The following is a 144,179-nucleotide window of genomic DNA, read 5'->3' as shown; positions in this document are numbered from 1 at the left end:
CAGGGCAAAGGAACAGCTTTTGATTTGAGACTCACAGAGAGAAAATTATATTTTATTAAGTTAGTGAAAACGCTGACTGCAGAGAAATTTTAAATAATTTATTTTTAAAAAATGAAAGTACTCATGTTCTAATATGAGAGAAACGCTAAAGCTTTGCTGTTTATATAAGGGAGCAGAGGTGAAAATCGGTAAACTCGTGAACTGCTAACAGTCTGCCTTTCTTCTATGATTTGTCCTGGAATCGCATCCTCAAAACACATACACCACACATTTTTAACTACTGAAGCCATATTATTGCGGAAAAATATAAGGTGGACTGGAAGAGCCCACGGTGCCGGCAGAGAGGCTGTGGATTTGATATTTACTCCCTACAGCATATGCCGTCGTGAGATCCTCTGCGCATGGACAGAGGGTCTGGAGCAAGAAGATGTCCCTACCCAGAGCAATAGGCTTGGGAAAACAATACTGCTCTACTTTTACCTGCTCCTCGTGAAGAAATGACGGTTTTGAAGGAAAGGGAGCATGCACCATTGCTTACTATTGCCTGTCCCACGGAGCCAGCGGCGGACCTTGCCAAAGGTCCAACGGGAACCAGCTACGGATCCCAGCTTCTTCCCTTACATCATCCTGGGTCCCTAAAATCACAGGCAGCAGTGCTGCCTTGCAAGAGACAGGGGCCAAGGAAACAACTTGGAGCTGTTACTATGCTGGCCATCGAGTGCTCCAGCTCCTTCCCGATCTACAGGTCAAGTTCTGGCCATACATCTGCCCCTAAGGATTCTCCTGAGGTATAGGCAGAGAAAGCAGCTCACCTAGGCTTATTAGGGTAGCATGCAAAGAATACTCTTCATTTCCAAAACTATTGAGATTTATAAGAGCCTGGTCCATTTACAAGTGGGAGGTGACAGCAACAGAGCAAGAGGTGCAAACCTCAAAAGAAAAAGGTAAAGAGGAGTTGTTAGGCAGTTACTGAAAGGTGTAGTGAGATACAGAAAAATAAACCATTTCTCTGTTGATGTGGGGTTTTGCCATTGAATCTACATGAGATCCAAAGGCAAGCATAAAGAGGTCCTTCAGAGGATCATTGCCCTTGTTGCCAGCACAACAGCTAATTTCACAAAACTCGAGGTGAGTCCACCATTGAGCATGCGGAAACCACTGGGGCTATTAGTGCTGGTTGTTTCGGGTTTTGTTTTTAAAATGAAAAGTTTTCCTTTATAACAAGATGACCCCCTCTGCATATGGCCCCACTGTGAAAGTCTGATATAAAAAAATTAAACAAGGTACTACTGGACTCCCAATGGGGTGATGGATAGCATATCCTTGGGCTTGCAGAAAAGTTTGACTACAGACCAGTACCAAATGTCTGATTTTCTCAGAGTCCACCAGACATTGCTTTTTATGAACACTCTATGTAAAAATGTAGTAACAGGGATGTGGTCGTGCATAGCCTTATAAACAGCAATAGTCTGTCTACCTCAGTTGGGGGGACCATGGACTTATACCAAAGCTGCTAGTATCTGAGACAGATTCTCATAAGATATATGTCCAATATCTCTTTCATGAGAACTCAGCTTCCTTTCTGCATGTGTAACTTCTCTGGCTTCACTTTCCTCCTTTCCCAGCTCCCTCATCTGCTGTAGGCTGTAGCAGTATCAGAGAAGTCACAGGAGGCTTTTGAAACCCACAAGAGTGTTTTTAAATGCATTGGGCTGGTGGAGGTGGGAGACTCGATCATGACACAGGTAATAACATGCAGACAGCTCCTGAAGAATAGCATTCCCGGAGGCCTGATAGCCTGCAGCCCCTCCACAGAAGCAGCACAAGGCACTGGATGGGGAACACTGTCTTAGGATCTATCTGCAATATAGAGCACTCAACAGTGAGCCAGACCCAGGCTGTCAGAGCCTGGCTTGGAACATCTGCCAAAAAAGACAGTGAGCCATGCTGTTCTCCTAGATCAGCCTACAAATCGGGAAAAAAAAAAAAAAAGATTTGATCTGAGGGTTGTCTGCTCAGACAGGCAAGCAATTGGCCTGGAGAGAACAACACCGGGCAACCATTCGCAGTGTGCTGGGAACAAGAAAGAACAAATTTTCCAAATCCTTTTCAAAAGGAGGTAGACCTGGCGTCTGCTTTTCACTCTTACTTTAGCAGTATCTGCATCACTCAGTCTTCTACCCCAGCACGGGACCTTGGAGGTGGTTCAGAGCATGTCTGCGAACACTTTTTCCAGCACCCATCTGTGCGGAACTAGCCTCCTCTGAATTGTTTTTGACGTGCATTCGGATCAAGCCAATCGGTCTCTGGTCTAGGAGTGAGTCAGCTCCACTGTTTTGTTCCTTTGAGGTGTACTGCTGTTCAGCTCAGGGACGAGGGGGATGCCTGCAGACACCGCACCTAAGATGAAATAAGCAGCCTCTGAGCAAACCCACAGAACTTATTAGGACCCATCCACACAAGGATGGGTATAGATCCAGCTAGAACCTATGTCCTTATAAATAAAAGCGATGGGGGAAAAAAATTTGATTTTTGCAGTGTGTGTGTCTAGGATAAAGTCAGAGCTCTCCCATAGCAACGTTATGGAATTTCATATCATGGTAAGTTATATGCAGGATCTGTGCATGCCAAAATTAGAATATGCACATATAAGGTTCTGAATTCAGCTTACCTCGGGCAGAAGGGACTGCGTTTCACAGTGGAGCTCAGGGAGTGTTGTGTTTATCACCTGCAATGCACAACTCAAAATTGTGATAAATAAATGACAGGTGAAGAGCCAAAATAAAAAGTGTTTTTCCCAACGAAGATGTATCATGTCCTTTTCCTGTACCTATATATTGCCTGCTCTACAAACAACTCAGAGTCTTGATTATATCTACTCAGATCATTTCCTTTCTTGCAGCAAAGACACTTGTTCAGAGAGGCACATCACTCCTCATCTTCCTTTTGACTTGTCTCAAAGGAGTTTTCTGCTAATGTTGTAATACTTTCGGGCCCGTCCAACAGCAAAGCAGACAGATGGTGTAAGTGGGATTCTTGCTCAACAACCCCTGTCTAGAACATAATACTCAGCTACCTGCTAAGTGACTTCCTACTAGTTAACGTGAAGAACTGTCCCTGTTCTGAAATCCACTCAGGCGAAGGTATAAAACAACCTGCAAACGAGCTGCTCCGGGTGGAAAAACCAAAGCGAAAAGACCTTGGAGTGAAGATGTGAGCCATTTCGTCTGTATCCTGCTAGCCTCTGACATCACTTAACTGATGAGGAATCCTTTTTCAGTACATTTGATCAATGTTAAGGGGGAGAACTAAAGGTTTCGGGATGCAAATACAGGAGATTTTCATAATAAAAGCATATTTATTACCTTCCATTCTTGTCTCGGATTCCTAGAGCAGATGCAGAATATTGTTGATTCATACTACCCGCTTAAGCAATAACAACTGAGTCACAGGGCATTTCCTAGGGATTAATGAGTAGCTGGGAGAGTTGATGGCCCAAAGCAAACTGGAGGGCCATTAACCCCAGCCAGCCATTAATTCCCTGGGAATGCCCTATGCCTCAACTGTTACTTGCCGCTATGACCTCCATCCCCTTCTTTATATTGTTATACAGAGGAAAAAAAAGATCTCGAGCAGCGGTGATGCTAGATGCTGCTCCTGCCAGAGGCAGATATTTCTCAGCCCGGGGAATTCGTGGCCAGGCCAGGAGATACTAGCGGCACATTGTGCTCAGTTGTGTTCGTGTGCTGCAGCTGCCAATCAAGAAATATTTCTCTAGATCTTTGCTGAAAAAGTCCATGTCTGTTCAAAATGCGCAGATAGCAATGAAGTAAATTCTTCTGTTTTGAAAGATAAGCTTATGAGCCACAACAAATGCAACGGTCAGTGCTCTAAGAGCTGGGAAGGACCACAGAACCCACCACATCAAAGTGCAACGACAAGCTTTACAGAAGAGTGTCCTTAGAATTCTTGTTTCTCCTTTTTGGAGGTGCTGTGTATGTGTCCCATGTTTGGAGTCTCAGAAAAAGCAAAGAGATGGGGACATCCTCCCCCTCCAAAGCCAAATGCAGCAGCAGTGGCAGCAGCAGAGATGCCTAGCGTCTTCCCTGCTGCACGATACAGAATACCTGCCACGCTAGGTAATGCTAGTTGGAAGACAACTGCTCCTATAAGGCATGTAATGCTATGGACCACATGGTAACCTGCTGCACGTAGTGTTCCTTCAGAGCAGAGCAGTTTCTGCCCTCCCCTTTAAGCCCCATCCTCCTCCTGGGACACCACTCTGGAACAGCAAAATCCTTAGGTTGAAAAATCTCTCGGAGCAGCTGTGGCTGGTTCCTTTCCCCTGTAAATGCTGGAGCTCAAAATACCCTCCTCCATCTGGAGAATGAGGTTTCCAGGTCATTTTAATGCAGTTTGCTGTTTTTGACAGCACAAACTTTGTGCCAATTCACAACCTGCGTAACTTGAATTAAATTAGCGGGGCTATGCAGAACACAAGCCACTGCCTTTGGAAAAGGTGGAACCCTCCCTGGTAGTTGACATAGTGGACAAAAAACCCAGTCACTTAAAAACTTTTACGGGGTTTGCGTGGCAAGGTTTTGGTGGAGGGGGGGTACAGGGTTGGCTGCTGTGAGAAGCTGCTAGAAGCTTCTCCGGTGTCTGACAGAGCCCATGCCAGCCGGCTCCAAGACGGACCTGCCACTGGCCAAGGCCAAGCCCATCAGTGATGGTGGTAGCACCTCTGGGAGCACGTATTTAAGAAGGGGGGGAAAACTGCACAACAAACTGCAGCCAAAAAGAGGAGTGAGAATATGTAAGAGAAACAGCTCTGCAGACCCCCAGGTCGGTGAAGAAGGAGGGGGAGGAGATGCTCCAGATGCCAGAGCAGAGATTCCCCTGCAGCCCGTGATGAAGACCCCGGTGAGGCAGGCTGTCCCCCTGCAGCCCAGGGAGGTCCACGGTGGAGCAGATCTCCACCTGCAGCCCGGGGAGGACCCCACGCTGGAGCAGGGGGACGCCTGAAGGAGGTTGGGACCCCGTGGGAAGCCCGCGCTGGAGCAGGCTGCTGGCAGGACCTGTGACCCCACGGGGGACCCACGCTGGAGCGGTCTGTGCCTGAAGGACCGCAGCCCGTGGAAGGGACCCACGCTGGAGCAGTTCATGAAGAACCGCAGCCTGTGGGAAGGACCCACTTTGGAGAAGTTAATGGAGGACTGTCTCCCATGGGAGGGACCCCACGGTGGAGCAGGGGAAGAGCGTGATGAGTCCTGCCCCTGAGGAGGAAGGAGCGGCAGAGACAACATGATAAACTGACCGTAACCCCCATTCCCTGCCCCACCGCAAAACTAAACAACATTACATTAAATAAGCACTTTAAAAAATAAACATTTAAATGAAATATGAAATTAAAACAATTCAAATCAAGGTCTAAAGTGATATAATTTATTAAAATAACATTCAGCAACATACTGTTACTGCTGAAGTTCTAGTCAGGTGAACTAGGCAGGTTCCCTGGGACAAGCATTTGCTGAAGTAAAAAACCAGATTTGGAAGCAGCAGCCTCTTTGCACATACAGAATATTTAATCACTGCATTGTATTCAGTTAGTTCTATTCAACAAGTTCATTTCAAGTTGAGAAACCACAGAGAAGTTAAAAAAAAAGGGGGGAGGACTTGTTTTTGCTTCTCCAATATATGAATAAAGATGGGTACAATGAGTTCTGCAATTTCTTGGCTATGATTTACTTCAGTGACTGATAACTTAATTATTAATAGTAACAAACCAGTTAGTTACTTTTAAACTTAGAAAGGCATGTCTGGTTTTTTTTGGTTTGGTTTTTTTTTTTTTTTTTCCTTATGAGATATCACTTGAGGTAGTTTATTTAAGTAACAAAGAGAATATTAGGCTATTTGGGGAAATTCTGACTGAATACTAGTTTTCATTCAAACATAGATTCATAAAACCAAGAAAAAAACCCTGGAAATAAATGAACTATCCTTCATTTTCCAATTAAAAATATGACAAAATTAAGAATCTGATAAAATGATTCTTAATTTATCACCGTAATAAAGGTGCATAGATAAATACTTTCAGTTAACAAGAAGAAAGACCTCACTGAGTACTATCTCTTGTTATAAATCAAGGTGTTCTAATGGTTACCAATCCATGAAAGCTAACTTTTCTTAAAAAAAATAACTAGCATAACTTACAACTGCAGGAAGAGATAAAATCTGTTATTTAAACCAAGATTTCCTGCTTGCTGATTTAAATCTTGATTTAAATCAGTTCACTGTGGGTGTTGGAGTTGGCTTACAGCCTTCAAATAATTGTAGGGAAGAAAGGAAACTCTGCTGAGACACATGCTATAAATGTAATATTTGCTGGTATCTGAGACTGCAGTGACGTCTTTACATTCAGAACCTCTGGGTTATCGGCATTAGAAGACTGGGTAAAGTCTCTGAATTGCACTAAAATAAGTGACTGAGGCTAAGGAAAGCCATAGTAATCGGTACTTGACTATTTTAACGTTGACCTAAAATAGTGTGTGTAGCTTTTGAACACTGTTTAACAATCAATCTGTTGGCCAGTTACCTTCCAAATTCATCTTTCAGTATAGGACAGATCCTGTGATCCCAAAGTTTCACGGGCAGCAGATAAAACATCCAAATGATGGGACCAGCCCACATTAGAATTGCAGCAGGACGTCAGGAAAAGAGGAGAAGCAGAACCATAGACCATAAAAGAAAAGTATGGCTACAGGCACAGACAGCTAGAGAGACCTGCAAAATGACAGTTCATAAAGCATATATAAAAAGACTGAAAACTGGCACTCATAAAGTAAGGTGTTTTAATCTGTGCCTTCCCATTTTCTTCAATTCCTGGTGAACTGACTCCAAAGAACAGTATTTTCTTCTCTCTTGGCTATGTCAGCAGTCTCCAAATCCACACAGACAGCAACATGCCTACAGCTGGTGTATATGCTCAGAAATAGTTTCTCAGTTTATCCAGTTGCTTGAGTGCTTAGCCTGAATGCTTTGGATGGTTGGTGCTACATCCTACATCTGTATTTGTCTGTTTTTTAAAAGCATCGTGTCTTACTGTGGTTCCCAAACAAATCTTCATCAGTGGTCTAAAAAAGCCAAATGCTGGCTTTTCTATCCAGTACAGGCACTTTCAAATCCAATTCAAGAATGGCTGGTATCCATTCAACTTAAGCCAGCAATCTCTTAGATTAAAAAATTTATTACTATGAATTGTTTTAAAAACAATTTAAGGGTTCATCTGCACTTACTTTCAAGTGGTGTAAGACCAGCTGTGATTTACCAGTTGCATGGGTTTAAAAGGGATACAACATCAGTACTACCTAGTGTAGTGCTTAATCTCAGTCTTGTGATGTGCCACTGCACAATGCTTCCCCTCGCTTCTCAGTTTCCCCCAGTGAATGTAAGAGACCTGCAAAGCAATACATTCTCCTTACTGGAGGTACGGTTGCGTTGGTATCCAGGTGCGGTTTGTTCTGGTAGAGATCTGCCCTTGGGGACAAGGAACAACTATGCCACTTATTACTTACATATAACTACATCTACAATGGTGTTTTTTACAACACTGGTGGAAAGTCACCCTCACGACTGATGTAGTTACTTGTGTGCGACTTTTCAGCTCTGATAAGGGCAAAGAATGACCACATCCAGTCAAATACTAATTTAAACTAAAAAGTTAAATGAGTAATTTTGGGGGAAGGGGAGAGAAAGATTTGGGCACCTTTGAGCAAAGTATTTTCAGTGAAGAAACCCTTTCTTCCTCCGATAGTCTCCTGATGACTTATGAAAAAAACCTAGTTGTGTATGATGTCTGAAGTGCAGTTGCTGAGCAGAGCAGCCAGTAAAAGCTAGGGAATATGGTATCGGCCAGAGAGCACTCTGTCTCACAAAACTGAATGTGCTTTTCTCAAAATTAGATGGCAATCTGACTGTGGCTAGACCGAATGCCGGGTATATAGTAACATTCATATTACTCCATTCACCATGGAAGGAGAGATAAACTCTTTCAGCCTTGCCTTTACATTGAAGCCTTGACAACTGTGGTACAGAAGTGATAGCTTTTTTTTGTGTAAAGAACTGGAATAATTGTTGATACACAGCTTAATCAAGAAAAGAGCAATATTTCTTTTTAAAAATTCTGCACTGCTTGCAGACATTTTATCAGTCCCACAAAGCCATTCTCTGATGCAACTAAATATCCGTTTTACAAATGGGCATGCTGTGATACAGGAATAGACTCAGTCACACAGTCACTGGTGATAGATGACCTATAAACCACTTCAGTTTTGACACACAGGTATTATTATAACCATTAGACAAGGCTACCGTATTAGGAATGCAGAGGTACATTCGCAAAGGGTTTTGAAAATACAGCACTCACTTGACATCACAGCTGAAGTCAACGGGATTTCTTTAAGGTCAATAAGCCCCAGAGCATCTCCCAGGCTGCAGCCCATATTCATTGCTCCAGAGCTCCCCAGAAAGGCAGATGGACTGGACATGAGAAACGGATCTTCTCGCTTTTCAGGTTTGCAGGAGGACTCAGTGGAATGGCCAAACACGTTGCTATTTGATGGGATCCATTTGGCTGGAAAAGACTTCCTTTTCCCAAAGGCTTCTCTTTATAGCAATCTGCCTTGGCTGTGAAGGTCTGGAGGAGGTTCCCTATGGACCTTATCTATGCTGCTTCTTGACCGCTGCACAGTGAAGTAGGCTCTCCAAGCCTTAGAGAAACATGCTGGGCAACAGTCCTTTCCAGACACTCAGAGCCCAGGTGACAGTGCTAGCCCTCTGGGCCAGCTCTATAGCTTATTCATTATTAAATTTCAATCCTTCATCACTTGTGATAAAATAGAAGCCAGAGGGTGGATGCACAGAGAGCATTTTTGAGAGCCCTATTTGTGTCATACTTTACTCTGTGGTGGCTTAAATATAGACCAGAATGAATGTTTAAATCACAGCACAAAATTCTTTGGCCTCGGGGTAAGAAAAGCATTTTAAACATTGCTGGCCTCAAGGTACAAAACCAAATATTTGCTAAATTTCCAGCCTTCAAAGAGCTGGCTTTTCTAAGGCAATTCCTTATTGCTGCTTCTCTGGGAGGTTTTTCCCTTTTCCCACCCTTCAGGAGGAACATAGGCAAGGACTAGGAACACAGCCTCTGTCTCCAGTTCCCTCTGCTCCTGTGGGATGATCACCTCGGCTCCACAGGTGTCAGCCAACACGGAGAAGCAAAAGGAAAGCGAGATGAGAGAAACACCATCCTCTGCAGACGGTTTAGAGATGGCTTGCATTGTTGTCATGCACTTAGTTCACCTCAAGGAAACACTGACCTCATCACATCTTCCGCAGGATCAGGAAGCTTGCTGGTACCATACGTACGCTTTTCTGTGCCTGGCACAGCACACCCTCTTACTTGGTGAGAGGGAATGTGTCTTGCAAGGTGTCAAGAATGTAAAAATGTGATTAAACAAAGACCACCACCACCACCACCTCTCTTAGCTCCTAGGTCCAGGCAAGACACAGGATGTGATTAGGCGTAACAGAAGTTGTCATTTATTTGGTTTTTGTCACCTTTTAGAACTTACTCTAGCCTTTGTTCAAGTTCAGGTAAACCTTCCTCCAGCCCCCTACATAGTGTCCAAACAACCTGCTGGGAACTTACACTGCTGGTGCAGTGTCAGGTCTTATTCTTGGCACCTGGGCATGGTTTTAGGCATAAGCTTAGCAGCAGACTGCCCATTAACTCACCATTCTACCCAGCTCCCTCATGGCTAGCAGCAAAGTCAGGGAGAAAGGAAACCCTTGCCGTAGTTTGATGACCATTTCTTTCAGCCTCGGTGCCAACGCAGACAGCCCCCGTACCTTGCTGCTTGCTGCTACTCCTTGACTGTGCTAAAACAGCTGCTCATGGGGCCGTGCTATGAACCAGACTGAAGGACTGGTATGAGTTAAAAATAACCAATGCAACATTAAAAAGGTAATTTTTAAACCTAGAATGGTTCTGACCCAGCCAGGCCACCACACATCAAACTGTTACAGGTTGGCCAAGCTACACCTTCCACGCTGGAAAATGAGATGGGACGTTGGTTTTGCATCGCATCAGGGGCCGCAGCACTGCAGGGAGGCACAGACTGTCCTGCCAAGAGCCAAGCAGTTAACAGAACTTGAGCGTCTTTATACCTGAACTACTGTTTCCCATGGGGTGCCACGGTTTGCCAGACAGACCGAGATTAATGTCACAGAGCACTAAGAGCCAACAAGTCCTCTTCCTTCACCAACTGCAAACCAAGCGTTTCAGACCAGGAATATCAGAACTTTTTGAGAGGACTTTTTGAAATTAAGCGCTTCAAACTGAAATATTTTAGGACATTCCACCCCACTGAGAAATTAATTTCAGTTCAGTTTTCATCCTGAGTCCAAATGAAAACAGATTTTAAACGTCTGAATAAAACTGAGCAAAAATTCTTATTTTCAGTGAAGTAAGGATTGCATTCAATACCAACTATAAGTGACAACAGGGACAAGTAGGGTTAGCAGAAAAAGGATGAAAATCCAAGGATCATCTTTACACAAATCTTCTGTAACTGCAATAAAATAACATAGCAAAATATAATACATTTAACAATTGTTATACAATATTATACATCATCATACCATATGGTCATACAATACTGCCATACAATGCACAAGTAACAATTTAAAATTTGCACATATGCATATAAAATATTCACAACTTGCTCCTCTGGCACTTCAGTATAATTCTAGTATTATTTTCACATAAACACTCAAAAGTAGCTTTAGGGGAAGACTCCAGAATACGAGAAATGTTGAAGCAATAACTTCATTTCAAGAAAAGTGCTTGTAAAGGGATTGGTTCTGTCAGTGGAAGGTAAAAAAGGATTTTGTTAATTTTATCTTTTTAAAATGCTTTTTAAACAGACAAGTAGATTAGAATTTTATGGCTAGTGATGGAAAGCCTCAAATATTTTATAACAAAACAGAAATATCTCCACCAAAAGAAAGACTTTTTTCTTTCTGTAACATATCTTGTCATTGTCTTGATCAATCAAAGATCTACTACTCACAGATATAAATGCTTTGCATTGGAAGTATTATTGCTGTACAAGGATTTCTAATAATAAACCCATATGACTATACAGACACAGTTACTATGCCACAAACATATACTGAACAGTCAACAAGGTATTGGGGAAAAGCTAGGAAAAAAGAAGTTACAGCATATGAGAAGAAGTTGAGAAGTATTTCTGGATGAATTATGGATTTACAGAAAATAGGGCTGAGGAAAAGACCACAAGAGATCTATACTTGGATGCAAAATTACAAACACTTCTGACATGTTTGTTTATTCTCTCTTTAAGACCTACCTCCCTAATTAATCTACTGTAATGCTTGCTACTCTGACCTCTTACCATGAGGCTGGGAGGAAGTCTCTGCTGCTAAAATTTAAACCCCTTACATCCTGCCCACCCCAGCCCAGACCTGGTGAACAAACCATTTCTTTTTCTCTTCACAACAGACTTTTCCACAGGATTCAGGGAGCGATTTAAAGCTAAAAAGAAGGAAGTTATCATGGAGAGAAAAAAGGTTAAATGGAAGAGAGCTTTGGGGACAGAATAGCTGAATGTTATTTATCCAAAATAAACAAACTGACCTTAGAGAAAAAGCACTGTGAGTTACTGAAGGAATGAGTGGGGGAAATAGCGAAGAATCAGCAAGAAATAAGATCCAAGATTTCATGAAACAACTTAAAAATGGATTATGTGAAGGCAGGTGAAGCACGTACTTCCTGAGCAAGAACAGAGACACAATGGCATGCTGAAGCCTTTGCTGGAAGTGAGCTGTCCTTTTTAACATTAACGATTTTTTTCTCTCTTTGGTGTGCCTGGAATAAAAAGTCCTCAGATACACGCACAGTATCTACTTCCCCCATTGTGCTCAGATGCAAAGGGAGAGTAAACATTAACCAAACTCGATGCAAATGAGAGGCAAACATTTACCTTAAAAAACCTCTGTCTGCAGGCCTGGGTTTGGAAATCTCTGCACTAACTAGGTCTGTGGGAATGACTCAGTTTTATGGTAACTACTCAGCAACGTTCACTGGACTTCTTACCTAAAACACACGTGCCCAGAAAAGTGATTTTTAATCCAAAAACCTGCTTTAGCAGAGTGTGCAATAGGTAGGACTGCAATAAACTAAGTTAATGGTACACAGTCCCAGTGATAAATACTGGCATATGAAGAAGACACCACACATCTTATCTCTCAAGCTCTCTGAATTATGGATTTCTTTGTGCCATGCAGGGAACTCCTGGAAACCAGTCCTTGCATGGGGAGGACAATGTGAGAAGCCCACATGGCACAGCTTTTTCACTCCGCGTCTTTTGCACTGGGAGGATAATCCTTGCGAACTCTGAAGCTCAGAACCTATAATCAATGGCTGGCCACTGCTATGGCCACCTTTTTGTCATCTGCTCTGGGAAAACAGTGGTTCCTGCAGCACAGCTCCAGTGGTGCCCAAGTTCACCTACATACAGGACCGTGGAGTCAAATGTAGAGACCAAACCCTGTCCACAGCTCGGGATCGATATTTTGAGTTGTCCGTTCTTCTCTTCACAGCAGTGTTTAAGTCTCACAGAAGCTACATAAACTGAACTTGAGGAAACTACACCTCCACATTTGCCTGGATTTCCTCCTCTCTTCCTCCCTGTGGGTGTCACAAAAGGCTTAAAATAGCTTGTGACTTGCAGTACTTTTCCTGTACTATCTTTTGCAGATATTTGGAAAGGGTAGAGGGAGGTAGGTTAAGATCTGAGGTAGTGTTTATAAGCCTAGGGAAATCATTATAACGGTGCTAACCTAGCTCAGGACCAGCTGTCTCTTGGACCCAGACGACACAGTTTTAATTCCGCAGCGTCTCCTGATTTTGCTGTTTCAGAAATGCGCACCATGTTAAGAAATTAGGAAGCTGTGTCTCCTTTTGTCTCAAGGGATTTGGCTTTGTTCACCATTCTGGCAGTCCTCTGTGTCCTTTGAAGAAAAAAACCTTCTCGAACTTGCCACTATTTTTAGTGTGTGTTTCTGAAGGAAGAACTCCGTCTACATCGAACAGGTCCCTGAACATGATCTCCAGTGCAGACACATAGTGACATATGAATATGAATGTAATGCTCTGAATGCTGTGCCTCTGCTTCATAGGCCAATTCTGCCAATCTACCACGGTTTGTGATTCATGAAAGTAGACCTTGTTCTTGGACACAGAACTTTAATTCTCCTCTTTCCTGCGTCAACCCACTGAAAAACTAATTCTTAAGGAACATAATATTGCCCGTTCGCTGATGTAAAAGGCTTCTGGTACAAAAAAAGCAGCTTTTCCTCTACTGCCCTGCAGTGGGAAGCAGACTGTGCACAGCAAGGTGATATATTATTAGAACCAGCAACATCCATGAAATTCCTTCATGAGATTGAAAGAAATTCTGTTTCGTTTGTAACTGTGTTTGCTATTTTTGTTAAACTGCCCCCTCTCAGGTCCTATCCCAAGAAGAAATCCTGTCAAGAAGGATTATTTTTGGCCAATTCTCCTTCAAAGAGTCACAATCAATAACGTCTCTTATAGAAGGCAACCTTCGGGAACACAGTAAAGGATGTTAATGGTAGTTCCTATGGACATCTCACTTTCTCTAAAGGCAACAAATGAAATATTAAAAACTAAGTAGCATTTAAACGAGTCACTCACCATGAAGTCTGTCTCAAAGCACACAGACTAATCAAAACCAGAGCAACACAAGGGACCCTGTCTTTATAAAAATAATCTTTTCTCCTATATCATCAATTTCATAAAAGGCCTTCAAAATCCACAAGAGTAAAACTGTTTCTCACTTAGAGAGAAAAAAAAAAGTGTGTGAGCGTGTCAGGCTTTTTAAAGGAAGTAATGTAGCAAATTGCAGCCTTGTGTAATTCCATTTAAGTAAGCTGAGTTAAATACATATGGCCTACAAGGTTGTGGGGTGGGAATTTGGTAGGCTTTAGAAATTCAGAAACATTATAATCTCCTTACTATCACCTGTAAGTGGGATATCGCTCCATATTTTTTCAGCACTAAGTGGCTTATCAATACAGACTCTCAAAGAAGAGCTTCAGATTTTGTTACATACCCTGAAAACCTTCACTTTGAAACAATGCACGCTGTTCATCAGTCAGCACCGTAACTATATATACAAATATATATATATATGTTTTTGTTGAGAAAGCATAAACTGAAACAACCCATAATACCTTTCCTGCCAATATCTGCCTATAAAATTATTATGAACCTTGTGCAAATTTGGGTAGGTCTGTCAGGTATTAGAAGTAATAGTTGGGGTTGCTTGTTTCTGCAGCTGTAAGCAGTTACAGAAGGAGGTGCTGACGATACTGGTTCTCAATAGTTAGGCCATACGTGAGACGTGCTGTAGCAAACTGCCTTTTGCTCTTCTCGTTCCCTTCTCAACCCAGAGAGAAAATACCGAGCTTCACTGAATCAGGAGCAGGACTGCCTCTTCGTTGCAGGAATGAAGGCAAGATCTTTCCTGTTACAGTTGGTGCAGCATTGGCAGCCGCACAATGAAAATCAACCAGAGCCAAATCTTGTCTCTCACTAGACAGTGAGGTACCACAGATCCTCCTCTCTTTTACCTCAAAGAGATGGTAATGACTTTTCCTTCTCCCTGTTCCCCTTTGCTCCTGGCTGCCCTGCATGGGTTTCTCTGCATACGACCTCTGTGTTGCCCACGCTGTGTTGAGCTCACTAAAACTGCAGGCAGAAGAGCAAAGAACTACCCCAACAAGCAAAAGGGATAGCAGCCTCCAGTGAGAGTCCCTCCTGTGCAGCACATCAAGTGCTGGAAAGCCAGTGTTGCGCTGCGTTTGTCAGCCAGAACAGACTTTAAATACTCCAGACAGCTTAACTGAAACTACAGCTAGCTACAATTTCACTATAATGAGTGTTATATGTGTGTGTGTGTGTATATATATATATATATATTTTCTGCAGTCCCGTAGTTGTGAAAATCGTTCCTATGCAACTGCGCTCTGGCATCTCCGTTTAGCTTTTAATTGTGCTTCTAGCCTTTTCATTGCGAGGACAACCTAAAACCTATGAACTGAATGCAAACTGAGACAGCATCACTGCAGGAAACCATCAGTCTGCATGGCCTGACCTGTCCCGCTGCCCTCCCTGGGGACTGTAGGACTGTAGCCGTCGGTGGACCGCACATCTGAGTCTGCACAGGGTCCCTTTCAAGAGGCAGCAAAGATATACCGAGCGAGTCCAGAGCCCATGCAGCGCGCACCTTTTCCCAGTTTGGCACAGAGCTCTCCACCCTGCCGGAGCTCACTGCTGGGAGGTGCTGGGGCTCTCCCTTTCCCTGGCCTGCCAGGTCCTTCCCACAGCTCCATCTCTTATTTGCAGGCACTAACAGCTTTGCAGCCATGTGCACCGCAAGGCTGTGCCGCTTCGAGCGAGATTGCTGGAGTCCACTTTGCCACAAAGATCAAGAGCAGCCAAAAGCACGGGATGGCAAACTTTCTTGCCTTGAGGTTAGTGCAGCACGTGGAGAGCGGGGGAGATGATTTCCTAAAGATGACTGTGAGCTTCTGACTTTCCCAGCCTATGTGAGGAACATATGGAGAACACTGATGAGCCCAAATCTGAAAGTCAGGGAGATGCATTGCTGAGAACAGGTACACATTCTCCCTTTTCAAGGCATGGGGCTCTTCAGATGGGCGCAGAGAATGAGTCCTCATCCTCTCTAATGTTCCTGAAGGAGGGAAAGGGAAGCTTCCCCCCACTCCAGCAAACAAATTAATTTACTGGACTCCTATGTCACCTGTTGGAATTAGGAAAGAATTATTTACCTAGGACACTTGACTGCAGAACTTAAGCCTAAGCGTGAAAATGTCATGTTAATATTCAAAGCAAAACTAACCAGCAGCACATTCTTTGACATCGGCTCCTCACTGACGAACCATGGATCAAGAATTATTCATGCGAATCCTTCCGTTGGGACACTTTCAATAGCAACATTCTGTATTTGACTATTTGACTTGAATGGAAGCAGACCTCATCCTTTCCATCCAACTAATTAAACAGGCCAAGAATTTATCAATCATATCAGGAGCCTGGGCACAAGGTTGGGTTTTAAAAAATTATTTTAAATAAACTCATCACTAGTAAGGACGTGGAAAAAAAATGTTCTATTATCACAAACATCAGAACATCTGAAGGAAATACAAAATAAACATACAGCAAATTTCTAGTATAGCTTTCCAGGTCCAGTTTGAATGAAGCTGGAGACGATACCAGATGGCCTGTTCTCCCCAGGGATTTGTATATGTAATCAAATGGTAAAGAAAGCAAGCAATCTGACTGTATATTCTTTGTTGATACTAGACAAACTGATCAATCATGGTGAAAACTCATTCATAATCAGACATTTGGGTTTGTGTCAAGTCACAGCATGCTGCAGAGATGTGCATGGCTCTTAAAGCATGTGTTGACCTTACTGCATACCTAACATTATGCACATTCTTAACTTCAAGTGTGGGAATAATTCCTTTAATATGAAATATTTCTGTGCGTATTTGCAGGACTCAATCCTAACTCTGAGCTGGTCTTCACAAAGATATTCAGAAAAATTAATCCAAATTAACTAAAGGCTTAATTTAAAGCAGATTAGTTAAAGTGCATTTAACCCTGTAAAGACTTTTCAAAATTAAAGTAGTCTTAATTCAGCTTTGTATAAAGCTTAATCCATTTTCAATTTATACTTTAAGTGAATTTGGACTAATTAAGTTGAATGTCCTATGTAAATGAGCCTGAGGCCCTAATTCAGAACTGTATCCAAGCACAGGTATAAAACTATCGCTATTCAGAAAAGCATATCCTTGAAATCAGCTGTTTTCGGTAAGATGCATACAGGTACTTAAATGTTTTCCCAAATCACAGTCTTAACTATTTTATATTCTTAAACCATTTGAGAATTATAGTCTGATGGTAAGGAAAAATCATAGCCCAAAGGGCTGAAAGGCAGATAAATACATTTCATTTACTGTCCTCCAGATGAAACCAGTTTCTCTCGTGTGTGTACAAGAAATATTCAACCATTGTTTTCTGTAGGAAATCTCTGATTGACACAGAATTAAAAACTGGTTCTTCAGGCTGGAATTATTTTTTCCTTAGAAGGGGAAAAGAAGATTAACCCTTCATTCTCTGGGAAGACTTCTTAATAGGGTATTGTTTTCTCAACCCAAACTGGTAAAGCACCCTATCCATTCCCAGTGGAAAAGATGAATTTCAGCAATTGTATTTATCTAGGATTTTACATCTCAGATTTTACAACTTGTCTTTCAAAGCTCCCTTCCATGGAAGTGTACTCAAAGTGTTTGAATCTAGATTATTTTCTTGCTGGATATGCAGCAAGAAACTGAGAAAAAAACAAGTTTTACAACAAGGTCTGAATAAGTACCCTACTTCATATGTAAGTTTAAATATTCAATGTTAGTTACATATGTGCTTAACTACTTCACTGAAGAGAGATAAAACTGTACAATAGTATTATCACTAACAATGTAGCATCCACGTTGTATTAAGTGGCAAGTTGTCTGCTGGCTACTTAAAGTGAACTAAGAAAAAACCACTACCTCCAGAATAAAATTTGCCAACTAAATTAGGCATGGAGCCAGAAAGGCTATTTCCAGAGTCATGGAGCCTAGGCAGACATCCCACGTCTGCTTATTCAGAGTGGGTTGGAGAAGTCAGCTCACACATGATATAGCTCAGCTCCTGATCCATCCAACTTATTGTCCAAATACAAATTCCTTCAGCTCCCCTGGTACTTGAATAGCCATATTCACACAGTGCAACAGAGCATAGGACAGCAATCTCCAAGATGCTAAAGACCTGAGATGTTATGATGTATATATGATGTGCTGTATCCTAACACAGAGAACCAGTACAGTTGTATTTTCACGGCCCTGAGCCCAGGCAAATACTCTTCACCTCTCAGCAAGACAGTACAGATTCTGGACACAAGCTGGCACAGATACAGCTAACTCATGCATCTTCACCTGGTCTTTCTGTACTAGAATAGGTATGGGTGGAAGTAGATGGAGTATGTCTGCGCTATCACGTACCCACCGTCCAGCCAATGCAATGATGCAGTTATGAGTGATGCCCACCTGATGGCCACAACAAAACTGAGATTTGACAGCTCTGTACGTCAAATTCACCAAGCGTCTGTATTTTGGCTAGTCTTCCCCAAAGAGAAGAGTCCAAAGAGACGACTTCTTCATTTTTTTCTAACTCATGCAGTGAGAGAGAAAATTTTATCCCGTGTAGGTTCTTCAAACATGCTTATCACTATGTTGTCAGCTGAGCGGTGGCCAGAAAGAGGAAGAAGAGGTATTGCAAAGAGATCCGAGGACAATTACTACCATCCTGCTCAGTGACTACCTAATTGCTGCTGCCAGAAGCAGCAACTTGTTTGGCTCTCCTTTCTTTTACTGCCTTTCCTTACATTATTTTTCGACTGTCTGGCGAAGTTACTACTACCACCTTTTTTTATTAATTAAAACAGTGAAGAGAAAAGATACTGACAAGAATATAGGCATGGCTGCTTTCAATACGGCTTTGCTGAATGGCTGGGTTGTGAACATGGCAGTCAGTAGCATAATGTGGAGGGGGCAGGCACTGCTTGTACATGGGGCTTCTTTTTAATTTCACTATCATCATTTCCAGAATTTCCATGGCTCACTTTTAGTTGAAGAGATGTTTCTGCCACACTGAGCTGAAAGAGCTTTTTAGCCACCATCACATGCCAGCCATTCTCTCCTCGTGTTCTGTAGCTGTTTCACATCAAGCACCCAGTGGTCTCTGCACTTGCTGCTATCTCCTCTTGAACCAAAAGCTTTTACTGTTCTTCAGTTTGCAGATGTGGTCCAGACGAGGACCAGTGCCCATCTGAGCTGTGTACAGTAAAATAATCACTCCAGACACAGAAAAGCAACATCCCCCATGCACACATTAAGCTGGCAGCATTTAACTGGCACCTAGATAATAAGGACATCTACTTGACTGCAAAACGTGGTCAGGACTCACAGCCATGAAATGGACTTGATAGCCTTTAAATTCTGTTTTACTGTGCTGGCTTACAGAGATGGCTTGAAGCCGATGTGGCAGCTCATTAACACTCAGTTAACACATCTCTATATAGCACAGCATTGACTTTTACATTTTCTTATTTTCAGGGGAGCAATGCATGTGGAATTAAAGGGAGGGGTAATAGCTTAAGACACACAAAATATTATGAACAAATCAGTTTTTAAAACACTGAAATAAAAAAGCTACAATGTACTGAAAGTACCATTTGTGAATATAGAGTCCAGGAGAAACATCACTTTTACCTTGCCAAGTTTCCAATGCACATGATTTCTGAGAGTCCCAGCTTCAGGTACCAGAGACAGACATCTACAGAGGAGCAGTTCATTATCTGAGGAAGCATGCATCTGAATCAGCTTCTGTTTTCAACCTTATAGCAGCATCTGTTTTATTTAAAAAACCCGTAACTCACTTTTAACTTAGGCTGCAAAACCAGGGAGAGTGCAACTCAGTTTCTTTGATGCTGTTGCCTTCAGCTCTGAAAGCCAGAATGATCTCTTCTTGCAAATAAAGCAGTAAAAGAGGAAGTGAAAATGTCAAGACTGCTTTTGATTGCCAGAAAACTGACTGTTTCCCATAATAAAAGAGAGTAATCCCCATGTGAAATGGGGATCTTGTCTACTAGTTGTCTCAGACCTCAGACAGCACAGTGAGAGCGTGCAAGAGATTAATAGGCAGATTATCTTCCAGCCCTCCCCACTGCAACATCTGTCTGTGTTAACGAGCGGCCTTGCACAGAATGTGCTGAAATCCCACTTAGGTTGCTCTCCATCAGCATGAATCACAGCCTAGCAGCCACCAGAGTCTAACAAAGGATCGGCAAGCAACAACCTGCAAAGGGACCACCGCTAGCCAAGGAGGAAAAGGGCATGCTGAAGGTGGCCAGTAGATATACTGACAGCCTACACAGCCCCCCAGGGAAAGCCCCCTCTCCCTGCCTCAATGACTTTTATCAGACAACCTCTCCCGGAGGGCTCAGCAGGAACAAAAGCTGCTTCTCTCTGCGCAGGACTTTGGCAGGCAGCATTTCCACTCTTCCCCCCGCCCCAGGCTGAGCCTGCCAGGAGAGAAGAGAACTTTTCTGACAGGAGGAGGTACCCCTCACGCTCCCCACCACCTGCAGGAGGTCCCGAGTCTTTTAAAGGTCCCTTCCTTGCTGGTCCAGTCACTCTGTGGTCACCAGGGGCCTGATGTGCTGCATCACCCGATGCCCTGCAGAGCTACTAAACTAGTTTTAAGAGAGCTAGCGTGGTAGCAGGGGCAGTATGGCTGCATTGCTGCAAAGCTCCACCTGCCCCAATTAGCCCCACTGGAAACCACTTTGGGTGTCCCCGTGTGGCCTTGCGTTGTGCCAAGTAAACAAATACATACGGCACATTTGCAAAGACGGCCTTGACAACCACGCCAGGAACGTTCGTGCACAGATTGGGTCATTAAGCAGATTTCAGCTGGATGGCCGTGCACGAAGCCTGGCGTTTTGCACGTGGAAGATGGCAGGCGACAACCGAAGAAGCAGGTCCTGGCCTCTGACGGGGGCTCATCTCACAAGGAAGGAGCAGTCCTACCTGTGGAAGCTAAAAGGCACTGAGCTTTCTTTTGGAAATGTGATTGCCAATGGAGATGGAAAGCAGTAGAAGAAGTAGCGAGAGATTCTATATTTAGACAGAAATCTCTTTTTGGCTACAATGCCCAAGTGGAGTGCCTCCATGTAATGCAATGAATTCCTCTTTGGTGAGGGGGCAGATGGGACAACCCTGGTGCAACCTAGGGTTTTGCTCGTATTTGCAAACGAAGCAACTATAGTGTAAAGAGGACCTTTAATGACCTCTGATCTTCTCTTTTCCTTTCTCCCCAGATAGCCCTAAAAACATTCAGCTGCAGTCATCTTTCTAGTTGATCAGTCAACGCCGGCTCTCCTGAACATTTTCTTCCCAGGTATTTGATTCATCGTAGTATAATCTTTTTTTTTTTTTTTTTTCCCCAGAACTACCACTAATTCAGTGGGGTATATTCCATCCCTGAAAAGCAGTACAATCCTTCATATTTTTAATCAGTAAATATTAAATGACACCTTATTTTCAAGTATTGCATCACTGATACGTTCAAACACTGATTTCAAGTATTGATCCTGATGGAAGTTAAAAATTTGACATCTCCATATTCTACGTTCTCCCCTAATTCTCACCTACCTTATCTTCTGGACATCGGAGGTCCAGAGTTTCCAGCAGGAATAAAAATCATTTTACTTCCCCCAACCATAGAAAAAGCAAAGTAATTTCACAGAACATTTTACATGAAAAATTCAGCTTTGCATCTCCTTTCACACTCCAGAACACCCCAGATCAGAAATACATAACATTTAGGGGCTCATAAGTTGGCCAAATTGACTCTTCATTACAGCAAAATAGAAAGTGCACCTTGCCACAGGAAGGATCTCCCCCATTTAATACTGTGTCTCTGCTATGGATGCATGGATGCACTGAATTTCTTACATAAACTGAACTTAAGCTGTTTGACATGGAAAAAGCAAAGTTTTATAGCCAGTGTAATTTTGAAAAATGGCTAAATTATCTTATATGAAACCTCATCATCCCTGTCTCCCTCCCACAAAAAATTATAATCAACTTAGGATACGTAGAATGGAAATTTGCAACCCCAATAGTTAAAAGTTTGGTAAAAGCTCTGAAAAAGAGTTACAGTGGGAAGTGTCAGGTGAACTTAAGTGAAAGAGTTACTACCTGCTTCACCTGTAATGTCTTCACTATTGGGGCCTTGGATATTATGGTGATAGCTGCCACTAAAACACCTGAGACTAATATCCCTACATTAATCTCTTTTAGTGATATTGGAAAAATGCCTGTAAGCTAGTAAGTACTCAGCACATGGGAAGATCAGATTTGATATAAATGAACTATTTTTTTCTGGGGCTTTGGCACTTAGCTACATACATAAGAAGCAGAAAATAGGACAAAACCAGCAAGTAATATGAAAGCATGTGATAGTGGTTTATTGAAAGACTTACAGCTGAAGAATATGAATGCCCCCTTTTTGTCTCTATATGTGATGTACCAGCCCCTCTCCCACAGCTCTTTGAAGGCAGAGAATCCAGAAGTAACAGCTGAATTCTCAAATCAAAAAGCCAATGAGCTGGAATATTCCCCTCGAAAGAGATGACGGTGGCTTTATTGAAATGACTCTCCAAGAAGTGTCTGGCTCCCAGAGCGTGGTGGGGGAGCCAGCCATCTCTTGGAACAGATTTGGCATAAATGAGGAATAATCCAAGGCAGTGTCCATGCCAGGCCTCTTGCCATCGGCCGACAGCGCCGCTGGGATGTTTAGTCTCAGGACCCCTGACTTCGGGAGCACAGGCTTCCCCTCAGCCAGCAGCTTCAGTCGATCTCGTTCAGAATAAGGAATCAACAGTAGCACAACCAGGATTTTCAAGCAGGTACTTGGTGGGGCATAATGAAAGGGAACCTGAGCCTCAGGGAAGAGACTACAGGGCAGCATTGCCAACTACTGCTGCTAGAAACAAAGCTCTTGCGATAGCATCTCCTCTGCCGGGAATGAGCGTGAATACCAGCCAAGCTTACATTCCAATAGACTGCAGGGGTATTTGAGCAAAAAAGCCATCACGTACCCTGAATGGAAGATCATCTTGCTCTTGCTGGTCTGCCTGATGTAGGTGAGCTGCTGTATTTACAGGTGCCTTGGTTTACAGAAAAATGAAATAACTACAAGTAACTGCAAAAGCACCACTGCATTTACCCAGTATAAATAAACTTGTAACAAACACATCTTGCACACAAACTGTTGGGGTTCTTTATCATGCAGTACTGTGGCTCAAGACCTTACAGAAGAAAAGAAAACAGAGCACTTAAAGAACCGTATGTTTGTTTCACAATACAGTATATATAACACCAACTTTGCATCCAAATTTAGCAATAAGTCTTTATTGCCTTCCATCGTGCAAATTGCCAAGTTGCACATCAACAATTGCTTTAGTTTCAGAGAAGGTTGCACATAAGAGGTGGAATTATTTGCAAATTAAGATGAAGTGTTGATGATCGTGTTCTCACCTTACGATAAAAGGGTATTTCACTGAGCTTCAGGATGCAGAGTAACAGCATGGTCCCTCCTGTGATCTCGCTCAGGGAAAGGTCAGCTAGCTAGAGAAATTATATTTACTTTTGGAGCATTCAGCTACATAAGCTACCAGCTGGGAAAAAAGTGTTGAGTGACTCAGAGGGAGATGCTTCTACACCCCCAACATGAATTGAAGTTATGAAGGGTTAACAATGAGAAATGGTGGAAGATGGTTCAATCAACTGATCTGTACCCACTGTTCCAAAAAGAAAGCCCAAATGTTCCCAAAGTAGGGAGGATTCTCCAAAGCATTTAAAGTCATTCTCTATTTCACAGATGAAAAGGTGCATACACATCCATGTTACCATGGAGAAAACTACATCTTTGCTCTCCCCTACTTGCGGATTTCAGGCTTTGAACTTTAGATTAATACAGGTCATTTTTTACCTTCACCTACCCTTCACCACAACACAGATGGTCCTGAAACTGAAAAGTAAAACCATTTACTAATGGACCCATAGGGTTAGATTCAAACCCCAAACATTACACTAAAACTCTCAGACCTTTGGCATATTTAAACCTAGCACTGCATTTGGTATGGTAACTATATTTCTAATGCATTAGATCAAATTCTGAAGCCTGACCACTTGGGCCAGATTCCGATACCTTTCACAATGAGTAGTATTTTTTCCGTTGAAGAGCCCCAAACTAATAGAATTTGTACAAAGAGACATAGGAATGTGACACTTTCTAGCACTCAAAATCTGGATTCAAATTCATATTTTATGGGTTGGGTCTAGCCCACAATCCAACTCATTTGGCAACACTTTTTCTTCTAATTGAGATATATAGTTCAGCACGAATGAAATACTTCCACAGTTAAAGAAGACACTAAAAAGCCTTTTTCCAACAGTTAATTGAAATTAATTTTAAAGTAGTAAAAGTCTGATTATAGAATGATGTCATTTGCATGGACTAACTTCATTCTAACATTAGGCTAAGTCAAAGGAACAAAGCTAATGAAGGTGAGAAGAGTAGCAGTGTTTTTAGCTGAAATTAATACTTTCAGCACTGTATGTTAAAACAGGTAATAATCTCCTAATCTTTACTTTGATATGTGCTTTATTTCCATATACACATTAGTGGCAGGACATCAATTAATTAGTAAAATGAAAAGAGAGATCTCTAAGGTAATATTAATATTTAAAAATTCAAACACCATTGTTCCTTATGCTGTTCTCTTTAATCTTAAGTTTTGCTCCTGGAAACTGAACCTAACTTCTCCAATGCATATATTGCTCAGGGGTCCCTGATGCTAATCTGGCTGCTGTTCTGTATGGGTTTAAAAAAAGTGAGAACACTTCAAGTGTAAAAGCAGTACAGAAAAGAGAGTATGCAAAAATGGTACTTTCTCATTCCTCATGCACCAAAGCAGCAGGGCAAGGCAGCTTCATGGCTGAAATGCACACTGTGATTCCCCAGCTGCTCCCAAGGGACCTCCTGGAGAGCACCACAAATCCATCCCTGCCCCATCGCCCACGGAAGCCAGGGCTCACGCAGGGCTCGGGGATGGAGGTGAGCTTCCATATCTCTCCTCCACACGTAGTCAAGGCATTGCCAGGGTGCTCATTCAGAGCCAGAATACAGGACTCACCCTTGGATCCCATGGTTTAGATGTGGCCTGCACCTATCCACTTTATAGACAAAAGCAGCTGCTCACCACCACAACCCCAACCCACTTGAGAAACCTCTGATCTGAGAAAATGAGCTAACTTCTATCCCGAGTCCTGCTTTATCAATAACATTTTCTGTTAATAACACTGGAGCAGAAAAGATCTCATGGGTCATTGAATTTGAGGTCCTTTATCATAGAAACTACATCAGAAAATCTCTTCCATAAAATTACCAATCATAGTCTAATAATAAGCTAAATTGTTTGCCACCACCACCACTCTTCCTGGACACTTTTCCAGAACCTCACTGTGTGGATGACTGGGGACCTACTTCTATTTTCTAGCTTTAATTTATATACCGCTGGGGATTTTTACTACGAGCAATGATAAGCAAGCCAAAAAGAGCTTAGTTTAATTCTCCAAACCAGCATAAGCAAAGAAGGAAAGTCATTAGGAGAAGGTACCTCTTGGGAAGTAAGCAAGTTAGAATTCGAAGGTATAAGAGAAAATAAGCATCCGCTGTTCTCATATTCGCCACTGACAGGTCTTAATTGAATTTTCTGGACCTACATAAACTTTTATCTGGTTTGGTTTTACTACCAGGAATGTGGTCCTATTATTTAGAACTGGAGGAAGTTGTACCTCCAACCCTCCTCCCAGCACCTAGCCAAGAACATGCACTTCAGATTTATGGACACCAAAGAACTGAATTATGTTTATGAGGACCATTACAGAAACTTTTAGATATAATCCAGCCTAGAAAATGTTCTGATTTAAAATGTTTATTATTTATTTACAATAGAAAGGGGCACATGCTTTCACAGATGAAAACTGCCATTTTCTAGCCAATTCTGGTTGCAAACAGGAAAGGATGTAAAATCTTGATTTGAAGTTTAATTTCTGAGTTTACAAGTGACTCAGCCTGTGTTCTCACACCAGTCCCTTAACCTCTTTCTGTCTCCATTTCCTCATCTTTAAAATATGGGTAATAATACTTCTGTATCCCTTGAGTGTTTCTTAAGCTTAATTAATTCAATGCTTTACAAAGTGCTTTCTGATCCAGAGATGGGAGTGCTCCACATATCCAAAGTATTCTATTTTAGACCATTTGTAAATAAATAAAACTGTACTTTCTAGATCTTATTTTTAATACAGAATAGCAATGACCTGGCCTCAAGTGATCTTCTCTCATGGAAAAGGCATTGGAAGCCAGGTCTGCAGCCAGCGTTTTCTCCCAGGTCAGTAGTCCTCCCTTGCCTGGGGAATGTGGGAATGTGGCTGCAGGCCAGGCCTTTTGTGCACAGAGGGAGGGAATTGGAGCACCAGGCCTCTGGCCAGCACTTGCCAACCAAAGCTGCACTTTTCTCATAGAAAGCTAGTGGGAAAATGCATGTGCACGCCAATGGGTCTTGCTCAACTGAGAGCTCTGCAGCTGTCCTGCTAGGAAACGAACGTGACACAAGGGCAGCAAATTGTACAAGAGTTTAGGGGCCCCTTGTACCTTGAAGGAAGGGGAAGCAGAGGTCAAAAACTCTGGCCAGTCTTGTACTTCATTAGGACTACAGCTCCGCAAATCAGATTGCTTAAGGTAGAACACAATTTTTAGAGCTGACGCTCCGCTGCAAGGCCGAAGACGGGAAACCGAAGACGGGACCAAAGTTTTTCAACTAGGGTTAAAGTGTTTGTATGTATTCAGCTCCAAATGCGTGTGGAGTAGGGAAGGAACAAGAATTATTGTCCTATTACTTCTTAGTCAGGAAGGGCCCATTACTCTCTAAACTGAAAGTAACCAGGGCAACTATGATGCTTTTCCTGCAATACATCTGTTGAAGTTGGTTTTGCTCCTACACATTATGGTGAAAATTAATCAGAAGGCGGCTTCTGGCTAGCTGTGATGTTTCTTTAAAATGAAAGAATGGTTTGTCATGGAAAAAGTGTGGTCAAGCACTTAAGCAGCAAGCTCAGATTCAGGAAGACCAGGGTCCATTCCTTATCCTACAAGAAGCATGAGAGCGGTACTTGTATTTTCTGCAGAACTCCTCGTTGGGAATGCAAAGTGCCTTACGCTATTTTAAGTCACTGTATCTCTGTGTCTCAGTTCCCCATGTGTAAAATGGGAGACAATAGCAAAGAAGTCTCACAGGGACTGAGAGATGCTCAGATGCTAAAGAAAGAGAGGCCATATGTGTTCCTAAAATAAGTAACAGCATGGATAAGGCTATTTTGGGACAATAGAGCTGTGCTAGCTTTGCATGCAACTGCCTCCACCACAGCAGAAATGAAATCTATAGGAGTTTAAAAAAAATATGTATACACATATACACACTTCTGTATGTTACGTTTCTAAGGTAAACGATTTGGGGTTTTAGACTGCTCAGGTGATAGCATGCAGAAATTCTGGCAGCTACTGAACTCCACTTTTAAGTGGCATAGATATAATGCTGTAAGCTAGTGTAAGGTAGCTCAAGAGTTATGGCATCACCAGTCAGTAGTTTTAAGAGTGATGTCCAGGGAAGGGGATGGTTTGGTGACTGCCTGGGGTGCCTGCTGTACCCTGGCTGCCCACACAGGCAGGGACAGTGAGGTGAACACCAGTGCCATGTGCAGGACCAGAGTGATGCGGTGAAGAAGCAGCGATGGTGGTCATGCTGCCTCATTTCAGTAAGTTCCTGGCTGAGGCTTTCAATATCGTACTTAATCACCTGATCTGCCTAGTGGTGGCTTATGACCTCCTGCAGGTCTAACTTTTTATACCTATCTCTGAATGACAAAAGATAAAAGCTTTGAAATATACAGCTATAAAATAAAGAGCATGTGGGGCACATATATAGCTTATGGCTGTTTGCCATAACTAAGGTCTGCACAACCTTGCTTTTCCTTGTCAGGTACAGCCATGCCCCAGACTGTGCCATAATCCAAGTAGCAGGGAGAAAAGAGGCCACCAGACAGGATCACATGAACTTGTAAACAGATTTTCAGCAACTGGAGATGCGAGCAGGTCACAAGGATGGCTGTCCTGGCACCCAGGTACCTCATCACCCAGGTATTTATTTAGATATAGACCTAGCAATTTGGCTTGTGTTCAACATAAAGATTCAAGTCTGATTTGATCAAATATCGCAGAGTTTCACCTTATAAACTGGTCTTTTATATATGTGTATTAACACATATACCCATATAATACATTTCTCATTGTTGTTTAAATTAGAATGTCACAGTGATATTCAGTGCCTTTTAAATCCATGAACAGATGCAAAAACTAGAGGATTGTGAAAAATTAATGTTGAAAATTAGCCATGTTTCCCCAAATCTCAAAAATACTCACACTTGTGTTAAACTGCTTTACATATTCTAATTTATTTGCTCTTATTTATGGGTAGTTCCCAGGTTTCTTTGCCAGCAAATAAAGTCTGTAGGCATGTGTACATGCAAGATAAATTATTAGACCAAATTGCTACAATCATCATAATTTTCAGTCAGGGTTCAGCTCCGAAAGGTGCTGAGCACGATAGCCAAATGCACTTGAAGTCAAGAGAATGAATGTGCTCACAGAGATCAGCGTAACATACATTAAAGATAGAGATAATTGGAACGCCTTGCTATATTGGGCATAATTATAAGGTTTTGGTAGGAGAAGGGGCTGCAGGGATGACCTGTGTAGGAGGAGACAAGCGGTTGCCCTGTGCTGGTCACAGCTGTTTCCAGCTGGTTCTGCAACGGACAACACTGACCCACTTGTGCCCAAGACTGAACCAGTGAGAGGAGCATATGGTACCTCTGCAAAAACATATTTAAGAAAGGCGGTAACCACTAAACAAGAAGAGATGCCAGAGAAGGAGGGATGCCACAGCAGGCATAGAACAAGGAGATGTTTCCAAGCAGGGGCAAGAGAGACACCAGAGCAGGGGAGATGCTGGAGAAAAAGGAGGGAGAAGATGAGCCTGATCCAGGGCAAAACAGGGGCAGAGCAAGAGGAGAGGCTCGAGCAGGGGTGAGGATTCTCCAGAGCAGGCACACCTCTGAGGGGACCGTGGCCCGTGGGGGAACCTCATCACAGCATTTGAGTAAGACACAAGGAGCAGTGGAAAGAAACACCACACACTGACCACCTTCTCCTGTGATGCCCATTGTCTCATCAAAGGGATGAAGCACGACCTGCAGGGAGGGGACTGGGGATGGGGAAGGGGAGGAGAGGCTTTGCAGAGGGAAATGGTGTTTTTCCTAAGTGTTTGTCTTCTTTATTTCTCAATACTGGAATCAGGAATTAAAAGTTTACATTAATTGCAATAAACTAAATTCTGTGAAACTCCCCAGCTCAAGACTGCTTTTTTGTCTTGCGCCAGTCAGATAACAAAAGAATCAACTGAAACCTTTATTCCAAATCTGAAATAACTACCTACAGTTTAGCAAAAATGAGAACCTTTCCCCTTTGCTCTCTTTCTTCGTGTTTTCACCATACTTACCCCAGATCCAAACAGGCCCGCATTTTATGAATTGGACAATGCCCAATAACTATGGGAATTAAAAGATAATAATGTGCTAAAACACTGACTGCCAGAGCTAGACAGACACAAGGGACAAGAAGAAATGTTTTTTCCTGACTATCCAGCTGCTTTGAATTCAGCTGAAACACAGTCTCTCTCTGAGAAACTAAGCGAAAACGGCTCGCACTGTGCAAAGCTGACCCGCCTGCTCACTCGGGAGGGACTCGGCCAACCCAGGACACGGAAGAAGTGACATGAGCTTTCTGAGGAGGGGGCCAGATTGCTCCCCATGCCAAGATATGTTGAGCCCAGGAGAAGAGATGGGATGCTAGGGAGCCCGAACTGATTCTCGGACGATGCTGGCCCTCACCCAGGTTCTCTCATCACGGGGTGCTTGAACTTGCGAGAACTGGACAGAGTCCCTGCAGGGCTGGAGCCAGATAAGCGCCAAGGGAGTGGAGTTTCTCCCCCTTTCTAGCTTCATTTCCCTTGGCATGTTGAGAATTCCCCACTGCCAGACTGACCAGCCCAAAAGCGATGAGGAGTTTGAGAATGAGCCCTGATTGTTGTTTAGCACTCACAACAGCTAGATAGACCTTACAGTTTCCCACTTTTTCCATCCTAAATGCAAGAGTACTGAAAATGCTAAAGTTAAGGTCAACTCATATTTTAACCACAGGCCCTGCAGTTCTTCCCCACATACCCCATTTCTACCAAACAGATTCAAATGTAAGCATTTTGTGGACAGAAGCTGGAAAGGGCCAGGAATTTTAAGAAAGCTCCTACGGATGACTTATGGGCAAACCATTGCTAATTCACAAAGGGTGTCCAATTTTTAAGTATGATTGCCTTTTCAGTCACTCCACACAGCTCCAGATAGAACAAGGGCTGGGATTAGCACTTCAGGGGATGTATAATCAATAATCAGCAAGACTGAGGTATGCAGACACTATTTATCTCAATGAAACTCTTTTTACATTATGATGACCTGAATTTAATTACATCAGCTTCATCCATCAGCTGACATACAGTCTCTCCAGTTAGACTGTCTCTCAGAGCATTGAACTTGCAGCATAACCAAGAAGACATCAACCCTTAAATCATCTTCTCTAAATCATGGAAGCACACAAGTTCTTTTAGGTAAAGAAATTTTTTTTTTTCTTTAGCAGGGCCTCTTTGTTAGGCATGTTCAGTCTAGTATACCCATGTCCCGTAAAACTTTACTGGCTTATTTGTTTTGTGTAAAGTAGCACAACACAGCTGCTCTTTATGGACTGAAACTTTTACCTGGCACTGAAACGATCCTTGGCTTCATTTTATAAAGCTGTGGAAAACCTCAACCTGTGATTATTTTGTTAGCTTTAAAAAATGACTTTTGTTTTCACATGCCTTTAGTACTCTCTAATTGTGCTAGGGAGTTAGCTGCATAATTTCCCTGTGTTGATTTGGAAACTATTCTTTCTGCCATAAGATCCACGTGTGTGTTTGTAGCATGGAAAGTTCCAGTTTGTGATTCAAAAGCTGCCATTCAATTAGGTATGGACATTTCAACTTCAGTCTGGCAAAAACACTACAGTGATTTCCCAACATCACAGATGCTTTATCTGCACACAAACCCTCCAGATGCTCATGCTGTCACATACGTACCGTTGAAGGCTGTCCAACAATGCTCCAAGATCCTAAAAGCATTTACAAAACCAAGCTCAACTGCACTCACCAACAGAGAAATCACACTGAAATATGATGGGAGTGAGGACATTGCAATGAAAGCAATGACCACAATGGGCAGGCACCAGCAGGAGCTGAGCACCTCTGGACAATTAGCTCAGGGTGGAAAGGGACCTCCAAAAGTCCCAGTTGTTTTGCTCTTCATTTTGACAACCAGTCCATCATTTGTTTTTAAAGACAGGCAAGAACAAGTTCAAAGTATTTAGGGCCTGACTCAAAGCCCCCCTGTAATCAGAAAGAAAATGCCATTGCTGTAGGGGTTGGTGGTGTAGGTCTGTGACGTGTCTTTGAGAAAACATCAATTAAAGGATTATAAAACACAAGAAATTGCCAAATTTCATGTGGAAAACTGTTTTCTAAAGCTTTATTTTTCATATTAGTTTTAATTTTTCTTGTAGCTCTTTCTATTTGGTTGAAAGTTTGCTGCTTGTATCCATGACCTAGACGTTACAGAATGGAGCATCATTACACTCAGCTGCAAGGAACATTCATCACAGACAAGCCCCCAGCCTTGCCCAAATCCAACTCTATGTTTCTCAGGCTCCTCAGAGAAAGACCACAGCCTCACCATCATAAGTAAAGAGGAAAAAAGTGCTTGCCATCATGATGACAGTTCAGAGCAAGATATAAGGAAGAAAAAAATAATTGTTGCCTGAATCCATCCACAGGGAACAGGCAGTTTCTGCTGGGGCTTCTCTGCAAGGGAAGTCACCACCACCACGGGGATTTCCCCTGCAGCAAGAGAAATAACCCCCAAAGTCTCCCCCTTGAGAATGCACTTCTGTTAAAGTCATTCCCCAGCAGAGGAATGGAGCAGCCCGTTGCCCCACTCAATACCAGCTAGAGGGAGAAGAATTTTCACTCATTATTTTCTAAGGTCTGTTTCTGTCAGGGGAAAGGGCTCTGGAGCATTCTCCAGGCCATCAGTAAAGGAGGGTGGGGTTTGCTCTGAACAGCAAGTGATGAGCAATCAAAATCAGTCAAATCGCATAAGAGCAGTGTTTGGAGGAGTTTGGGGAATTATGAGGGGTTTGTCTCAAAATTCCTTTCAATGCAATGTGTTGAAAGACAAATAATATCTGATGGAAACACCAGTTCAGCAAAACATTAAGCGGGTACTTAATGTAAAGTTAAATAAAAAATAAAAATTAACTGAAGGCAAGTATAATCCACAAACTTCCCATGAGTCTTTTGAGCTACTTCTTTACGTGGATTTATTGCTTACTTGACCCAAGAAACCACCATACCCAATCTATTCCCATTTTTCTCTTCTAAGAATCTAGGCCAAAAATCCTTTTTTTTTTTCCTTCCCCAGAAAATTACATTAGTAAAAAAAAGAAATATTCCCCACCCTCCTACTTATGGAGATGATGTTGTGGGTTATACCACGGACTTCAACAGATGCTCATAATTACACAAGTGTTTTCTTGAATCAGAGTTTGGAAGAGAAAATGGTACAAAGTTTGTACCATTCTACAGCAGTAGAACGGTAATTACAACCTACTGAAGGCACTGGCACTACCATGGTTGAATTTGGTGGGGCATGCCTGCATGTCAAGGGTTTGTTTTAAAAGCACAAGATTACATAATGTCAAAAGGACGGAATTAGTATACTTAGAGACATTCTCATCTCAGAACACTATGCACAGGTTCTGCAGTAATGAGTTTGATAAAATCTCTCAGGTTCATCTGTGCCATCCTGTACACTTTAGAAGTACAGGGAAAAATATCTTCCAAAGCAAGAGTAATAAATTTTGGATCTGAAAAATTTTTAGCTCCCAGGACAGTAGTAGCTAGGCATGCAGATAAGAAGTAGAACTGAGAAGCATGTTAATCTGACCAACTTCATGTTAGCCCAAGGGTGGAAAACCTTTTCCTTGTTGATGGTCAAAGAGACCTATCTAGCCCCATTACCACCCACCTTATCTAAAAATGAAAAGAATCCCATAACATGAAATTAAGTCACAGGTCATGGCCAGCCAACAACCAGTATTTCCCCTCCTTGCCCTAGAAGAAGCTTTGTGGAGCATGAACCTTATCTTGTCTGTAACTGTAAAGCCTAATGCACATATATATCACACTGTAAAAACTGCAATTTCCATAGCAGAACACTATAGGTTCTGAAATGGCCCACACTTTTATAAGTACTGTTCTGTTCATAGCCTTGTTTATGGAATGTAATGTGTAAGGACTTTCTGCAGACTTAGAAAAAAAATGAAAAAGCATGACTATAAGATTTAATTACCATACAGATTTCAGAATGAGGCAAGAATTTTTCCAGTCTTCCTGATGTAATTCCTTTATTTGCCTGATTTCCAAAATAAGAAAAATAATGCTCACTCTTCCTTTCTACTTCACTAGGCTGCTATGAAGACCATATATACAGTACACTGAATATGCAAAATAGTATTTAACTGTGATATTTGATCTTGCATTCAGTAATCAGAAAAACATGTTCCTTTAAATTCCATCTAGTTTTACTGGAAAATTATTTGCTTCAGAAAATTTGTTTCTGGCACTTTCAAAAACTGTATTGTGTGATAACTTTGTTTTATTCTCATCATTTATTGGCTTGTTAAGCCATTTCATTTAGTGTTAATGATGCAAACCATCTTGTTTAATGCTTTGATGCTGCCCCACATATTATTGCTTTGGTCTGCAGAATAGGGCACTTTTAATACCTCTCTTTTAAAAAAATATTATCATTATTTAATTTTTATTACATAAGTTTTACAAAAATGCCATCTCAGAACAAGTAATTTATAGATTAACTAATACCACAACAGCTTTTAAAAATCACCACAGTGTTCCAGAGCATTGGCCTAAGACATCATAGCAAGAATTTTATGAGCTCTTGTGTTTGGGACAAGTACTGTGATTTATCCACACTACAATGTCCCTTTTTAACAACCAAATGCAGTACAGTGCAACACAGTGTCACTGCAGCATCACTACGCTGGAATGCCATGTTTATTGACACAAGAGTGTTCTATGCAGTTTTCCGATGAAAGAGACAGCATAGCTTTGGGGGCAACCTTTACTTGAACAATGTTCCTTGTTCAATGTCAAGAGAAAGCAACTTTTTTGATTCTTGAGAGACTATTCACAGACCAGAGCAAGCTGAGCTGCTTCAGGGATATACTGCAAAGCTCTTTTATGATTACCACCAACCTGCTGCTGGGGCATCAGCAGGACTACACTGAGATCTCAGCAACAGAATCGCCAGAGAATACAGCCCTCTATTTGTTACTAGAGGTAAGACCAAGCCCTTGCAATCTTATATGGGAGAAGGTTGAAAATCCAGAATTCTTGCATGGTGACATAAAAACATAGCAGAGGTATTTTGCTTTATGTACTCAGGCTGCAGTCCCCCAGCCACCCTTCACACCACCACCACTACCTATAGGTTAACTTCAACTAGAAATTTCTTGTTACTTGAGTAGTTCTTCAACTTCAGCAGGTAATTATAAAACTTCTTTGGCACCAAAGTTGCTGTGATGTGCTTCAGACCTGTTGTTCTGACCTCACTTATTCCTTTCAGGCAGGTGTCTATGGCATCATAGACTCAGCCCTGGCTTAACATCGCTGCTGACATTTCTACCCTGTTCCTAATAGAGGTAGCAGTTCTTTGGGCTTCATTTATGTTTTGAATGGTTTATAAGGAGGTAAATATTTTTAATGTGCTCCAAGAACAGACAGTATAGGGATTCAAGAAAAAAAAAGACAATGAATTCTGCAAATGTAGAACAGATTCTCTGTTACATGATTAGTATATGTAAAAACAGTATACAGTGCCTGTGTAGCAGGGTCCCCTAAAAAGTAACTTTCTATCAGCAAGGTACTTGTTTTTATAGGTCTTAACGTGTTATTTTTTTTAGAAATAAAATAAGCAAAATTTAATCAGGGGAGTCAGTCTAAAGCATCTTTTACCCACCCCCAAAGCAGGTTGTATTTTTTTTGGTGTTTCTTTGTTTGTTTGTTTTAAATCCCTTTCCCCACTATTCCAGGTTACAACTTTTTCTTTTCTATTCCAATAGTTCCAGTAACCAAATTGTTTACTTCAAGGATCTATTTCTTCCTGCATGATTCTCAGCTTCTGTTGTGCCATTATATGAAAGACATTTTTGTTTGACATTTCATAGAGGCTTAGGAGTAATACACTTCATGCATCACCTTTGTATTTCATTTCAAGCCACTGAAAGGTAAACTTCATTCAACCCCGTTGAGGTTATCTTATCCCAAGTCCACACTGGCTAGGTGAGCTCTTTCACACAACCGCTCAGGCAAAGCCCTGCATTTTCCACTCCTAAGGCCACTTCCCCACCCACAGCTCGGAGCCCTTTTGACCAGTTTCTCTCTTTCACTTTATGAACAGATTTTTTTTTTTTTTTTTTTTTTAAACACAGGGGACCCCCACAATGGTTATTTTAAATCTGATAGCACCTCTCCAATAACCCAATGACAGACAGAAAAGCATGAGGTGGAAATCAGCTGAACAAGTCTATCATCAGTTTGGGAGACCACCAGGGAAAGTACCCAAAGCAAGCACCAAAACTTACTTACAGAAATTGTTAAATGAGAAGATACTGCAAGCTTGAAAAGCCTTTCTGTAACTTGCAGTTGAAATGCTGAAACCTTCTTTACCCTCCCAAAGGTGTATGTAGCTACACTGTGGTTTCACATCCCATGAGGTAAAATGCAGTGAGAAAAGGTCATTTTCTTATATGGTATCTTACCAAACCCATTTTCATTATCTCCCTTAAGTTCACTGTTTGGCCTTACAGATGTTAAATATTATACTGCCATCCCTTCAGCTCTCAAGCATGCCATCTCCTCCCACAACAAGTATCAGTAACAAATGAGACCCACGACGCAGTGCAACTGTGTGTGAGTAGAACTGGCCTGATTTTCCCAAACATTAAGTCACTACTAAAGAAAGTGTGATTAACAGGAGAATGGTCAGCATGTTTGTATTTAGGTATCTCATTTGGAAGCCTGATTTGAAGAGCACAGAAAAGAAAAAGTCTGTCTTAAAGCCATGGGTACATAGTCACTTAATTCAGGTATGAACTTGTGCTGGGGCTAAGACAGTCCCACTTCCAGCCAGTGGCCCCTGCCTCACTACTTGCAGCAATATTGACGTTTGTACAGTCACACCATGACCTAGCTCACAGAGCTGATCTCACTGAGGAGTGACCCACCCCAGAGGACAAAAAGCTCACTCGACTTGAGCTTTAGCACAAGGGAGACAGCACAAACAAGGGGAGGGAACTGGAAATTTTTCTGGCAATGGCAGTGACTGGATTAAAATGACTGTTTAATCATGGCCCCCGACCTTAGACATAAGGCCAAGAGGTGCAAAGCAGCCTGCGCTAATCAAATGCTATCAGGGCACCAAAACAGGGAGGACCCCACTTCCCCTGCTCTCATCCATGCACTCCTACCTCTTCCCTTGCCCTAGCTTTCATACTCATCTTGCCTCTCAGCAAGTCAGTTCAGCTTCCTGGAGTTTAAGAAACACAGCTCCATGAAAGAGCTGGGTCAGAATAACCACACAGTAAACTGAGAGGAGACCCACAGCCAACACGATACAGAATGGGGGATAACCAAACTTGGGGGGAGAATAGATCCAACATCATCCCTTTCAAACGCAAGAAACTATAAGCTTAGCTCAGCAATCTTCACACTAATGGTTGCAATGATTACCTTCAAAATATAGAACATACCTAAAGCACCTGGACTCTTCAACAGGAGCTTCTGTTGAGGATGGAGATAACATAAAAGCTTAATGACAACAAATTATATTTTAAGTCTTAATTACTCCATTGTTAACCATTTTAGTAGAAATAGCAAGCTAAGTTGTTTATCTGCTGGCAGTGACTTCTCCTCTGGGTGAACTTCAATTAAATCTCTTCAAACATAGGGGGAAAAATGTCAAATTTAACTCACTCTCTCTCACCACATCCTAAATCTTCTCAAACTGGAAGAAAAGGTGCATTTCCAGAAAGGCTGAGTAGTCACAACAGGATATTAGGTTTGTGGGGCTGCAAAACACAAGAGATCAGAGCAGAGAGGCCTCGTTAACCAAAAGTATAAAAGGCCACGTTTTCCCTTCTCAGTTGGAGAACTGGTAAAGGCAGATTCCAGAAGCCAACTCTTAAACCTGCTAGCTATGGGCAAATCGTAAATTAGCTTTACCTTTCACCAAAATGGAGCCAAAGCATCCTGCCCTGCTATCACAGCTGTGTATGAGTACGCACGCAGGTAGTTACTGCTGAGTGGCTGACCTGCTGGAGAGTCACTCCCCAACTTACTGTGTGACAAGTGGCTGACATGCCTACATCTACAAGCTCAGGTTGGGTTTTCATGTTAATATTAGCCAGTTGTGCCAGAGAAGTGATAATGCTCTTGGTACCTGGTGTATATTCTGCATTTAGGATAGGATGGAGAAAAGCCATTTCACAGTACCTAAACCAGTCACCCAGCACCCCAGTGTCTCCTCCCTAGCTGGTCAGCCTCTAGGGTTTCTTGGAAATTGAGGGAAACTGTAGAAAGAAAACCGAATATTAAAATTGCAGAGGTAGGAGACTGAGTAGAGAAAGAACTGGAGTAGGGCAGAGTCTTTTGGGGAAAGGAGGATTAGCAGTGTTTCCTGATTGCATATGACCAAGGCCGTTCTCCTGCTTTATGGCTTTTCCTCTCCAGAGCTCAGAGCCACGACTGAAAGGATGTAGTAAGGATTTAAGGCCTTTCTAGAAGGCACTCAGAAACTCTAAGAATGGCTCTATGTCAAATAAAAAAAACACAGTATAACTTATTGTTTTAGCTTTTGGATGACTAAGGTACCAGCTTCGGTCTTTAACAAGAATTAGGAACAGAGATGCTTTAAGTGTTGTCAGCTAAAATGTGCTAAGCTCCCCATGGTGCAGCTTATGAGATTTTGCAGATTGTCTGCAAAATTTAGCCAGGCACTACTGAAGACAAGTTCCTCCTAATAAGATAGTAAATTGTTGTGAATGACCTTCTTACCTCTTATGAAACCACGTAAGCTGAAACAAGAATAACTTAAATTCTCCACTGATCTGGAAGGAAACAGTGAATGCTGATTTCACCCCAGTTCCCACCAAATGTTCGTGTTTCCTTGCTCTGACTCAGTTTCTGTCATCCACTTCAGTGATGCTCTTAGCCACTGTTTACTAGAAGGGCTGGGTAGTGGGACAGAACAGGAACCTATGGAGGGGACACCAAACGAAGTAATCCCGAGAGGCTGCCTTTCATTTAACTTTCGGTTTGAGCATCAGAAAGTACAAACCTACAAACCCAGCGAGGCTGCAGCCGTATTTTCGACCACCAGATGGTGCCAAACGTGCCCACGACCTAGAGATGCTCATTCAAAATGCCTCCCACTGGCCGCTGGCAAATCTTTGCATGAAGTCCTTACTACTAAAATTATTAAGAAACGTGGAATGAAAGTATAATGAACAAATCGACTACAATTCATATGCATCACACACACACACACATCGTAATTCCTCTCTGCAATTTCAGTAAAAGACTGGGTTTCTTTCTCCCAGGCTTCCTGCCTCGTTAGTGCTACAACCTCAACATAGAGGACCTGTGTACTTTTCATTATATCAAATATCCTTAAAACCATACTCTACCCCTACCTTCAATGCCATTAAAATAGCACATTAAAAATATGTTTTGATTAAGCTAGCTTAATTAAAAGATAGTGATTAATGTGACTTTGAAACCACTGAAATTAAGTGGATTACAGATGACCATCTTCCTCAGTCAGAACTGTTACATCAAAATTATATTCTTATCGGACTGCAATGCTGTGTACAGGAACAAAGTGTTTGTAAAATAAGTTCTTGAAAGTCAGCTATGATCACTGAAGGCAGAGAGATCTCTCAGGGGTTGAGAGGGCACCATAGCCTGAAGTGCAGGCAAGAGAGGCAAGGTCCTTGTCCTTCCATTGGTCTGCTGTAGGAGCTCAGGCAATACTTCATCAATACTCTCTTCCAGCCATTACCGCTACTCAGACTGCAAACTCTGCACGATGGGGACTGCCTTCAACAAAACATGTGCATCGTGGCACTCTTACCTCCAGTGAACCCATAGGTGCTGTCAGAGTCATAAACAAGGCCATGGAGAAAACTGTTAGAAAATGTCAAGAGTCTATAGGAGCTGGATCACAAGATCACAATTTGACATTATGATATTTGTACTGATACACAAAAAAGATGTACAGTTCTCTTTATATGATATGCATATAGAACCTAGCAAAAAAAACCCCAAACCTAAATGGGCTTCTCATGCATGTTTGGAGGCTTTAACTGTAGCTCAGTCCCACAGTTGAGAAAGCTAGCTATCCTCTTTAAGACCACAAAGTAAGCTATTGAGCGACAGAAGTAAAAGAGAAAGGCATTTTTCCTTCCTTTCACAAAGAAGTTCAGAAGACATCTCCACCTTTTAGAGAGGGCAACACTTACATTTTGCTTATGATTTGAGTCTTCATGAAATCAGCTCTGACGCAGCCCAAGATTTAGCTCAGTAACAACATGGGGGTTTTTTTGTTTATTTTTAATTGTTTTCAGGGGTTTTTTTGAGCCCTTTAGAAATTGAGCTGCCTTTGATGTATTTAGCCTTGGTGTCCACATTTGCAGGAACAACAACTGTTTCTGCTTACATAGATGGAGTCTGCAAATGAGGACAGGAGAGCTGAGACCACAAAGCAATTCAGCGGCAAGAACTAACAACTTTTCATGTGAGACTTGTCTGTCATCTGCAACCAGTTTAAATCACCAAGCCAGTTTCAATCATCTCGTCTCTCACCTCCCAGTCTTGCAGTAGCCCCAGCCCCAAAACTAACTGCCCAACCGACAGTCTTTCAAACTTGTCCCATTCCCCCACCACACCAGGACAGGGGGTCTCCAACTAACTGTGCTGTGTTAAGCACATGTTCCATTAGCATGTCAAGGTCAGAAAGCATCACAGAAAACAGTGTTTTATCTTCTCAATTTTATTGTAAGAGCTTACACTTAGCTTCTGCACATAAATTTTCTGTGAGGCTATAAAGCCTCATACCAAAGGGGTATTGCTCACTCTATGTGCTTCTGGACCTGGTAACTCCAAACTCTACCTGGCACTGGGAATTCATTCTTTCCTGTAGGATATGACTGGCCTGGTGTTTGCAGCAGCTAGGCAAATATTCTCCAGTTGAAGCACCATTTTGGAAATAAGGGTTGAGACAATTAATTCTGCTAGCAACTAGGCTAGATTTAGTAGTGATACAATGAAACCAAACGATAACACAGTAGTCCAGTACAGATAAATGGCTGCCTCTTTGACTTAGCATCTTCCTCATATTCCCTCTTCTACAATCATTTCGTCCACAACGCTGTTAGTACAGACAGGGCTCTAGGCAAAGGCAACATCCAAACACCACATGAGCAATTCCTGCCGAAGACATTTTTGCACAGCACACTACTAAAAGAGCCGGTGAATACTGGTATTTTGCCTACAGCTGGCACTTTGATTTTGTGACTGCTACTAGCAGTATATGGCATTATAAAAATTATTTCTGACCTAATGTGCATGTTGTCTCATTTTTTTACTTGCCCTGAGCAGAAGCTCAGAATGAAATCAGTTTAATAGAATAATTTTACTGTGTGTAGATTTTGTCACAAGTATTGCTTACAGGATTACAAAACTCACTGTCTTCAAAGCACAGCTGGGATCTAAATTAAGCCTAGAGAAAATAGCTAGAACTCTGCCAGCCTGTAAAGTGATGGTATTATTCCCTTATACTGGGCTTCATTGACATACAGATATACCCAGTAGGCACTGAAAACCCGTGTACAGTTAGTGAGACTTGACTATTTCATAATAAAATTTATTGCTTCTATTTATTATTTTCCCAAAGAAGAAACCAAGACAAGAACAGGAAAACACAAGATAGAAGAGAGAATTCTTCGCAAACCATGTTTCTATTGTGATTTCAAGATGAAAAACAATTCAAGCAGCAGAGAAGGAATATAAGAATATCCAAATACAGAACTCCAATTTCTCTTCTATTTCTAGAATTGTAGTATTGCCAGCACTAAGAGTTCAGAAAAAAGGGGAATGTGAACCCTAAAGTCTCAAAAATACAATTCCTTCTACAAGTATGAAAAAATAAGATGACACTCTCTGTTTGTAGCACGACTTCCAGAGTGAACACTTTATGGAAAACAGTGTCAAGATAATCATAACAAAATTTGAAATGATTGCTAACATGCATAGATATGAAACACAGAGAGAGTAACAGATGTAAGAGAAACATCTTCTTTAAAACAGCCTTATTGACCCTGCCCCCTTCTTTTACCCATCATATTTGTAAGAAATCCTTGATTTAGATGAAGGGAGAAGCTTCTTCCCTCACATGTTCCTTTCCCTGTTCTGCACTTTCTGCTACGCTCCCATCTAAAACACCATCCCACCCACCTAATGCCCTCTAGTAGTTTCACTAACTTACTGCTTTGAGACACCCTTCTTGCCTTATTTCTACGCACATTTTGGGTGTAGACCCAATCTGAAGTGGGGGAGGGTAAGGGGGACGATGCAGCTCTACAGCTGCTACTGTGACAAGGCAACGCAGTGGATACCTATATTTGATGTCGCATGATCACTTACTTCAGACTACAAGCATCTTGGTGCAGGAACCGTATTTTCCCAGATAGTGTCATTTCACAAAGTTTTACCTAAAACATACACAGTAAATAGCACACTGCACTTGCAAAGTCTAGCGCCCAAGAGCCAGTATATGCCAAAAATAAGGTAAGCCACATAGCCTTAATCCAGAACCCATGGGCATACGCGTTGTGGTATCATTGTCAGCCTACAAGATAGGATACGATTTTTTTAATATCGTCCTGCCTTGCTCAGTGCACAACAGGCTGGGCTCATTGAAAAAGCAATCATTCAATGCCTTTGTTGCTCAGTGATCCAGGCCTTGTCTCCTGTATGATCTTCTAATCCTGTTCTGAAGGCAGAAAAGCCTATAAGGAAACAACTATTTTGATCATATATTGCTACAGTATCCAGGTAATCTCACAACCATTTGTTTGCATTTATTTTAAAAAATCTATTAGGCGGTGCTAGTTTTGAGATGCACAGTACAGAGTAAAGAATAAGTGCGTATTAATCTGAAGCGCTCGTAACTTGCCTGGGTGACGAATTTGAGACTACTCTACACATTTGGCATAGTTTTCATATTCAAGGTATAGTTTCCACCTGACAACAGTGGGAGCAGTAGCTCCATTTATGCAAATCGTCTCACAGACAAGGAATAGACTATTATTGTCACCTGTGAAAAGCTGGGTTTAGGTGATTTGCTCATCACCACAGACTATCATGTCACAGATGCAGGGATATAACTTTACTCTCTTAAATACTATTCAACCATTGTACACACACACATTCATTTTACTACCTGCCATTCCCCAACTCATTCACTGATTCTCCTAGACACAGCCCCTTTTTTGGTACGGAAACATTGCTCAGGCAGATTTTCGAAGTATTTCTATAGTTGGCTGGAATTTCTAAATACATAGCAGAATAGCTCTAGTCAGACAGCTGTAGGGCTAGTAACCTCTGGCACTTTAAGCACATAAACACAGTCCTACCATGTGGATGTGACCCAGTTGCTGTGTTCCAGCAAAGCAGACAAAATACTCTCGAGCACTGCTGGATTTCCTGTGAATTTACACACATTGCTTCCTGAAGAATCCTGGACAGAAATGACAGTCTTACTTGTAAGATGTTCTCCCCAATGAAATGGAGGTCTTAACCTCCTATACTACATGACAATTCACCTTGAAAGCCCAGTTTTCTCTGCCTCAACTTGGAGAGAGTCTCATCAAGACCCCTGAGCCTAACAGCATACAAGACCCCAAGAAATACTCGCAACTTCATTGGTCATGACATATTACAGGAATACTACACATAGACTGAACAGCATGCATGCAGCTGCTTGTTTCTATTGCAAGCAAGAACAGCTGAAGCGAGATGAGCACAGCTGGAGCAATGAGTGTGTATATTACTGTAACTGTTCTCAACAACAAACCTTCAGGGAAATGGGCAGGGATTTTCCAAAACACTTCATCTTGGCCCCTCTCCTTCACTAGCTTAATAAACCCTCACCACCTTAATGAACCCAGTCAAGACCTTGAAGGCAGCTTCCTCCATAAATACCCAAACCACAAACTACATGGAGGTGCCCAACTCACCAACTCAGCTGCTTTGCTTGCCTTTCAGGGGTGAAGTGCTGAAGCAGGTGACAGGCATAAATGCACAAACTTAAAATTTTTTAAAAAAATCATTATTTCAAACCCCATTGAAGAGAGAACCGAAAAAGAAAACCAACAACAGCCACCCTTCCCCCCTGAAACAAGTCCCCTCACTAGAGGGAGCAGGCCCCCCTTAACATGGATGCTTGTCCTCCCCTCTGCGCCTCCTCAGGTACACCAGGTGCACTACCAGAGGGGCGCAGGGGGAGAATTGGGACACCCAGAACTGTCACTGCCGCATCCGCCCAGGCCCAGGCCCAGGCCCGGGCCTACCCTCACGGCCTAGGCCTCGCAGCCAGAGAACCCCGCGCTACACAGGTGCGAAGAAGATGGAGCAGGCGCCCTTGCTCTCTGACTGGTGCACTTAACTGTCAATCAGAGCTCCTTCCCTCCCCCCGCGCCGAGGCTGCCCGATCTAACCGCACCCGCGTCAAACGCCATCGCGGTCCCACTGGTGAGCGGTGGGAGGGGCAAGGCCCCGATCCCTAGCACTCCGATTGGTCGAACCAGCCGTCAACTCACTCCGACGTGGCTCCGCCTCCTCACCGCTCCCCTCTGAATTTACGGTGCGGAGAGGAAAATGGCGCAGAGATCTCTCACGATCTCATTGGCCAAGTGGAAACGCCACTCAAATTAAAGACTCCGCCCCCCCAGCGGGCCAGCGTCTCAGCTGACCGGTCAGCCCCGTGACAGGGCGGGGGTGGGCTTCACTGGCGACTGGTCAGTTCCGTCAGTCACTCCTGCGGAGTCTCGCCCAGCCGCCCCGAATCTCACCTGCCGATTGGCTGCGGCGGTTGTCCGTCAGCGCTCCCTAGTGGGCGGGGCGCTCGGGGCTCTCTGTCCGACGGTGCGGCCCGGCGTCTTCCCAGCGGCGTCTGGCAGCGGGGCGGCCGGCACCGCGGCGGACATGGGGCGGCGCGGCGGGGCTCCCTGGGCCCTGGAGCTGGCGGTGCTGGTGACATCGGCTTGTCTCGCCGGTGAGCGAGCGGGGTCGAGCCGGCGTTGGGGAGGGGGGGGGAGGGAGAGAGGAGCGCTGGCCTGGCCAGCTTGGGCGGGGAGGGCTGCGTCGCCGCTGCGGAGGGACGTTGCGGGGGAAGGGGAGGCCGCTCGCCTCAGCGACCCCGGCCGCGGCGGTGGGAGAGGGGCGCGCGAGCGACTGGGGGGGCGGGGGGAGAGGAGGGAGGAGCGCGAGCCTTGCGGGGCGGGAGGGGGGGGGGTGACGCGCGCGGCCCTGGTGGGCGCGCTGTGGCGCCTGGGGCACCCTCGGAGGGCGAGCCCCGGCCCGCCGCAGGTAGTCCCGGGGCTTCTCCCGCCCCTCTGCGGGCCCACCAGCTTCAGGAGCGAGAGGTGGGAGCGGAGGGCTGCCCCCCCCCCGCCCCGACCCCCTCACGGCCGTTCCTCTGGAGACGGTGCTGGGAGACTGCCCTCTCCCTTCCCAGCACCGGGCTCTGTGGAGCCTTTCGGGGCTTCGTTGCCTCGTACGAAATTCTCGTGTTTTGCCGAGCTGCTTTTGTGATCGCTGTGAGTCAGGCTTGTGATCCGCGCTTCAGGCTTCCAGGCCCCATAAATACTTTTTTGCTCATTGTACCTTCGTTCTTCAGTCCAGGCTCCCAAAGGCTTTTGAGGGCCGAAGTTCTACTGAGGTATAACTTCGGTAAGGTAGAAGTTGGATTAAGTTTTCCGTAGGTGGGTGATAACAGTATGCAGGATTAATTGCATCTCAGAACTTATTCTCTAGATTTGCACTGCGCATGTGGCCTAGTGTGGTCAAGCAGTTACAGGGGTGTTGTGGTCAAGCAATTATAGTGTGTCTGAGGAAAACGCTTGTGTTCCCAAGTTCAAATTCAGTCCTAATCATTGAGATCTTGAACAAGTCTAGCAAGGGAAATTTCCTTGAAAAGGATAGTGCCCTAATTTTATCCACCTAAGCAATCTTGTCCTAAGTAAGCCAACTTGTCCTAAATAACATGTGTGACTGTCTTACAGCCTTGTGGAGAGCAACATGTGAAATCCTACAGACCGAGCAAGACTATTGGTAGCAATTTTGTAAATTCCTTCTTAAACAAATTGGTCTGGAAACATTGTCCTTCAAAATGCGGGTTGATACGCCATTAAAAGTGATAGCAGGCCATCCAATGAACACATGTCAATTTAAAACAAAAAACGCTTGAATCTGCTCCATATACCTCTGTTGGTTTGGCCTGTGTCCTTCCTTTTGCCACCCTTCCCGAACCTGCATCACAGTACTTTGTTCCTTTAGTATGTTTATCGTAACACAGCTCAGATTTACTGTCAACATTTGTATGCACGATCATGACCCAGGCTTTAAAACAGCATCTTCAAGGTCACATTGGTTAAATTAATGTTAAGGAAGATTATAACTGCACAACACATCAGTTTACTATTGCATTATTTTTGTAAATACCCTTTAGATTTGCAGATGCCCTGGAAAACTCTTGTATGTAGCTGCTTGGGTTGGTAGCTAATTTTCAGTGATCATATGAGTAAATACTAGTATTTTCTTTAGACTGTTATCTTATTCATGTAATTTTGAAGTATGCAGTCAGACTGATTGTATAACTAGAACTTCAGCTTAGATGGCCTGCAGATATTTATTGCTCTCTTACTTGATTTTCTCAAGTCTTGTGTCACATTAGTTTTCTGTTAGAAACCTACACAGATTGCTCATTGGGGGGATACACCTGAAATTTTGCTTTGTGCATGTTATTGCTTATATACACCAAATAAGTTTTAAAATTTATTTAGATAAATGTTTGTGTACGCAGCATTGCAGTTATGCTTAAGTGACTTTAAAATAGGAAGCTAGGTTGAAATAAGCCTCTCTGTTATTTCTATGGAGTCCTTTCTGACTTTATTACACGGTAAATTACTGTCATCGTAATACAGATTAGAAACGTGCTTTTAGTCAACTTTGCTGTTTGAGGTAATGGCGAAGAGAGTGAAGGGGGATCCCAAATAAGTGAAAACCCAACATGAGAAGTACTGCAGACTGTGGCTTCACACAGTCAGCTTAGGTCCAGTACCGCATCCAAGGAAGAAAAACGTCTCACAACGTCATGTGGTTGGGAAGGCAGAGCAGAGACACCGGAGCTGTTCTGCAGAAGCCAGGTTGTTCCTGGCAGTGCTCTGTTTAAGCCAGCACTGACAAACTGCTGATCCTCCTGGGTCTGGGTTCAAGTGGCTCAGGCTGTTGTCTGCATGAAAAGAGGTGTTATGCCAAGCAGTCCTGGAAGCAAACAGAGCCGTGTTGGTGCAGAGCTGCTTGTGGGCTAACAGGATTTTGGAGTCTGCTTGTTTCTACTGAGAGTTAGCTTTACCATATCTGAACTGTAACGCTGCTCACAACCTGCTAATGAGTACACAGAAGTGTACTGTGCTGTGGCTCAAATAATTGTCCTGCTTTCATTAATGTGGATTTGTCTGTCCTTAGTTATTGCTATATAGAAACCTTACTTTGTATTCCAGAGCATTAAAACGATCAGTTCTCATCACTTGTGTTACATAAACTGATAGGCGTGAGAGGGAAGAAGGAGGAATGAAAGCTCTAATATGTTATTTTTCTCTGTTATGTAAGGGAAAGATTGCAAGACATCTGACAGCTTTTTCTGTTTGTTTTTTTAGGTGTATGCGGTGATGAATTTAGTGTCTTACGATCACCTCAGTCAGTTGTTTTTCGAGATGGAAGTTGGCCCATTCCTGGCGAGCGGATCCCAGATGTAGCTGCATTATCCATGGGCTTTTCTGTTGAAGATGTATGTTTCAGGTCTTGATTTTGAAATGCCTCTAAAACTACAGACCTGCTCACTTAACATGCAAATCTTCCTGTCATGTGCTGGAATATATAAAATATCATCCTGTTTGTCTTGAGGAATGCATGACTTGTCAGAGTGTGGTTTCTAAGCATAGACCTGTATCAGTCATATGAGCAGCAAAAGGCTGTGCGAGCTGGCTAATTTGAATCATCATCTATAGAAGGAAGCAAGCCTGCAGTGCTGTTCTTCAGTTCCTCTGAGACCCAACTACATGCTGTATCCCCCCCATCCATGGTCATGTACTGAGGATCTGTGGAAACCACTGTCATGTCTAGTCTATGAGCTATCTGTAGGGCTCTGCTCTTTGGTACTCTGAAGATTGTGAGAAATGCCTTGACTAGGCAGGCATTTTGTCGGGTCAGCAAGCTTGTCTGCTTAGCATAGTTAATAAGAACAAGTAGATAGGATACATAGGAAGTAATCCAAAGACTTGAAAACCTAATATGTGGTAGTGTTTCCCCAAATTAGGTTTTTGAATATAGCTTTAGTGGTGTTTTAAAGTGGGGCACATGAGTAGGAGCCCTTGGACTGATTCCATCTTGCCTACTGAATTTTTTGCTGGGCTTCAGCAGGGATGAATGGCTGTTGAAGCAGTATGTGAAAGCGTAATAGCCAGGCGTCTCTAGTAGTGTCTGTGTGCGGCCAGATTATCACAGCTTTTAGCTTTCAGTTTCTTACAATGCTGGTGAGGAAGGCTGGTTCCCATTTCTTCCATACTGAGGTCTGGCAAGAGGTCTGGTAAGTTTGGTTTGAATGCAGGTCTGTTTAGCCTGTGTTTTGGAATTTGTCTGAAAATATCTTGCTGTCAATTAGTTATGCTTTTTTGTCATTGAACTAGTAACAAACTCTTATGAGTAGTATTCCTAAGAAGTATATTTTGATTATTTTATCAAGAAAAAAAAAGATACATCACATGGTATTGTGTGCATTGCATGTGAAGGCACCCAGCAAAACAGTGGGGTTTGGCCCATTTTGACTTTTCGTATACTGGTCATCTGGCTGTATGACGTGGTTGTCATGGAAAAAAAGTGTTTCAGTGCTCACTCTTTGCCTTTGCCACTGCTTGGAATTCATTTGCTGTGGTGGGTCTGTAGCACCCTTTAGAAATAGTTCTCTATTAGTATTATTTCAAATCCTAGAAGCAGGCAGGGAAGGAAGTGTTTAAATTACTCTATTCAGTTAAACCCTGAAACTGAAAGTTTGACCAGCATTGTCACTAAGGCAGAGATCATCGTGTAGGCAGCTTCGAACCCTGGTATGGAGAATACTGCAGGGCCCAAACACTCATTTTGCAGTTTACATCAAGGCTGTAGTCTAGGAACATAAACTGACAGTGCAGTAGGTGCACTGTAGGGAATTTAGAATTCTTATGCATTACTACATTGGGGATTCTCAAAAACATTCCTCCCCTGTTAAGGCAAGATAAAACTGAACCCCTTTCTTGTCCCTGATGATGCTTTAAAAGGTTTTACTTCTGTTTCTTTGAGGCGATACAGATCATAATGTCAATGACATTTAATTCTAAAATCCAAATAAATTAGTTGGTTTCATAAAACTTAAACAAGCAGTTTTGTCTTTTACACAAATGGAGAAAACTGTTTGAATTCATTCCAAATAGACGAATTTGTATTTTGTGCCTGAATAAACTGGCCAGGTAGCCTTCACTGTGCTCTTACCGATACATAACTGTAGTAAGCTACTAAGGAATCTTTTTATGTTTCTGTGCAAATTTTCAAGTTTAGATTAGTATTAGTTGGTATGATTGACACCCACTTCCCTTTTTTCCCCCTGTTTCTTTCTGATACTGAAAATATCAAGATGCTAGTGTTTTAATGTGCCTAAACCTGTTTCTGTGGTGTTTTGCAAAAGGGTTTGTTTTTGTGGGCTTTTTTTGGTTGTTTTTTTTTTTTTTTTTAAATTTTATTTTGGTTTTTTTGTTTGTTTGTTTTAAATTCAGCCTTCACTTGTTAAATACAGACTACGATATTTCTAATTTAATTATGGGAAGTAACTCTTGATATATCCAATATGTATAATGGTTTCTCAGTATAGACTTTGCTATGAAGTTACTGGCAGCTTTTAAACTAACAGTTTCTTCATGGTTAACTTGGACAGCATTATTCAAGATGAAAACATTCTAGTGTTAACTTACTTCCCCATGAAATTTCCAATAGGCTGTCCTGGACAGAGACATTTAACAAGTTATTTTGCTGTAGCGGTTGGGGAAGTCTCCTCTCTTTCTCCTTGTGAAATACAAGGTTTTTTACTGTTTTGTAATAGGACCTTTCCTGGCCTGGGCTTGCAGTGGGTGATCTGTTTCACAGACCACGAGCTACTGTGCTGGTAACAGTGAAAGGAGTAGACAAGCTGACACTGCCTGTGAAAAGGATTTCTTACCCTATTGAGAATGTGAGTATCCACGTTTGGAACTGTCACACGATTTCTGTGACTCTTGTGATCTAATGAGAAGTACATGACTGTCTATTGTAGTCCTTTATGTTGACTTATTTCTTACTTCACTTGTAGTTCACATACCCCCCTAGAATGGTGGATCAGACTGCATAGATAAATAATCCACTCAGACTCCTGTACCTTTAGGTAAGGTACAGAGGTAAGAGGCCTTTAAGATTACCCAGGGCCTCCTGTGTTGAGTTCAGTAACTTGTTTGCCCAAAGTGTTCTCCTTGAAAGGCATTGAGTTTTAATATGTTTGTACCAAGAGGCAGAGAATCTTCTGCTTCCCATGTTAACATATTGATTCATAGTCAGAATCATTAACTTTTACTTTTTTTGCTTCAGCTGAGTGTGCGTGATAGCATTTTATATGATGTTGATTCTTTGATGTACTATATGGCCCTCTAAGCAGTCTTGGGAGTTTTCCTCAAGTACTTGACTGTGAAGTACAGCACTTTGAGACAATAATTTGATTATACTGTATCAAAAAAAAACAACAAACAACATTACATTTACCTGTCACTGTCTGTCTTCGCTGAGACTCTTCTCTCACACTTGTCACAGCATCATAGAATGATTTAGGTTGAAAGGGACCTCTTGAAATCATCTAGTTCAACCCCCTGATCAAGCAGGGTCAGCTAGAGCAGGTTGTCCAGAACTGTGTCCAGTCGCGTTTTGAGTATCTCCACAGATGGGAGACTCCACAATCTGTTTGAGCAGCGTGTGCCAGTATCTGACCACCCTTACAGTAAAAGCCTGTTTTCTGGTATTCAGATAGAATTTCTTGTTTTTAAATTTATGCCCATTGCCTCTTCTCCTGTCATATGATTTTGTCCACACATATCTTAACAGGAACACAGTAACTTACACAATATTGGTAGCTGTACAGTGTCTACTCATTGCTCATTTATAATACATTGTCTGCTTTAATCCATTTTGCTGCAGTATTGGACCAGTTCTTCATGTTGAGCTGTTGCTGTTCAGGTTATTTCTAGTTAGTTAATTCTGCTTCTGCCTCTCTTGGAAGACATTGTTTTGCACCAGTTTACCATGCATTTTGTCTCTGTGTGACTGCTGTGCTCCTATTAAGAATTATTATTTATCATTTTATTATTTCAGTCAAACTGTGGCATCATCAGTGACAATGTTGAATAGTGTTTTGTTTAATATTGACACTCTATTGCACACCCCAAGATGACGTGATAATTTCCATAGGAAATTACTTTTGCAGCTATCAGGCAGTCTTTTAGTCTATTTTAGATATTAGCGTTTAATTGGAATGTTATGTGGCTTTATATTGAACTCAGGTCAAATTCAGCTTAACACAGATCTGCTTTCACATCAGCTTTCAAGCACAACTCGCTAGGTCAGGCACAGTTACATGTTGGCAATTGCTGAAATGGTATCTGGACCAAAACTGATTTAGGATTGTCTGCAACTGACCATGTAGGCATTGCTAATTTGCGGAAACCTTAAATATACTTGAAGTCTTCAGTCGTATTTGCACTTGTAACTTTGATAAAGTTCTGATGTGTACATAATACATATTTTCTTTATTTCCCATTAATAGGAATTAATATTCCTAAGTTTTAATTGTTTCAGTTAACTGCTGCCATGTCTTCAGATGAGCTGCCCCAAATGTATGCTGGCAAAGTACAGGTTCTCTGATATTCAAAAGTAGTTTCAAATGATCATCACTGAATCCATGTTCAGGACCGCTGGGTACAAATTATCCTAGTTTATAGACTTACTAAAATTTATTAGAAAAAAATATTATTATGCTCTTTAACTAGTGAATGGAAATGAGCCATTCTACTTCTGTTTAGATGAAACCCAGAAGTAAGTGTTTAAAAAAACTAACAGTTTTATTATCTTGCCAGTAATGGCACTATACTGTGCTAGGCTTTCTTTTATTCTTAGCAATTTTTTATATGGCTCCTTTCTTTAGTGTTTTAGCAGTTGGTCTTTCTGATGGTATATTTTCATTCATCAGTTTTCTGTGGTTCATAACTTTGCATTTGGACTAAGATTGGTTTTCCCTTTTGTATTGCTTCTGTATTTGTTGGTCTTGCTTTACTGATAAACAAGGCTATACTCTTAGGTTAAGTAAGCCTCTTAATTACACAGTCATGGCCCCTTGGTGTTCTTAAAAATGTATTGTGTCTGCCATATATACAAATAAATTGTCTGTTCATAGATACACAGTTGATGTTTTGTTTTGCACATTGGCTCCTATTGTTATTATCACTTTCAAAATATACTCTTTGCTCAGAAAGGAGTTGTCCTATTCTTGCAGACTTCTGTAGTTAAGCAAGTTATCTCCTCTTACATCGTTGGGCCCCATTTTACCCAAAAAACTAACTAGACTTTGTCTTCCAGGCTGTTCCTTTCAGTCTTGACAGTGTTGCAAACGCTATTCATACTTTGTTCTCTGAGGAAACTCCTGTGGTCTTGCAGCTGGCCCCCAGCGAGGAAGTGAGTATTGCTTCACTTCTGATTCCAGATGTTGTAAGTAGTAAACCTCTTTCCACTTGTGTGGCTGGAGCAAACCCAATTGATTATATGAAATATTTTGCATTGGAGAGAGATTGCAAGTATGACTGATTATTAATGTGTGACTGGAAAAACGAACCTCTGTTGTTATTAAACAATGTTTATTCCTGCAGAGAGTGTACATGGTGGGCAAGGCAAACTCCGTATTTGAAGATCTTTCCGTCACGCTACGCCAACTGCGAAACCGCTTATTCCAGGACAACTCTATTCTCAGCTCCCTTCCTCTCAACTCCCTCAGCAGAAACAATGAGGTAAAAAACTTTAATCAGTGGGAACTTTTGTGATTTTTTTTCTAGAATTCTTAGTTAGCTTGTGCTTTTCCTTTTTTCTTTCTTCTTTTTTTTTCCCCCCTTGCTTTGCCTAAGAGAGCCCACTCTAATTTTTTCTAACTGAATTTTAAGAATTAAGTTTTTTTGTAAGTAACTTTATTGAAAGAGTAATTTCCTGCTAGCATGTTATGATGCTGTAACAGACATAACCTGTTATAAAATACTGAGACTTGCAACAAAATGAGACTTCCCTAACTTTGGTTTCATCAAAGGAAATACCTGTCTCTTTCTTTCTGCCTCTTCCTCCAGGTTGACTTGCTTTTTCTGTCAGAACTACAAGTCCTACATGATATTGCAAGCCTGGTAAGGTTTTTTTGAAACACTTTCCCCATCTTATGTCACAAACTTCAGACATCTCATTTAAAGGTAGAGAAGCTGTAGCCGGGATACTTGGCAGTCAGTGATAGATATTCAAGTGTGTCATCAGTTGGTTGCATCAGTTTAAATAGTGCATTCTCAGGTTATTTGTATCAGGCCTGTCACTGGCAGAAGAAAATGAGAACCTTAATCATCTGTAGTTTCTTTTGTATTGTGTTTGGTGAGAACGGGGAATTCTGAGCTGCTATCTCTCCATACCCAAAGACACAGGAAGTACTCAATGAAGAATTTGCCAGGGCTTTCCTTGTTTCCTTACTTGAGAAGTATAATGGTACTTAAGAACATGTTCTTTGCCCTGTCCACCATTTTACTTCAAAATATCACTGTAACATTTTAACTGAAAAGACTGGAGTGACTTTTGTAGTGTGAATAGTGATGGTGATAGAAATGTTTCAGTGGAAGGGTGAGTTTTTAATTCTTAATGATCTCTTTACTAAGAAGCTACTGTGTTGTTGCTGTGATTTAGGGTTTGTTTTGGGTTGTGGTGTTTCGTTTCGTTTTTTTTTTTGTTGGGTTTTTTTTTGTCCTTTACGCTGCAGCCCTCAGCTACTTAAAGTAAAAGATACAGTCATGAAAAGCTTGGAAATTCACATTAGGTGAAGGGCTGGTGGAGGGAAATGGGGCTCTTGAGAAGAGGAGGTAGAACAACTTGGTTTTGTCTTGCAGACTAGAAATGCTGTAGTTAAAGTAGATGGGAAGATAGGAACAGATTAAATTCCTTGCTTTCAGAGACTGTTCTCTTATGCAGGCAAATGTCAGTACTGCAGCTTCACACCTGCAGAAGTGCAAGGATATTGTTACTCTCCTTTGAGATAATTTGGATTATGTTGGTTGGATTTTATGACAATGGGATGATACTCCTTAAGTAAACTACTTCTGTACATGAGCAACCTACTTAGTTTTGTAATGGCCAGCTTCAGCAGAGGGAATAGTAGTATCCAAGTATTGTAGTTTATGGTTTGGTTTTTTTTTCTCCAAGCTTTATTTTTATGGTAGTCATGGAACAAGGATTCTGATGTGAATAAGTATAATGTTTCTTTACTTTAGTAGAGTTCTATACTATTTGTAAATAACCTCATGTTAGGATTAGATGCTACATGATGATCATCTGTTTTCTTCTGTAGCGTAAGGAAAGAAACAATTGTGGACATCTTCTAGTTAAGCTGGCAAGAAATTCCACTTCCTAGTCGATATGGAATATGACTGTGGAAAGTGTAGCTGGATTAGTCCCAGCAAACTGATTTGTGAAATGTGTTTTTAAAGTAACCTGTGTGTGAATTAATTTCTTTCTGCCCTCAATGGTGTGCCAAAGCTGTCTCGACACAAGCACTTAGCCAAAGATCACTCTCCAGACCTGTATTCTCTGGAACTGGCTGGTTTGGAAGAGGTTGGAAAACGATACGGGGAAGACTCACAGCAGTTCAAGGATGCTTCTCAAATTCTTGTAGACTCTTTGCAAAAGGTATACTTTCTACCTAATGAACAAAAACCACAGGAATACTAAGGAAATAATTTTTTCTATTAACTGCAAGGGAGTTAGTTTATTGACTATCTGCTGCTTTGAATTGTCACTTCATTAGTGATGGCTTGCCTGATGCTTGTTTTTGTTGTTTCTTTCTTAAAATGCAGTTGTTCAGTTGTAAAATCGAATGTTACAATTTGTCACTCTGGAAAGTGTTGACATGATTCTACAATGTGTGAGATATTTTGCGTGAAGTAGTAGGAATATATTGAAGCCATGTATCAACATGACTCGATATGTTTGTTTTTCTGAAATAAATATCTTGCATTTAAAGACACCAGTATGTCTCACAAAAACTGGCTCTCAGAAATGTGGAAATATCTTTATCCCATGGTACAGTGGTCAGTTTCCCCTTGCCCACAAAACTGTTTTTCCAAGCCTCTAAAATAACTGCTGTTCATCTGTCAATGTGCTCAAGAAAGTAATTCTTTAGCAGGTCTTATGTAATCATTCGATAAAATCTTTATTAAGACCATTCACTTTTGAGAGTTTCAAAAGCATGATGGAAGAGTGTAAAAGCGTTAATTTCCCAGTGGAAGGTTGAGAACCTAAATATTTTGTTGAAACTGACAGACATACAATTGGGAAACTATATGGCGGTGGGCCTTTTTGTAAAAGGGATGAAAGAACGAGTTTCAGCCCAGAAAGCAGTCATAAGCTGCAGTCTGCTGAACAGTGCTTGAGGGGTTTTAAAGAGATGTTGTAAACCAGGTGAAAGTTGGCACTTTCTTAGTGAAATTCTAAAATAGTTTAAATTTTTACAACTTTCCATAATTATTCCTGAAGGTGACATCTTATGGTTTAGTACAACTTGCTAACAAAACTCTGCTTAATTCCTGGCTACAGTGTAGGTTTTAAATTAAATCACTTCTGTTTTTCCAGTTTGCAGATGAGATGTTTAATCTGTATAGCGGGAATGCAGTAGTAGAAGTGGTAGCTGTAAAGACATTTAATTCTCCCCTCACGAGGAAGACTCGCTCCATTCTCCAGTCTACACAGGTAGTAGATGCACATTTTTCTGTATCTCATTTATTAAAAGTGATCCAAACTGCATTACTTCTTCACTTGAGCGTAACATTTTTAAGGACTAGAATACTGACTATGTTTTAGACATGGGTGTGAAGAGGTCGGCTTACCTGTCTTGATCTTCACTTAATGATACAGTAATTTAGGTTGAAGAGGGCCTCTGGGGGTCATCTAGTCCAATGTACTGCTCAAAGCAGGATTAGTTTAGTAGTTAGATCAGGCTGCTTAGGTTCTTTTCCATACAAGTTCTTTAGAAGTCCATGGCTTGAAGTCTCACAGCCTGTTCCAAAGTCTTAACCACTTTCACTATGAAAACTTTTTACCATATGTCTTGTTAGAATTTGCATTTCTGCCATTTTCTCCCCAGTACAGTAGTGCATGGGAGTCCTGCCTCCCGGGTGGGGAAAAAATTGTTTTCCTTGACTTGCTGCCTACAGTCCAGATGCAGCCCAGGATGCAGTTGCCCTGCATCATTGCAGGGGCACACTGCTGACTCCTGTTCAGCGTGTCCACCAGGACCTCCAGGTCCCTCTGCAGAGCTGCTGCCCAGCCGGTCAGTCCACAGCCTGTGCTGTCACATGGGGTTATTCTGTCCCAGGTGCAAGGCTTTGATTTTCATAAGGTTCCTGTCAGCCCATTCCTTTGGATTCTGTGAATGTCAGTCACATAATCTCTTTTGCATTTTGTGCACTAGCATCAGAATTGTCTAGACAAAAATGCATCTCAGCTATTCAGATTGCTCAGGTTTTCGATGTAGTCAGAATGTGTTTTGTATGCAAGCTAACTTTAAAGTAATACGCATTTTCTTTATTACAGAGCGAAACAGAAAATCCATATAACCTTGCCTATCCATATAACTACAACTACTCTGTAATCTTCAACATTATTCTGTGGATGATGATAGGTCTTGCTTTAGCTGTGATAGTTATCTCCTACAACCTCTGGAACATGGATCCTGGTTATGACAGCATTATTTATAGGATGACGAATCAGAAGATAAGAATGGATTAAACCGCACTGTATTTCAGCGCAAGGAAATGATGAAGAGTAAGGTCTCCTTTAAACTGTGTGGAAAACAAATATTCTGCCATGGTTAAATGTGGAATTTTTTAAAAGGTGTATTTATTTCTAAGTTGTGGTTGGTTTTTTTCCTCCCCTCTCAAGCCTATTTTAAATGTTAGTAGTAGCACCAGAAGGGAATTAGAAATTGAAATCTGCTTGTTTAAAAAAAAACCCAAACAAAAAAAACCAAAACCAAAACAATCCCCAAAGTAAATGTTATCAAAGTAACATCATTCCATTTTTTTATCATGTAACATGAGTTTTTGAAATGCCCTATACTGCCTGTGACTATGTGCAAAACAGATAAATTGAAATTATGATAGCAACATGTTGTTTGAAACTTTTACACTGGAAGATTAGAAATTATAGCTAAATTGTTGTGTTGTATATTATGAACCAGTTGTAAATGTTTGATGTAAATATTTATAATGGCTATATGTAACTTCAGAGAGGATAGTAATTATTCTTTAGTAAAATACTAAATATAGAAATATTTCTACAAGACTGTGATTCTAGTGGCACAAATTGCATTTTGTTCTCATGTTGATGGCTCAGATGTGAGCTGTAGACAGAAGGATCTTTTACCTAGAACTTTACTGATTTGGAGGTAAATAACACTAGTGTGGCTGGTCTATACAGTGGAGAGTCTGTAAATACTGAAGTAGCACCAGTCTGATCATGGTCTAAAGTCACATACAGTTGAAAGTTCCTAGTATGATGCTTCATACTCCTTCCATTTGTGTTGATGTTATTATAAAAACCTAATTCACTTCTTTTTGATGATAAGAGTGGACCAACACTTGATTTAAGTATACCTGGATTACAGTCCTGCTTCAACGATTCAATAAAACAAAGAACAGTGGTTCTTGAATGGATTTATTCTTTGTGGCTTCGTAGGTGTGGCTACTTCTATTTAATATTAGCTCAGCTGAACAGAGTGGGTGGTGGCAGTCTTTTATATGTGACAGTGGGCCTAAGTCTGTAACAGTTTAGTTTTAACCGTCTTTTGAAAGCAGATGGTGGAAGATCACCTTGTATGGATTGATTTTCCTAAACCAAATAGCGAGCCTTTTTAAAACAAGTGGTTAATCTCTGGCTTGAATCTTTTTTAGAACTACCTACTTTTTAGAAACTCATTTGCTCTTGTGGTAAAAGGAATTCTTCCAGACTACAGCAATATGAATGAAAACTACTTTTTTCATCTCGTCGTCCTCTAATGTGCTTAACTTTCCCTACTGTTAGGAGATATTTTTTCCACTTGCGGAAAAGATCTGCTCATTGAATTAATTTGTCTTGTTTACTGCAAATGTCAGGTTTGGAGGGGTTGAAGTTGTTCGTGACTTGGAGATCCCGGACATTGCTTCGTGTTGAATTGAGTAACATGCTGCAGCTTTGCCTAAGTCCAGAAAATCCAGTTTAGTATATGTTACAGTCATTTAAAATTACTTTTAATGGCACTTAATCTGGGTGATTAAGAAGAATAGATAGAAAGGGAGAGTTGCACTGCCAGTTTCTCTGACAAGAATATGTAGTCTAATTATTGAACATTCTGTAACACACTTGCAGTGTTTTGATGAGAATCAAATCCATCTGATGAAGCTGTACAACTTTATTATGCAAACAATTAAAATACAGCTGTAGTATCGTGTTTGATAGGCATGAACCCTAATGTTGTAAGTAAACTATTACGTGATAGTCTATATGTTTTAAATTTCTTTGACTGTTTTGCGATCACTTTATATGGAAGGCAGTACACCAGAACTTCAGCAGGAAGCATGATCTACGGTAAGAAAGGGGGTAGTACATTAATAGTAGAATCTTTACAACTAAACTACACCTTAGAAAAATTATGTACGTGGCAGGAAGAAGAATGACCACTGTCAGGTTACTGTCAGATTGCAGGGACCAGTTTGCAGTGAAAGGTTAACAAACACAAAGGTAAGGCAAAGGTAAATGCTCTGGGAATATTTAGAAGTTTACATTGTTTTCAGCTGTCTTGGACATAAAGCAGTTGAAATAGAGTAAGCCACTTTATGGGATTCTGCTTGTCCTAAACAATACTAAGAGGTTTAAAATGTTAAAATACTCCTTAAAAAAACAATGCTGCAATAGGTTCCCTGATATTTCAAATCACTCTCTGAAATTTCTGATTACCAATTTACAGTTGTTAAGTCTTTTTATATTAATTTCCTTATTTCTTAAGGAGATGCTTAAGCTCCATTTATGAGACTTGTTGCATGAATTTTCTGGTTAATTGCAACATCTTTGCTACAACATACAGTGATCACGAAGTGTGCTAAGGTGTCTTTATGTACTATTAGAAATGAGGAGCTCAGCTCTGCCACAAGAGTAAAGCTGCCATAATTAATTTAAAGTAAATGGGAAGCATTAATGTGACAGATTTTTTTCTGAACAACCTCTCGGAGAGGTTCTGTCATATGGAAGAACAATATATCTGGGCTAAAAATATACTACACTGTGATTCTAATAGGCCAAGCACTGTAGTAATAGAAAGTTTGAGAGGGGTCACCTGTTTTTATCAGCAATAGGTAACTCAAGTTGCAGCTTTGTAGAGAGTGTTTCAGTAAGGCCTTTTAAGGAGGGAAAAAAAAAGGATAAAACATGTTGCACATCTACTGTCTAGTACTAGGACTCCCAATGCTTTTGCAAGATTAGGTTGTGTGGGCTGTGGGTTCTTCATTTTGAACCAAGTGAAAATTAGTCATGCTGTAGACTTTTCGGTGAGGATTTACTTCAGTTTGAGCTTCTTACTGGTCTGCATTGAATTAGCACATTCCTAGTTTACTTAATTCAGAGGTTTAATCAGATTAGTAGTCTACTTCAGATACTGCTGCAGAGTTTCACAGGAGCTAGTTTTTTAAAGTGACTGTATAATTAATTGTAAGTCTTTAATGTCTGCATGCCAAGTATACCTAGGTAGCTATATTATAATCAGTCTGAAGTTGGCAGTATGGAGTTTGTTTAAATGCAGGATCTGCCATTGAGCTGGACATCTTGTCAGCTCTGTTCCAGCTGCTTGCTGCTACTGTAGGCTCTAATTTTACTTTTTAAAGCTAGTCTTAGACTACTTTGAAGGGCACATTTGAGTTCCCACTCCTTGTGTTAGTACCATGTTTGTTCATTCTCATGGCTGCAGCCCCTCAGCTGGTACTGAAGGTGCTTTTGAGTACTCTAATGTGCGCTATTTCTTAAATACCATTTGCTTTGTGCAGCCCAAGCTACTTTTTGAACCACTCTAAAGCCACTGTGCCTTAGTTTGAGCTAGGTAAGCAAGACACATTATATTGTACAGTAGTACTGGACCTTAACTGCTAATCATACAGGCAATTACAGTGCTCATCTCTGAGCCAGGAATAGCCTTTTCGTACTTGGAATTCAGTTAATTAGAATGAAAGTGCTGTCAACACCATGAGACCTGCTATTGATCATTCTCTTTAAATTTAATCATCCCAAGAACATAAATTTTGAAAGGATTTATGTGATATGGCAGAAATTGTAGGTTTTGTGTACAGTGCTGCCAAGCAAGCAGTGAAACTGTCACACGAAGCTCTGTGAAGGAAGGCAACGGTGAGAGCAGAAGCCCAGTTTTGTTTTCCAAAGGGAAGTTACCACTCTTCTTTTGAGGCGCTCCTGCGAGGCCAAGGGAGGGAGAGGGATGTGTAAGGAAAATGTCGCCTGTATTGGCATCCTGTCTGCTCAAAGGGAGAAGGGCAGGAGAATCATTATGCAATGTTCTGCAGCAAGCAACTTTCAGCCAGGCTGGGAAAGGCTTGATATAGTGCTGTCTGTAGGATTTAGGATGTAACTGCTGCAGGGACTGGTGATCTGTTCACCAAAGAGTTTTTTCCTGGGGAGCTTGGCCTCTGGCAAAAAGGCTGAGATGTATTTGCTTGGGTCTGCTTCAGACCGTAGTCATATATTGTCCAGTATTTGGATTGGGGAGTACCTAGGGTCTGGGTAGCTGTTCTCATGAAGTGCTGACATTTCTGAAAAAGGAGAGAATTCTGAGTCAGAATTGAAGCCTGAGCATTGCTTTTGATATTTAGACTGAAAAGAGAAAATAAGCCATAAATAAAGGGTTCTTTTAAGAGTCAGTGTGCTGCTTTTTTCTAGATAATCCCCCAAAGCTTAAACTTGGCAGAAGAGAGGTATAATCTAGGCTTTGCGTATGCCTCAACTTTCCAGAATTCTCTGTGGCAGGCATAGCAACTTTCAAAGTTCTTCCAGCCAGTGCTCTGCTGTTGCAACACACAGGCAAGGGAAGCCTAAAGCAGATCTGAAATGTGTAAATGTTATGTTCAAGTCTTAAACAAAACAAACCAAAACCCAACCCTACACCCCCCACCCCCCACCCCCCCAAAAAAAGGGGGGGGGCAAAAAAGGAAGTGGAAATGAAGAAACCACATTGAAATGCAAATGTTGAGCAATGTTGCAAGTGATTGCTGGGATATATAGGTCAGCCTTAATGGAGGCGACAAGGACACTGCCAGAGTCTAGCACAAGGAGATAAGCATCTGTCTCAAAACAAAAAAACCCACAACGACATTTTGAGTCCTCTACTGACACAATTTTTTGGCTACGGTGAAATGGGTGCTTTGAGATAAAATTCACAAATGTTCTCTAGAACGAATTAAACTTTGTGTTCAAGTAAGGGTCGGGGACTGTCCTGCACTTTTTATTTTCTCTTCTGCAGGCCCTGAACCAGATTCTTAAGATTCATCTTGTAGAGCGGGGAGAGGAGATCCACACAAGTATTGCAGGACAGAAAAGGAGGCAGATCAAGGAAGACAGAAGTGGAACTATAGGATTTCAAATCCAGCAGAGCAAAAGAAACTGGAATAAATGGGGAACCCAGAAGTTTATTTCCTGTCCTGTTCTGCCACTAATGCAAGGTGTTGCTGTGGAGGAACTACAATACTAAACTGTAAAGGGCTTCTACATCTCACAGTGTGAAGGATGGAAGAGAAATGAGTGAAAGCTAGCCAGTGTACACAGAACCCATATCCCTGCAGGAGCAGGGCTGGTGTGTGGTGTGTCACTGGATCAGAAAGCAGAGACTCCAACAAATCCCTTTGTGCAGAGCTAGCACAGATGCTGGCACCGCTGCTGCCAAACCCTCTCCAGGCACTGCTTGCAACCGCAGACCACAGCAGGTCTCTGAACTAGGACCACTCCTGGGCAAGTCTTTGGTCTTGCTGTAAGTGACTGCAATCTCCTGGTCCAGTGACAAATTTGGGTCCCTCAGCTTTTGGGGTTTTTTTTGGGGGGAAACATCTCCTGTAGTTGGTGCACTAGGAGGTATTACACCACTTCCCATACTTCTGAGACACGTGTCCTGCCACAACGCAACTGCTGTGAAATCACTGTACTGTTCTTTCTACTCAGACTTGTGCAACATGTGTCCTGCCTGACCAATGATGAGGTACAGGGTACAGAAAGCCCAGGTGACCACATTCCTCTCAAATAAACAGAGCAGAAACTGACAGATGGCATGAAGCCAGGCATCCGAAGAGCCTGCTCCAGTGCACCCTCCTACCTGAACTGCTGGAAAATCAACTGCTACAGATGGATGGTGCCTGTCTATGACAGGCAGGAGACAGGTCTGCTGAAAGGCTATCGAAAAACCAGGAATGGGTAGGCGGTGCTCTGAAACTGTAAAGATTCTGATAGATGTCTGTAACAAAACTATCAGGAATTCTTTTCTAGACTAGGTCAAAAAGGCATGCTAAAATGCATCTGTATCCAGGAGTGTTTGAGGACAGCTTTTAGAATACAAAGCCTATCCTTAAATAGGAACTTACCTTGCTAGTGCACTTCCAGATTTTAAAGAGATTCTTCTATTGCTGAAGAACAGCTTCCCAATAAAGGACTCTGGTTATCAAATTTAGTAATGCCATCGATGTCACCCAACATCACCAAAAATACATAGCTAAGTTCTTGGCATGAATACACATCATAAAATATGTAGAATGCTTCATAAAGGAAACAAAATTCATGGTTGCACCAAATGTTTTTATGAAGGCAGTCAAATTCCACTTTAATTATGCTCCAGCGCGTGAAGTCATGATGATGACAAATTTACATGCCCTTAATCTAGTGAGCATATGCTTTTCATTAGGCAACAGGGATAGAAGCAGTATGGCTAGGATAAATTCATGGTAATTTAGCTGGTTGGTAGCTTATAGCCCAAACTGTAAGGTCACTGACTTGAAAGACTTCGGTGCTGCCTACCTACTTACCTTCTTAACCCCCTTATTTTAAGTACTTCCTTAAAATGCCATGGCCAAAGTATCCAAGGAATTAATAAAAAAAAGTCTGCTGCGATGCCCTTGTAATCAATTACAGCATTTGGAACACAGCAGAGCTAAACGGGAGCTCTGACTACATCCTACAGTAGGTCATCAATCAAAATCTTGACTAATGTACAGCATCAGCTTGGAAAGAAAAAAACCTTTAAGCGATCAGATGACTCTCAACTCCTATTTCTGTCACTGTTAGTCTCTGTTGCAGAAAAAAAAAAAAGAGGAAAAAGTACATAAAAACAGCTGTACCAATTATTTTCAATTGACCTATCTCAAATGTTTCATCTAGTTGACAGAGGCAAGAGGAGGCAGCAAGACTCCACTGCCCACGCTCCCCATAGCTGAGCTGCCACCACAGCTGCTGGAGCACCTCTAACTGGGGCAGCCAACCCTGAGAAAGTCATCAGATTTGCAAACAAATGAGTCTAACCTAAGCCATGTTGGTAAATGTGCAGCTCTGCCCTCTGGAAATCTTCAGGGAGGTGTGCCCTAGGTGATTATGTACATCCTTGGGAGCAGAGAGGCTGTAGTTCATGGCTGAATGTGGTCTTATTTCCAAGGGAAGCCTGGTGGCACCCAAATGGTCAGAGTAGCTCTGGGTAACCTCAGAGGAAAACGCGCTAGGAAAAGGAAGTGCAATCAACTGTCAGTCATGCAGAGAAGCGGATGGGGTGAGGCGGTGTAACTGGAAAAAGCAAAAACTAAGATAAGCACTCTACGTACGAATTGGTCTTGATCTCTTCTGTGCACATGCACACACAGACTTATATTGGTTTTTGCAAATGAGATGTTGGAAAAAGAGGTTTCCTCCCCTATTAAAAACATTACTTTTATTAAAAAGTGGAAATATTTTTACATTCTTTCTATATTTTAAAGGAGATTTTTTTAAAAAGTATGCTCAAGATTTTGTAAAAATGAGGCTTTATAAACTCAGAAGTCTAATAGGAATACATCCACCTAAAAAGATGTCCAGTAAAAACCTCTTCAGGAAGAATGTGCCCATACCCCTAACATCCCAAAGGTGATGCTGACTACCAAAAGCTGGTTTTGATGTGCATTACTTTTGGAGAAAAACAAAATAAGTGTACCAAAAATAAGCACAAGCGAATCAGGAAAATAAGAGTGCTGGGGCACAAACAGTACAGTCAAAGCATAATGGCCTCAGTGTCAGCCCACAGCACAGTAGTCACTTTAATTTTGCCTTTGTCCCCTAACTACTGCTTTTTATCCGAGGGAGTGGAAGAGTCGGTACCAAAGGGAATACAGAGGGAGTCACAGGAGCCAGGCACAAAACTGAAAGAAATGTTCTATATCTCCTGCAGGCAGCCGCTGATGCTGCGGGGCACATGCCAAGCCTGTGGTTGCCAGCTCCCTCCGTCCTCTTTCCTGACTTTTAGGGAGCCCAGGGACACAAACTGCAGGGCACAGGCAGCCCCCAGCCCGCTGCCACCTTCTCATGCTTCCCTACTGCTCTGCTGAGGAGCAACTTGTCCAAATGGCAGCAGAAAGCCTGAAATTTTAGCAAGTCGTTTCAGGGCAGCTCTCCCTCGAAGTCTGTCTTCCCTGCTGTCTCGGGGCAGAGCCGGAGCCTCCTGTGTGCTCCTAGTGAGGAGCCAGCTGCCGGACAAACCCTTCCATCCCAGGATCCTTGCTTGGGAAAGCAGCCTCTGCCATGGCGCAATCGAAGTCGTGATCATCGTCATGAGACCGGCTTCCTTGTCTTGAAAGGACAGTCTAGATTTAAACATCACACCCAACTATTCTGCATTTTAGTTCCTCCTCTGCTCCCTTTTCAGTTTTTTTCTTTATCTTTTTTTCACTTTTTTTTCTGTTATCCCAGAGGTTCCGAGGAGTTCATCCACACAGGAATCACCTTTATTTCTTCTTTCCGCCCTGTGTTTGGCCACTCTCACGCCACAGACCTGATTCATAACAAATTCCACAGCTGCTGAAATATTCAGATTGTTGGCATTGGTAAAACAAGTCCCGGTTGCTATCATTTCCAGCACTGAGTCATTGGTTACTGCAGCCTAAATTAACTATTTGGCAGAGAGGAAAAAAAAAAAAGTAAAAAGCTTAAGTCTTTAAATCCTATCACCTGCCAAATTCCTTTTTGAATTTCCCTGTAACGTGGAACATAACCTTAGCTAGGAAATAAATACATTTACATTCTTACCTTAATTTTTTTCCTCCTCAAGCTCTTCATCTCCAGTCTCTGTTAAAATTTGGGTTTGGTTATGTTTTTATTTTTCAAACCATTGTAGCATCTCTACTCCTGTCCTTCAAAAGGTTCTTTATAATCTGCATCTCTTGCAAGCGTTGGAGTAGCACAAATAGACAAAAATATTCTGATTGAATGAAGTATTACCACATAAAGTGCCTCATTTTCCTGATACCTGATGTCTGATGTGAAACTGTGTTGTCTAGCCAGAAATAAACATTTCTGAACTTGGACTCCCCCATGAACTGCAGAAAACATCAGTCCTTAAAATTACTTTAAAAGCATAAGCTACGAATCAGAGTCAGGATCTAGAAAAGGCCAAGATACTGGAAACCTGAACCAAACAGGTTACGGCGATGGTGGGTTGTTTAACACCAGCCGGTGCTAAAAACCGCTCAGGCTGTGTGACCTGTCAGCTTCTGGGAGTTTTCCATCCGAAGAGCCGGCATTTTACCACATGCTGTTGTGAAAGCCGAGGCTCGGTAAGACGCAGGACGTAACGTGAGAGATCCAGTTGTTTCTCAGCCCGTCGAAGTCAGACCAACAGCACGACTACGCCGCTTTCCGCAGCACTGATCACTCATCGTCCCGCTTTGCAATTTATGTCCGTGATGGAACGTACCGTTGTGCGTGGAGCCACCCAACCAGACCAGGAGGGCAATCTCCGCTGCCCTTGCCCCGTTTTCAGCTGTGTTCCCCAATACCTGCCCCAGGATGGCCGGAGCAAGAGAAGGAGAGAATAGTTTCCCGAGATATTGCAAAGTTTTCTTTCATGCTATGGTGCTGAAAATCGGTTTGCAGCGTTATAATCAAGTTGTCCTTGAAAGCAGCGAGGCTGCCAGGGAGAGCAGCTCTGAGGAACGCCTGCTCGGCCCTGGCAAACCTGCTGTTGAGAAACTCCCACTACCCGGGCGATTCCTGGGAGCAGCGATAAGCTTACGCAACGCATACTTGCTGGGGGGTCAGCGCTTGACCACATCTCCGTGCTCCATCAGCGTTCGAACAGAGACAAAAAAATTTCTGCCATGTCCGACACTGAAACACCAGAAGGAAATGTTTCATGGAAAATAACTAAGTTTCCCTGTCATAAAAAATTTCAAATTTATGAAGATAATCTGAAATTTCATTGTGAAATCTGAAATTTCATTGTGAAATGAAACAAAGGTTCTCAGATTAAAGTCTATGAAATGCCAGATTTTGGCAACAGAGCACTGATGGTCAGGACAGGGAGGGATGGAGGCAGGGAACCATGCACAGGGTAGGCACTCTTCCTCAAAGTGGGCAATGAGAACAGAAGCGGGAAACCCCTCCAGTACAAAAATCTTGGGTTTGAAATGCTGAAAATATTCCATCTGAAGGGATACTTCTGTGTCCTTACCGAGTATACAGCAGAACCAGATAGCAAGTAGCTGCGAAACATTAAGTAGTTAAAGGGAAAAATATTTATTTTCCTTTTCTTAAGGATCCAGGTATGGCCCAAGTAACCACGAGGTTAAAAGTACCCATATAGTTTGAAAACCTACTAAAAATTTTAGGAAAAATACATGGAAACAGAGAAAGCTAGGCTGGATGGAGGATGTTTTTCCCCAGAAAAATCAACACTTCATTTAAAAGAACATTTCCACTGTCGTTATAAGATTGCCGTTTAAAACAACAACAAGAAGCAAAAAGCCAACAAAAAAATACCCCACTTGCTAAAGGTAAAATTAGATTTGTTCTATCAAATCATCTGTGACAATAGAAGAGTGGAGGAGGAGGAAATGTCACATTTGCTAAAAGCTTTATTTTAACTCCTGATCTATGGAGGAAAAGAACCAAGAGCTGTGCAGGGAGGAGGGCTGGAGGAAGCTGTTAGCCAGACAATAGCAGAGACTGTTAAAAACAGAGTCTTATTTAGAGCAGGAAAACGGGGTTCGGATAGCACAGGTTTTGTAAGCGCATACCCAAAATTAAAGGTCAGAAATTACCAACGTGGGCAGCAGTTCACAAGTGAACCCCGGCTATTATTTGCTTTTTGTTCCTAAGGCTCCCACGTCAGCTTCTGCCCAAAGACTTCAAAGTGCAAGAACAAAATAGAGGCGTTATGGGGAAAAGAAATAATGACCCAATTTCTCTGTGCAAAACATTATCAGAACAGTCAAACAGAGCCAAATTTGGGACAAGGCTGCAAGGTCCAGCAGGTGGGTTCACCTAAAGTAAAAATAGAGAGAGAGTGTGTGTGTGTGTGTGTATGCGTATGGTAAGCATCCTCCCACTGGAAACTGAAGGGTTAAACAAATCTTTTCAACCTAGGTTCAGAGTCGCATTTTTATTTATAAAAAAAGAAAAAAAAAGAAAAAAAGAGAAAGAAGTCTTTCCCACAGTTACAGTGCTTATGGAGTTCAAAACAGGCTCTGTGCCGTTCTGGGAAAGGTCTCCTTCGGTGCGCTCCGGCAGGTGCAGGCTCCTCAGGACACCTCTCGCTCAAGAGGACAATGTGAATTAATTCTCTGATGTGAATTAATTCTCCGGGGCTGGGCTGTTCCTGCACAGTTTGCATGATCTTCAGTTCATCAGCTTTAACCTGCACTCTGCCAATCCCTGAACCGGGCTAATCCTGCGCGTTTTAGCATGCGGGGCACCCCGGCAAAGATTTGGGATGGGATGGAGGGGGTTACTTTTCCTTCTTTCTTTCTTTAAATGCCTGTGCAACTCAAACGGGGAGGAAAATTTGGAAAATCAAAGAGAATCAGAGTAAGATATCGATGTCTTCCCTTGAAAACTAAGGTATGAAAAGCACTGAAGTAAAACAATGATGCGGGCTGGTCAGCCTCACTTTCTGTTCGTTGCTGTTGATTAGCAGAATGTTGCTATATTCAGATTTGCAAAAACACAATGATGTTCCCATTGAAAAAAACAACCAAACAACAAAATCCAACCCAAAACTCAGTATCCCCATCTCAGCTATCTCCACTGGAATTAGAATTTGTATAAAAGATTAATCTTGTAATAATTCTATTTTAAACTTTTAAAATGTTTAAAACTTTAAATGTCTTAAAATTTCCTTGTAGTGTTAAAACAAAGTATGTAGACATAAATAGGCTTTCAAATAATTACATTTGCTCCAAAACCCAATAATGACAGGTTGACTTTATTATTTTTTTTAAACCATTTGCTTGTGTAAGCTTTGCTAACTTAAGTCCTCCAGAGCCATAGCGTGATGCATGTAAAATCTTGCCTATAGAACAAAAAACTCCAAGAAACTGTGGGATGGGAAAAAAAAGCAGAGAAAAATGAATTCCTTTTAAAATTCCTCTTTTGGAATTTATTTTGGTTAGTTTGGTTAACTGAGGAGCCCTGCCGCTGGCAGAGGCAGGTAAGAAATGTCTGAGGGTGCTGCATAACTGCACCGAGGAGTGAAGAGAGCAGCTCGCAAATGCCAACGACGGAGGCAAAGTCAAATGTGCGAGGTGTTCTCTGCAAAATTGCCAAGCTGGACTAGAACAAGAGAGTTGTGAGAAGATGGAGAACGTTCCTTTTGGAGGGACTCCAAGCTTGTCACGTGGCAACCTAAAAATCTGCCTTTGCTCGTTCAGGCCTTCATCAGCAAATATTTTGTTTAAGGTCAGACAAGGAATCCTACAGAGCTAACTGCCTGCTGCTTTCCTAAAACTAACGTCTCTAAAATGATAAGCTGAGTTCAATGGGGAGAGTTGAATTACCCTCTCAGACAGCCTCTCCTGCTCTTCTAGATCTCTTGGCGTCTTTCCTTTATTAATTCCTACTCTCTTTCCTTTACTTGCATGGAGATCAAGCACCCTCCCACCTCTTCTTCCAATCCACCTCACGGATCTGCCTCCTCTTGTGCATGGACAACCCAACCTGATGACCGAAGCTGTCCGAGGCACGAAGAGCCAAACAGAACGGGCAACGTCAGCGCAAGAGAGATGTTCCTGCTCCCTCCCAGTTGCAGGGAGGGTGTCCCAGCACCTGGGCTGGGAGAGCGGCCATGGGGAAGGAGGGAAGCAGCCAGCGACAGTCCCCGTGCCCAGCCCACGGTGGGTCCTCCGTGAGATGCTGAGCACCTCCGGGCCAGTCTGTGCTGCATTCCTCCCTCCGGCTCCCTCCACTCCTCCCTAACGTTAGGACAGGTCTTTGAAAGGGAGCTGTAGCTGGGTGGATGTTGTTGTTGTTGTTGTTCCTGCAGGAGAACGAAGCAAGATGCTTCTAAAATCATGGTTTAACAGCTGCTGCCTGACTGTGGTCCTAACTCTGCCCAAAGGGACTGGAGCAGAGAAACAAGATGGAAAAAGGGCAGTTTTTTCCTTGGACGCTTAAAAATATCACCTCATGCTCACAGCTTTCTGTGGCTGACATAATCTCTGCAGTGCACCACAAAGCTCAGAGCAGTGAGGATCTCCAAGAGCCTCACTCTCAGGGGATACTGAGAGGACTTGTGAGTTTAGGCAAAAGCACGTAACTTTAAGATAGAGCCTGCCAAGTTTATAAACAGCATTTTACAGCGCGTTTGTCTGCAATGGCTCTGGGTTTGGAGACAGAGGAGGCCACTGCCAGCCCTATATTTCTCATGAAACGCAAAGCAGAACCCCTTGGTTTACCTTTTTTTACAGCTGTACGAGCAGTCAGACCTCTGGCACCTTCCGCAACACGCACAGTGAACCTCGGGTCTCCCCCCCAAATGCCTTCAGCCAGGAGGAAGAAGAAACTCGCATTTCTGCAGAACCCATCAGTTCATTGAGGTCTCCGATCCCCCAAGGAGAAGGTGAAGAGAAGCAGCGGTGCCACTGCAGGGCCACTCAACCGCTCTGCGCCCAGCACTGGTAAAGCTGCCCACAAATACCCTGCACAATGCAGGGCTGTACGTATTATGAAAGAAAAGAGGACTCTTTGGAAATATTCTGGTCGGGATAACCTCTGTGACTTTTTGCTGATGTCTGTCTCTGAGGCAGTTGTAGAAGTCAAAAAAGATGTGCCAAAACTGGTCCAAAAACTTTCATCTGCCCACAAACTAGGTAAACCTGCACAACAAAACCCACGCGGCTGATGGGTCACCTCGGGCTTCAGCTGCGTACTCTGTCCAGCATCACTGCCCGACCGTGAATGCCACCGACGTTTCAAGGTCATATCACCTGAAGAAAATGAAACAAACTGGAATAATCCTCTTCCAGGATGCCCAGAATGTGCTGTTTGCTTCTCAACCGTGTGTTTGAATATAAGGTTGATTCCTTCAGACTTAAAACTTTCCCTGTTTGAGCAGCTGACTCTTCAGAAAGAGTTGAACATGGATGGCGCTGTACTGTGCCAAACTGTGCAACGAGCAAGAGGCAGGGGGTGTGTAGGCAAACTTTTTTTTTTTTTTTTAAAAGCACCCATCTGCAACAAAACAAATGCAGAAAAACAAATAACAAATGCAAAAGTGTGTAGAGGAAAGCAACTTACAAACCTGATTTCAGGACCAACGAGTGTGCTTTCAGATGTAAGATGAATTCAACCCGACTATGACCAACTATCTATAGACCTGGGCACCTGCAGCATAAAAAAGAATGAATTTCTTTTCAAAGCTTGCCCTGGTCCCCATTTGTGAGACTCCACGAAATGAAAGGCACTACACAGCACAACAGTTGCTCCCAAGGTAAATTCCAGCCCACAGAAATCAAAAGGAATTTAACATTTCCGAGCATTCAGAGCTACCCCAAATGCCCATGTTATGCCTGTGCGTTGAGCACGGAGCTCCGTGAAGGTGAGGGACTGCACCTACACAGCTACACGAGAGGGACAGGACCTGGCCTGGGCCATTAGGACAAACGGCCCCGACTGACTCACCCCACACGTGTCCGTCTCTGCCCCGAGCAAATTCAACTTGCAGAGAGCTAGCTGGAGAGGTCCTGCACGGAGCTGGGAAGTTTGCCAGCCTGCAGGTTCTGCAGGTCAGCGTGGCAAGCCCGACTTTGCTACCTGGCTCACTTTTATTTCGCAGCGGAAAACACGCTCAAACAGAGCCCACCCTTCGGAGACTCCTGCTAAGCAGAAAATTCAATAGCGTGACTGCTGCGGGTTCCCAAGAGCTGCCCGGCAAAAGCCGAGGTCCGCAGTTCGGTTTCCCCAGCCGACTCCTGCGATTCTGCCGGTGGAGCGCGACAGGGTGGAGAACACGAGAGGTGTTTTTCCATGGCTGGGAGAGCCGCTCGGCAAACAGCTTCTCATATGGTGTCCTGACACATTAACCGAGAGCTGAACTGGAAAACTTGAACCCAAGAGCGCTGAGTAGGTGGAGGGGGTAGAGTTAGGGTCAAATACAGGTTAGGTCTCAGCCGGTAGCTCTGAGCAGCTCTGCTCTGGGCACTGAGGTGACAGCTAAGCAGGGGTCTTGGCTAAGGTGGGCTCAACCAGCCTGTTTCAGTGTGGAGGGTTATTCGGCAGTATTTGAAGTTACACTTCAGTTCTCACGCAGTAATGTTAGTAAAACAGCTATTTTAACACAGCTAAATTCCTAGGAAACAGTCAGTTTTGCAGGCTGTCCAAATAGTTAAGGCACACATCTATTTTACCCCTTTTTTTAAAATTCAAGCTCATTGATGGCACACATATAAAAACACTTCTTTTCCTTGTAGCTTTTGATGGGAGCAGGACAAAAGATAGATGTAATTAAACAAGACCTAGCCTGTCCTGCTAGCTGATATTTTAACAGATCGGCAAGTCAAAGCATTAGCTCTTATTTAATAGCACCAGTGTGTGATAATGGCAGTATTGTTGTCGGTATCGTGGAATTGCGGTACACAATGAACAACAACGTGGCTTCTCAGCTGCGCACGAAAATCGTGACGCGCTCCTACAACATTCCAGCTCTTTGCGAGCAGAGGCCCGATAAGAAGTATAAATTGGGAGAGGAGTGGCTGGCGAGCAGCTCTGCAGAAAGGGAGCTGGGGGGGCTGGTTGTCAGCAGGCTCAGTTTGAGTCAGCCAAGGGGGCAAACCGCGTCCTGGGGGGCATCAAACGCAGCACGGCCAGCCGGTCGAAAGAGGGGATGATCCCGCCGTATTCAGCGTTGGTGCGGCCTCACCTCGAGTACTGCGTGCAGTTCTGGGCCCCGTAATTGAAGAAGGATGTTCAAGATCCAGACGAGGGCAACAAAGGCGGTGACAGGGCTGGAAGGTATGTCCTGCGAGGAGCAGCCGAGGACTTTGGGCTTGTCTAGTTGGGAGAGAAGGAGGCTGAGGAGCAGCACCTCCTTGGTCTCCACAGCTGCCTGAGGAGGGGACGTGGAGGAGGAGGTGCTCAGCTCTTCTCCTTGGGATCCAGCGATGGGACACGTCGGAACGGTTCAAAGCTGCGCCAGGGGAGATTCAGACTGGACATTAGGAAGCATTTCTTTACCCAGAGGGTGATCGAACACTGGAAGAGGCTTCCTAGAGAGGTGGTCAGTGCCCCAAACCTGTCAGCATTTAAAAGGCATCTGGACAATGTCCTTAGTAACAGGCTTTAACTTGCTCAGCCCTGAATTGGTCAGGCAGCTGGGCTAGTTGATCGATGGAGGTCCCTTCCAACTGAAATATCCTATCCTATCCTATTCTATTCTATCCTATCCTACTCTATTCTATTCTACTCTATCCTATCCTATCTCGAGGAGCAAGGCAGGAGCTCCCATGCAGAGCAGCACCACAGACACCACTGGCAGCTCCCAGCCCTGCACCAGGCTGGCTCCATCCCTTCTTTGCGGACCGACACGGCACGGATCTGTGCCAAAAGCACAGTAGGGCCCAGGCTGGCCTGCAGCCCCCCCCCGCCGCCCCCTCCCTCCCTCTGCTGCTGCAAAATCAGCTTCAAAGGACAGGAGCGTTTTTCTCTCTCTTTTAAATGCAGCACTTACAGTTTGCCTGCTGCTTTGCAAGCTTGCCAGCTGCTTTCAAGGCTGTATTTGTCACCGAGGAAGCCTCAAAAAATAAAAAGACACATAAAGGAGCGTGCTGCCTGATCAGGGAGCAGCCCCCGCAGCAGCAGGCAGGGCTGGCAGGGCCGTGGGCAGGCTGGGCTGGTGGGAAGCGGGTCCTGGCCCGTGGGGTCCCTGCCAGCAGGTCACCAGGCAGGTGGGGGGCTGTGGGCGAGACCTGGGGGCTCGCTGCTGGGTTTCCCTGCCCATACGCACCAGGTTACGGCAATGTAGACATGCGAGCGCTTTGAGGCCACAGTGCAGGTTTCTTAAGGGTAGGGGAGGGCTCCTAATCTATTTTTGATCAGTTGCAGTGGCCCTGAGAGGGATTAGACATCAGGGAGGCAGGCGCATCCCCAGGCGAGGCAGAGGAGAGGGAGGGGATCCCCTTCTCACCTGAACCCGCTCTGCCCTGGGAGCTGCCTGTCCTAACCCACGGCAGGGATGTCAGCAAAACCCTTCCCCACCTCAGACCGGCCTATTAGCACACCATTTTTTGTCGTTTCTGACAAATTCCCCCTTTAGCTTCTGCTCCCCCAAAGAAAGCCTCAGGTGCAGCTGCAACTCGCCCGCTCTGGGACGTGCGGCCTCAATAATGGCCTTTTAAAAATGTGCGGCAGTGGGGAATCACAGGAGGAGTAAAACCAGGCAAGGACAAGCCCAAACATCACGATTTTTCATCCCTACGAGAGCCCTATTTCACATAGCAGAGACAATTTCCATTGCAGCATTTGCTTATGCCAGTGGTTCCTGGCTGGGCGCCGCAGCTCTCCAGCAAAGTGCGAGGGGAGGGTCCTGCTCCGGGAGCTCTGCCCCTTCCAAACTCCATTTCTCCAGGCAGGAATTCAAGCTGTCCAAGCTTAATCTGCTGTAGCTTTCTGCATCCGTGCTGCTCTGCCCAGCCTCCCACCAACAGGAGTACAACCCTTCCTCACTCAGCATCTCTTATCTTTTGGAGCAGCAGCTGGACGTTTCCTGTAAAACCCATTATGCAGGGTCATTTCCCAAAGAAGTTAATTACCGCTCCGGAAAAACGTGAGGGGCTGGGAATACACGGGGAGAGCATCCACGCAGGGAAGGGGCAGCGCAGCACTGCTTCACGGGCGGGCGATGCTCCTGGAGCCAAAGTTAAGTCTTAAAAACATTCCCGAAAGATTACGATCTACCCACTGAATGCCAAACCACCAGTGGCCGTTGGAACGTCTCAGGAAAAGCCTCGCATATTTGAAGTCAATGTGATTTAATTTAAATAAGAAACTCAATTATATTGCTATTATGGGGTTTCACAGCAGTCACAGCTTTGTAACTACAGTCTAGATGATACGTACAGTTAATACATTTCAATTACACATTATTTTATTGAAATATATTCTTACCTTAAAAACATTTGAAATCCATGTACCACAGAAAAATTTGGGTCAGGGGAACTATAACCACTTGAGCTAAAATAACCAGTATAGCACAACTTCTGAAGTGACACCTTTGACAGTTTAATCATAAATCTGATTAAAATGACCCAAATATTCTCCTAGCAGTCTACCATTTTTCATACAGATTTTGCTTTAAAATGCCCACTAACTAGAGTAACTTTCAACTGCTAGATGAAACTGAGCACATGCTTAGAGACAAACTATAGCTCGTGAAAGAAAAACAGCTTCTAGTTTTATAAAGCTTTGTTTTGTCTCAGCTACTTATTATCAGAACTTGTTTCCTGCAATCCTTGTAAACTCAGTTAAAACGCGTGCAGTCTCAAAGGCAACCTGCAGGACACCCAAATGTGTAAGGATAACAAGCGATTTAAACTTCGTTTCAAGCAAAAAGCCCCGCAAAATCTCACCTTGATTCAGCTCCTTGTCTGAGTATTCGCAGGGCTCAGAAAACCTCTCCCCTCTTTTCTATATTAAGAAAACCTTTACCATGATCTATATTTGTTATCTGGAAAGCCACAAAGTCTATTGCTGTCATCTGGGATGGCTTTTTGGACAGTTAAAAAGTTGTGTTCCCATTTGACACTGGCTAACATTGCTATGCCAGATCTGGGGATCAGTTCAGAAACTGCTATTTTTCTCTGTATAATTCAATTTCTCTCACGCTTGTCCCACAGGCAGGTTTATTAGAAACAATCTATGGGGACCGCAGGATGTGGAGTCACTGCAGGCAGCACTTTTAGTGAAATAAATGGACAATCCAATCTCCCCTAACAATGAAAATCTACAAATAGTCCCAATGCAGCAGCAGGGTACAACATCTGGCTACCAGAAAACTAGACTGAACACATGAAAAATGAAACTTAAAACTGCACTTGTAAACACACACAGTCATTTCTTTGAAAGGAACAAGTGTCACTGGTCAGTGAGAAATGCTTCCTTTTACTAGTAGCATTTCCCATAAGAATTTAATTATTTAGGAGAAAGGCTTAAAATGTGGTGTATGTTAAGAGGAGTGCTGTGTATAATATAAAATAAAACCCAATCCTCCCATAATCTCAGATTGGGAACGTTCAGTTTGTCACCATCTGTTACCAGTCTACATATTTTGTTTTCTCTGCCCTGCGGGGAGACATCCCCCCCCCCCCCTCCCTTTTACTTTCAAGTGCTGAAGCTCTCGAGCCCCACCAGCACACTCACCTGCCCCTTAGCACTCGGAACAGCAAGTAACTTCTCTACATATCAGAAAGCTGCTTTTAGGCATGGGAATGCTCAGACCTTGAATCCAGACTCGTAGCCAGCATAATAGCCAGTCTTTTTCAGGCATACTTGTATCATCTCTCAATTTTAAAACATCAGATTAGTTGTGAAAAGGTAGAAATACAAAAGCTTTCCAACTGATTAGCAGCAGCAGCAACATTTAAAGATTGTCAGGGTTTTCACTCCAGTGGATGAGTTTTGCATTTCAGAAGCAGAAACTGCATAACCACCTGTTAGATACACACAGGTCAGAGAAGTACTGATACAGTAGCAACACCCAAAAACACAGGTTCAGGGCTGAAATCTGAAGTAGACACTAACCAAAAGATTATTTCTAACGGCAAGGGCTTTGAAAGAAACTCATTCATTCATAGGGAAAGAAGCATTGCGACAGTTGTAGGGGCAATAGGCAGCCTTAAAGCCCGCAAGGCAGGCTAGAATACATCCACCAAAAGTTTTTTAAAATTAGTTTAAAATATCCTTCAGCTGAGCAGGGAGCTGACAGAGCTCTGCAAAGGGAGTGAGGCAGCACAGCAGAAAGCTACTTTTGCAGGAACTCAGGAAAGCAACCTGAACTCAATAAAAATTCGAGAATACTGATCCATGAGGACAAACGGTTAAATGACAGAGTAATTCCTAAGGATGGAAATTTTATTCAATTACAAGAGCCTTCAGTCATCACTGACATGACAGTTGTCTACATACAATTCAAAAAATTAATTGTTTCTTTTTTGGATCAGCCTCTCCAGTTTGATGGTGTACAGTTCAAGCTTCTAACTTACCTGCCTTTACAATAAGACAAATAAGAGTCTGTTATTATAGAGGTGCCTGTAACTACAAACTCCATGACAGATGAAAAAAGGTGCTTTCCTCCACTAAACTTTGTTTTTGGGACAGAACAGATGTAGTTCCTTACGACTGTAAGAAACGAAGCATTGTTTTAAGTAATTACCAGTTATTTATACAATCAGGAAAATGAACAAACTCTGTTTTCCTATGACTCGGATCGAAGCAAACCCACAGAATAAATAAATAAGGTTTTGGTTTTTAAGTTAGCAGCACAGGTGTGTGTGTGCGAAAACAAGATCACATACAGAGATAGCCAATTAAGTGTGACTACAAGAGATCTGGCCAGTGGCTACAGTGGAGAGGAATAAAGTTTAAGATTATACGACATCCAGTTTAAGATTTTTTAATCCAGTTTATTAAATATTGCTTTTTGGGGACATGTTTACAACAAGCCCAAATAAATTGTTTAAGGATTCAAAGCAGTCATATTAAAATACAGCTTCAATATAAAGTTTGTCACAGTTTTACAGTATTCAAAAATGACAGACCTGCCTTAAAAAAAGACTATTACACCAAAACATAAGAAAAACAGAAAAACAAACAAGTTTGGCATTTTCATAATCTTTATAGTATAAAACAGAATATTAAATCTATTACCAGCAAGCTGATACTTCAATCTATTACCTAGTCTGAAGTGTCTCCCATTAAAACACACTATACAACAGCACTATACAAAAGTCGTGGTGATACTCATTTGATGAAAGTGCATCCCTGAAAAGTTTGCCAGTTTATTCTAGTTAGCTCTTAAAAAAAAAAAAAAAGGTAAAATTAAAACGTCCTCTTTTAACCGAAGGCTTTACTAGATTTTTTTTTTTGATATTTTTTTTTTTTTTTTTTTTTTTTGCTGTTTTGTCTCACTTTCAGCCTTCTTTTAAAAGTGTCTAGGGACGCCCACCAGGGGGCAGCGTAAGATTAACCATCAAATCACGAACGGCTGCAAATATTGTGCATTCACCTGGAACAGGGAAAAGAGACAGGTTAGCATCACTCCACGGACACGCCTTCACACCCTCAACAACCTCCCGAGGCACCGCGATATGCCGGCACGGCTACTACCCCTGTACCGGCAGGGGTTGACGAGACGTGGTGACCGCGAGCGGCAAATCCCAGCGACCTCCAAGGACGTCGGGATTTGCTGGGATTTTAACTGAAGTAGCTCCGGCTTTCCCAGCAGGACCACTTTTGTTGGTCACAGAATTGCAAGAAGCTCTTAACTTTTAATTGCTTTTGAGTGTCAGATTGAATCTATGCTAGAATTTATCGTACGTGGCACTGCAATCTGAATTTTTCTGGATGTTATTAATTAAAAGCACTACATCTTACAAAGAAAAAAAATCCCAACCAAAAAACTTTTTCAAGTTCTATTTGTATTGATTAAGAGCAGAAACTAAACATTTCAAAAGACTCAAGTCTGAAACAGCTGGAAGACGTTTTCTGTCCTAAGCCTAGTTTTGGAACCTTTTCCAATTCCAAGACTGGGCAAAAGTCAGAAATCTGTTTCTTTCAAGCAAATTAATTTGGCTCTACCCTTGACATCTGAACTGCAAAATAAAACACAGAGTAAATGGACTTTTGTTACAAACAGCTGAGACCTAATACAGAGAGGAAAAACCAGCCACAGCTGTCTCCATTTTGAATACCAGCATTTTCTGACAAAAACACACACACACACATTCTGAAATAGCTTAAAAAAGTTAAAACCAATAGAAGCAAAAGGGTTTAATTAGAACAACAAAAGGTGAAGTATTAGGCAGCTGTGACTTTCGTCTACTGTTTTCTGGTAAAAGAACACAATTAATAGCCACTATCATACCCTGGTCACTGTGGGCTGATTTTTTCCTGTGTATTTCAAGAAACATCATTAGAAGACATTGAATTTTGTTGCTGAAGGAGCAACAGTGTGAGCAAAGAGATAAGAGCAGAGCCTGTTGGGATGTATTAATCCTAACTGCCAAACTAGGGATTCCCAAGATTATTTTGGGCAAGCCATTGTCATATCAAAGCTACAAATCTGGGCTAAATACCATCCACTGCATCACTGAAAATCAGACGCTGAAAAATGCTTAGTTGTGAAGTGCTTTAAGAAATATCATGAGTCCCTTGAGCTGCTCTCTAAGGGTAACCTCCAGCATCTGTAGGGACTTTCTTTTCTTTACCAGACTGATGTCCACTACATAATGCAGGTTGTAGACTTACAGCTCAAGTTTAACCCTATTATTCCAGGGCATTGATTCCATCTCAGTTCATATAATTATTTCCCCCAAATAAAATACTTTTTCCCATGGAGGCATAGGTAAAGTGATCTCAGAAAAGACAGCGTACTCACAATGAGTCAACATTTTACTGTTAAACACAGCAGAATGTGTTTGCCCACAGATCTGAAAAGAAAACTCTTCCAAAAGAACTTACTTTTCAGGCACTACCATTTTATTAAGAGGAAAATTAAGCTGAATACAAAATACTTTCTCACAAAGAGAGAAAGGTAAAAAAGATACAGCCAAAACGAGGCAACACTGATTACGGGTTACAATGAAAGTGCCAGTAATATCATACGTGCATGATGGGAAGCCCTGGTCCTTTCTGACTGAAACAGTGAAAAATTCACTTAACCGAGCAAATGGCAATTAGTGCAGCAGAAGAGCTAACACAGGTAGGAAAATCCTGGGTACAGCACAATAGCATCAGAAGAGAAAGGATATGCATCTGGGATCTCCCACGTACTGCTGTTGTAAAAGAAGTCTCCCAACTATCTACTTTCATCTGTTAGCTCTCCTATCACCTTTCAATGGCAAAGGGAAGAAGGTATCTTATTCTCTTAACAGATATAATAATGTAAGTTTTGACAGTAAGAACACAGGAAATTGCATTTCAAGTGTGTTCAGGGAAGATCCTACTTTGGCTGGAGGGTGGTGGTGGTGGTGGAAATAAATAAATAAATAAATAGATAAATACAGACTCATTCTTTCTCTTAGAAGTCAGAGGAAAGACTGCTAGAAATGTCCTCTGTTCAGCTAGCTACATTCTTCTTTGCCTGGGTAAGGTCCTTGCTAGGGCCACAAGCTCTTTTTATATGCCTTTCTTTCCCTGTCTATACTTTGCTCCCTGTACTGCATTCCCAAACTACTTCAAAACTTGTGTGACAAACAAAAATTGTCTATCCTGATCTATCTAATGATCATCAGAAGACATCTCACCTGGGATACTCAAGAGCAGCTTTGACAATTACTCCCCATGCTGCAGTATTTTGTGGAGGGTTTACCTTAAAACACAACTTAGTGCAATATCAAACAGCAAAACAAGTATCTACCCTTCCCCACACTAGGGAAACTCAGTGGGGAAGCACCTTCCAAAAGAAACACCTGAAGTTTAGTTAACATATCTTGAAATAAAAGTACTATACAAACAACAGTTCTGTACCACATACAGAACTCTTGCAGGTAATTCCACATGCCCTCAAGGCTATTCTCTCTCCTATTTACCTACACTATTACTATATGTTAAACAGAAAATGCGTGTTAATTTAAATCTCATCACAATTTTCAGAAATGTATGCATACCCACACCAATTTAAGATAAACATTGCTCGTGTTCTAGCAATCGAAATAAACCATCAAGCATAGTTAAAATTACCGCATAACAACAAGATAAATAATTATACAAAACAGAAGTAGAATTCAACCTCTGGATTCACAACTTCAATCTATTCACTGAGTTATTGGAAAAAGGCTTTGTTCTTCAGCATGTAACTACAGCAGAACTGAAAGTTACTGTTCTTATGAGCCATCTGTGTACTAGGACCCCAAATCACTGCTTACAGACAACATGCTGCCCAAAGAACCTGCTACTGTTGTTCAATGTTTCAGATATTTAAGGAAAAAAAAGAGGAAAAAAAAGGCATGACAAACAAGAAGGAAAGCAAAGCACAATGTTGCTCACAGTGCACTACCTACGGGCCAATGAACATTCAGAACAACCTATTTAGCTCAAACACTTCACAGCACGTTTGGTGGACAGAACTGTATGCGCCTCTGTCAGTGTACACACTGACAAAGGAATATACAATCACTCCAATTACCTTTTAATCATTCACAGCACGTGGACAAGTTCTGATAACTATTTTAACATCCCTTTATATTCTACTGTTAAGCTCAATAACTTCGTAATTAACCATGAAAACTGACACTTGACCATAGCATATTTCTTGTGACTCATTCTGGGCCCATCTGTTAAAAAGTATGACTCCTACTGCGCAGCTAGAGTTGGGCCAACAAGAGGTGCATTCTATCACTGGGGCAGAACAGCAAAATCCAGCCTGAATTATCAGTGTAACCTTCTGCTGTGTTGCCAGTACTTGCTATTAAGTTATGTATTGCCTGTCACATCAGGAGTTTGTAATCACTAAAGAAGTATGATAGAAACCAAGAAGAATTCAGACTTAAGAGAGGTTTAGTTTTACACTGGAGATTTGTCACAGATCTCTGGGTGAAGAGAATATATCTACTGGACATGTACAGTACCTGGTCGTGGTGAATTCAGTTCAGCAAACCTCTTTAGAATATTGCTAACCATCATTGGAGCAGCAACAGAAGAGTTCTGCTGCCTGGGAATGTCAGCCTGTTGCGTTGTACCCGAAGCCATATCATAAATAATTGGGACAATAATACTAACAGCTTCCTGTGGGACTGTTGTTTTCTGTGTTAGCTGGAGCTATGGGAAAAAACAAAAAGTGTGTTACATTGAATGACCGTGTACTTCAGTGCAACTTCTGATACAGTTAAACGCTCCCGGTCTACAGACAGCACACGCTTCCACCTCCTCAGTTTTCAGACATCAATTCTGCAGCAGAGGTGTCAATCAGGTGTAGACTATTTTCCTCTCAAAAGCACCCTACAGCGAGCATTGCCTCAGAGATGACACTAACACAGATTTGTTCCAAACATCTCATTCCTACTATACTTTCCCAGCACCACTAATGTGTATATCACTTAACCTAGGTGGCTAGTGCCTCAAAGGAGAACAAAACACCCAGAAGTTGAGCATTCGAAGACACCTGAAGCCCAGAGGGAACTGAACTTTATGTCTTGTCAACATCTCCCTAAGAACACAAAACATGAAGAGTTGCTCCGCTTTTATAGGAAGGAGAATAGGAATACTAACTGAACTCATTATAAGAGATGCATGCAAATCAAGGCTTCTAAACATCAGAACATTTTTAGCTATTACAGTTGTCAGATATAGCATGCTTATATTTTGCTACTAACCCGTGATGATTTCAAAGACATGCAGCCCACAAAATTTTGAAACAGATAGCTCTACTTACAAAAAACAACATTTTGGATTTCAGCACAACAGCAGGTGTTCCTGGAGGCGCAATTGGCGGTGCACTGGGAGGAATTGTTAAACAAAACTGCACATTCCATTTCAGCTGACTTGCCTGATCAGGGAACTGTTTAGAAAGAGCAGCACAGAGAAAGAACAGCAAAAGGTCTCACATCAGTGACATACGTGGCTACTAACTAGGGAAGCGTTAGAAAGTAGAATGTACTTCTCTAGCTAAACTTGCAGATCTTGCCAAGTTTAGCATAAATCAGAATAACTCTGAAAGAATTGAGCATAGGGTAAACAAGAATACAATCAGAAAGATTCCAGCCAGCCTACGCACATGCCTACTGTGCAGTAACGTGCCTGCAGTTTCTCAAAATCATCAAGAGAAATTTTGGGAGTTTCCAGGAGAGCTAGTAGTAAAATGAAAACTTCTTTATTAACACTAAATAACATATATATAAATTTAGAGTAATTTATATGTTTACAGATGAAGACACAGCACCTTTTTTTCTTAAAATATAACAACTGAAGTTGGGTGAACTAAATAGAATGGTTAACTTACCAGCTCAAGTTTCATGATGTGTACACAGTCCCTGAGGATATGCGTTGGAGCCCCTAGTAATTTTGTGAAGGCTATTAGGGTGTTTGCTTTAAAAGGTGGTCCTGCAACCTAAAGAAAGACACTGTTTAGTACTGCCTATTTAGATGATAGCTGTATCATTTAATATGGCGACCAGCATGCACAGCTGTTAATTTTATATTTTGCAGACCTCATATGTGCCAATGAAAGTCAGCAGTATCACTCAAAACACCACCAGAGATTAAAAAGCAATGCACAAAAATTTAAACAGTAATTATTTGATTATGTACCCTTGTTTCAAAGAACTTCTCCAAAACTTGTAACTCCTCCGACTTCCACTGTCCTGTATTTTCAGGTGTTACTTTCAGTTGCAAGGTCTGGTTGGTTTTGGGATTGAGAGCAACCCTGCACTTCAGTGCCTCCGTCTTAAACATAATTACACCTGGTTCATTGGAGTTTATTAGCTGTAGCTGCATAAAAAGAAGTATCACATTTAATCAATCATCCATTAAATAGCACGAATGCACACACACATTCACTCCCAAGACTGTAGTGATCAATATGCCCTCTTTCCAGAAAGAAACACGTGATATTTGTATACCGGTAAAATTGCCTTGAGAATGAAGCTTATGCAAGATTTTGCTTCTTGCTCTGTCACTGAATCAGTGCCAAAGTGAAGAGGCGCACATTGTCTGTCTCAAACCCTAAAGCAACATTCATGACTGAGTAGTTATTGTCAACTAGTAACTACTTTCTTGGGCACTCCTGCCAAGTAGTGGCATCCACAGTAACCCTGTGGCTGTTCTAGTTAAATCCCAACAGACAGGCTAAGCACACAGAAGCCATAGCATCTGAAAATCTGGTCATAGTCTTGCTATCATACCAGATATCAAACTTCACCTAACCAAACAAGCTTTCCACTTCTAATTTGCAGGGAAAGAAGCAGAACTAAATGCTTTTTCTAAATTTTGACACTTTAGATGGCAAGATTCAGAAGTATAGCGCAAGTCCAACAGCAAATACTTGTTACACTTGAAGCATTTCAGTTTGTGCCCGATTTGAAACACATGGAGTACAGAAGCATGAAAAAGAACAGCTGTGAAGTCATACTCAAGGGTCAATATTAAAACAACCTAAGCCATACCGTTTCCTGTTGTATGATCCTCTGAAGATGCCTCCTCATAATAACTGATCCAAGGAATCGCTCAAGAGGGGAGCAAAGATAGCTGCCAGCTAGTCCTGGCACAAGCCCAGGGGTAGGAGAGGGCAACAGCAGAATATTCAAGGCACTGTGGGTGAGGATTGTAGGTATGGATGCAGCCCAAGAGCGCTGAGGTAGTTTACGAGGTGGAGGCATGCTAGTTGGCATTGCTTGGGAACCTATTGATAGGGAAAAAGTACTTGCAGTAAGGAAGGATTTAAGCTGAAACATAAGATATGTGTTCACTTTATTTGTTGTCACTATACAAGCAATGAGTTCTCTGGGCCAAAGCTTAATCGTTCTTGTTTAAGAATTTGGCTGCCTAGTGATAGGCAACAGATAGACAAAATCAAAGAATTAGAGTTTCAACCCTCCACCCATGCAAAGTCTCAGTAACATTAAAATCCTACTCCCTTTTCCTCCTTCTGCAGCATGCTAGCAGATAGCAGGTTTGTACAACAAACTCAATGAGATGTAAAGATGGCTAAATCAGTCGTGCAAGAGCAGCATTACAATTCTATGATGTGAAAAGTTAATATTTGGGTAAGCAAATATGCCTGTCATTGCCTTCATTCCAAAGAATTTTCTCTTGGTCACAGCGCTCAATGGTTTAAGACTAATTTCTGCAATGCAACAAGAGGTATCAATCCTGCTGAAGTTTATGCTCTATGATTTAACTCGTTTTCCAATTCGTTATAGAAGATTGGAACTAGGACAGAATAAAGGCTTAATTTCCTTAGGTATTTTAATGCACAAGGGCAGTAAGGACTGTTAGGCTGACCCACAAAACTATCAAAAATAACAGAACTAGAAGCGTTAAACATGAGTGTTTCACAGTCGTAACACTGATAAAGAAGCCTACTTGTTCCAGCTCGTGGGGAATGAGAGGCATCTGGGACAGGTGAATGAAGGGAAGGGTTGGCTGGTGACATTCCAGGCATCCGTGCTGCTGGTGATGGACCAGAGACCTGGGGAGATCCTGGCCAGTTCCCTGCACGCTGACTGGGTGACATCATGGTGTATGGTGAGCTTGGGTCTATGGTACCTACAGATGTTACAAGACCATTATTATTTTTTTTTTAAAAAAACAACAAATAACAACAAAAACAACAAAAAAACCCCAAAACAAGGTTTTCTGATCTAGAAATCTAAAAAAGTCCTACCAAAATCTGTAAAGCATGAAAGTGTTTGCAAGCTTTTAGACTGCATTTTACAACCATATAAAAAACATAACAGTGGGGAGGTGGAAATCAAGATACAGATTGAAAGGTTTTCTGGTTGTATTAAAAAGTAAAATAAAATTGAACGTTAAGGCAAACTGGCATGCTCAACATGTAATGGGTTCTAAACTAAACAGAGCTCTTGCCTATAGACTTGAACTTCTACTGCTCCTTAACAAATGAAAGCCTCAGCTAGACTGTTCCTTATCAATTCAGTATCTTGCAGTTATCTCTGCAAAAGTATCTTTGGTTTTGTACTCTGCTATAAAGACTGATCAGAACAAGGTTCTTAAACAGTCTGTTGTGTATCTATCTCACTTTGTTCATCTTGACAGTTAAATTGGTGTGCTAAAATTACAATCTGAACTGTTTCATTTATTGTGATCTATGGAATGGTTTCCAATGCATTGTGATTACAACAAACAATTGTTTTGGCAGCTTTCCAAAAATTAATAAAGGAAACAATCAAAAGGCATGTTGCTCGCATATAGGTATGTCAAACCAGCAAGAGTTTGGCAATGTTTTCAAATTGCAAGTATTTGAATTTCTAACCTGTTCCAGTTATTTTTCCAGGAAATGTAAGCAGTGAAAACACCTTAATTAATCTAACAAGAGATAATGCTCATTAAAAGCTGCAGCCATTGTTCTGCTACAAGACCACGTGAAATTTCCCCACATTAGTAAGCAGGAAAGAGTGACTGATAGTCAATTTTTAAAATGTTAGGAACACCTCAACGTGCCATGCACCTACTTTTGAATACTGTTACGAATTAAACCCACATGTATGAAAACAACTACTTAAGCCAGTTAAAAACCATGAATTTTTCTCAATTAACTTAAGTCTGCTCCAAAAGACTTAATTTCAAGAAGCAAATGTGCTCTCCCTGCCACTATATATACACCTGCCAACAAAGAACTCACCATGTGGGCTGGCAAAGTTAGCTGTTTGTCCCATTGTGATTCCAAGAGAGGAAGGTGAAGGAGTTGGACCAAAGGATGCTGGTGATGGTGCTCTTAAAGCTCCGCTAGGTGAGCTTGCAGCATGCAAATTTCCTAATCAAAGACATCACATCATTCAACATACACATTTCCCATTTTTCTGTTACAATTTTTTCTATCAACTGCTAGCTATCTCCTTTTTAGGGAGACAGCACACAAGATTCATGAGAATTCGTTTTTGCACTCAAAGGCTTTATTTCATACACGCATGAGCGTTATATTTTCCAGATTGATTCACCACACAAAGGAAACTTTCCAACATATTTGGCTTGAAGAATGGCATTTCCCCCCTGCCCAGCCCTTCCCCAGATGTAAATATTTTCAGCTGTTGTGCTGTAACAGCTGGGAGCAGAAAGCAGAGCTTTGGTGATGAAAAGCTTTTCTGAAGAAGCAGGTATTTAAAATTAACAGGTTTTGATCTGAGCAAGTCGTAAGCCATAACAATGAAATGGTCCCAAATATTACAGAGCTAAAGGTAACAGTTTCACTGAATGCTTTTTTTTTAGCTTCAAAATATACTTTAAGACATGCACAGCAGGACTTTGCTTTGCTATTTTTCCACAATATAAGGTGCATTCTCTTGGCTAATTTGGAGTTAAACACAACTCAGAAAAAGCATGCATGCAAAGAACTGCATGTGTTATTTCCAGCACATGATTAGCACACAACTCTCAGCCATCTTACCTGGTGACTGTGTGTGCATCATAGACGGAGATGGTGTCACTGTGTTGTGATAGGAGGTGGGTGGTGAAGTAAGAGGATATGCTCCCGATGCTCCTGCCTGTTTTGCAAATGGCTGGAATTGTCAACACAGGACAATGAAAATTTTTTATCATTTTGTACTAAAACTAAAGTTAAGTATGCGCAGGAGAATACTAATGAGAGTTTGGTCCCTACCTATAAAATCTTATAGGTCCAGCAACATGGTAGTTTGATTCTCTGTATCACCTTGTTCAGTGCTTACTATTTTTTTCAGTGACTTTTTGCAGTTTCTCCTCAAGACCTAATACCTCTGCACTCATTCCTTTTTATCTGCCACCCTGTAACAGCAAAGCCTCCTGACTCTCCCTCCCACCTTTTATCTTAAACAGTTGGTTTCCCTCCCTCAGTCCTTCGCTTCTACGGCAGCAAGTCTCATGTGACCTTCCAAAGCTGCTATTCATATGCTATGGGCTGTTTACACTAGAATGAGAAATGGCAAAATAAATTAAGATGTTTTGCCCCAAGGGGAATTCCACAGCAAAGCAGTTTTATAGTCTCCTTTTCCATTTTTTCCTGCTAATCCTTTTAGAATGCAAGTTCTTAGAAACCTACAGTTGTGGAAGACAATAAACATTTCTTATTTTGCCTGGAGGGTACCTGTTGTTGTGGTTGCTGCGGTGGCTGCTGGGGTTGAAGCTGCGATATCAAGGAATCCATCATGTCTCCTCCAATAGGAGAAGGTGGGTTATCGTCTTCATTTACTGATCGCCTTCGCGCATCCTGATTGCTGTCAACAAACATGTTCAGAAATGTCTGTGGAAAAATCAGTTTTGTTAGCAATTTCCCCATTTAAATTGTATTACATAAATGAGCACAGTATTTGGTCAGCTTTAACACTATCTTTATCAGCTACAGCACATAAGAAACAGACAGGTCTCTAGAACTAACTACTAGTGGGCATTCATTATATACAGTATGAACAGTTTGCAAAATATATCAATTCATAAACAGAGCTTCTCAGTGGATATTTAAGCTTAATGCCCTTTTTCTTTTAAAAAGGGGTTTTGCATCATCACCAAACAAGAAATGTGGCTCATTAACATGAACTACCTCTAGTTAATTGAAATACCAACATTATTTTTTGTCTTAAAAATAAGGAAAGGTCTACACTTGGAAATAGCTGTTCCAGAACACTTCATTAGTATCAGAAACTACTGGCTGTTGTATCACAGCTACAACTGCCCTGTTTGGACAAGAATGCTCTTCACATCAGATCCATACTTCAAATTAGAAGCTCATTTATTTACAACATGCCAGAAAACACAGAAACAGTCACCTTTAATCCAGGCGCAGGGTAAAAACCTTCAACTATTTTGCTGTTGTCAAAGAGACTGTACGCCCCATCACGTATTGCTACAACACCACGACTCCGGCAGTAGATGTCAATGCAGTACATACTCCTAAAAGCCAGCCTGATATGTGTGGGTGACTGTGGCAGAATTGAGAAACACTGATAGGCAGTGTTGGTGCGTTGAGTCAGACCAAGCATGGGCACAGTTGGAAGTTTGTTGATGGCATTTAATGGAGCCTGAGTGTCAAACAAAACCTGAGAGAGAACAGATATTGAGAGATCAGGTTGCTTACCTTTAAGTAAAGGTCAAGGAAAATGGGGCATAGGGGGGATACAATCTTCACCAAGCCACCTTCTGCCAGTGAGATCCGTAAACAATCATAACACACACATCTAATTTTGAAGAGCACAGTTTAATCAGAATTCAGCTCTTAAATATCTTGCACTTTTCTTGAGAGAAGTTTTTAAAATGTTACCTGTAACAACAGTACCACATTTGGTGTTTTATTAAACATCTCCTGGAGCTGGTGCAGAATTGTGTTGTGACAGTTACTGCAACCCGAGTTTGGGCCAACAGTTCCCAGTGAAATGTGGAACTTCTGGAGTATGGAGTTCCACTGAATGCTGATCTGCAATGTCAAGAACATAAAATGGCCTTGGAAACTAGAACAACTATGAGGTTATAACAAGAAAGGTGGTCTGCTTTAATTTTCCCCCCCATTTTTCATCAAACCTCAACAGATTCCTAACTCACCTTCCTCAAAGGTTGCTGAGGCTGGGGGGAGGGGGAAGTGCTGTTAGCTTTAACATCCATTTAGCTAGCTGGATTGTTGGCAAGCACAAAACCGGACAATTATTTTAACAAGTTGATCAAAAAGAAAAAAACCCCTTTTCTGTCAAAGGTGAGACAGAGAAAATTAAACTCGAGAGATTCATGCTGCAGAGAACTGATTAATGAGTTGTTGGAGGTGGGCTGCTTTTCTCAGTCATATCACACAAAACCAAGAACTGGACATGCTAATATGTAAGGAAGTGACATGCAAAATCCACACTGCTACTCTTGCTACTTATTAACTGTCCCAATAACATGCACGTAGAAATACTCTTAAAAATTCAGCTTAGAACATGAACACAAAAACCTTCCAGGAAGCAAATTTCAAGTGCATCAGCTACTTTGCATCAGTTGTGTGCAAAAATATATTCTTAGTCTGTAGTAAGGGTGCACTTACTCCCTCCCTTACCTTGCATTTAAGGCAAGGTTATAAGCAAGTACACAGTCAGTAATCGAAGTAATTAATAAGGTGTAAATTCAAATACTACAGAGTAAGCTAGAGTCTCAAACAAGGAAACAGCACTGCTGCAAAATAATTAAGGACTGCCTTATTTGAAAGCACAGTACTACATTTAAAATTTTGTTAGAGTCCTTTTTTCTAAGGCAGAATTAGGCACTCAGCTTACATATATCCACCTACCTCAGTACAGCAGTGACCAGTAGTAACACCACAAGTTTGTCAGAAAAAGGCTGCCACACCAACTTTCATCAATCAGGAGCATATAACTGCTCTTCCCAAAATTTAAAGCATTGTACACAAATTCTCAAAAATTCTGAACATCTAGTAATCTAGCAAATTTGCAAACTGGCACCCTCTATTCCTGTCTTTTCTACATGCCTCAGTATTAATTCCACAATAATGTAATACAATGAAATATTTTGTACCACAATTTTGAGAACTCTAAGCCTACCCATTCTGTTTTCAAACATACATTTTAAGTGCACTTAGGAGTTACTTACTGAGCTCCCCTTGGTAGTTCCATAACAAAGGATAAGTTTTCGGTAATTGTAGATACGAACTTCTGAAAAAACGTTTAAGTGGTTGGGTATGTCTTTGAAGAGAGGAGGGAAAAGACTTAGAGTGAGAAAACCATAGTAAACTGTAAACACATCATTTTAATGAAAAGGAGGTGATTTCTGTACCTGGTAAGGATCGTGCAAACTCCAGGACACATTCGTACAGCCGAGCGATACTGTTCCAGTCATTAAGGAACATCTCAACAACTTTGCGACCTCCAACTGGTTCAGATAACTGGTTTTCATACGTCAGGTAAACATGACGGGTTGGTCCTGCAGTGTTAGGAGATGGTAAATACTGATTAAACTAGTGGTTCCTAAACTGTGCTTTATAGACTGTAAGTGAACTGTAGCAAGTGACCAGGAAGTGTATTTAAATAATAAAAATGCATCAACTCAGTCAAAATTTTGATTCAGGTACCTTGTGATTTATTAGAAATCTGAAGAGCTGACAGTTGTCCAATAACACCAAAACATTAGAACTATTGGAACAGACAATGTAAGCAAAGAAGCAAAATGTACCAGTCTTCCTAAATAAAAATTTACCTTGCTCCCTGGATGAAGTGCTATTAAGCGGACAGTTTGCAAACACCAGCTCAGCCACCCATGTGCGATTATTTCTACCTTGTAATCGGAAAGTGCAGTCAAGAAGAGATCGGTCCAGAGCCTTCTGCGTTTCCTCATTTACACCTTTACAGGGAGGAATTCTATTCATGATAAAAAAGACCTCAATTATACACAGTTGAGTTGCAAAACTAAAAATACTACGTTCTAACATTTCCTGAAGAACTTCCAAGTCTGGACGCGAAAAAATGAATAAATCAACAGCAAAGACAGCTGGACTGTAGTAAGTGTTACAAAAGCACTCTGCGTTAAGAGCAATTTTTATATGGATTCAACACCTGCAAATTACAGACTGTTAAGGGATCTGTTGAATTGCCCTCATCTCCTAGTGAACTAAGAGCACACTGATATAAAGCTTTTATACAGAGAAACAAGCCAAAAAAGATGAAAATAAGTTCTGTGGCAACCTGAATTCACGCATCAGTTTGCCTTCTAGAACAAGCTCACTCTAAATGCAATGAACAACCTGGCAGTTATCTTTGTGCCCACTAATTTATTCATATCCCAATGTGAGAATTGAGCTCAGGAGACAGACTAAATAAAGCTTAAGTAAAAACATGTCAAACTTTTTAAAATCCCTTGAGAGTCTGTCCAGAAATTTCATGTATCACCCTCACCTTCAGCTCACAAGTTCTCAGTACTTCTCTGCTCATATGCAAAGTTAAAATGGTAGGGTCTTTAGATGCATTTAGAGACTGATGCCTTCATATCACTATACATTTCTGCAGCATTAAAGAAGTTAAGAAGCTTTTACTGTAGAAGGCATCTTTGGGGTTTGGTTTTTTTATGTTTTAGACTAATATAATCTGTTTTACTTTATAACACAATCTAAAGTTTAACTGGTGAGGCTTGAAGTAGGCTCCAAGAAGTGAGAAAAACTGGCTGGACTGCCAGGTAGAAGGCACTGTGGTCAATGGTTACAGGTCCAATTAGTGGCTGGCTGTGGTGGGCATTCTTTAGGGTTAACACAGAGGCCAATACTATTTAACAATTTCAATAACCTATGTGATGCAAAGGAATAGCAAGTTTGCAGATGGCACCAAACTGAAGGGAGCACTTAACATGCTGGAGGACAGGGCTGCCATTCAGAGAGACCTCAGATAGCTGGAGGACTGAGTTAACAGGAACCTCACAAAGTTCAACGAAAACAGATGCAATATCCTGCATTTGGGCCTAAATAACCTCAAGCAACAGCACAGAGTGGACACCGACTGGCTGGGTAGCAACTCTGCAGAAAAAGAACTTGGGGGGGCTGGGATACAGACTGAACAGGAGTCAGCAGCATGCCCTTGCAGCAAGGACAGACCACTGTATCCTGGGCTGTATTAGCCAGGCAATCAAGTGACTACAAGTGACTACTCCCCTCTAGTCAGCACTTGAGATCACTGTGCCCAGGGAGGGCACAAAAACCCTTGGAGATTGGAAAATACAGCTGATCAGAAGATCGGCTTTGAGCAGATTGGACCAGATGACCTCCACAGAGTCCCTTCATGCTTAAATTACCATACAATTCTCAGATGTTTCCCCTACAAGATTTTTACCATGCAATCGTCTTTTCTGGGATTCCTTAAATTTTCCTCTGCAGTATCGCATACTGGTAATTGTCAAATAACATATGGAGTATGTAGGCCTCTGATCTGATCTAAAATTGCAATTACATGTTCATGAATCATCACCATATCTTCCTTAGCACTGCCTGGATTTTAGGACTGAGGACTGTCAAGACTGTTTTCAGAGCTCCCCCATTTAGGCTAATGAAGAAAACAAATTATAGTTGGCTCTGTGTCTACTCTTACTTTCCTCTTTCTCCAGCACTGCTTTACACAAGAGTGCAAGACACACAGTAATGAAAAAAAAACAAAACAAAAGACCCAAACCAAAAATCCCCGCCCCCCAACATTTTTAGTGTTACTCTCCAAACAATCCTTTTTGTCTCTCAAGTGTATGTACAGTAATAAAATGAAACACAGGAGCATATCCTCTTACTTTAATAAACGTATTGCATGGCTGAAGCCATCTCCTTCTACTTGTACCCCTTGGTGAGGAATGTCCATATTAGATAACTAGAAATGAATAGGGAAATGTTATCCTAAGCAAAAAGTCAAGCAAAATAACTGTAACTTTTTCAAGGATTCCCGCCCCCCCGCCCCGCCGTAAGGGTGACAGATGTTTCACATCCTCAGGCATTGGAAAGCCAAAAACCAGTCTGTGCAAATCTGGTATAAAGTTGTCTTCCATCCCCTCCCACAAGTGTCTTTCATCCTCTCATTTTCCCTTCTCCCTCAACTTTTCAAGCTTTTTGCAGTGCTTGGTATTAGAGAACCAGCTCTAACTAGACTAGAGCAACCCAGTGTGAAACATCAGTCACCCGAGCTCAGGTGGCTGGGGAACTCCAAAGGGAACACATGACCACAAGTTTGTGGAATAGTCCATCTAGAGAAGAGAATCAGTAGTAGTGGAGGGTAAGAAGGAAACAAAGTATTTTTTAATACATACCTCCATGCGAAGCCCTATAAAGGGCATATTTGTATCACACATGGCTACAATATGAGCTAGCACTTTATTGAAGGCACACATTTCTCCCGAACGTTTTGGTTTCTTAGGTTCTATGGAACATGGATCACCAGATAACTAGAATTAAAATAAAGACAAATGTACTCGCACATTTGGAGTAAACATTTTGAAAAGATGTCAGAGAATAATCTAATTCATCCAAGTTTTAAATGAATCACACCCTGAGCACAAACTCCTGAAAGGATCTGGTTTACTTCAGGACTGAAGCAATTAAGTTAAAGTAATTTTATAATCACCCCCTTCCTTAAAACAGTATTTACATATCACTAAGTAATGCCAGCCTGACCCCAAGAAGTAATTCTTATCAGTCCCTGCAAGTCTTTAAAAGACTACACCTACATGGCACAAAGCATATCACGCACATACCAGTGCTCTGCATATACAAGCTATTCTAGGTACCTTGGCACAGTGCTCTGCCTTGGCTCTTTAGAACAGCTGAGAAGGCCTGGCGTGAATTAAAGGACAACTGTTGCAAAATAGTTTCCCAACATCTCCCTAGGGAAGCAGTCCAGAGAACCAAGCCGCAATACAAGTAAGATGCCAGCCATAAAAACTTCTGAAACAACGCTGCTAAAGCTGGTATTGATGCTCAGAACACGTGTTTCGCTTTCATGCTCTATAACTAGTCCAATGCCTTTTGAAGCACATACCTTACGCTTGACACCACTTTTCACTTGTTTCCCACTTTTTGTGTCTAGTACCAATTCTTCAATGTTTGGTTTGAACTGCTGTAGTAAAAGGGCAGTAGCAGGACTGTCATCTCCTTCAGCATAGCTCACAGAGAGAAAATGGTACTTGTACTCTAGTTCTGTGGGGTTGCCAGGAACATCAAACATCTCTACAACCTATATTTAAACAAAACAACAAATTGAGAAGACCCTCAAGCTAGGAATACGTCTACATCAGTTCCTATCCTCTCCCCCTCAAAGAAAAGAGACTAGTCTTTTTCAAGATATTAATACTGTGGCTAGGAAAGGGATCCAAGAAGAGAAGATGAAACTTTCAGGAAACATAAAGAAAATGGGAAGGTTGCTAAGTAATAAACCTTTATGTCCCCTCCTCTCTATAAGCCTGACTGCTTAACAAACCCACTGAATGAGAGAGAGCAGGGAGAGGGGAGAGTTGAGGATTACATCAATCACTTGGTTCCTAACGTTAGAGTTAACGAACTGTCTAGTATATCCGTGACTAGGAGCAAAAGATAGAAGGAAGCATTTTTCAGTTACTTACAATGTAGTACTGTGGAAGGCGAGTGAGTTTGATAAACAATTTGTGTTTGGAAAGGTTTCCCACTGGATGGCTAGCATAATTAGCTAGTTGAAGAGTTTCACTGCTCACTGTAGGCAGGTGTTTTATAGACTGTTTGCAACGTTGCTGTCCAAGCCAGAACCTTGCATTGAAATAAAGTTATTAGCACCCTGAGACTGTTTTACATAATTCTAGTATACTGCTCTTTAGAGCATTAGTGTCACATTGTCAGCCATATTCTAAGTCAACATCTATCATTGCTGCACAAGTTACATACAGAAAATCACACAGAAAATTTCATGAGTATATATATTTCCTTATTACTATCTTTACATATTGTCTTCAGCTTGAGTAACAGACAGCTGTTAATTTAAGAAAAGCCCTGAAATTACTCACTGAAGGAATACATACATTTTTATACACCACAATATGAAATTACAATATAAAAAAAGGGGCAAATTAAAAAACATGCAGATTACAGTTATTTTACAATTTGGAATCTTGAATTATTTTTTGGTAGAGAAAATAAAATATTTGTTCCCATATGCTGGTAAGCAATACAGTAAAAAAACTCACCAAAGCTGGACGTCACTCTGGATTATGTTATAAACAAACTCATTCACCTGAATAAGTTTGGACATGAAGAACCACATGCAAGACACCAAATTTATTCTAATGTTTGGAATTAAACTTTGCGCTACTCCAATGGATTTGGCTATAGTGACAAGGCCAGAAAGCCTAGCTAGGCTTGAAAGGAGCTCAGAAATGTGTGGCTTGGTTTTTCAGTCAAACTTCCACTGAAAACAGCAGTGGAAAGTGTGGGTGCTCAGCATCTCTCCATCACGACACACCACATTTAATCTCGTAGATACATGTTAGATATAGCTGTCCGGAAAGACATTTTGTGGGACTGCCTAGCTTCCTCAAAAACTGCAGCACTACCCAAGCCATTATCTTGAGCATATTATTTATAACAAAGGGAGGTTGATTAGTTTCTCCAGGGTGTCAGTGCTTCATGCGTCATCATGCTTCTTTTAGAAGCAAAATTCCTCAAATAGAGGTTTCACCCTGCAATTAACTCAGAGTACTGGGAATTTCCAAAATGACCGAGCAGGTGGAACTTGGTTTTCATACAGATGCAAACTGTATTTGTATTATTTGCTACAACCTCTTACAGGAGCCAAATGTGTCTTGTGCTTAAATCTCAGGGCTTTATGGAAGGAAGATTAGAGGTTTAAACCAGCAAGGGCTGAAGTGTTAGAAGATAAACAGATATTATTTAAATCATCCTCGGCCACTTCCTGGTTTTTCCCCTGCATTGTGAGAAGGGAGATCATTCTTGCTGAGAAACAAGCAGAGTTCAGCTGTAGAAATAGAGTGGAATAAAGGAGATAGAAAATTAACATGAACACAAAATGAGATCCTCAGGAAGCAAGTGGTCTGCTACTGACTTGAAGTGAAAAGACTTCATGCAGAGTGTGCGCATAGGAATGCATGAGGCTACGTTTAAGGGGGCAGACTAAAGGAAGACTATGGAATCAACTCCAAGCAAAAGCAGAATTTCCTCCACCCATTTAAAGGACATAGCAAATACTCAAGGTTGCTTAGAACAGTGAGAAAGTATATCCCCTATTGTGGTAAAACACAAAGCCATGCAAGTTCCATCATCCAAAATACAAATAAGGCGATTCATTCTATACAAACTAAGTGAATCATTCAAGTCACTTACTTGAGCTGCTGGAGCCAAGGAATGATACGCTTCATATCATCGTTAACAGACTTCTCTATGTCATCAAGTGTCAGTTGATCTGCAGGAACATTAGGCGAGTGAATGGTCTTAACATCTGCTCTTCAAACAAAATTTTGACCTTTTAATGAAAGTGTCTCATGTAATTTAACAAACAATTAATCACAGAATCATAGAACAGCCAGGTTGGAAGGGACCTTGAAAGATCATCTGGTCCAAGCTTTTGTGAGAAAGCGAGGCTATATGAGATTATCTAACACCCTGTCCTGGTTTCAGCTGGGACAGAGTTAATTGTCTTCCTAGTAGCTGGTATAGTGGTATGGACACCCTGTCCAACTGCATCTTGAAAACCTCCAGTGATAGGGACTCAATCATGTCTCTGGGGAAGTTGTTCCAGCAATTGATTGTTTTTATTCTAAAAAATTTCTTTCTTATATTGAGATGAAACCTCTCCTGCTGCAACTTGTAATTGTTGCCCCTTGTCTTCTCCACGTGGCTTATTATGAAGAGAGAGATTAAAGATACGCAACAAATGACCCATAATACTTGTAAAACCATAGCAGTATGTTATTAGGCAAACAAACTAAAAGAACTCACTTTCCTTCTTTTCTTAAGTAATCTGAAACCTGAAGTGAAGACCTGAACAGTAACTCAACATGTATAAGGTCACATAATACAATTCTTGATCAGGTCCATATGAAACGACCACATCTGTTAACAGCACAACCCAGGAATTGGGAGTCATAAAGAATATGCATTGCAATGACGCCTAACTATTTAGTCTGTTGTCCTCTTAAAATATACCTAACCGAACTGTGACTTTTAAGCACAAAGGTCCATTTCTCCATTTGTCAAACTCAAATACCTAGATGATGATCCAAGCGTGGTGTTCACTTGCATTACCCTTACTTACTTACAGAACTTTGCAGAATTGCCAGAATTGTTCACACAAAATTACCTCATAATGCAGGATTCTTGCAAGATATTAAATACAGCCTGGTCTTGCACCTACTTACCAACACCATACAGCATCAGTTGAAACATTCCAGAGTGGAGATCAACAAATACATGCAGGCACTCTGATCGACCACATGGTTCCAAAATTGGAATTACAAGAGTTGGAAGAGCCGTCTCAATGAATGCTAAACAAAAATTGATGTTAATAATTTGAAACAAATTTCAAGCCCATTATATTAAAACTTAGCCCATTATAATCACAAAACCTGTTTGTTTTTATAGAAGCAATCTTCACTTGCACATTATTATACTATTAACAAAGAGGGAACTGAATGTAAGAATTTCTCTGTGAAAATAGTGCTAGTAACAAACCAATGAGAAAAGACAGACCAAATCTGAAGGAGATTATTAATCCTTATCTTTTAACTCACCGCTTCATGATGACAACCTCAATTCAAATCCCAATAGTTTCAACAACAGTTTAAGCAAAGTCTCATCCAAAGCTAGCTCAAGACAGTGAAGGATTTGCTTTCAATTCTGAACATGTATTAGTTTTACAGTAGACAACTTTTAACCATTCAACCTAGACTATAATGCTCTACCGGCTTCATCTATTACACTGCATGTAGAAGTATGAGTATTTTAAAATTAACAATACAGAATAATTTAAAGTTAAGTCTTGTTAATTCTGAACACACCTCCCTTTGTTTTTTCATATTTTTTATGTAAATTAATGAAAACAAGAAACACCAAGAAGAAAGGAAACCATTTCTAGGCACAAATAGAAATTAACTTTAAACAAACTTCAGTAGAAAACACATACAATTGTCATTAACATTGTAGCTCTTAAGAATGGCTTTCAGCTCCTGGAGTTTTTGATGAGATCTTGCATGGACACTGTCTATTAGGAGTTTTTCTATTGATAGGTGGTCAATCTGTAAAAAAGGAGTGTACCTGAGCAAGTTCAAATTTGATTTGTAGACTTTATGCATTAGCACAGTGGAACAAAGCTATTTAATAAAACAATGACTTCAGAAAGAATTTGCTTAGAACTGCAGTGAACAAAATGAACTATCAACTTGAGTATTTGGATCACTATAAAATACAACAAATTAACATATGATGCTGTCTGTGCAGCAGGCAGTAGGAGGGTTTTTGACAGAAGACTAGAAAATGTAAAAGAAGAGAAGTTTCACAAAGTATGCTGTTACCACTCCCCCTGTGCAGACCTACTTGTTCTGGATCAAGGCTAGAGTATTTTCCAGCTTAGCATGCATCCGTTTATAACTAGCTTAAGCTAAGGAAAAAAACCCCACAAAACACCACTCTATTAGAATATCGTTGCCTCTACACAAACACATACATAGCTGTAGCACGGAATGTAACACGCTAGTTTTAGTCCTGCAAACGGGGTAACAACACAGTGAAGATGCAGTGGCAAACACTGAATATGAGCAACCCTTCTGAAACTAGGAGTATCTAAGAGATTGCATCTTGAGCATCTACAGGCTGTTGCACTGCCATTGCTGATGCTTATGCCACCACTTATATTCACTGTAGCTTACTTGTGCAACTTAATTTAAGGCATTTGCATTTATATCCATTTACATTACAGTCATATTATTTACATATTTTGCATAAGCAAAGCTACAGATTACTGCAAAACCTTTTCCTAGTCAACCTCATGACTCAAATTTTATTCTAGCATAGGAGATAAATGCAGAAGAGGTTTATACCACAACAGAATTATACAGAATTTCAGTAAATGCCTTTGTATATACAAGAAATGACCTTCCCCTAAAGATGAGCTTTCCAAGACAAGGCCTTAAAAATCAAGTGTTTATCCATCCACAAGAGCATTTCAACTCAGCTGCTGCTACGAGTTAAATCTTCCTCACAAACAAATGACTATAGGTTCTATAGCTACATCCAATTTTCAGTAGGTTAATGTATAATAACCTGCTTAGACAAACATATTTGTTCCTGCACTGTTTTACATAGTATCTTAAACAAACAGAAACAGTGTGCTATCTACGTCATTACAGCTGAGATCATTATTCAAACACTAGAACAGCAGTGTGTATACCGTAGCTGATACACTTTTTTTAAGCTCAGAGCAAGTAGTTATAAAAGGAGTCAGCATTAACTTTGATAAATTTCAAATTTACAGTGGCCTTGTATCTTAATCTACAGTCTGTAGACCTGATTCAGTGAGCTTAGATTGTGTCAGCTCCAGTAGAACCTCAGCAGATGTTCTAGATAAAGCACATTTTCCTGGATTTAGGCATAAATACAGTATCTTTGCTAAATTAACTATATATTTACTAGCCTAAATATGCTAATTTAGGCTGTTAAATGAGTAAATTTAGTATATATTTACTATACTAATAGTAGCATTTCTACTCTAGAAGTAGAGTAGAAGGCTACTACGCTCCACTAAGTTTCCCACATTCCTCTGTAGCCCAAACATATGAAGCTCTTGACATTCACCATATAGAGATTTGTCTGTCAAACTTGGTAAACAAGATGGGCCAAGAGGCTCAAATACAAAGCATGTACAGCAGGTGAAGGCTATCATCAGTAGAAAGTTCTGTAAGACAGGTGAAGAATCTGAGCTGTGGAGTGGAAAAACTGTACTGAAAGTTTGAAAACTACACCATTCACTCCAGCTTATTAACTCTTTTAAAAAACCCAAACACTGCAAGAAATAATGACAAACACACATCCTGATATATCACAGCCAGACTTGCTGAGGAACTTAGAGAAGACTTGTTATAAAACCTGGAATGCAGTTTCTCTTAGATATCATTAACCAAGATCTAGAATTATCACCAGTGAAGCCTTATCCAAGTAGGAAGTTGACTGCAGTTATTAATTTTGGACCATTTCAACAATCCAAAGGCACATTCAAATAGGCTACCTGACATAATCTGGTTAGTGATAATGTAAAACCAAGCTTCACCTAACACTTGAAGCAAACCACATTAGCTCTTTTGCACAAGATTTCCAAATTATAATGTACGATTTTCTAAAGTGAATAGCACTGCTGGGTAGCCAAATCAAGTGATACGGGGAAGCTGATTTTGAGAGGAAGTTTACACAGCATCTCCAAGACAGCAAAGATAAGAACTGTCTCTCTATAACGCATTTCAAGCCAAATGCTAACCATAAATGCAACTTTGCGGTTGTTTTCCCCCAGCCTCAGCATTCTGTCTCGTAAATGGTATATAAGGCACCGTGAAGTAGGTGTAATTTTTAAGATGAAGGCCAATGATTTGCAAGAACAATTTTAGGTCCCAACATAAACACAACACAACCTAGAGTAACTGCTGACTAAAAATCTTAGAAGCAGCTCTTTAAATAGAATCAAAGTGAAACAAACTGACAATGCAAAGCATTTTAAAGTTTTTGATTTATAAAACTAGATGCCTACTGCAAAGCAAATCTTTACCTTCATGGCTCTTTCCATCAGTTTGGAATCACAGGCTGGCAGTGGAGGCTCATGAGAGATTTGTAAGGGTTTTGAGACATCAGTCTCATCAATCTTAATAGTGACCTTATGAACAGATGCGGTCCCTGTTTTCCTGCCAAGCACCTGTTGACTTAAAATAAAGAGAATAATTAAACCATATAACTGGAATAGCAGAAAATATGCTTTTCAGTAGCTAATGATTGATCCTGAGAGTTCTGGTTAAAAATAAGATTATGTCAGCTGAACTGAAAAAAGCATTTGTTTTAATTTACATTTTAATGCAGAACTGTTGGTAAACTATACATAAAGTAGTTTTAGATGGCTAAAAATTCAACACAATCAGAAGAGCATTTGGATTGATTTTTTTTTCTAGTGCAAGTCAAGCAATAAATATAGCAAAAGACTGACAAAGAACTAATTGATTTATTTAGATATCCACATAAATACTAGCTGATTTATAACTGTATCCGTTGTTCTCCTGTACATTCATGTACATACCTCACTTCTCTGCAAGTAAAGCAACATGTTTAGGTACTTAATTACAAGAATTTAGGAGTCTCACATCAAAAAGAAACTAGAATTCTGAAAATTCTGGCTCAAGCTTAGTAAATGAAAACCCTCCTATTATTTCATCTATTGTTTGTTAACAGCCCTTTTAAAGTAAACTTACTTCCAAACAGAGAGGGAGAGACATTTCCCTGCATGATATCGCTCCACTTGCACAAGGTCACCCCAGCGCTCACGAATCAGCATTAGTGTTTGCGAATGCAAGACTTCCAACTGAAGTGCTAAGCAGAAGGAGTCTAACGAACGGAGTTAAGAAAACATAAGAACTCCAAAAACTCTGTGCACTACAAAAATCCATTTTGTGACAAAAGTCAGACAAGATGCTGTCTGAAAACACACTAATGTACCTAATCCAGAGATAAAGACATATAAAAAGCATCAAATGTTTCTCAAAGTTTTTTTTTCTTCGGGTTTTTTTCCCCCAAAACTCTTATCTAGCGTAGGGTGTCAGACAAGAGTGTCACAACAACTTTGTTTTATAGATTTTTAACTCTGATCATCTTTTAGGGAAAAGATTACTAACAAAGAAATTCAATTCACCCTGTAGTTACCACTAACCTCATCTCCCATGGTTACCCTAAAATAACATGATTCTGTTTGTTTCTGCAGAAACTGTTTCACTGAAAGCCATTTCACATTGTCAAGCAATTTGTTCTTTGCACATAGAAAATCACTGCACTACTTCCTGCATATGCTATATCTCATTTTATTATTCACACAGGTACAATACAGTTAACACACCATCATCACCTTACTGCAGCTCTTGGTAGCAAGAATTATCAGCTACCATACTTTCCAAGTCAGCACTGTATTCTATCTCCAAAACTAGCACATGTAGCCAGCTGCTGCTGCACTGACTTAACACACAACCTGCTGTCTTGAGTACCTCACCTTTACCTTTGCTAATTAACTGTGTAAGATCGAATTTTACATGCTGGCACCTGAGAATAACTGTTTCCAAGGCCATTGTTTTTACTCCATGTCCAGACATTTCCCCCTAGCTTAATATGGAATCCATTTTTCTTGACCTCCAGCTACTAGGACAAGCAAGGCTACATTAAACAGCTTATTCAGAAGCAACTTTTAGAAGGATACGCAGACAGCTGTACATGTCCTGAAGTGGCTTTTCATCAGCAAACAGCCGTGACTGGACCAACTGGTGGATGAAGTTGATCTGCATGCTGTGAACCAAGGCTCGACCATCTTTCATGAATTAAAAATAAATCACATTATATCAGGAAACTAGGTATTTAAAATAATTAAATAAATTAAAAAGAAAAAAGATACAACTCTACTGAGCAATTTCCATACAAGAATTTCCAACAAAATAACAAAATCCTTGGTTTACTCTGGAAATTACAGTCTACTACACTGTCACAGTCTACCATTGTTAAGGTATTAAAACCATACAGAGCAAGGTGAAAACAGGACAGGTATATACAGCTTCATTATCTTAAGTTGTGATATGCAAAAGACCCAGTATAAACAAGACTTATATAGCATCAGAGATGAACATCATGTTAAAAAGAAAGTGTAAAGGTTTGGGGTTTTTTTGTTTTGTTTTGTTTTTTACCACCAGTTTCCTTGTCTTCAACCAAAATTTCCAGTTTGAGAAGGCGCCAGGGGATGTCAGGATCATCACCCATCACTGTCAATGTGGCCTCAAACTCACCCTCAACTCGGAACTTCACACGGCCATTGGCTAAGGAAGAAAAAAATGCTTTATTTCACTCAGTCTCCTAAGATGCCTCAAAATATCAGTGTAGTAGCTACGGGCACTCACAATGGATTACTACCCTATGGTTTCTGCTCTGTTGCATATGTTTCCATGCGACTCTGAAGACTTCACAGCATGGACAGATGTACCAAACTGACCTAAACAGCAGTACTTCAGTCACTATAACTTGTTAACACTTTTGCTACTATAATACAAAGTAACAAAGAGCTGACTACCAGCCTGACAAGTTACACAACCAAATAGTCTGGCTTAATTTTTCCAATTCTTTACTATATCAACAATGGATACTTTAAGCAATATTCAAAAGATGTTCAGAATATGATCTCAGTCCAGGCTGAAATCTAGCCCTGGAAACACATCTCACTGCAAACCATTTATTTAACATTAAAATATTGTAACTCCATTTTCACGTGAGGAAGATAATCTTTTGCATAATTTATATATATATGCACGAAAGCAAAGATTACGTACACTATTTATCTGATTGACATATATATCCTCACACCTTTGTGAACACTGCTATCAATTCCAAGAACTGGGAACAAAGACTGTCAAAACTATGTAAGCAAGGTCATAAAGAGAGTGGGTGGCAGAGCAAACAGTTCAGTACAAGTCCTTACTACAACCTGAGGGTCAACTTTCTTCTCAATCCCTTAACAAAATATGCCATATACCTTTACAATTATAGACATATAGAAACACTCCTATAGAAATTTCAACCATTTTAACTCAAAAAGTTTTGTTTTCAAAAGCATCTCAGACATGCTCTTAAAACAAACCAAGGACAAGTATAACAAACCCCAAACCAGAAACTAATAGTCACTGAAATGTTTAGTTAACTGAAAAATCTGAAGAGCTCAGACATATATCCATCTACACTTCCGTTAGACAAAAATAGCTCTAATACGGACGTTGCAAGTGTTCACATAGGGACCAGTGAAAACCTAAGATTTTTCAGAAACATCTTCAGTCTAGGTCTGTGGGGTATGGTTTACACATGGCTAACCTTGTCTTAGTTAAAAGCATGGACTAGGTCCATTCCAGCCCTATTCTCTGCGATTCTGCAATAACCTAGACCAGTTTATAGCCATCCATCCTCTAAAAAAGGTCATCTTAATATTGACCACTACTTGGGCTAAATGAAAACAGAGATGTGAAAACAGACTGAGAGATCTGGCACTGCAGTGAGCCACAGAACTAAAGGCATGCATAAATCAGAACAAATTCTGTGCATGAAGATGAATACCAAAACAAATTAAAAAAGCAACATTAGAGTGACTTGTTTAAGCTAAAGGTCAAAGAGTTTCTACAGAAAGACCTAACAGTTTAATTAAACTGCATTTTAAAATTAACTTCAGATAAAGCAGTTACATTATTAGGCCTAAGACTCCTTCATAACACATTTGCTGAAAGAGCAAGACCGTGTCTACAACCCTTTGCCATTACCTACATAGAATTTCTTCTCGAAAGTAAATAATATTTCAGCAATATTATCAGTGTCCTCATTTTTCAAAAGCGGAAAACATGTATTTTGATGTCATACAGAGACAGGATCCCATTCTTCACAGATGAAGCATGTGTGCCTAATGGTCTCACTTAAGCTACCTTTTAGCTTTGATTTAGCACTAAAGCAACAATTTTATATCAGCATGCAATAATGTATTCTTCAAAAAGTAATTCCAGTTCTCACCAACTGTAAGATTTGCCAGCTGTGGAGGGAGATCTGTAGTCACTAGTCGATGTCGAAGAATCTGGTTTAGCTGATGAAGTGTGGTTTGCTTCTCACTTTTTGTTATTGGGTCAGGAGGGATTATTTTATCCTGTTAAAATAAACACAAACAAGTCTATATGTCTCAAACATGTATAATACATTGACAGTAGTGGTGGTGAAAACTAACCAGACTAGAAGTCTCAAGATATAAATACTACAGGCCATTACACACGAGCAAAGTTTTGTATCTTACACTCAGATTTGTTATCTAGTTGATTACATTTTACCCAAGACTGACCACTGAATAATACTGCTCAACATGGATCAATTAAATAAATTCAGGGCCTTACATGAGGCTAAACTTGTTTTTTAAATACTAAGATTTGAAAGCCAATCCTTATCTGTAGCTATAGATCTAAGTCACAGGTACTACTGTTTATATTACTTCACAAAATCCTGTTATTCTGCATTTTAACAGAGAGCTGTTAAGTATTTCAGTAAATTTCCAAATACAGGCAAAACCTCTAAGAACAAGAGATGTCAGTATCTCCTTTTCACACTTCATTTTTCTAGGATGGTGGCTTAACATGTGCAAATACTTAAAGAACCAAAGAAGAAGAGTTGCTACTATACTCATCCTAGAGGTGAACTAGTTTAAATGGAGAGAATGTTTTACTGGGAAAACATAACTTGTCCAAATAGGAAGTGCTCTGCAAGAGAAACTGACACTACAGAGACTTGGCACTAGGCCTGTACTAAATGACAGTTCCATTTGCACATAGACAGTTAGTTTAATTAACATGCATTTGATACTGTACAGGGGATTACCTTCCCCCCAGCCCAGCCCCGACATATGGTAGCATTATTTACCCTAATGCAGGTAGGCAGACGTGGGTATGATCCAGTTGTCAGAACATCAATAGCATACGGGATAGCAAAACTAGGTAGACGAGCATGAACCAAAGCATCTCTAGCTAGCGATGCCAGACGATCAGCAGTGTCCACAAACAGAATGGCTTGCTGATCTAAAAAACTTGATATCATCTGCAGAGGACAAGGCGGGGGGGGGGGGGGGGCAGGGGAAGAAAGGAGGGGAAAAAAAAAAAGGTGTGTGTCCAAAAAATGCACAAATCAATGCCCCTTTATATTCAGTTCATCTAGTACATGCCAGAGATTATTTTTATCTGTCACTTCCAATTCAAGCAATCACATCTATAAAACAAAGGAAGAATTAATATTCTGGCCATTTCTTACATTCGTGTGCAAGGACACTTTAAATCTGCACGCCATTTCTGATGCTGTGGAGGGTCTGTAAAGCCTCACAGCTCTTTATCTGATGATTGCTACTGGAATGCAACCATACTTGCTTGTAATCACTCCGGGCTTATTTTTTGCAACATTCTGGACTTTATTCTTATTTAACCAAGAGCAGGACTAAAGTGATAGTAAGAACTAACACACTGAGATCACCATCTTCCCTGTCCTATAGCCTAAACCCAAACCACTCTGAAACTATGTGCAGACAAGCCTTTCATTTTTTGCCACTGATGAGTTTTGGGGAACATGAACTATTAAAAACCAAAATTATAAAACTTCTAAATAGGAAGAAAGTGGTTATAATTTAATATTCGTTGGCCTATAAAATAGGCTTTTGTTTTTTTAAACTTCTATAATAAGGAGAAGTTAGGGTGAACCAAAATCCCATATCACTTAAGAGGTTATTTCATACCAAACTCTGTTGCTAACTTACCGCACATTTTTCCACCTTTCCAGCATTATTAGCCCATTTGACTAAGGCTAACAAACGAACAAACAGTTGACGAGTGCGACTTGCAAACTGCACTATTTCTATTTTTCTGGAAAAAAACAAATGCACATTAAGCCAGTGCTGAGATACATAATAAAGCTGCAATTTAACTCTGTGCCAATAAAAAAAAGCTGTACTGTTTGATTAGAATATGGGGAAAAAGCAGCTCACTGTTCTGAATACCTAAATGCTAACACCTTACATGGATTCTAACCAACCAAGACTGTCTGGGGAAGCAAAAAAAGCATACTCACATGAATTAATCACTGATTTTAAGAAAAACAATTCCATAGTGAACTCAACTGAACTATTTTTATACCTTTTACAGGATTTCCCCGGGGCTTATGATTAAGTTGAAAGCAGACAAGACAATGTACCTAAGGGTTACAGGAACCAGCAGTAACATTACACTGACATTCACTTAAAAAAAAATTTAAAAAAAAAATAAAATTGGATACTAAACAAATTTAAGTCTCCTTTACACAGCATGTTACAATATACCACCATTTTGCCAGGAAATGGGATGGTGGTGGGGAAGACCACAAAAAGCTCCCACCCTTTTGCTTTCCTCTCCATTCCTGCCTTGCAAAGAAATTGGGATAAGGAGAAACTACTGATAGTCAATATTCCTCCCACCATGATTTGTATGAGATAGTCAAGATGAGGCAGTGTATGTTTCCATGTCTTTAAAGTTATTTTTCTTAAAAGAGAATGCAATAGGGGCATACCCAGATTTTCCCACTTCATTACAGACCTACATTGTAGATGCATTAGACAAGACATGCAGATCTACAATGTAGATCTCTAATATCATATACTCTGAAATACCATTTAATCTACTGTTCATGAAAGTTTTCCTCCCTTTCCACATGTTCAATTCACTAACTTCACTATGGTTTTCTAGTTACTTTGAAAAAAAACCCCAAAAACCAACCCAAACCCAAGATGTTTTCCTGATATGGTTTTCTAAAGTAATGTCCTGGTTTTGGCTGGGATAGAGTTAATTTTCTTCCTAGTAGCTGGTATAGTGCTGTGTTTTGGATTTAGTACAAGAATAATATTGATAACACACTGATGTTTTCAGTTGTTGCTAAGCAGTGGTTATACTAAGTCAAGGATTTTTCAGCTTCTCATACTGCCCTGCGAGCGAGAAGGCTGGAGGGGCACAAGAAGTTGGGAGGGGACACAGCCAGCGCAGCTGACCCAAACTGGCCAAAGGGGTATTCCAGACCGTGTGACATCATGCTGAACAATAAAACCGGGGGCAGTTGGCCAGGGGGTGGCGGACCGCTGCTCGGGAACTAACTGTGCATCACTTGTTTTGTATATTCCAACTCTTTTATTATTAATGCCATTTTATTATTGTTATTATTGTCATTATTAGTTTCTTCCTTTCTGTTCTATTACACTGTTCCTGTCTCAACCCACAAGTTCTACCTTTTTCCTTCTGATTCTCTCCCCCATCCCACTGGGTGGGGGGGAAGTGAGTGAGTGGCTGCGTGGTGCTTAGCTGCTGGCTGGGGTTAAACCACAAGTAACAAAAGCATTTGGACAAAAAGAACACTCATCAGCGCAACAGATATTGGCCTCTAGCAAACAGAAGTTGCACCTCCTTCTGATCCTAATCTCTAAAACACATACTCATAATATAGATAAGAGCCTGTTTCTGCTGAAAGTGTTGGTGTAATGAGGTTAACTCTTTGTGCAATAAGTAAAGCATAATCTGCTTGTAGCAGATGAACGTTTAGGCCAGAAGCACAACTAATACCATCTGGTCCAGTTTCTTGCATTACATTCTACAAACCTCAACCAAGAGCTTGGGCATTAAGCCAATAACTTCTCTGTGTTCTAGAGCATATGTTTTAGAATGGCATTCAGCCTGATATTAAGATTTCAAGTGGTGGACAAGCTGCTATATGTACATACTGCCCTAATAGTAGCCACACTATGAGAACAAGATGTTGAGAATTTTGAAAGATTCAGAAAAACTTCATGGGATTTGAAAGATGTCTACGGTGAGACTTTAGAAAGCCAGTAATCTCTCAGACAAACTCCATATAGAAGTTGCTAAAATCTAGTAGTTATGTCAATCAAACTCCTGGGGCGAGAACAGCATGATAGCAAGAAAAATTCAAACTGATGTTCCGTGACCAGAAATCAAAGGTAGACACCCCACCCCACCCCCCAAAAAAAAACCAACACAAAAAAGCAGAGCAATTTAATAATGAAAATTATTGATAAAACTAGACAGAGTATTCCAAGTAACCATTTCATTAATACCACATGTATGAAGTTACAGAAGACATCTACTTGACAGAATCTTGCTTCCAGAATCACCCCTGAATGACAACTGTGTTGGGAATTCACATCCATCTACTTCTCTACCAAGAACCCAAAGTCTTTCAGTTTTGCTGCATTCCTACATTATAGATACAGGACCTTATGCTGGGCTGCACAAAAAAAAAAATATAAAAAAATCAACCTCCATCAACAACCCGCATGATGTGAAGGAATGCACTCTTTGGAAGTTCACAGGTGATGCCAAGCTGGTGGGATCAAACAGAACAACCTCAGCTGGCTGGAGGAACTGGATGACAGGAACCTCATGAAGTTCAGCAAAACCACATGCAAAGTCCTGCATCTGGAACCAGTCTCATGTAACAGCACAGGCTGGGTACTAAGTAGCAGCTGGGCAGCAGCTCTGCAGAAGTGGACCTGAGGGTGCTGGTGGACAGGTGAACAGGCATCAGCAATGTGCCGTTGCAACAATGACAGGCCATAGTAGCAGCAGTGCAGCCTAGGTCAAGGAATGGGATTAGTCGGCATTTGTGAGACTACTTCTGAAGCACTACATCCAGTTTTATACTCCCTAGCCAAGAAAGATACTGCTGTACAGAAGTGGGTTAGCGGCTGGAACACATGACGTACAAGGAGAGGCTGAGGAAGCTGTGTTTGCTTCTGCTTAAGATGAGAAGGCTATGGTGAGATCCTACTGCCACATTTAAGTATCTAAAGGGGTGTTACAGAGAAGACGGAACGAGACTTCTCAAAAGTGCAAAACACTGAGGGACAACAGCCACAAATTAAAACAGTGAAAAACTAGTTAGACACTAGGAAAACTCTAAAGAAACACACAGTGAGGCGGTCAAAGACTGAAGCAGGTTGCCTAAAAAGGTTGCAGGATTTCCATCCTTGAAGATATTTAAAACTTAACTGGGTATGACCCTGAGTAACCTGAAAGTAACTGTCTTTTACTTCAAGCAGAGCGTTGGACTAGGTATCTCCAAAGTACTGTTGCAATGAAAATTATTATCAGTGTTGATGAAAGGAGTGAAATAATGGTAATTTGGTCATTAGAAAAGAATGGAACTAAACATTCCACAAAAATTAGGTGTGTAATTGCACTGTTGAAGTCATGAATAACATGTTTTTACAACAGTTCTGAATGTTTTGATTTTTTAAATCTTGTGTAGGTGATAGAGTCTTTGCTGCAAGTTTGAGAAGTAACAGTCTTGTTCAGGAACCACTGCAAAACCAGTAAGAAAACTGCCTGTTTTTAGGAAAACAGTATGTTTATATAGTTCTTGGAAGTATTTTGACAATACTTCTCTTTTAAATACTTCTCAGCAGGAACTGTTCCCCACAACAAAAGACAGGGCCTCGCAAAGTCATTATAATCCAAGTTCCAGTTAAATCTTATACAGCTGTTACTGCATTCAGATAAAAGTTTCCCACATATTACACTTTATTGGAGGATAAAAAGGAAAAGATAAATAATAGTGAGCAAAAAAAGGTCTCCATTATCAAGAAGCAAGCCCCTGAATTTCCTTCAGAAACTGTATCTCCTTCAGAACTCAGCACTATTAATTTTACACCACAGTACTAAACCACTTCTTTCTTGCTGCAGAAGTTATTTATTCCTGTCATTGATAACTAATAAATGACCCTTTACAAAGAAAAGCCACACTATACTACAATGCATAACTTTCTATCACTTTTTCTTATCACTGCATCTTTTAGCTAGGTACTGTAGTAATTGAACTTAGATTTTATGTGAACTTTATTAGAGGATAATACCATCACAACTTCACCAAAGTATGTATGCCATGTCACCAGGCTAGCTTCAAGAAACAGAGCTTGAAGCCCAACTACTGCTGCTGTTGCAGCTCTCAAAGTTAGGAAAAATAGAATAATCTGGATAATTAAACTACATTCCTTACAGATTCCCTCCAAGAGCTGGAAAGCCACTTCAACAAGAACAGTTGTAAGTCAAAGCTAACAAGGATGTGAACATTTAATTTCAAGACAATTTCAACTACAGAACATTCTTTGTAAACATTGAAGGCTGTCTTACTTTCTTTTATCTGTAATCCATTGGGACTGAAGTTCTCGCCCCAGACCTGTGTGGCCCACAGAGTAGATTCCAGCTTTACCAAGAAATGCTAAACATCTAGATGGGAGAAGCCCCGCTCCCCCGTATGAGGGAGCTCTGGACCCATATTGAATGCAATTTCCTCAGCAAGTAGAGTGATAATAAAAAAAACCCAAACAACAACCCACAGCCAAAAAAACAATAAAACCCAGATTGTTTCTCTTTGTAAAAGATTATGCATAAGGAAAAGGGGTACAAGGAATCATCTCAGGTTATGATTCCCTGAAAATGGGATAAATTCCACAACATGTTATGAGAGTTTTGGAAGATTTGAGATAACTGAGTTGGTGATCACTCTTGTACACAGAATTCTTTATTAATATTCTTAGGAATATCATAGCTATATGTCTCCAAAGAAAATTAGGTCAATTAGCATATCAACGCAAATAAAGGAAACAATTTCCTGCAACTTCCATAAAATTTATTCAAAGAAACAAAAAAGTAAATCAAATTCTTTCATCTTGGGGGGTGGGGTTGGAGCGGGGTGGGGAGGAGAGAGGCCTATTCTGTTCTCTTACATGTGCTGTCTAATAATCTTCACACTTCAAAACCGCATAGAACAGAAGCAGAAAACAGTGCTCATAAGAAAGATCAGGTAACATGGAAAAAAGCAAAAGAAAAGAGGTTTTTACCTTGTTTTCATTGTTGAACTACTTCTTCTGAACAAAAAGTTTCTTTATCACACTAACTAGAACTCTGTTTAGGTTCTCCAGTTCCCTTTCACATCAGCTTTACTGTCACTTTATTGTTTCAAGATTCATGAAAAAAAAAAATGCCCTTAACAGAGTTCACCTACTGTAACAGCAACAGTATGTTACAGAACAGTGCAACAAAAGAGCCCAAACAACAACAAAACCGAAAGCCAACAAAAACTAATATTGCCACTGATGCTGAGAAAAATCTTGAAACTATGTGACAGCAAGATAGACAAGTCTTATTTTCTTGTATAAAATCTAAAATTAGGAGAAAAATATTTCACTTAAACAGTTCCATATTAATCTTAACATCCTAAACAAAGCTCTATATTTATCATGCATTACAGATTGTCTTATTGTAACTCACCTTTCCATATCAGTCTTTCTTGGTAACCTATATTAAAAACGAAAAGGAGGAAAAAAAAAAGAAATGCTTATTATATACTGTTCTATTACGTTTCAGACTACTAGAAGTTTTTTTAGTAACCTTCAACTAAGTACAAGAAGAACCTCTACATACCTATAAAGAGCATTTTAAAATTTCTACGATTGTAAATGTTTCCTGAATACAATGAAATTTCATGTTTGATAAAGGAAGTAGCTTGACAGCTCTAGAAAAGAGCCTAGTCAAGGTGTGTAATAGCACCACAGGGCACCTGCCACTACTCTGTACCAGGTAAGCTGGAACTGGTCAAATTAATTTTAAAAGCTTGATAAAGTGTGCTGAAATCCCAAGATTTCTGCTAATCTAGGGAGCCACATAGTATCACTGCCTGTGCTTTCTAATTGATGACTCTCACTCAGCATCCATGACTAGAGTTAATTAATTCATAGTAGCAATCCTAGAACATCTGCAGCAGGTGTTAAAATTGGCTGTTTCCTGACTTGCCTGAAATGAGTTTCTCTTCCCTTTTTAATTTAACTAAAAGTGGAGAAATGCCATACCCCAGAACTTTATCAACAACCTATGTGACAGATACTACTGCAGAGAGGAGACTGTATTTCTGTAGTGTTCTATGGGTATCACAGGTATCTCATTTCAACAGTTATTTTTTTATTCTAGGACTAGGCTGGTGCTGGTAAAAGAATGAGAAATCATTTTGTTGGAGGGAAGGAGGAGAATACTTTCCAGCTGGGCTTTCTACTAGCCAAACCCATGCTTTGTGGGGAAATACAGTGGAAAAATCTAGCTCGCTTCGCTTTTGGAGAGGACATCGCATAGCTTATAAACTACTTTGATTCACCAAGTGCCCAAAGCATTCCCCATGTGTTGTTCACAGCACCCATGTTATCTTGTATCCTAGTTATGTACTTAAGTCAAAAGGACCTGTTCTACACCTTAAAACAAGAATAAAAGACATCACAGGCACATGCTCCTACAAGAACACATACAGTATCAACTACTGCCTACACATACCACAAACATACAGGAAAGACTTCTTGACTCACATTTTGAAAGTTCTTGCAAGGCAAACTAAAATTCTAAAACTCCTCATCCCTTCCAGAGTTTGAACACTCTTAACCCCAAGTCAAGCAAAACCCTGTTTGCATACTTACCAGATACGGTATTTTGCAAGAACTATACCTATTTTTTTCTGTTTGTTCTGTATGTCACTTCTTAAAACATACAGGTTCCCCACAAGAACCTCTAAGGTTAAACAAAGTAAAAGGAAAACAGGTTTATTCAGAGTCCAAATGCTTTCAGGAAAGTTTTTCTTGGCCCCAAAACATTCCTTTGTTTTGCCACTTCAAACACAACATCATCAGCCCAGCAAATCATAAAGTAAATGTACATAACTTATTTCCCCCAAATAATCAAATGGTATTTTAAGACGTACACAGGTAACTCAAGGAGGTGCAGCACCTGAAAATCTCTCAGTTTCACATGTTTCAGCTTCATGTAGGTTGACATCAGTACAAACACTACAGTTGGGTGTTTTGACAGTAACTTGTGGGCAAACTTAAGCATTTAACCAGACGACCTGCATTCAGTTGCTCTGCGCTCCTTCACAATCATTTTCTCTCTTTAGGACTGACCACCTGGCCACTTTCGCTAGGCCCCTGAACACAGCCCGCTGCAGAGACAGACCTGCGGGCACGGGGCACTTCCCTGGGGAGGGGGACAAGGGTAAGGAACAACCGCCTCCCCCCACCCCAGCCCCGGCCGGGGTGCGGGACAACATCCCTGGCGAGCCCTCCTCATCCTCCCGGGATACTGGGAGGCGGCACTGCTGGCCCTGGCAGCCGGGCCGGGGGAGAATTTGGGGCACTCACAGGTCGGCTAGCACGGTGAGCTCGGCGTAGGTCCGGTGCAGGAGGAAGTCGATGAGGGTGCTGAGCCGGTAGCCGGGGCTGGCGGCGGCTGTCACGGCCCCGGGGGCCGGCGGGGCCGGGGCTGACGCCGGGCCCCCGCCAGCCGGCACCAGCTGGTTGCTCTCCAGCTGCACCGGCGCCATGGCGGCGGCGGCAGCGCCTCAACCCCGGGCAGGAACCGCTCGGTAGCCCGGGGCGACCGGCGCTCCCGACGGCACCCGCACCCGTCCCGACTCGCCCCGCACAGAGGGAGCGGGGAGGGCGGGAGCGGGCCCCGGCGCTGGGACGGGCAGACGGCACCGAGGGGAGCTCCGCAGCGCTCAGATCCCGCTTGGCGCAGGGGCCGCCGCCATGTTGGGGGCACGGAACCGGAAGTGAACAGCTGTGGCGGACCGGAAAGAGAACCTTTCCGGGAAACTCTAACTCGGAACGGGGCGGGGGCGGAGGGGCGGGGGGGGGGAGTGGGGGGAGACGGGACCGCGCAGGAGTGGGCGGGGCCGGCAGGTGGCGGCGGCGACGGCGGGGGGCGCGCGCCGGCCGCTGAGCCGTTGGGGCGGGGCGGGGCGGGGCGGGGCGGGGCATCGCCTCAGGGCCGGCGGGCGGGAAGGGCGGCGGGCTGGCGAGTCGCCCGGCCCGGCACACTTCACCTCTCCTGAGGCCCCGGGCGGGGCGGAGAAAGGTGGCCGGTGCTTGGGAGTCCGGCTTATAGCGCGTCGTGCGCCGGTTTGATGACAGGGAGGCTGGAGGGGTCGAGCCTGGCCGCCTCGTCGTGGGGGGGAGGAAATGGCGCCGTGCCCGGGAACGAGCTCTCGGGACAAGGGCTGAGGCCGGCTGCCTTCCCTGAAGGGCTTCCCGGCGGCGGCCGATTGAAACGTCTGTAAAAGATCATGGGGGTTCCCCCCGAACGGGGACGGCTCTCCCGTTGTATCTGGCCGCCTTCATGAAATACGGAGTGAAGGAGAACCAGATTACAGACTTAGCGTCTCAAAGAGCCTTTGATGGGGTTCTTTAGGCTGTCAGGGAAACAACGGTCGGTGTTAGGCGCTGGGTTGGCTAATCCCTTTCTAATGACTTGGGATATGTGAAGCATTTGCGACGGGTGCAAAGCGATGCCGGGTAGTGGAGACTAGAGGTAGCTATAGCTATACGTCCTCCTTTAAAGTCACTGATAAAGCTCGGAAAAGGAGCAGCGAGCAGCAGAGTGTTCGGTGGGGTCTGGTGATAAAACTGTGGCAGCTTTTGCATATTTCTGTCTTCCAGCTTAACTGACGCTTCCGAAGGGAGAGGGGGAGAGGGAAGGTCTGTAAACAACTGAAGATGGATTTTTTTGTGTGTGTGTGCTGGTTACCAAAGTGGATGGTGTAAGGAAAGGAACAGTATAAATCCTGAGTGTTTTGTACCATGATCCACTCAAGTGTAAAATCACAAATTCTTGCCATTTGATTACAAAGAAATCACTGAAATAGGCACATTGTAGACAATATCCAAACTTGTCAAAGTTTAGTAAAAGAAGAAAAGGTCCTGCTTGTTTTGCATTAAATGTAGACTTTTGAAAAATCTCTTCTCCTCTCTAAGGGGAAAGTAAAAAATAAACATTTTTCAACCTGAGAAGTGGGTAATCAACAGTTTAGTAATAATAAAAAAGGCATCTACACCAGCAACAAGAATAATTGGTTCTATTTCTGCGTGGAGCATGTTTCTTTTGCTCCAGGTTATGAGCTGATTGCCAACTGATGAGCAGCGCAGCTTCGCTGGCAGGCAAGCCCTCCGGTAGCCTCTGTGGAGGAGCATAAAACTGTATTGAGCAAGGTGGACTGTTAACTCCATGCTGGCATGCCATTCTTGCGTTGCTGTACAGGCTGCCAGCTGATGCTTCAGCTCTAAGGAGAGAAGAGACATTACCTGTGGTGGGGTACAGCGTCTCACCCATCTGGGTAGGAAGGGGCAGGATTGGTGCAGTTCTCAGCCGTGCTAGCCCACAGTTTTGCAGGCTGCTTCAGTGGCAGTGAGATGAACCTGTGAGCCTTCCAGCCAGGGGTGGATGCTGATGATTGATTAGGAATGTTTTACTCCTAGAATCACAAAAATGTGTTTAGACCTAAGTTTTGCCTTTTGTTTTGTTAATGGAGGTTTTTTTTCAATACAGGTGAAAGAAATACCTACTTTGTGCTCTTTATAAAAATTAATCTATAAAGGATAGAATGACAAATGCTGCCTGGATCATATTGTGATAGAAACAAGTTATTTGCTTAATATATTGCAAGTTCTTGCCTCCCCATTGCAAAGATGGGTTTTCCAAATGTATGAAAATCTTTTTTTTTCCCCTCTACATGCATGAATACATGCAATATACTCATTTTATGGCCAGCTAGTCGCACTGTTGAAGAAAATAGTGACTTACATAAACAGGAATGCAATTAGCCTATCTGTGAGAACTATAACTTAGAAATACAGGCTTTTTTATTGTTCTTTTCCCTTCTTCCTTTCCAATTTAGTCCATAATAAAATTACCATTGATTTCAGTGGCACAGGCTCAGGCTTTGTTGATGAAAAGGCAGGTGGGAAATGGTTGTGATGCAATTTGACTTTGGCCCCGTTAGAGTTGTTTTTGCTTGGAGAAGCTCTGGTCTTGGTGAATTTTTCGGCCTTGGCTGGGGAGGGGAGATATCCTCAGCTTGGCTGCCTTTCTCCACTCTTCTCGGAGAGGAGAGGTTAATCAGAGCTGTGGCAGAGATCATGCTGAGCTCTCCTCTCACATGGCTGTGTAGGAAAGAAGCTCTTGATACTGTTTTCAAAGAAAGGAGGAGCAGCCGCAGAGAAATTTCAGAAGCTCAAGGGTTACGCTTGTGTGCACACAACGGTCATGCTGTTGGGAGGCTTGGCAAGGTTAGTTGTTTTAACAGTAAGATGAGAATATTAGGAGTTCAAAAATCAGGTGACTGGCCTACATAATACTCATGTGAAAACATACATACGTTTGCTGCTTCTTGTTGCCTCTCTGAGGTTGGCAGTGCTACCACTCTTTGATACAAGCGCTTCTAAGAAGGATGAGCATTGTGTCTAAACTCAAAACCCCAGCTTGCAGGAACTGGAAATAGGTTTCAGAAGTCTATTGTGGCAGCAAAGGCAAAACTACTGTAGGGAGAAAGCTCGGGCAGTGGGTTTGCTGGAAAGAGTAACAGGACTTCTCAGGGAGAGAAGCACTGCTTTCATATGGACCTGATGACTTGCACGGTTGCTAGGTAGACTATAGATAACCCCTGTATAATGTATCATTCTCCCAAAGGGTGACAAACAAAGTTGGATTTTTTAAGTTATAAAAAAGGACGATGAAGCTTCAGTTCTGATTGAGGCTGTTGGTTCCTGCAATCTTATAGATCCTCCATTTCTTAATATTTAAGTGCATGGATGGAAAACGGTGTATCTGATTGTGGACTGCAGTCATTATATATGCAAAATTGTTGTATGTAGATAACAGAGTGTCTTGAGTTAATACTTCAAGGTAAATAGTACTCCCCAGGCACAATTCTCAAAATAACAAAACAAATTCCAGGCACAATACAGTGGTGCATTTCATGAGCATAGTCAAGCAGAAGCAATGAACAGTGCTGAAACCTAATCCAAATTGTATTCTTTTGTACAGTAGTACAAAAGTAGTGTGTGTCACTAAATTATATGCTCTGGGAGGTTCATTTTGAGTTACAGAATTTTGCAGTTTGCGAGGGTAAGAGGATAATTCAGCATAAAATATAAACTGATTTTATTTGATAGGTGTGTTTTATTTTTCCATTTATAGTTGATCAACTATAGTTGATCTGTTTCTATACTGCCTAGTTACCGGGGTTATGACATTTTGTCAAAACTTCTGAATCTGCCATTGAGCACTGTTTAAAAGGACTGACATTTCAATAATCTTGAGACTACTGTTGCACTTTCCTGTTGGCTCTTTGCTAAGAGGTAGGCAGTGCCCATTTGTCAGGTAGAGAAGGATGGCTGTGTTCATATGTGTTTTTCAGGCTACTTAAAAACAGATTTCTACTGTATTTTCATTTGTGTTCATTCTCTTAATTCAGCAGGTTTCAATCTTCTGCCATTTAAAGCCAATGACAAATTTTCTAGTAGTAGTGGGAAGAGTGGCCTGGTAATTTTCATGTGTGCAGTTGGCTCTTGCCTCAGGCTTTCTTGTGCACCGGCAATACCTTACACACACATGCAGTGTGGCACTGGGACTCCTGTCCAGCTGAGCGACCTGATGTGTGTGGCATGGCTGGCCCATACATTTAACTTGATGACTGGCTCTGCCTGGCTCATCTTGTCATGGAGCACGGGCAAGGTCTTAGAGCCACCAGGGAAGTGCCTGGCAGGAGGATCTGGTAGGCATGCAGGGGAATGATGCCCTCGCGGGGGGCTGCCCACCATTGCAGCCTGTCTCCAGATGTCAGCCTGCCCAGCTCCTGCTATTGTGCATCGTGTACTCTGCTGTGTGATAGATGTCTGTCATGTTGCACGAGCAGCATGGTAGTCTGCTACGTTAGGACTGTACTGCTGTTGTAATGCACTGCTTAGTCTGGCTTAAAGGATGTTTGTGCTCAAGAAAGGCTTGGGCATTCCCAGCCCAGGAGTACTGCCAAATCTTTCCAGTGCAGACGGCGCTGAGAAATCAGAACATCATCTTCTCCTTCCAACATTGTTGTTAATATACTTTGTGACTCCAGGCAAGCCATTTCTTCTCCATGTCTCAGCTTGCCCACTTGTGAAATAGCTACAGTAGTGATTGTACCCCTCTGTACATGAATATTTATCCAAGCATGCAGCCAAATATTTTAAATTGGCTCCTCTTTGTTACCATAATGGGGAGCCTAGAAGCCTAACTTCTGATAGGGATTTGTTGATCGATCAAAAGCTGTTGATATTTAGCCCTGGAGTAACAGTGTTATAGAGCTAACGGGAAGGACAGCAGACGACTTTCTATTTCCAGAGAAGTTAAACATTTACTGTTCTTTGGAGCTGTGGGACAAATGTTCAGTGGGAGGGAGGCAGACAGTATCGCACTCTGCAAGACAGCCTCCTAGCTATCCTGTGTTTGTGTGTTTTAGAGCTTGGTCATTCCATTTCTCTGTCAGTTTTTTTATCAGAGAACTCTTTAATCACATAGGCACCTCCTGGACTTGACATTTAAGCATTCTTTTAATAATAAAAAATAATGGCACACAAATATAATGCAAAGATTTCTTGTTAATCACTTGATTTATAAAGTGTTGCGACATTTAGCAATGTTATAGCCAAATGCCTATGTAAATTATGAGTAATAAGAGTTTGACCTCTTTCATGCTTTTCAGAAGACATCAGAGAATTAGATATTGTGTTGGAGAGTTCCCACACATAATATCAGTTATTGCAGTGCTGCATATTATGACCTTACAAAGCTTCAACCTTGTATTTAATAAAAGTTAAGGTATGTATTTAAATTCTAATGAGATATCATGCATCACTATACATCAAAAGCATACCAATAGCCAAAAAATATTTAGACTTTTCCATTGTAGCACTTGCATGAACATAAGACTTTTTTAGGATGTTACGATAAAAGTCCAATTGAGAAATATCCATGACCTTTTAATCACAAATGATTTTATGTCCTATATCTTTATTAGTGATTACATTATTTGTTGACAGTTCAGTACTTCATGACACAAATCACTGGTTTGTGAATTGTACAGTGCTATTGTACCTACAGTAGAGCCTTCTTTGCAAAAGTGTATGTGTGTGTGTTAGAGGAAGGGGGTTTGTGGCTGGTTACTGCACAAGTAAGTGCTCTGCTTGTTTTCTGTTTATTAAAAGGGCTACAAAGGGAACCAATTTAAAAAAACCACTAACCTTTAAGTTTTAAAATTATAAGTTATGCCTTTTTTTTATCTGCTTTGTTCATAGGATTAAGTTTGGCAACTATTTTTTGAATGGTAGAAAACATATAGTAACAGATTGAGAGTTCTCTGTCAGTCACTCTTGGCTTGTGAAACAGTGTACCACTGTGAGACAGATAATCTCTTGTGCAGCATGTAGTAAAGTACACTACAGTTCTAATTATACGTTGTGAACAACTTAAGAAAAGAAACATTCTCCAAGTCATAAAATGGAATCTTTGATTTTATTTGAATTTACAAAAGTCCCCTTTCTTATAATAATGGAAAATAGGTTATTTTTTAAATGCTGAACATAGCCATATTAGCCTGAGCTTCTTTTTGGGCTTCTTTACTAGCAATGTTGATATCCACTGTAAATTTTAAATTGGTTTGTCTTTGTCGGACTGGAACTAAAGCTAGCTAAAGGCCTTGCTATCCTCAAGAGAGTGTATTTTCATTATCATTGTAATTAAGTTAAATACAACCCACTTTACTATTTCAACCATACAAGCTGCATTTTTTTTTTCTGTGGGTAAAAACCCGCGTTGTTCATGAGTAATTCTGAAATAGGAGCAAAACAGTAACATCCTTTCTGGACCCCATATCTTTGAAAAGCTAACAAAGGAGAAAGAACCCCTGATCTAGCGCATGGCAGTGAAGTGATGAATTGCACTGTTCAATCATTGACTTGCACAACTTGACAATACCACCCATAACCTGTGACTTCTCCCTGTCTAACAGTCCCTGAGTGTTACTCACAGAATTTGAAAAAATACACGTATGCTGGAAAAAAACAAAGTGAGCACTTACTTCAACATAAAAGTACTTTTGGCCGAAAGGGTTTATCTGTACAAACACCTAAAGAGATGGAGAGAATATCAGGGAAGTAGATCTGATTAGTCATACCCAGTGGGAGAAGGACTGCAGCTGTGAAGTATTCTGTCCTAAACTTAGAAGTAGACAGCTCGATTGTATTTAACTGCTGCTGGCTAATACATTCAGACAGTGCAAACTCTCACGCTTTTCTAAAGACAAGGGTGGCTACCAGAACATGCTTAATTGCAAACGCTTTTTAGATCTGCAGCTGTGGTCAGATAATGTTTAAATGCTGACCCTCACTCTCAGAAGTAAGGACATAGAGAATTATGCCTGAGCTGCCATTCTCCAGCCGGACTTTGGATGTGAAGGAAGTTTCTGGGGTAAGATGCTATCCAAGTGAAGTTTCGTTCTTGTGCAGCTTCTAGAATGGGATAATTTATTTTTTTTTTCTCAGAAAGGATAAACTAGCGCTTTTTGTAGCAGTTAGGAGAAACTTATCTGAACTCTACCTATGTCACAAAGCTCCGAGATGTCAGTTTTGACAAAAGGTTTGGCTTCGGGGACTGAAGAGTTGATGACATGTTTAGCTGTGTGACTGCAAAGTTGGTTGACTTCGTGAGCTCCCGTGATTAGTCCATTAAAACTGAAAGAAAAGTACAGTGAAAAGGCAGAATGTTACATCTGTAGCAATGCAGGAATACTGGTCCTTTGGTGGTTTATAGGATATTTTGCTTATGGGCAAGAGAAGCAGATTGCTCTCAGATGCCATAGGGGAATGCACATGGGCAGCAATTCTGGCCAGTGCCAGTTTTGGAAGGTCAGACAATGTAGGTTGAGGGTGAAATTGCCTCTGTGCAAGGATCCTAGTTCTCGTGGAAGCACAAACTTCTTACACCTAGCTAAATACAGCCTGTTGCGCCAGAGGGATATGCAGCGCTTTGTGTGGAGTCAGGCAGCACCTGGCTGAGCAGTTGTTTAGAGATTTCTGTGGGGTACAGACCACATCCTGAGATCTGCATATAGCCCACAGTTCGTGCAACTTACGTTTTAGCTTAGAAGAAGGTTCCCAGACCCACAGACTGCAGAAGTAATAATTGACATCTGTGGCTTGTTGCAGTGCTGTGTGAGTCTGCAAAGCGCTAAAAATTACCTTTCTGCGCAGCTGTAGAATGCAGAAGACATAGTAGAGTCTCAGTAAATCCTAGCAACGTTTTATTTTAAGTTGAGGTTCAGCCAGGAAAGCTGTCTTTTGTTTGTTTGGTTTTTTTAGAGAATGATCTGGTCCTGAAAATGGGCATTTCTTGTGAAAATGCCTTTTCAACAAAGTACAGCACTGTACAATGGCACCGTAGCACACACTGAATAAATCATACGGGGAAATGACTGAGCTTCACCTTTGTACGTCACTTACTAAAATCGGTTCCTTCAGGCTTGAGAGCATGGTTGGAAAGAAGAGGAACAGCAAAGCTATCTCTCTCCCTCTAGTGCCTACAGAGCCAGACTTTTCAGAGAATGACAGCTCAAAGAAAGACTGAAAGAGATGGGAAAAAAAAAAAAAGGTGTCTTTCTGCAGTGTATTTAGGACAAGCAAAAGCACATCCACAGCTAATTTTAAGCAGCCTTCAGAATGCAGTATAACACCTTATTAACTCACTTGTAGTTAATCCTTGCATTCTGGTATTTTTAGATCCATCATGCAATTCAGCAGTACTTTCAGCCCATGTTTCCTTTGTAATGGATGACACTGCTGTATTTCTCGTTTAATTTAGAATTAGCTTTCTGACAATAAGCCTTGCTCACACACAAAAGTTATACTGATTTAACTAAATTAATTTAGAAATTGAATTAGTTAAACATGCACACTCTTCCTTCTCCTCCCCCTAATGTGGCCGTCTTAATTTGGCTAAACGGTGCCCTTTGTCGCAGTCTAGGTGGAATTGGTAAAGGCCTGCCTTCAGCACTTGCCCCATCTGATCCTCTGCAATGGGAGGAGGGTCCGGTCTAGTTGAACCTCTTGCAATCTGAAACTGTAGGAGGGTAAAGTCACCTTCATAGATTTAATGCGCTTTGCCAGAGGGCTACCTCCCTTCATCAGTTTTGCAGTGCCAGTAGCCCTGCAAGTACTGGATTGCAGCAATTTGAATGGATGGGGTTTGAGGCTTCTGAAGACGGTGCCTCTTGCTTTGGTGGCTTATTATTTTTTGATCACATGGAAACTCAGGGTATGGCTGTATCAAGCGTAAACAGTCCTATTTTGTCTGCGCCTGGTTTTATCTTGATCCAGTATCTCCCAGCCAGGAGGCTTAAGTTAGCTTTGGGCTGCCTCTAATGACCTGCAAATGAAAACAAAGTCCTCTAAACCCTGGTTTCTCTCTGTTATGTATTATCTAATCAGGGCGCTCTGAACAGGCCTTTGGAAACCTGTTCTCTGCACAAGCGCACAAACTGGACTTATCAGGTAGTTTGTGTTAAGGCTGCTCTGAAGCAGAGAGAAACTTAGAGGTCTTCTGGATGATTTTTTTCCCAAATGTATAATGTGCTTACTTACAGAGACATACACAAACCCCCCCTCTTTCTCTCTTTAGTGTCTTGTAGGACACTAGTCAGAGATACAGTACATAAAATACCAGTACAGCAAGAGGTAAGAATTTAGAACAAGGGATGGTAGTGTCCCACTGAACATTTTCTGGAGGAAAACAAGGAATGCAAACCAAAAGCAATTCCTCTTCCTTCGGCTTGCTAGTATGTAGGTAAAAAGAAAACTAGTATTTCTAGGAATGGGTTTATATACATGGGAAGCTGCTGGGAAATCAGTGAACATATGTACTTAAAACCTGATTATTCTGCACCTTTCCCTGCATAGATCCTTTCATTCCATACCAAGAGGGTCCTTTTGCAGTTCAGCTTAATCTGTTTCTAAAAGGTGAAAAAAACCTTGGAGGACCACATGGTCCTCCAGTGCAGAATATCTGCTGTTCCAGAATAAGCTGGTCAGATCCATTTCTCTACGCACAGAAGTTTTAGCTTAATTGCAGTTAACAGTCAGAAAAGAGCAACAAATCTCTATGCGTAAGAGGTATTTATCAGTCTAAAATGTGACAAGAAAACAATGAAAACTTCCCCAGAGAGTGCTGAGTCTGAGCCCTCATCTCGAGCTCTCCATTCTACCCCAAAGTTTGTTGTTAAAGAGATTCACAACTTGTGTTTGTATTATATCACTGCTTTGTAACGTTACATTACATGAGGAAATTGTTTCTAGGACTTCACTGTGCTGGTAAATTGTATACCCACCTCTTGGAGAGGGAGGCAAAAGGACAAGTGAATGACACAGCAAGTGTTTATCAGTTGCAAGTATTTTACGTGGGTGCCTGAGTATGTGTGAATTTAGACTCTTCACATGCCCTGAACTGCATCTAATCTTGATGCCCAAAGAAGCCGATGTGAATACAGCTCCTGTGCACATGCACTAACACGGGTAGTGGAGGTGTGTGTCTGTGTACACAGTAGATAGCAGCAGGGAGGGCTGAACCTGACCAAGGCCATTATTCTCTCCTATGATAAGAGAGAAATCACAATAAATCACAATTTTCAGAAAGTGCAGGACAAGTAGCAAAGAGCAGTGAAGATGGGGGCTGTCATCCGATCCTCCCCCCCAAAGTCAGAAAGCCTGTCTTTTAGCCCAGAACAATTTCATTCAATAGCTGTTTAGTCTCTCCTTTCAGAGTGCTGTTTCATTTTCAAACGCAAAACTCTCAAACTATCTTGAAGTGATTAACTACCCTAAGCAGAGAAACCTACAAATGGTATTTCTCCCATCTGACTCCAGTGACTCAATATGTCAAAAGGCCTTCCCTACTCTCCTAATTTTTTAAGGAGTCATCTGAGCCCCTTCTCGCAACGGCTGATAATCTTCTACAACCCACAAATAACTGTTCTTAAAATGGGTTCATCTCTGAACAGATGTGGTTTGCCTTAATATGTATCATGCTACAACAGGAAACCAGCTTGCTACAGAACCAGACTCACTATTTACAGTAGTCCTGGACCATGGGTAGAAACTTGTGACAAATTTTGACTCAGAAAAAAAAATATGTTAGTCATAGGAAACAGGGAGAAAGTTAGAGAAATGAATAAACTGTGGGAAGCCAGAGGAAGCCGGACTGCTTTTAAATTGAGGCAGGAGAAATATGATCCGTAACTTGTCATGACTAGTGGGAGTAAGAGCTAACTAGGATACCGATTAGGCCACTGGAGGAACTCTGGTTTAGGGACTCTTACTAAAAGGTGCTTTTTATTGAACCTATTGCTAGGGCAGGCACTTACTGCTTTAATATCTGTAGTTCAGAGTGTATTTTTCTGCGTGCATTCTGAGTGTAAAAAGTTATAGTGAAGATAGGAAATGAATGTATTTCTGCTTAACCCATGAAGAGAGGCTAAGAGCCTTGCTGAAATAAAGTATCTTCCACAATTTTTGTAATCAGAATAGAGATTACATTTTGAGGGACTCAAAGGTCTCTGCTTAGCATGTAATCTTGCACCCTTTGCACTGTGCGCTCTGCGTGGGCTTCTGTCACAGACTGAGCATGACAGGCTGGGACAGAGCACATAATTTCTTACTGTCATGGGAGAAACAGAAATGACAAAAGCATTTCCAGTACATTGCTAGGAGGATGCCGAGATGCCACATATACATTCAGAAATTAGTCTTCTAAACAGAGAGGACCTGCAATTTCCGTAATTGCTGGTTTGGTGCTCATGTCCACAGACCAAAAGAGAGGGAGCTGTCTTCCTCTTAGGTAAGGAAGGATGGTGGTATCAGCAGGGAGAAACCACTAATCCAAGATGAAGGGCATAGGGAGAAGTCCTCTTTGTTTTGGAAGAACAATAGGAATTGGTTATGCTCATTGCCCCCAAAGTCTTGCTTTAGTCTCTTTTTTTTTTTTCTTGCTTTGTGTAATCTGTACTTTACAGATTTATGGAGTATAAGATTATCTCCTTTGACCTCCTCTATATCACAGACCATTCAGTTTCACTGAACTAACCCTGTTACTGAGCGTAACATGTTCAGTGAAGTATACCTTGTCTTTGACATAGTGTATCTTGAAGAAAGTGTGCGGTCTTGGTCTGAAGATATCAAAAGATAGAGCAGGCAAGGTTTCATTTCAGAGAGGAATCACTTTCACAGTTTGACAACGGTGCTGCTCTTGGCTCTGTTTCTGCGCTCCTCCACTAGATTCCATAACAGGGCAGGTCATAGTTGACTCTTAATGGTTTTCAATATTTCACATATTTGCTGTAACATCCTGAGAGACAGATTTTCCTAGAGGTATAGAGATGCTGTGCTTGAAGTGGGTCTCTATAATACACTCGTGCTATGAATTGTGGTAGAACTTGCCAGCTGAGCATAGAAGGGAAAGAAATTGAAATATAAATTCATTACTGCATAGCTAGAACAGTGAGGATAAATTCCCTCTATTTCCAGGCATCTATATTATATTCCCAACTAGGGATACCGTTAGTGGAGACAAACTGAGCTCTTCTGATCACTTTCTGCTGTGAAAAGGGTCAATCCTCCTTGCTCTTCACACTCCCTCCTACGTGATCCTGACTCACCCTTAGGCTGACTTTCATGTTCACTGCACTGATCCAGCTCATTAACCCATCAGAAAACTGTCCCTTTTTTACTTCTCTGGATTTATTTTCTGCCAGTTCAGTGAGCTGAATCAGCTCAGCGAGGGGTCAGGTGAGTGTCACAAGTCCTGTAAGGAAGCATGGGTGAGCAACGTAGAGGTGGAATTAGTGGAAGGGAGAGGAAAGACACAGGAAAAAGCACGCTGATCTCACCTTGTCTGGTTGTGTCTTTAGAAAGGTAATTTCCTTAGAGTTTCTGGGGAGTCAATGTAGAAAAGGGAGTTTCTTCAGAAGGGTGGCTAAAAAGGAAATAAGGGGAAGTGATCTAATTTAGACGCGTAGGTTTGGCAATGTAAATATGCCTGTTCATTACTGCGAAGACCCCTGTGGATTAAAGCTTTAAAACACGGTTAATGAGTAAATGCCTGGAAAACCAAAATAATGGTCTCTAAATGCAGAAGTAGTCTTCGGAGAGCTCTAAAAGGTCTCAAGTACAATCAGAAAGACCGTGTAAGTCCAGAGAGCAGAGCATGAGCACCAGGTGAATCGGCTGTGTGAAGTCGGTGTCGAGCAAAGGTTGGTGAAGCTGATGTCACTTGGAATTTGCTCAGGCTCTGCCTGAAGAGAAAATCGGGAACGATCCTCTCGTGTACATCTTGTTTTCAGTAGAGTAGAGTTTCCCCTGCCGTTCCCAGCGTGCCACCAGCTCTCTTCCTAACTTTGTTTCTCTCTTGCTCTTTTAACTTCTGCCATTATTTGTAAAACTACTACTGAAAATGACCTACATAAATAAATAAATTGAATGAATAAATTATGAGGGAGAGAACGAATGTGTGAGTGTGTGTAGGTGGATAACACAGAGAACCAGGCTGGTGGGAGCAGCAGGAGCTATCGGTTCATTTGCTGTCAGCGGCAGAGCCCCAGGGAGGGTAAGGACATTAAGTACCTGATTGTGCAAGGTGCCTTCATCTGTCATTTTTGGAGATAATTGAAAGCATTTCCTTACCTTGCCAGTAGAGGCTTCAAGGAAGGAGGAAGGCAGCAGCAGCCTAAACCTGTGATTTTCAGCCTTTTTTTTAAAGTTTGCAGATCCCTGAGGATTTCTGCTGTAACGAATCTTTTCATAATTACCTTTCATGGAGCCTTTTAAAATAATCAATGGGCCCTCAGGGGCCCGTGCAACTGAGTTGCTGGCTTTCCGATAATGCAACACAGGAGAAACTTCCTTCTTGCAAGAGCAAGGCTGGAAGTGTAATTTCAGAGTTGATATTGGTTGTATCCTCTCAGGTACAACCTTTTCTCCGTGGAAGACACTAGCCATTATGTTAAATAGCTGAGCCACTGGCGCCTTGCCATGCCACCGAACCCTGGGACATTTTCTGTACGAGAGCATGAGGTGAACTTGCAGTGCAGGAGGGGTGCAATGCTCCCTTGAGATTTGCCACATCTTGTCCTAGAGATGAAATGTGCTCATTGCGCCGTGTTGTAGAGCCATGCGTGCTGGCAGCTCTTCCCTTCAGGATGGGCCATATACAGCTAGAATTCAACCGGTTGCAGAAAGACATTGGTGGTTATTAAATGGATAAATATAGGGGGGGGGAAAAGTGGTTTAATTATCAGTGGCATTTGCAGTAGGTACTTAGTAATCCTGACACTGCAGCAGTCCTCTCTTTTTTTTCGGAAGTAGTTCAAACATTTGTATGATATTTCCAGAGTATAAGATTGTATTATTGTACTTGGTAGACTGAGCAGCTTTTTAAAGAATGCTTGGAGATGTGTGTCCAAATCTGTGTATTTTGTATGAGTACAATTTCCTCTTGCCTTTTCTAAGTATGTGGCTCTATAGAACTCTTCATAGGAGCCGAGGCATCCCTCACAAATGGTAAATAGTAGGGCTAGAGCTGAAGAAATTGTCTTGAATTTCCCTTCAAAACAAGTGTAGCTTGTTCCTGTTCACTTCTAAAAGATCCAGTTGTTGCCCTGACACAAACTGACTCTTTGCAGTTGTCCATTGGAGCTGTTGTGGGAGATCCAAATGACACGCTGTGCAGCCAGCCATTGGGTAGATTATCCACTCCCCTCGAGAGCACTGGAAGGGAAAATAGGACTTTTCAATTTTTTGCAGTATTCAGGGTAGCAGCAGAGGAGAGAATAGGATATAAAAGATGAGGTATTGTTGGTTGCAGGCTCTGCCTTTGAGAAGATGTGATGTTCTGAATCGATTTTCACTTTAAACTTGGCAATTGTATGTGCAGGAATAGGGAATTACAATAATAAAGCCTGGAATTCATAAATACACTTATAACTCTGGTCAAGTGCAAATCCCTCAGATAGTAAGAAAGGGGCACGGTCTGCCTATCAGTCACAGGTAGAACAGTCTCTAGAGATTGCTCTACAGTGATTGCTCTTAATCAACCCTTTATTCAGCTGCGAGATGCTGTTAACATATAAAGTAGGCCAGGCCGTCATCTGACTGTTATTGACAGCCAGTCCAGTGACTGAGTCTAGAGTTTGTTGCAGATCTGTGTCTAAGCCCAAGGTTACCTAAGTTAACACAGGAAGAAGGAGGCGAGAATTAAAAGGAGAATTTGGGCAGTTGCACCAGAAACCTCATTATCGTGAATCCGTGAGCCTCCAGAACGACTTGTGAACGTCCCTGCCAGGTCAAAGGACATTGCCCTCCATTCCTGCGGAAAACACTGCTTGCTGTAGGACCCGATGGGTCAACATCACTGGCATACTGCACGAGCTCGCTTTGTGCCAGGGCTGTGCAGCAGCATGGCCAGCCCTACCAAGTCGTTTTGAGCCTGGGCTGTGGCCGGTACTGACGCAGGAGCTGTGTTCCTTGCTGCCCTGGATGTGCCACTACCTTTCTGTATCTTTCCTTGCCTTGGACATCTTCTCTTCATCCTCACAGCATAAGCTCTTGAAGCAATGGAAGAAGAAGTGAGTCTTGGCCATAGGCTGATACAGGCAGCAGTAAAAATGCTGCCCTGTTAAGAGATTATGGGTGTTATCTTTGATCTGCTCTCTTTTTCAGGTGGTTGAAAACAACAGAAATATAAAAGTATTTACATGACACGGAACCCTCCATCCTGTTTTCAGAGAGAACTGAGCCATACAAGTATGTAAGGCCTCACTGACAGTCAGCGGGCCGGATCTTACAGACTATTTTAGGTGGAAGACCAAACACCATGCTTAGTGGGATTTCTAGAAGATTTCATTGCTTAAGGTTCACACTGATTTAAGAGCAGGCACCTAACTACATAAGCACTTTTATAAACCTATCAAGTGTGCATTTGTATGTGTAGATGTCTAAATATTTATTTTTGTGTGGTGCTTAGTAACTCTGAAAATAAGGCTTACTATCCAGCTCCAGCCCAGAAGCCTGCACAGTCCTGCAAACACAGCCCTGCCTCTCAGCAGGGGTTATTAAATCTGGCACCACATGGAGCTAGCCCAGATATATGACTTCTCAACCAGAACTGTACTTGGATGCTTTTAAAAATGCTACCTTATTCAGCTAGAACAAAAGAACTGGAGTTAGTCCACCACCCTGTCAGTGCCCTCCGCTCCTTTGGGTAAGGATTGTCTTCATTCACCGTGTTGAATATGGCATCCCTGAGAAACAACAAAGGTAGCTGCACTGTACTCTTTTCCAGGTATATCATTGTCAGCTTCCTCGTATGTTTCTCAATTCTTGAATCTAAAAAAAAACTATTAAGAAAGCTTAAAAGGATCAGAGATAACATTTACTTGTTATTTACACACCTATTTGAAGTTAAATAATTCACACTGCCTCAACCACATTGCCTGATAATCAGGACAGCAATATGGAATAGTATGCGCTTCTCCCTTTCACCTCCACTCTCTCCATCAGTGCTGCAATCCGGTACCCAGAGCACCATCCTGAATACAGATTTTCTTTTTCCTGCTACGCTTATTTCCTTTAAGGCATTTTTTCCCCCTCTCGTGGATTGACAGACTTATCAACACCAGCTAAGATTCATTTAATATGCCTAACATAAGCCAAACCGTATCCTGTCCTGTCGCTCTATATTCTTTCCTCAGAAAGAATTGGTTTTAGCTGCAATTATTTGCATTATCTGCTTAAATATTTAGCAAATGCGATAGTTTGGTAGTCAGGCACTGCTGTAACCTATTCCACGTTTTAACTCTATAAGCCAATTCCTCAGCTGCCCGGTTGGATTTTTGTTTTGTTTTTCCTCCTGGCTATCGTGAGACGATGTCCCCAGGAAGCAGGAACAGAGCAGCACCTGGGGCTGGATGCTGCGCTCCCCGTGCCCGCGGCTCCGGCAGAGGTGTGGAGGGGGATCCGCACACAGCAGCCCTGCAGAATCAATCCCAAATGCCAAATGTGGAGATCAGTATCACGCGGCAAGGCTTTGAATTTTCATTTTCATTCATTAAAAGGCAATCAGAAAGAAAGAAGCTCCGTTCTCGGCCTCCTAAGTGCTGTCACACTCACTCATATGCGCGCATCCGTTGCTGCCTTTATAGTTAGTATCAAGGGATGTAACAGCACAGTAAGCACGGAACTGTACCAAATTTCCCTGGATTATGGAGTATATTTTTATGGATCCTGTTGCAAAAGGATCCTTGCCATTTTTTTTTTTAGGTTTTAGTATCTTGCAAGAATATTTCTTCTTTCCCTGTCCATTTTAAAATCTCCTCTGGCATTAGGCAAAATGATTCCCTTATTAATCCCCACGGGTATAGTCCTAGTTTGCTGCAGATTCTCTGCTGGGTGTCTTGGCTTTTCCCCCAAATCGTCACAAACTCTTCTTCTGAATGTGCTTATCCACCTGTAGGAGTACTCTCCTAGGCTACTACAACCTTCCTCCAGGCAAGGCTCGATAGAGCAGCTAGCTGTCGGGCAGCAGCACGCACAGGCGCTTTAGAGGCATCCCTTTAATCTGAGGTTACAGGTCACTTTCAAGTGCTGGTGGACAGAGTGCAGGCAAGACTGTCAAAGGTGCCAGCTGAATGCAGAGCAGTCACATGGATATCGCCTCTTGGTGATAACAGCAGAGGAAAAAATGCCTTTACTCACTGAAAAGGCTGTGGCAAGGCATGCCCAATTCACAGTCCTGAAATCGAATGAAGAAAAGGGCGGACTGGCATTTCTTTCCCCTTCTTGCTGTTTATAAACCTGTCTCTAACACACTCGAGGGCTCTATGTTCCGTTTCTGATAGATATGCAAAAGCCTGCCAAGGGTAACTTTGTCTGGCTTCCAAGCTAACCCAGGACCATATCTGGGACATCCTGAGTTTTATGCCCTTGATATTGGCACATCAGAGTACGTGACGTCAGAGGATATCCTGCCTGCAGCTTCCCAAAGTTACTGGGACGGCTTTGTGGAAGAATGTGGCTTTTTACAGTGTGTCACCGATAGACAGCGGTGACACTGTCACTCTTAGGGAAGTGACGGGGTTCCTGCCTCAGCAGCGTGTTCACTTTGGCGCATGTGTTCTGGTAAAAGTTAAAAAATGCTTGTTAGAGAAATTCTTTCAGTGTACAACTGATATTGGCACATCAGGGACATAATTAACATTCTGCTCACGTGGAAGGGAAATGTTAAAAAAACCCCTTCAGCTTATTCCTAGTATTTTTGATTTATCATTCGCCAAATGTACACTTTTAAAATTGTAATACTTGCTTAAGTGTAGGATGGTTTTTAGATTGTTTTTAAAGGTGTTTTTTTTTTCCATTGGCATATCCCAATTTGCAAAAAAACCTTTGTTTCATTCTGGTGGTGGACTATGCCCAGATTTAATGGGCACCACCTGGAACGATGGAGCCATTATCAGTACATATACATGTACGTACTTCATTCATGAAAGCACCAGCCTCAGCTCTTAGGGATGAGCAGTTCTAGTCCTTGTAGTTTGCAGGCAGGTACTTGTCCCTGTAAAAAGAATGTCCTCATGGTACGGGAAATCTGTCCCAGGAATATAAGAACAGGCAAGACTGCTAGAGATAGGGAACTGTGGGGAATATGCTTGCCCTCTTCTAAATGTTTCTAGGCATCCAGGTTTGGCCATTATTGGAGAAAGGGGTGCTGGGCTAGATAGACTATAGGTCTGAGTGGGATATTTGTTATTAGAAGTGGTCAATGCCTGAAAGAACCAGGTGACCAGGAAACGATTTTTTTCATGCATTTCTGCATTTCCATTGGCTTCAGCTGAGATGGTAGGTCTCGGCTCAGAATCAAGCTAACGGCTGAGAAGTGTTTAGGCAGTGCAAGCAAGTATTTTCTGTTCCTTTTTCAAGTTGTTTGAGTCCACTGAATAGCCTCCACAATCTATTTCACTGTTAAGAAGCAAGTATAAGCCACATACTGTGGATTACGCGCTCTGTCGTGGTCAAAAGGTGGCAGATGGAAATGAAAGTTGGTTAAGCAATCAATTAGAAGAAGATGCTTGTCATATAACAAACAGAAGTGACTCATGCAATGTCCCCTTCCCCCTCCAGTCACTGCATGAATCACCACACCTGTGTCCAAGGAAAGGTCAATTCAGTTTCTCAGTTCTTGGATGAGTTTTCAATTTTAAAGTACTGCAGGATCAGGACATTATTTAGTGTGAAGAGTTGTACAAGCTGTTATTCAGTTTTAGCATGTGACTACAGTACAATTCTATTAGAACTCTGTCTCAAATACACTCAGTGTGATAAACATACATCTTGACTAGCTCTCACTGCTGACGCAGATTTTCCTCTTCCAAACTCCTTTGGTGTCATCTCTTGCTCTGCCTTGTTAATTTTAATTGTTTGCCTTAGAAATGAAAAGTGAGGAGTTGAAGGAAACAACATTTTTGCTGGAGGAAGTTCAGACTCATTTTAAGATGGCCAAGGATTTGGAATTACTAAAGGATTACTCTTCACGATACCAGCTGCAAACCCATCCCAATTAGGCTAAGAGGGGCATTCGCTTTTTTTGCTACTCCCTCACATTTGGGCTGTACTGACCTCTTCCCTGTATCACTCAGAAGTTAAAGGGAGAATATGTGCTGCTCTGGAAAATTTCAACTTGTCAGAAATGACACGGTGTTGGTAGCAGGGAGGCTTCCTTCATGCCATCACCTGGCTTCTCCGTGACTCTCCTCCCGCTCCCAGCCCCATCTGTTTCCATACTACGCGCTCGTTACCAGGGACTGGAAGAGTACAAGAAGAAATTCATCCTAGTATGGATTTCTTTCAAGGCACATTTCTCTCATTCCTATTTTGTCTTGATCTTCTGTTAACTATCATAAGATAAAATCAGGCAGCTTGACATTTTTATTGTGTTTTCCACCCAACAGGTTGGGTTAACCTATATGAGACTCCCGTACGTAACTTACCCAGCTAATTTACGTGGAAAATACCAACTTTCTTGCCCTAGCTTGGATTTGAGTTTGAATAGGTATCTCGGTGTAAGAGCAAACCTAATTCCAAAATGAAGACACGCTTTTCCCCCCATCTGAAGTAGTTTGTCTTCCTGCACAGAGGTAATATAAGGGAACATATATGTCTTTCTGCTGTTTCATTTTCCTTCTTTCAGTTGTACACTCAAAAAGCAGGGGGTGAATGGAAAAGAGATGTCCTGGCAAATCTGGTCACTGCCATTACCATACCTGCCAAATGAATAAGGAGGCAGCGAGCCTTTTAAAATAAGGTGTTTAGATTCTATACGTGGGATCATGCTTGATATTTTAAAACAAAATCCACCTATTTCTGTCTGCATCTCATGCAAGACTGCACACATCCTGGAAAAATCAATTGAAGGGTTTCTGTGTTATGAAACATAGGCACTTTTTTTTTTTTTTTTTAATTATTGCACTTAGCTTAAGGCTATGCTTCTCTGTGACTGGCTAACCTGGATCTGTTAAAACTCCTTTACAACTCAGAATTCAACAGCATTAGTAGTTTTGATTGCACTAAACTGTTATTGAAAATGCTTGTGCTGAGTCTGACTTCAAATATAACTAAAGCAACCAGAATGTAGCTCTTCCTATTGATTATTTAGCCTGAATACAAATTAATAAGGATGTAGTCCTCCATCTTTGTGCTTAAAAAGAATTAATTTGCTTATTTGGAGGGGCCAGAAAGTAAGTTATAGTGAATGAAGTGGAAGGAGCACTTTTGCCCGCTGGACTGTGGGTTTGAGACTGAACAAAATCATTGGCAGTTTTGCCAGAGAGGGTTTGAAGCAGCCCATCAAAATGTCTGTACGCAGGCTGGCCCTGCAGCATAGGAGCAGCAGAATGCACTGCCACAAGGGAGATCTGTCTAGGTATTTATACCATGCTCATTGCCATGGTAACAGAAAGCCTTATGCAATGTAGACATTACATATAGAAGTGTTTGTGCTTTCCTGCCTCTCTCACACTCACTCTTTCCTTCCCCCCCCAACACTGGGGCTTTCATGGATGCTTTTATAGCGAGGAGGCCCCGTGCCAGAGAGTGACTTGCACCGATTCCCAAAACCTTGGGATTCCTGGGCCAGACTGGTCCAAGAGCCCTCCCCAGGGATGCGGGACGTGGCAGCCACGGGGCGGGATGCCCTGAGCTCAGACGTCGGTGGAGGGCTATCTGCCAGATATATTGAGCAGTTACGAAGGGATGAGTACCAGAGTCATGTCCTCACTCCTATACTGCGAGGAAACACGGGTCTAACACCGTGCTGCTCTCTGGGCCCTAAAATGGTTTGGAGCGTGGATGTGCCCACTTCCACAGAGCCGAGCTTGGTTTTCAAACTCTGGACTAGCACACATCATGGATTTCCTGCTTCTTTAGAAAAAACATTTTCTAGTTGAGCAGCCACATCCCAGAATCATTCAAGATGGGAACTCTCCTTTCTGTGGTCATATCTGGCACTGACCAAAATGTGAATTTTAGATAGGTACGAACCATGTTTTTGCACCTCCATACCTCACCGGCATGTCGTGAGACTTTTTTTTCATTAATATCACTGTAAAGTGCCTGGGAGCTTATCAAATGAAGCCAATACCAATAAAAGTATCCTAACTGATTTTAAAAAGAAATTAGTCTATTTCTGCTTCTGCCTATAAAGAAGATCCACCCTAAGAGTTGGGTAATTGTTAAGCTTTGACCCTCTTAACCCAAGTCTATATAATTTGCAAAGCCGGGTTTAACACGATGCTTCAAGTTAATATGCTGATACAAACTAATTTTCTAAAGAAAAAGGCTGACTACAGGTCTTCAGAAGGAAATATTTAGAAATGCTCTGCTTAGTTTTATGGCAGTCTGTTGTACTAGCCAAGGAAAATGCAAGGCCGGGTTTTGGGCATTTTGGAGGAGTTAAGGAGACAGGAGTGCTTTGGAAGGAAAGTGCATGTTACCTCTTGCTTCCTGCGGACTTCTCCATGCAATAAAATATTGCTGTGATGGGGTTCAAAGAAATATACCTCAGTCTCCTTGACCAGTTGGAGAGTTTGTGAATGGCAGGGAAATTAAAAATCCAGGAGATTCTGGAATGGGGAATTGAGATGTCTAAAGCCAATGGAAAGGTGCATTGCAATTACAGTATATTGTTGTTTTTCTAAATCTGTTAGTCTATCGGTTTAAAAATGGTTGTATTGTTAACATAGTTACTTCTTTTGCTGTAGCTACACACTTAAGTAGGCATGATACAACACCAGAAATTGCTACCTGGAGATACGGTATTTTGTACACAGTATGATTTCTAATTGCTTGAATAATACTGCACAATGGAATAATTCCTTACTCGGTGAGAGTTGTTTCTCAGTGCTTGAGATATAATAACCTCTTGGGAAGTCACGGAGCTGCAAACTATAATGATCTATATAGAGCATTTTGCTCAGTCTGTACTTTTAAAATGCTCAGCATTCAGAAAAAAATGAATCAGGAGAAACTGGTAAAGTAAGTTGCAGCAACTGAATGAGATGGCTCTTCAGAATTATATATAGAACCCTTCTTAGACGCCCACAGTCCCTATATTAAAAACAGCGATTCAGAAAATCAGCCAGCAGATTCCTGAACCAAAGTATTGTGTGTAATTTTTGCAAGCCACATTTTAAAAGATGCATTGTTTACAAGACTGAAATAAGCATTACAAGACACTTTTTCAGTAAAGCCATTTTGAAGTGTAGTCTCTTTACTTGGATAAGGGCTCTTTTGATGTTGCTATTTTTAATATACCAGTTCAATTTGTTATAGGCATCCATGCATTTATAAAAATGACATTTTTTTTCTCAGAAATATGTATGAAACAACTCACCCGTGAACGTACACAGTAATATTAAAAAAAACAACAGAGTGAGCCTGAAAATAGTAGCAAGGACATATATCCAATGCCTACAGCAAAGAACCTGGAGCTGGAATGCTATTGTGGTTAAGCCTACCAGCAAGTCAAGTATTTGCCATCCAAATCCAGAATCACCTTCTGCTTTTTAAAAGACACGTACCACACTCACTGAAGGGGCTGACTGCAGCCCAAACTCCCTGCATCACTCTTCCAGCCCTCCTTACAGGTGAGGGGCCGCCTGAAACATTGCAGTTTGTCGGTCAAACCACAGCAGGCAAATGTTAGTTAAACTCCCTGGAGGGACAAAGCTGGTTTTTTCTCATCAGCTGAGTTGAGCTAAAGGCGGGGTCTCCCTGAAATGATACCACCTACTGTCCAGGCATAGGACCTCCCAGGGCCAGGGAGGTGCCTTAAGACCTGAGTGCCGAGGACCCAGCTGGCATCGGGACCCGGTACGGGGGCAGCAGCTCCCTGGTCCCAAACCCCACCAAGGTTTAGGATGCAGTCCGGAATAGGAGCTAGAACATTATTTAGAAAGCTGCGTTTTTTTCTGTATGAAGGCATTCTCGCCTCTTGCCAAGCAGTGAGACAGGTCAGAGTAAGAAGTCCCCTGCTGCAATACACAGCAAACCCTCGTGGACAAGAGCCCTGTCGGGGGGACCCACAGACCCGGTCCGGAGTGCCAGGAGTCGGACTGCAGCTCCTCTTTGCACAGGGAGCCAAGGGGATTGTGTGTCCTTTCCCTTTCCTTCGTCCTCATTCACAGCAGAGCGAGAGGTTGACGATCCAGTACAAGCAACACCGATGGTGGCTCTGCACGTTAGGTAGGAACTTCAGTAGACTGGAAGCAAAGGCAGTCCCAAATGCAAGCTAATACCTATTGAAAGGTCGTGTGCCCTGAAACAATTCTATACTGGCGTATGTTGACGAGCCTGGGTCTATTTTTTTTAATAAAGTTCTTAGTGTCATTGATCCACCTGCCTAGGAGCGTAAGCCCAGACTGCAAAGCTCCCAGCAGACTGATAGCTCGGTACCACCGACAGCCCCCTGCTTGCCCAGACCGAGAAGCTGTTGTGCAAGAGCTGCCAGCCCTGACAGCAGCTGCCCGGAGCGAGAATTCCCCGGAGGGATGGCTCTTTGCTCAAGCCCTGCTCAAAAGCCATGAAAGAGAGGAACTACCTACCGCAGAAACCCTCCTTCTCCAGTAGAGAAAAGCAGCATGTGACCGATTTGAATGCTCTTGCCCAGCTCAGTATTTAATTTTTGTTCTGAATTATATTCTAGACTCAGTACGGAGCAACACTGATGGTGTCTGTGCATATCATATGGGCATGTAAGTAGACTGCAAGCTGAGTGACAATTCAAAAAAAGATACACCTTAAGGATTTTTTAGGCAATTATGGCTACCTAGTTGGACTGAAGAACTGTAGCTATTTATATACCCTTCCTGGCTCCTCTGCTCCAACAGCAGTGGAGGAACTTTCTAAGATATCAGTCAATGTTTCATCCACTGCTATCTATGATCTTTCTCTGGACAGAATGAATGGTACGAAGGGCTTTTCTGGATGGAAACTAATGGTAACTCTAGCACTTCAGAGAAACAACAAGGCTTTGCCTCCCTCCTAGTGTTAGCAAGGAAGAGAAGTCTGCCATGTAGGATATGACATAACTAAAAGTAGCTTTCATATAGGATGAAAGTAAGGTCAAGAATAAGGTACACACTCACAATACCTTTGCTGTTTCAGACTAGAAATCAGTGCTGTGCCATCTTCTGAGTTAATGTGGAGATCAGGCTTTGCTGGACGCTAATATAAAGGGAGAAACCGTAGCACAAGGGCAATTACTGGCAGAGTTCCCGTAGACGTTAAGGAAAGGCAGAACTCATACAGAAGGAATTTAAAGCAGTTGGTTATATTTTGAGTGTGGCCTCTTGTGTACTATTTCTCCAGTGCTTTTCAAAATGAAGCTGGTGCTCGCAGAAAGGGCTGTCTTGCGGGCCTCCATTCCCCTGCAGAAAATCCCTTAGCAAGACAAGGCTTCCCCTTCTAGCCTGTCTCAGGCCTGTGCTGGAGCAACCTGCTTTTAAAGTAAGCGTTAGACCACGTCAGTGATTGAGCTTTCTGCAGAAATTGCCAGCAAATGGAACAGCAGCTTAGACAGGTTGGCCCAGTGGAAGTAACTCGGTTAAGGTCTGAGGTGGTTACCTACGTATGAACAGTCCGGGGCGGTTTCAGGAGGCTCTGGGCAAAGTCCACACCGGTGACGAAGACAGGAGACAGCCAGTTTTATTCTATTGCCATCACTTGGGGAATTAAAGCCCTTGGAGGTGGCACCAGGAAGACATGAAGTGTCAGCCCTCAGAGAAAGCTGTGTTCAAGGAGAAGGAGATTCCCCTAATAAATCTTTCACTTGCTCTCTCCGAGATGGTGTCAGCCTGCCACAAGTCTGCAGTACTTTCCTCTAAAACTCCACGTAACTCAGAGCTAGACAAACAAACAGCACTTCTACGAAACGCACGAGGTTCTAGCAAGTGACAATTGTATCGTTCATCCTTTAGAGAATACATCGGAGGTGTCCCGGCTGTGTGTTGATTTGTGGGAAGGGCTGCGTTTAAAACTGGGCTCTGGCTGTATTAGCTGACCAGTGTGGGGCATTGTGCGGGGTTGTATAATCTGAATGAAAGACCTTATTGTAATGAGTGCCGCTTATGGCATAGAAAATTGTTGTGAGATTTTCAGGCTGAAGTCTCGTGTTAACACTATTCCAACACTATGCTATTTGTGCAGAGATTGTGCTGTGTTCCCGTAAGGAGCTTTTGTAAGACAAGCCAAATGAAAGATGAGTATGCTGGAAAGGAAAAAAGAAAAGAAAACCAGTGTATGGATTGCAGAAGCAGGAGTATACTGGAAACGTCACCATCTTTTACTCTAGCCTTTCTACAGTGCAGGGTTACATCCACTGACCATAGCGTTTTTCTGTCTTCTATTATACATTCTTACCCAGCAATTTTGTGTTTGACGGTAAGCGCATGAAGAATATTAATGCATACATAAATTAGGACAAAACCCCAAAGTTGATAAAGCCCAATGTAGGCAGACTGGAGCATTAGAGAAGAAACCAAGGGAATAAACATAAAAGATCAAGACCTGACTTGGACTACAAATGGTTTAAACCTATGTCTGGACTACCAAAATATGTACAATCACATTAGATCACTTTTCAGATATTTGGAAGCAAGACAAAGTTTCCTCTGTTAGTAAATTATTCCCTTAACTGTCCACTACAGAGTTTCTTTCATTTCCTCTCCCAAACATCTGGCAGTAGATGCTGCAGAAGCCCACAGTCGGCAAGATACGCAAGCAGGGGCCTAACTTTAGTTCATGAGTCATCTCCGTGGCTCCAGTGGGACAGTTCAGGTGGTTAAAGTTAAGCATGTACTTAAGTACTTTGCTGAAACGAAATTAATCTGTGCCAGTGAGGGGTTACTGCATAGGTGGAGAACCGGTCCGCTGCGTAACTGCGTGTCCTTAACTGTTTGTAAAAGGGATTAATTTAAAATGTAATTAAAAGTCACACCTCTGCTGTGAGAGCAGTGATTCCTAAAGACTTTAAAAAAGTGGACGGCTGTCAGCCTTTACAGTCTCTCACAGGCCCCCAGTTACTATCGAGCTGTTAATTAGAAACACTTTAATCAGGTTCAGCAGAGCAGGGAGTGATTGCTCACCCTTGACTTAAAGGGCTCAGCGAGCCTGCGGGTCACGGATAGAAAACCCCTGCTCCAGAAGTGGGATGCCTGCTCCGTTACAAAAGTTCTGCTTTTCTGGTAAGAGCAGCTCAGTTACTGACCTATAACTACATTCCCAGGCAAAAATTTCAGTCGATGGAGCCATCGTTCACCAGCAGCCATTTCCACTGCAGAGGCACAAAACCAGGGTGCCTCCTCTCCGCCATCCAAACGTGTGTGGAGCTTAAAAATCCTTATTTTTTAAAATTCCATTTGGAGCCGTTTTATCCAGGCCACGGTGAGCGCATTCTCTGAAGCCCTGATCACCACAAGGCCTGCAATTAATTCTGCTCAGGCTGTGGTCTTGTCTCCGCAACGCCCCGAGCGTTTGCTTTCTCCCCAGCTCTACTGCTGCAAACCCAGCCACAGGTCACCAGCTGGCGGGTTAGGTGGGCTTGGGGCTTCGCAGCAGGCACATCTGAGCAGCACCCACTAAGAATACAAGACTTGTATTACCATGCCTATAGAGGAGCTGTATGATGCTTCCAAATAACCCTTTTAATAAAATCAAATAATTATTTGTAGCCGAAAGAATGGTTTCAAAACTCTTTAAGAGTATCTGTGTCACCAGTAATTCCTTTTTTCTGAATATAAAAAATGAAATTCAACTTTCGCCAAACACAGAGTAATTTTTCCTAAGCCCTAATATCTGTATAGTATTTCTCCTTGCACATTTTTCCCAACCTGTCAAAATCATAAGACCAAAAATTATAAAGCCAGCAGCTTTGCTAGAAAATGTCAGGCAGCCACACATTTTTCAGAAGAACAACAGAGTCTATTTTATGCTGGGCAGCATTGTTTAAAATTGAGTTTCTAAAGTCCCCGATTTTTCATTTCCAAGTCAAGGCTAATGGAGAAATTTCACTTCCAAAGGTAAGATATGGAGCAACTGAAAACAGGGATTTAGAAAAGAACTGCCATCTCAGCAATCATTTTGAACATTAGTATCTTTTGACATTTTAATACTGGTGGCAGTGATTCACCTAGCAGAGAGACTTAACTAGGATTTGCTTATATGTCTTTCAAATACTAAGCCTCAATCATCAGTCTTTCATGTCGCCTTTTTTTTCCTCCACAGGGTCTCTATAGGCATTCAGGGCTTCTCTCATCCCTTGAATCTTCACGTGGTATGGACTTTATTATTTACTCCCCATTCAGCATGAAGCGAATTTTCCCTTCCTTCACTAGTTTTAATGTCTGCCCGTTGAGCACGGCCTCAACTGGAGGCATGTTCCTGGGGTGGAGAACCCGAGCTAACGCCACGTGATGGTGTCTCCATTTCTACCTGGCTGTAAACTCTGCACTGCCCAGAGGCTGAGATGATGCGCGTGAAATGCAGATTGTAGCAAATGAGTTAAGAAAACGAGTGTGAAGATAAGTAACGGCATTAGAGGAAACTACAGAAGGGAATTTTGAGTTGTCATCTTTAAGAGAAGTTAGCTCAGGGGACTTTTTTTTGTACAGTGCATGGAAAGGTTGCTTTGGCCAGATCCTGGGGAAGGGATGCAAGACAGCATTGTCACACACTAATGCTCTCCTGCTGCTAAGCAAATATCATGGCCTTTATTTGAATACACATGCATAATAAATCTTTGGCAAACAACCCACAAAAATTACCAACAGTTTCCTTGAAATTAAGAACATTCAAGTATTTCTCCCTTGCAAGAACTTTTTACTGCAATGCCTCTGTTCTAGCTGAAGGGCCTTTTCCAGTCCTGCCACACAACAAAGTGCCCACCTTCCTTTTAAATCACCGCTGGCAAAACCTGAGCGGCAGCCTGCCAGCCTGGGCTGGGCAGGTGCCTGACTTCATTTCAAGGCAGGCAGAGGGAAGACGCTTCACGCTGTGGGAGACGAGCAGCATTGAAACAGCAAATGGAAATGACCTACCGTGGCAGAGGAGCGGGGTGGTAGAGTCAAGAAGTGAGGCCATTCGCTCCACGGGATCATCATCTGCACCATTTACGTACATATATCGTCCTTGCAGGCGTGTTTCCTGCTTATTTCGGGTAGAGGAAATAAGGTAGCAGGGAATACAAAAGGGTCAGGCAAAGGACCTGTGTCAAATTACAGCTTGTACAGCTGCCCCTAGAGCAAGACTAGGCTGCCCAAAGAAGACTACGGAGGAGAGGAAGGTTAGTCTAGGAGAAGAAATTCTGCTTTCTGCTCCTTTTTCCCCAGCATCTCTTTTCCCTTCCCATACCTTTCCCCTGACTCTTCTGTCCTGCTTCTGTTCCTTATAATAATTTCAAAAAAGTTCTTGTAGTTTGTCACCAATCTTGTCGCCGTTTCCTGTGCAACCGAGTAGAGAGCACAGCCTGAGCACGAATGCCGACCATCGTACGGCACAGTCTGGAATTAGCCTTGTACCTCCCCAATTTCCCCTCTTGTCCCCACATTGTCCCCATTGAGGTGCTTCAGACAGAATGCATCTATATAGCATAGTCTCACACGCTGCTGCTGAGAGCCGTCAATCAGCTTTTCTTCTAGCAGTCACTTATCTATGATCCAACAGGCATATAGACCTCTTAAAACTTCTTTAAAAGCATTTTCCTTTACATTATCCAAAGTGATTGTTTAATAGTAGCCTACACTTACTCACTTGAAATGCATACCCAAACTTAGGCATCTGTCACACCTGCCACCGACAGAATCGTAGCAGTCTGCTGGATTACTGATCTCTAGAGACACAGTTTACCGCTCCAAACACTTGAAAATGCTTCTACAGGGCAAAGGCTTATATCCAGGCCAATTACTTATCTAATGCAAAATTTTCTGAGGATCACTTCCATTTAGAGAAGAGGTCAAAAAAACCCCAACCCAAAACCCTCTCAAAAAATTAGTTTTCAATTGCTCTGTGCCAAAGGAATGCAAGAGTGTTTGATGCAGCAGTCATATTAATGTGCTCTGTAAGTCCGTCTGGAATAGGAACGGAATATAAACAAATTATTTCAGACAGTGTGGTTCTGTCTCTGACAGAGAGGAAGTGAAACTGCAATGACACCAGTTAACCCTTGCAAGATCAAGTATTAGCAGCCTGGCTTAAAGGACAACATTATTTCGCATGTTTTCTCGTCCCAGGCAGAAGCAGAGACAAGGGGATATGCACTCTTCTTAAGGAGAAAGAAGCTGTCAGAGAGTATGCCTGCCTCCTTTCAGAAATGTTACAGGAGTGCATGTTTTTTTTACAAAACCAGATAAATGTTATTATGCCATGGCGGTTGTGCCCCCTCATTCAAATAAAACAGTAGATGAAGCCCAAATTTAAGGAGGGAGAAGAACTTGTTCTTAAACATGTATTTTACACTTACCTAAGCACCTCAGACATGTTAAGAATAAATGTAATTTGAACAGATTGCGTACCATTTCATAAAATAATGCAAGGAAAGTTTAGCAATCTGTGATGAAGTCTGACTGTTTAAAAAACTCTCTGAAAAGTTTATTGCCATTAATATGCTAAATAGCCCATCTCTAAGAGCCCCAGAAGGCATGAATCGAAATCAGCAGTCAAAACCTTTGCTGAAAGAAATAAAACGTACAGACATCAAGGTCAAGCACAATAGGTACCACTTCTGGTACTGCAGCTGTACCAAAGTCTGACCTGTGCACTCTGTTGACAAAACATTCCTACTGCGGATTCTGCTAAATTGACAAACCTGCATTTCTCACTGCTGTAGCAGAACCACCGCCCCTTGGAGGAAATGAGTGCTATCGATGGAAGGGCTATGTGGCTAGTGTAACTGCGTCTGCACAAGGGGTTTCTTCTGGCAGCAAAGAATACTTTGCCTCTTTATACCTCCAGGAGACGTAGGTGTGTTGGAAGTTTCTTATAGCTGGCAAAACACTGTAACAGAAGCCTGGGCTTCCACACTGAACAGTACAGTGCTATTTCTGAACAATTATCGCCTTGAGGG

General features: G+C 41.8%; 2 protein-coding genes and 1 long non-coding RNA gene across 3 annotated transcripts; 1 reads left to right on the top strand and 2 right to left on the bottom strand.

Annotated features, from left to right (window-relative positions):
• Nucleotides 1–44,368: 44,368 nt before the first annotated feature.
• ATP6AP2 (ATPase H+ transporting accessory protein 2) lies at nt 44,369–57,591 on the top strand. Its single transcript, XM_049834936.1, has 9 exons — nt 44,369–44,541; nt 47,207–47,337; nt 49,678–49,806; nt 52,230–52,325; nt 52,517–52,654; nt 52,982–53,035; nt 54,423–54,572; nt 55,515–55,631; nt 56,475–57,591. Exons 1-9 carry the CDS (start codon nt 44,472–44,474, stop codon nt 56,667–56,669), a joined length of 1,080 nt encoding a protein of 359 aa, XP_049690893.1. The 5' UTR covers nt 44,369–44,471; the 3' UTR covers nt 56,670–57,591.
• Nucleotides 57,592–77,472: 19,881 nt separating this feature from the next.
• On the bottom strand, nt 77,473–114,205 carry MED14 (mediator complex subunit 14). The gene is made up of 31 exons (XM_049834771.1): nt 113,801–114,205; nt 111,894–111,920; nt 106,343–106,448; nt 105,463–105,636; nt 104,572–104,701; nt 102,717–102,845; nt 102,239–102,346; nt 101,247–101,379; nt 100,556–100,706; nt 97,928–98,039; nt 97,164–97,289; nt 96,130–96,208; nt 94,383–94,542; nt 93,803–93,997; nt 93,075–93,209; nt 92,565–92,641; nt 90,501–90,661; nt 90,081–90,227; nt 89,898–89,989; nt 88,582–88,734; nt 88,091–88,360; nt 87,412–87,567; nt 86,737–86,848; nt 85,975–86,106; nt 84,696–84,878; nt 83,777–84,012; nt 82,923–83,102; nt 82,615–82,722; nt 82,048–82,173; nt 81,245–81,434; nt 77,473–77,682 (listed from the first exon to the last, which is right to left on the bottom strand). The coding sequence occupies exons 1-31, from the start codon at nt 113,980–113,982 to the stop codon at nt 77,609–77,611; spliced, it is 4,344 nt and encodes a 1,447-aa protein (XP_049690728.1). The 5' UTR covers nt 113,983–114,205; the 3' UTR covers nt 77,473–77,608.
• A 220-nt stretch (nt 114,206–114,425) lies between these two features.
• Nucleotides 114,426–142,246, bottom strand: LOC126053103 (uncharacterized). The gene is made up of 5 exons (XR_007510266.1): nt 142,156–142,246; nt 127,199–128,281; nt 126,406–126,491; nt 125,640–126,320; nt 114,426–121,204 (listed from the first exon to the last, which is right to left on the bottom strand). It is a non-coding gene; the product is annotated as an uncharacterized LOC126053103 (long non-coding RNA).
• Between the last annotated feature and the right edge of the window lie 1,933 nt (nt 142,247–144,179).

Source organism: Accipiter gentilis, chromosome 32 (assembly GCF_929443795.1).
Source record: "Accipiter gentilis chromosome 32, bAccGen1.1, whole genome shotgun sequence".
Taxonomy (NCBI): domain Eukaryota; kingdom Metazoa; phylum Chordata; class Aves; order Accipitriformes; family Accipitridae; genus Astur; species Astur gentilis.
The sequence above is the reverse complement of the archived record's forward strand: the minus strand, read 5'-3'. Positions and strand labels throughout refer to the sequence as shown.

Bases quoted from the DNA above. Each gene is read 5' to 3' on its own strand.
- ATP6AP2 (XM_049834936.1), top strand. From the start codon at position 44,472: ATGGGGCGGCGCGGCGGGGCTCCCTGGGCCCTGGAGCTGGCGGTGCTG. The intron at 49,807-52,229 runs GTGAGTATCCAC...TTTGTCTTCCAG, and splicing joins TTTCTTACCCTATTGAGAAT to GCTGTTCCTTTCAGTCTTGA. The intron at 52,655-52,981 runs GTAAAAAACTTT...CTCTTCCTCCAG, and splicing joins CCCTCAGCAGAAACAATGAG to GTTGACTTGCTTTTTCTGTC.
- MED14 (XM_049834771.1), bottom strand. From the start codon at position 113,982: ATGGCGCCGGTGCAGCTGGAGAGCAACCAGCTGGTGCCGGCTGGCGGG. The intron at 106,449-111,893 runs GTGAGTTACAAT...GTTTTTTTCCAG, and splicing joins AGAAAGACTGATATGGAAAG to AAAAATAGAAATAGTGCAGT. The intron at 77,683-81,244 runs GTACTGTACATG...TCCCTGTTCCAG, and splicing joins ACTGAATTCACCACGACCAG to GTGAATGCACAATATTTGCA.